General features: G+C 50.2%; 7 protein-coding genes across 15 annotated transcripts; 4 read left to right on the top strand and 3 right to left on the bottom strand.

The window, feature by feature from the left end:
* The first annotated feature begins 5,951 nt into the window (after window positions 1-5,951).
* Window positions 5,952-17,162, top strand: LOC122394053. Its single transcript, XM_043390611.1, has 3 exons — window positions 5,952-6,830; window positions 13,777-16,800; window positions 17,139-17,162. Exons 1-3 carry the CDS (start codon window positions 5,952-5,954, stop codon window positions 17,160-17,162), a joined length of 3,927 nt encoding a protein of 1,308 aa, XP_043246546.1.
* Window positions 17,163-30,525: 13,363 nt separating this feature from the next.
* LOC122394046 lies at window positions 30,526-46,173 on the top strand. Its single transcript, XM_043390607.1, has 2 exons — window positions 30,526-31,269; window positions 44,215-46,173. Exons 1-2 carry the CDS (start codon window positions 30,586-30,588, stop codon window positions 44,935-44,937), a joined length of 1,407 nt encoding a protein of 468 aa, XP_043246542.1. The 5' UTR covers window positions 30,526-30,585; the 3' UTR covers window positions 44,938-46,173.
* Window positions 46,174-55,916: 9,743 nt separating this feature from the next.
* Window positions 55,917-62,990, bottom strand: LOC122394045 (ubiquitin-like domain-containing CTD phosphatase 1). 6 transcript variants are annotated; one of them, XM_043390599.1, is made up of 3 exons: window positions 62,942-62,990; window positions 57,005-58,129; window positions 55,917-56,672 (listed from the first exon to the last, which is right to left on the bottom strand). In XM_043390599.1, exon 2 carries the CDS (start codon window positions 58,035-58,037, stop codon window positions 57,024-57,026), a length of 1,014 nt encoding a protein of 337 aa, XP_043246534.1. In that variant the 5' UTR covers window positions 58,038-58,129; window positions 62,942-62,990; the 3' UTR covers window positions 55,917-56,672; window positions 57,005-57,023. The 6 variants fall into 6 exon arrangements, with proteins under 6 accessions (XP_043246534.1, XP_043246538.1, XP_043246536.1 ...); XM_043390603.1 differs by having other exon boundaries at window positions 62,933-62,952; XM_043390601.1 differs by having other exon boundaries at window positions 62,929-62,949.
* Window positions 62,991-63,260: 270 nt separating this feature from the next.
* On the top strand, window positions 63,261-66,430 carry LOC122394044 (proteasome subunit alpha type-6-like). Of its 4 annotated transcripts, none has more exons than XM_043390595.1 (8): window positions 63,261-63,359; window positions 63,854-63,948; window positions 64,122-64,216; window positions 64,564-64,662; window positions 64,989-65,127; window positions 65,393-65,571; window positions 65,815-65,909; window positions 66,271-66,430. In XM_043390595.1, the coding sequence occupies exons 2-8, from the start codon at window positions 63,873-63,875 to the stop codon at window positions 66,326-66,328; spliced, it is 741 nt and encodes a 246-aa protein (XP_043246530.1). In that variant the 5' UTR covers window positions 63,261-63,359; window positions 63,854-63,872; the 3' UTR covers window positions 66,329-66,430. The 4 variants fall into 4 exon arrangements, with proteins under 4 accessions (XP_043246530.1, XP_043246532.1, XP_043246533.1 ...); XM_043390597.1 differs by having other exon boundaries at window positions 63,347-63,399; XM_043390598.1 differs by lacking the exon at window positions 63,261-63,359 and adding an exon at window positions 63,361-63,393.
* A 600-nt stretch (window positions 66,431-67,030) lies between these two features.
* Window positions 67,031-72,220, bottom strand: LOC122394043 (probable small nuclear ribonucleoprotein Sm D2). The gene is made up of 3 exons (XM_043390593.1): window positions 71,836-72,220; window positions 67,740-67,989; window positions 67,031-67,237 (listed from the first exon to the last, which is right to left on the bottom strand). Exons 1-3 carry the CDS (start codon window positions 71,838-71,840, stop codon window positions 67,133-67,135), a joined length of 360 nt encoding a protein of 119 aa, XP_043246528.1. The 5' UTR covers window positions 71,841-72,220; the 3' UTR covers window positions 67,031-67,132.
* Window positions 72,221-79,427: 7,207 nt separating this feature from the next.
* Window positions 79,428-84,972, top strand: LOC122394057 (two pore potassium channel protein sup-9-like). Its single transcript, XM_043390614.1, has 9 exons — window positions 79,428-79,696; window positions 80,226-80,383; window positions 80,920-81,075; window positions 81,280-81,455; window positions 81,723-81,890; window positions 82,271-82,389; window positions 82,861-82,949; window positions 83,349-83,463; window positions 84,097-84,972. Exons 2-9 carry the CDS (start codon window positions 80,254-80,256, stop codon window positions 84,254-84,256), a joined length of 1,113 nt encoding a protein of 370 aa, XP_043246549.1. The 5' UTR covers window positions 79,428-79,696; window positions 80,226-80,253; the 3' UTR covers window positions 84,257-84,972.
* Window positions 84,973-85,257: 285 nt separating this feature from the next.
* LOC122394058 (homeobox protein SIX6-like) lies at window positions 85,258-105,322 on the bottom strand. Its single transcript, XM_043390616.1, has 6 exons — window positions 105,007-105,322; window positions 95,786-95,993; window positions 94,532-94,802; window positions 94,135-94,256; window positions 93,747-93,898; window positions 85,258-86,635 (listed from the first exon to the last, which is right to left on the bottom strand). The coding sequence occupies exons 1-6, from the start codon at window positions 105,060-105,062 to the stop codon at window positions 86,422-86,424; spliced, it is 1,023 nt and encodes a 340-aa protein (XP_043246551.1). The 5' UTR covers window positions 105,063-105,322; the 3' UTR covers window positions 85,258-86,421.
* Between the last annotated feature and the right edge of the window lie 13,994 nt (window positions 105,323-119,316).

Genomic DNA, 119,316 nt, shown 5'->3' with positions numbered 1-119,316 from the left:
CAGGATCACCATTCCCTCCCAACCCCTGGTGATCACTGAACAGTCACCATCAGGGACTTTCATTTATGAGCCAGTCGCTATTGCATCTAATAACTCTCAACGCCGTTTATTGAAGAAAAATATAAAAAAAATCTCGCAGCGCCGGATGTCCACCGCTGGCGAGCTCTTCCACTTTCCGATTTAACTAGCTAAAGTTTATTTCAGAAAGAGAGGAGCGTTTTGCAATTATAATGGTTGATTTCTTTAGAAGCCAGTTGACGTTAGGCTCACTCAAACCAAGCATGCCATGACCATTGACCAGCATCAATTAACATTGCTGACAATGAATCATGCTCATGGAAAACAATGACCAAGGAAAGCGATTTACAAGACGATTTCCAGGCAAACAAGCAATGGCTGTGTTGAGTCGAAAGGCAGCGTCTCCAGTTGTGATGTATTAGGTCGGGTATCACAACGGCAGCAGCAGCAGCAGCACGCGTGGCGAGCCCCAGGTCCAGAATGACCGCCGCCCCCGGCTGCGGCCGTGACCCCGCGCCGCCGGTGGCAGCGGCGCGCCCAGCGGGAGGCGGTCCGCAGTGGCGCGCCCAGCAGTGCGCCGAGAGGTGGCACCGGGCACACAGTGCACTAACACATCCTAACACACCTCCCCCCTAAATAAAATGTCTCTTTTTCTCTGCACTATGAAACAACGCGACGAAACTGCTACTTCGGCCGCGATTGGCCGCGATCAGCTGCAGCAGTGGCATCAGCTGCTCGGTCTGCGCCCTGCGGCGCTGCAGTCGGTGACGTCCGCTCCGGTGACGTCCGCCTGGTGACGGCTGCGCTGGCGACATCTGGCGCTGCTGACGTCTGCGCTGGTGATGGCGTCGAAAATCGAGCGCCGCACCAGCGTCTCAGCGGTGGGACGCCACCTCGCGCTTCACCCCCTCGAGGTTCAGGCCTGCCGATGACACATTGGCTCAGGACATGTCGCACACTTCGGTAACACACAATCGAACAAGTCTGACGTGTGTATGCTTATAAAAAGTAGGTACCATGCCGGAGCACACAGGGATGCAGAGAGTTTGACAACGGTTTTTAATGCAGTCGTTTCAACAAGCGTACCTATTTACAGGTCGGGGTATCTTACCGGAGGCCGGGATACTCTCCCGTATCGTGTGACGTATGTGCTCATCGGTCGTGGTGTTTGTCCCACAGCCGTGTCACTGGGCACCTGCAAAAAGTGTATGAATGGGCTACTCTTCGTAATGATGTTAGAGTCCTGAGATACGGGCTCGTCGGTCCCTTGTTTGTGTTCGTCAGGCGTAGTCTCGTCAGTGGTTCCGATACGGGCTCGTCGGTCCCTTGTTTGTGTTCGTCAGGCGTAGTCTCGTCAGTGGTCCGCTGTCCGTGTTGCTCGGGTGCAGCTGGCCGTTCGGCTGGATCGTCTTTCCTCCGAAGTTTCATAGGTTTCAGATGATTGTGATGAACGTTGGTCTCCTTACCACCGGGCATGCTGACCTTGTAGGTGACTCCGTCTCCTTCCGGACCGTGCCTTCTTAAAATGGTCGCAGGGCCTTTGTAATGAAGGGCCAGCTTACGTTTACCTCCGACGTGAGCCGTATGGTCCCTCACCCACACTTTTTGACCTGGCACATATTCAACCTCTCGCGCCGACTCGTTTTGTGTTTTTGTCATGTCGTTGGAGGCTTTGTTGATGTTTTCGTGAACCTTGGTGTATGCGTCTCTGAGTTGGCGCAGCCTGTTTTCGACATGCGTGTCGACCATCGACACCTCGCGCCTCTGGTTGAAAAGCTCATCGACTGGCAGGCGTGCCTCATACCCATGCACCATAAAAAATGGGGTAAATCCGGTCACCGAGTGTTTGGACGTGTTGTATGCGAAGGTGAGGAAAGCCAAATGTTCGTCCCAATCAGATCCGCAAGGTTTGATAAATTTCGAGCACATGTCCTTGAGCGTGCGGTTGAAGCGCTCCACCATGCCATCGCTCTCAGGCCGATAGGGTGATGTCCGAGTTTTTTCGATTCCTAGTCGTTTGCACAGGGACTGGAAGACCGCAGACTCAAACTGGCGACCTTGATCGCTGTGAAGGCGTTCTGGCACCCCTTGCCGCAATACCATGTCCAGAAGACAATCAGATACAGTTTCAGCTGTCTGGTTCTGCATGGGGTAGGCAAAGACGTATTTGGTAAAGTAGTCCATTGCTACTAAAGCGTACCTATTACCGCGAGCCGACATCGGCATCTCGGTGATATCGATAGCCACTCTTTCAAATGGCCTCGAATAGGCTTCGGTTCGGAGAGTTGCTTGCATCTGTGGTGCTGGGCGACTGCGTCGTTGACAGGTCTCGCAAGTTTCGCAGTAGCGGGCGATGTCCCCGCTCATCCCCAGCCAAAAAAACCTGGTTGCTGCTCTCTCGAGAGTTCTGTCGGTTCCCAGATGACCAGCAGCCTCATCGTCGTGTAGCATGTTCAGGACTGTCTCATGATAGATTTTTGGAAGGACAATGACTGAGCTGTTGCCATGTCGCCTTAGCTTCAAAATCCCGTTCTCCATCGTGAGCTGGTCGAAAAATCGAGCCATGCTACGCAGTGAGCTGTTCTTCTTCTGTAGTTCCTTTTTAGAAGGGAGCTTCTTTGCCTCCAGCCAGTTTCTGACCTCACCCAGTAAGGGGTCGAGCTCCTGCTCCAATTGTAGCTTTTCGAGGGGGATGTCTTCTCGACCGCCCTTGTGGTCGGCGGCCAGCAGCTCTTTGGTCTCCGTCTCAGCTGTGGAGTCAGTGACGTCAATGACGGGCCTCGACAGAGCGTCAGCATTACCATTGTCGCTGCCCTTGCGGTACTCAACGACAAAATCGTAAGTACTGAGCTCAATGGCCCACCGACCTCCCGACCGGTGGCATCGCCGTCGACGTTGATAGATTTTGGGACGTTTTTGAGTGGTTTGTGGTCGGTCAGGACAGTGAACTTGGTGGCCGCGAGGTATTGCCGGAAATGTCTGACAGCCCACACGATGGCCCACAGCTCTTTGTCGTATGCGGGCCACCGTCGTTCAGCTTTGCTGAGGACTTTGCTGGCGTATGCAATTACCCTCTCCTCGCCATCGAGCGTCTCTGAGAGCACCGCTCCCACCGCAGTGTTCGAGGCGTCGGTTGCAAGCCTAAACTCCCCTTTGCATGTCGGTAGAGCCAGGATCGGAGGGGATGTCAGCTTGGTCTTGACGTTTTCGAAACTTTTGATGAGCTCGTCTGTCCATTCCAGTTCTCCCTTCTTTTCTGCGGCTTCTCGGATTGGCCGAACCAGGTCGGAGTAGTTTAAAACGAACCTGGAGTAGTAGCCGGCGAGTCCCAGAAAGCTCTTCAGCTCGTCGGCTGTCCGCGGTCTTGTCCAATTACGCACTTTTTCCACGTTGGCTGGGTCGGGTTCCACGCCTCTCCTCCCCACCTTGTGTCCGAGGAACACCACTTCGTCTCGGGCCAAGCAGCACTTCTTTGGTTTCAGCTTCATTCCCGCTGTTCTGATCCTGTGAAATACTTCCTCCAGGTTTTTCAGGTGTTCTCGTTCGGACTCGCCAAACACAATTATGTCGTCGATATAGACGAGGCAGCTCTTGGAGTCCATTCCAGCCAGCACCAGCTCCATCAGCCGCTGGAATGTGGCTCCTGCGTTCTTCAGACCGAACGGCATCGCTCGGAAGTGGTGGAGACCTTTTCCTGTGCTGAAGGCAGTCTTCTCCCTGTCCTTCTCAGCGACGTCAACCTGCCAGTAACCTGACGCCATGTCGAGGGTTGAGAAAAACTTTGCTCCGGCGAGGCTGTCGAGGCTCTCGTCCACCCTCGGCAGAGGGACTGGCAAGCTTTGTGTGACAGAATTCACTGCTCGGAGATCGACGCAGAATCTGAAAGTGCCGTCTTTCTTTTTTGCAAGGACAATTGGTGAGCACCAAGGGCTGGAACTCTCCTCAATGATCCCTTCTTTCAGCATCTTTTCTTTTTGTCTTTCCACCTCGTCTCTCAGCTTTACTGGGATTCGTCGTGGCCGTTGACGTACTGGCGGTGCACCACCAGTTTCGATCTGGTGTTGAAGGAGAGTCGTTTTTTCCGATGTCTGCCTCGCCTTTGCTAAAAACATCACTGAATTCCATCACTAGCTGTCTTAATGAGGTCTTTCCCGTTTTTGAGAGGACTGCCGACTCCAGCTTGAGCTCCTTCACGAGTTCATCGATCGTCCCCTCGTCGACTGCGGCTGAAGCAGCCGATGTGTCGGGAACGTCGTACATACCTCTCCCATTCTCTTGGATTGAGTACAGAAGTCCTATCTCTGTACCTGGAGGGATCGTGACTGCCTGGCTACCGATGTTTGCGATTTGGACCGGGACCTTGGCTTCGCTCGTCACCGCAGTAACCACGCGGGGGATTCTCCATTCCTGCTCGTTCCCCACGGGCTGTGGCTCGAGCACGCCTTGCCAACTGACTTCCCTGGTGACTTTGACACCACCGTCAGGAATCTCGACGTCGACCTGAACGAGCGTCTGAGACTTTGCCGGTATTGTAACGGGCGAGCATGTTAGCACCCTGGCACGCTGGGGTCGCAGCTCAGCGTATGTTGGGAGGGGAATCTCAAGGCTGCTCACCCTGAAGACCCCTGCCTTGTCATCCAGCACTGTTTTGTGTTGGCAGCAGAAGTCTCGGCCGAGAACGACCTGGTAAATCAAGCCTGGAATGACCAACATGGGCTGGATGAACTGCAGAGTCTGTATTGAAAAGGACACTTCTGCTTGTGTGTTGACCTGTATTTTCTGTCCACCCGCTTGCGTTATTGTTCCAAAATATCCTTTGTGTGACGCTTCTTTCGGTACAGCTGCTTGAGCGAATTCTTGTCCGATCATTGACGCATCGGCTCCGGAATCTACGAGGGCCCATACAATGCGTCCTTCGACTTCGATTTTGATTACTGCTGCACGTTTTGGGCTTGCTTCTTGTTCCTCTCCGACTGGTGCTTGCCCTTCAGCACCAGTCAATGACCGTTTCCCTGCTGCATGCCCTGGTGCGGTCCGGCTGGGTACTGTGGACTCCTGCCACCGGTCTGTCTCCAACAGTCGGCCGCCCAGTGTCCTTGTCTCCCGCAATTCAAACATTTCGTGTTTTCCATGTTCTGTGGGGTGCTCGACAAACCGAGGCCACCCGCCGAAACCGGCGTCCTCCAGCATTCGGTTATCGAATGCCCGTGCCTCCCGCATCCCAGACACTGCAGGTTCTTAGCTGCGCTGCGCGCCGTCCCTGGGGTCCCGGGCGTCGCCCCTGGGGGCCTAACCTGTCCTCGCTGGCGTCTGTCCAAAAGCTGTGGACAATTGCGCTTGAAATGGTTGGTATCGCCACACTGGAAACAGCCACGCTGATTGCTGCTGATCGCGTTTGGTGTTCCGTTTGTGCCTCGTTTTATTTGAGCCCTTACCTCCTGTTCGAGAGAAAACGTACCGTGCCGCACAGCGACGGCAGCGCGCGGCGGGCACGGCCGAGCCCGCCGTCCACGTGGTCCTCTGCAGGGCCTGGGGGGTCATCTGGAGCGCATGTGTGTGCTGACCGGCCCCAACGCGCCGGGCCGGCCGCCGCCGGCCGGCTCGGCAGTTCGCGACGCGACGACGACGGCGACGCGGCTCCGCCGGCGCAACGGCGCCGGTGTCGTACGATTCGATTGACGTGCAGCGTGTGACGAGTAATCCAGAAATAGACATTCATCTAAGAACTCTTTTGGTCCTCCGGTTAATGAAACGATACGATCAGCTACGCAATTCTTAGTGAACTGGACGATTACACGAACACTTTGGTCTGCCGTGCCGGATCAGAGTAAACGACCACGAATCACACGAACATTCTGGTCCTCCGGGCCGGATATCAGTGAACTAGTGTGATGGATTTACAGTGACGACGCGGTGTTGTGAACTGTGAGACAATGTCTGACAAACGGTCACGACACGACAGTGATGCAAAATCGCAACAAGGTCACCGGAGCTCATACCACACGAGGAGTGAGGCGAGCTTCAGCACGGCGTCCTCCGGCCTCAGTGAAGCCCGCCGCCGAGCTGCGCTAAGCAAGCTCCAGGCGGATCAAACCCAGCGCGCGGCCGCGGCCAAGGCTGAGCTGGCCCGGCGTCTGGCAGAGGCGGAGGCAGCCCTGGAGGCACAGGCGGCGAAGGATGAAGCTGAGCGCTGTCAGCTGGAGCTGGAGCTGCTAGAGCAGGAGGAGCGTGGCTCGCAGCCTCGTTCGTCCGCTCCACCGTCCGTCGCTGGTCTTCCGGTGGTCGCAACAGAGCCACCGGCACGAGTGTGCGTGTCTCAACAGATGGACGAGTCAGTCACGCGCACCCGACAGTGGCTGGCTCAATCTCAGCCGCACGTGCCGCCGGCGTATACGGCTCCTGTCGGCACTCTACCTCCACCTGCGGTGCGGCTGCAGCACCCGTCCCGTGACGACAACCGAGCGGTCCCGCATCTGCCGCGCATTACGCTGGAAAAGTTCGGCGGCTCTGCCATCGAGTGGCCGCGGTGGATAGCCCTCTTCAAAGCGCTGGTGCACGACCGCGCTGATCTCACCGACGTGGAACGGCTAACCTACCTGCAGACTCACCTGACGGGGCCGGCGAAGGAGTCTGTGCGCGGCATGCTCTGCGACGCCAGCCTCTACAGCACCGCCCTGGGTGAGCTGGAACGAGAGTTTGGTGACCCGTCCCGTGTGATACACGCCACGATGAAAAGACTCCTCACAGCGCGGCCGGTGAAAGATGGCGATCTGTCAGCGCTGACAGAGCTGTCTCGTGAGCTCCACACCGCGGTGAGCGTCTTACAGTGTTTGCACTACGATCACGACCTTGCCGCCGCCACGAACGTCACCACTGTGACTGGGAAGCTACCAGCCTCCCTCGCCTGGAGGTGGGGCGAGCACATGGTGGAAAACGGCATCACTCGTCCGACGCTCGTCGATCTCGACGAATGGCTTCGCCGTCATGTGTCAGCTGGTCGGTTGGCCTTGAACGTGACCACCAAGCAGCTGCCGAAGGTCGAGGCTAATGACGCTGAGTGCCGCCCGAGACGCGTGTTTACCACCACGTCGGCACGGCCCGCGCCGGCGGCTGTAAAGCGGGGGAGGACGGCGGCCATAAAATCATCAGTGGACGGGAACAGCGCCGGCTGTGCCATGTGTCAGCAAACACACCAGCTCCAGCGCTGTGACAAATTTCTCGCGTTGACTGTGAGTGAAAGGGCAGAGTTTGTCGGCAGAAACAGACTGTGTTTCAACTGCCTGGGCCGCGATCACATCAGCGCTACGTGTCCCAGTGATGCACGATGTGACGCGGAGCACTGCAGCAGGCGTCATCACGCGCTGCTGCACAACGGCAGACGAGTGTTTCCGCGGAGTGATAACGCTGGTGGCACGCCGTCATCCACCAAACACGTCGGCACAGCGTCGGTCGAACCTCGCGGTCATATTCTGCTGCAGGTGGTACCCATCACCGTGAATGGTCCGGCAGGTAGCCGCACCACAAACGCGCTATTGGACTTAGGAAGCCAGGTCACACTGGTCACCGACGGCCTGTGTGACCGGCTCGGCATCTCGGGGCCCGCGGGCAAATTGTTGCTGAGCACTCTGAACGGGAACCAAACGATGCAGTCACGGCGCGTATCCCTTGCTGTTGAGGCTGTGGGCGGCGACGGCAAGGCGCACTGCATACAAAACGCCCAAACGACGCCGACGTTAAACGTGTCAGCCAAGGTCATGGACTGCACGGTGGCAAAGGAGGAATGGCCGCACCTGGCCGACCTGGATCTCCCCAGCGCCACCCGCGACCCGGTGGAGGTGCTCCTGGGGACGGACGCCATCGAACTAATCGTGCCACGGGAAGTGATTGAAGGGCCGCCGGGGACGCCGTGCGCAGTAAAAACCCTGCTGGGATGGTCAGTGACCGGGCGAGTGCCGGGGCGTTCCATGTATGAACAAGGTGAGCACGCTGTGCACCATGTACAGTCACCAGCACTTGCTACTAATCACCTCGTTTTTGTTCAGTAGTTTGAAGACCGATCAATTGTCAGTCGCGCAAGATACGTCAAACGATCCGTTTGGTCCTCCGATTTTCGAATATCTAGCTTGTTTTTGTATATTCGAAGCATTTTGGGATGGGGAGCCAAAAAACCTCTTTTCTGCCCTAAAGTGTGCCCCAAGATGTCGTAGAACCTAGCCCCGCCTCTGATCCACAGACCACTAGTGCCATCTCTTGTCAGCCGAACAAGCCGCAGAAGTAAATAATGTCACGTGACCTTTCCACACGCTACAATTACTACGCAGCTGTAGTGGGGGAAGCGGGGCGGAGGCGTGGAGAGGGACGCGATCGGTCGGCTGGGGTCAGGTCGCCGAGGTCAGAGGTCATCCGCCGGAGGGTGTTTGAGCGGTTGGGCCGTGTGGGCTGGGGCCTGCGGAGTGGGGAGCGCCTGGACCTGTCTGGAAACACGCCCTACAACGCTGTGACAGTCGATAATATTGTGAGGAAAGAGAGAGAGAGAGAGAGAGAGAGAGAGGGAGATGGAGAGGAAGAGAGAGAGGGAGAGAGAGAGGAAAGAGAGAAAGAGAGAGAGAGAGGGAGAGAGAAAGAGAGAGGGAGAGAGAGAGAGAAAGAGAGGAAGAGAGAGAGAGAGAAAGAGAGGAAGAGAGAGAGAGAGAGAAATAGAGAGAGAGAGAGAGAGAGAGAGAGAGAGAGAGAGAGAGGGAGATAAGGAGAGCGAGAGATGGAGAGCGAAGAGAGAGAGAGAGAGAGAGAGAGAGAGTCAGAGCGAGAGAGAGCGAGAGAGAGAAAGAGAGAGAGCGAGAAAGCGAGAGAGAGCGAGAGCGAGAGAGAGAGAGAGAGAGAGAGAGAGAGAGAGAGAGAGAGAGAGAGAGAGAGAGAGAGAGAGAGAGAGAGAGATAGAGAGAGAGAAAAAAAACTGAAAAGGAAAACCAGAGAGGGTAAAATGAGAAAGAGGGCAATGGGTAAATCAGTGAGAGGGAGCGAGAGAGGAAATATTTAGTTGTGTCAGCTTGTTTCACATGTAAAATGCAAATTGGCTTTCCATCATTACAGCTTCGGATTGGAAATTAAATCTTAGCATCCTTGTGATAAACCCACGTTGACGGGATGCAGTAGCGGCGGAACACCTTCAATTAAGTGGGGGGGGGGGGGGGCACTGCCGACTTTCGGTCCTATTATTTCCATGCAACGCTCATAGGGCTAATGTTGAAATGCCAAAATCAAACGGGGGCACGGTGCCTCGTGCCCCGGTGCTCTCCCCGTTCCGCCGCCTATTACGGGATGGGGACGCTTTTATGGTCGTCGTTGGAAGCTCGGCACTAATGGGATCTGGGGATGATGTTGAAGGTTTCGCAAATGTGTCATAAAAGATGCTATTTTTTTGCACATCCCATTAAACATTTTTTACGTTTGCTATGAAAATGTTAGGCCCAGTTCCTTCAAGATCAGGTCCACGACTCCACAGCTTACAACAGGAGCTAGCTAACATAACAATTAACCCGCGCCGTGTTGGTGGCATGAACTTTCCATCGAGTGCTGGGGGGGGGGGGCGTTTTACGCCCCTCCGTCTTCCATCGAGTGCTGGGGGGGGGGCTCCGTCTAACTCGGTTCCTGGGCCACGTAGCGACACACGGTAAGCGACAATCGAAAGAGCGTCAAAAATAAGGAGGAAAACACTCGGTCATTTTAAGGTCAGGGCAAAGGTCAGGTCACCAGGGTTCATCAAAGGTTAAATTTTGTTGATTTCAACGATTTCGAACACCCGACGGCTAACTCGGGAACCAATAGAGCTACAGCGCCGCGGAAAAGCGCATTCGATAGCTCTTTTAACGCTTTTTCGCCAACATGTCCTCAAATTTGACCTCAGATCAACGGTTTAGCCCCCAGAGGGCACCGCTCTGATTGACCTCAAATTTGACCTCAGATCAACGGTGTTTTCACCGCTCTAGCACGTCTCTGTCAAAAGTCAAAAAACTGCTGAAGACCTTTTATGTCCTAAAATGACCTCAGGGGCACACACAGGGGTCACAGGTGCAATTTTCCGATTCAGTGTGTCATGCTTACCTATGGACCGATGTTTGAGAGGGTGTAGAACGAAATTCGTCCAAAAGAGGCCCATTTCAATTTTCTCCCATTGACTTATACCTAATGGAGCAGTCGCAAAACTGACCTGACCTTAGGTCACAGACATAAAAAATCCAAGGTATCCATTTTATACATACTGTTACCCTAAGCAATTACTGAAAGTTTTAAAGTGATCATTCAGTCGGTGTAGCTACAACGAGCTTTCGAATTTTTTCTGAGGTAAGGTCACTTGACGTTACCTGGTGACCTGACCTTGAATGAGGCTACGCGTCGCGTCGCCGTTTTTGAGATATTCGCGAAAAACCTGAGGGGGAAGGGCGTAACCCCCCCCCCCCTCAGCAAGGCGCGGGTGGTCGACTCGGACTGAACAAATGCCTTTAAAGGGACCCTCCCGCCTTCAAAAAAGTTTATGAATTGGCATGAAAGTGATGTCGCTCGGTTCAGAAAGAGCGAAAACGAGTATCTACCAAATTTCACCGAAAAATATTCACCGGTTTTCAAGATATTAGACTTTTACTTTTGTTTACTTTTTTGGGATCTCCGCTGTTTCTAGCGACTTTATTTTAGAAGTGCGGCGTTTGCGGCAGATGTTGCGCGCAAATAGCATATACCACCGCGTGCTACAAAACGTTTTAGTCAAACATTTAAAAATCGTTAGATATTTGCGCTGACGTCACACATTCAGAGGGGTATTCCTAAGCATTAGCCCCTCTGAATCAAAATGCTGCAATTTTGAAATTCAATATTTCCGATTTAAGGCATTTCTCGATGTTGCGAGTGCCGAAACCGGTAATTGTGAGCCAGGGACCCCATTTTGGCTATCTCAACTCAAATCTAATGTTAAGGTGGGAGGGTCCCTTTAACGTTTAACGGTTGAATAAAGTGAGAGGATTGAGGTAGGCTTGTATCGGATTTTCTTCTGCTTGTCGGTAGTTTAGGTTGAAGTTAATTTCGCGAGCTGTCCATAATCATTCAAGAGGGAAAATTCAGCTGCACATCGTTCGGGTCAAAGTAATACCAAACATTCTCAAATTTTGTAGTAAAGAGCCAGTAGTCTACGAATATATTAAAAAAAAAACAATTAGAAAAAGAATAAGCGGACCGGTTTCGTCTATCAAAGACTTCTTCAGCGCTTTTTTCAAAAACGTATAAGAAGAAAACTAGCACAGTGACAATCGTTTGAAATAAAATTGGATTCAGTAAGAACTAAGAACTTCATTGTCCGAAAACCGCTGACAGTTGATAGCTCAATGACACTTAGAGCCGTGCATAAGGATGCGTGAAAACACTCCTCATCTCGTTCTATTACGAGAGGACCATGTCATGGCGTGAGAAAGGTGTTCTCAAAATAAATGACACTGTATGAGTGAATAAATATTCCGCGCCCCCTTGGGCTATTGGCGGACCCTACCACCTGATCGGGTGGTGCAGCCGTTTCGCCCTCCACCTGAGATCTCGGAAAGTTACCGACCGATTTTAAACATTCAAAATGGGTTCGATAGCCCCACCAGGGAACTACCTTGTTACCAGGTTTCGTTGACCTAGGTGCAACCCATGACGTCACAAAGCAGGTCAAAGGTCGCATTTTTTCACCGATTTAGTCTAAGGAATGCGTTACAGTCAGTTAACACATCAAATAAAAGGCATGTTATCGAAAAACATCGATGGAGCGTTGGTTGTCTAATACATATGTTGCCTAAAGAGGTCATTGATGCCAGGTCAGTTCACAGAGGTCAGGTCACTAAGGCTCACAATATGAACCCAACTATGCTAGGGTCGTGTGATGCATGTTTTATGGCCAATTTTACATTTAAAATTCAATGGTGTGAGCTAGACGGCCATTGGGGCCAGGTAAGATTACATTCTGGTGGAGGTCAGGTCAAGGTCAGGTCAAAGTAGGTCAAATTTCAAAGTTAATATTTTGCATAAAAGGGGTATCTATTCGATGCAGCTCGTCACAGGAAATCCAATGGTGGCCTTTGGCTTGCTTTGTGTGTTCTGTGACGGCTAAAAATTGAATTTGAAAATTTTACGTAATCAATTTGAGTAATTTTTTTTTTGCCATAACTTTGCTAAAAATAGAGCTATCGAGTTTAAGTTTGGCATATCTAGAGCAGATAGTTCTATAACATATATTTCAGTTTTAATTTTGAATGTTGTTGGTATTTTCGGGGTGTTATACTTCTAATCTATAGTTTTGATGGTCAAAATCAATTTTTGTTTGGAAATAAGAGTTAGCAGTTTGGTAACGCTGTTTATTTTACATCTTTTTGATCTTGAATGTTTTTCGTTATCTTCAAAACTGTAAGCGTGACAGCTCTTCCCGCTAAACCTTTTATTGGGTTGAAAATGACAACATGGCATCCCTCTGACGTCATTTGTGACTAATCTTTCATAAGAGCTCTAGAAAATTTTGGTCACAAGGTGTAAAAATGATGCCCGGATGGGTCTTGAAAGTTTGGTGGCGACATTTGCTATACTTAAGGAGATATCGACTGAAAAGGAGAGAGGGGGCCGTTTCGCGCCGCCCTCTCCCTCAACTGGGCTTTCAGTTGCTGCTCTCACAGAACTCTTGGTTATATTACAACGTAGTGGAATTGCAAGTGGCAATATAAGCTTCCTGCCAGCGCCGGACCAGAGTTTTAACATGCAGGCTGAATTTTAATTAACTTTTGAATTTTTAAACCGTTGAGCTTTTAAGAAGTTGTATGAACTGTTCAGCTCCTTTTTGGTCCATCACAGCGGGCCTGTATGGCATTTGTCAACCAAAATCGAATTAAAAACTTTTTATTTGGTCTGGCTACCTCGCCAACTTCTTAACTGGATCGTTTAGTAGCTTTTGATTGGGCACTGCCCACGTTGTCTGTCTAGCTTTTCGTGTCATAGACATTCTCTATGACACGAGAAGAGGCTGCTGACATCGTTTGTCGCGGTTGGATAATACCAATCCACGTCCCAGTGGCTGCTCGATCGCACTTTTCCTGGCCCACCTCTCCCACCAGGCGAGACTTTGCCCGGCACAGCCGTCGCCTCAGTGCCTCGGGCGGTGACCCGTTCAAAGGGGCTCACAATTCGTATGGTGCCGTGGCTCTCAAACCAATACAGAACAGTGAAACGCAAAGGCTCACTTTCCATATAAGGCGAACGGCTGATTCTGGCGCCGAGGCTTCATTCATGCCAAGGCGCCCAATCACAGCGCCGCATTTCAGTTAGCGTCGGGCGCAAAAGCTACTATGCTCCGCCCCTCCGTCACGTGACCCTGCCCTCACGTGGCCTCAGTCACGTGGTGTTTCCACTTCTTGGCGCATGGCGGCGCTAGTCTCGCAGGGGCGGTGGTAGCTTGCTCCCCCGCCGTCCGGGGGTGATGGGTAGCAACTGCTGGTGACTGTACGTGTCAGTGACGAGAGGAGTGCGCTCATCGAACTTCAGAATCAAGTAAAGCTGTTCTGGACGACCGAGGCTTTCGGTACAAAGTACGAGAGTGCACAACTGCACTCGAAAGCAGATCAGAGAGCCATGTCCATTCTGGAGAGCGTCACGAGACAGACCGGTGACCGATACGAGACCGGTCTCCTGTGGCGTGATGACGAGGTGCAACTCCCAGACAACCGTCAGACTGCTCTTACGCGTCTGAAGGCGGTGGAGAGACGCCTGGACCGAGACCCTGACCTCTGTCGGTCGTATCGAGACACGATGAACGACTATATCACCCAAGGTCACGCCAGCAAGGTCAGCGGAGAGCAGCGCACGCACGGGCGGACGTGGTATCTGCCCCACCACGCCGTTCAAAACCCAAACAAGCCAGGGAAGGTGCGCGTCGTGTTCGACGCGGCGGCGAGGTGTGGTGGCACGTCACTGAACGACAATCTCATCACTGGACCCAACAATCTGAACTCACTCGCCGGCGTGCTCATGAGGTTCCGACAGGGCCGCGTGCCGATCGCGTCTGATGTGAAACAGATGTTTCACCAGATAACCATCCGTGCTGATGACCGACACGCACAACAGTTCCTCTGGCGAGACATGGACACAACAAAGGAACCAGAAACGTATCAAATGAACGTGGTCATATTCGGTGCTAAGTCATCACCAAGCACGGCCACCTACGTGCTACGACGGTGCGCAGAAGACGGCAGAGACAAACACGCTCGGGCGGCCGACAAGGTCATCAGCCGCTTCTACATGGACGACTACCTGGACTCCGTCGACACCGAGAGCGAGGGACGGGAGTTGGTCAACTCGCTCAACTCTCTGCTGAGCGCCGGCGGCTTCCACCTGACAAAATGGACGAGCACGTCAGACGTGGTGCTGAAGGACGTGCCGCCTGAGGACAAGTGTGAGGAGTCGCGCGACCTTGACCTGACCGGTGAGAACAAATGGATGAAGACGCTGGGTGTTCACTGGTGCGCTCAGGATGACCAATTCAGGTTCAAGGTCAAGAAGGTCGACAGTGGGAACACCAAGCGTTCCATCTTGAGCATCACGTCAGCAGTGTTCGACCCGCTGGGCATGTTGGCTCCGTTCATTGTCCGCGCCAAATGTCTTATTCAAAAGATCTGGCTCGGCGGATGGGACTGGGACGAGGCCATCAGCGACAGTGAGCTCCTCGCTCAGTGGCACAGCTGGCAGCGGGAGCTGAACGACACAGACTGCGTGCGAGTGGGCCGCTGTTATCGCCCTGACGACAGAGCGATCGTAAACTGTCAGCTGCACGTGTTCGGTGACGCCTCTGAGCTTGCGTTCGGTGTGGTGGCGTATCTGCGGTTCGAGCTCGAGGATGGCACCGGCTACTGCAGCTTCGTGATGTCCAAGGTGCGGGTCGCACCCATCAAACAGCTCAGCATACCTCGACTGGAGCTACAGGCCGCTGTCATGGCCGTCCGTGTGGCTGACACCATCAAGGCAGAGCATGATATGGCCATCAACGAGACCGTCTTCTGGAGCGACTCGTCCACCGTGCTCCAGTGGATCAACAGCGAGAGCAGGCGGTTTAACACCTTCGTCGCAAACCGCATCGCCGAGATCCAGGATGCGTCAGACGTGACTCAATGGCGACACGTGCCAGGGCCACTGAACCCAGCGGACATATGCAGCCGAGGCTGCTCGGTGACGGAGCTGGCGCCCGGCGGCGTGTGGGTTCAAGGTCCGGCCTTCCTGCGGCGCCGTCACCAGGACTGGCCCGCCGCGCCGCCCCGCACGACGGAGCGCCCGAGAGACGAGGAAACGGCCGAAATGAGGGTAATAGCCTGCGCCACTGGGGGAGCTGAGCCGGCCATAAACCCCAGCCGGTTCTCATCATGGCTCAGGCTGCTGCGTGTGACAGCGTGGGTGTGCAGGTTCGCTCACAACAGCCGCAGCCGAGCAGCTGCTGATCGGCGGACAGGACCGCTGACTGCTGAAGAGCTGAGAGAGGCTGAGCGTGTCTGGCTGCTCAGCACACAGGCCGAACAGTTCGGCGATGAAGTTGCAGCTCTCCAGCACGGAAGGCGGCTCCCATCGAACAGCCGACTGCATCAGCTGACACCCTTCCTGGACTCGACCGGCCTACTGAGAGTCGGGGGCCGGCTGCGCCACGCCCAGATGGACTTCGAGGTCAAGCACCAGGTGATACTACCTGCGCGCGGAGACATCACTCGGCTGATTGTCACCGACCGACACAAGAAGCTCGCCCATTCCGGCGCTGAACACGTGCTGACTCACCTGCGGCAGCAGTTCTGGGTCATCTGTGGCAGAGCCGCAGTGAAGCGGTACACACGTGCCTGCATGCTGTGCCGGAAACGCTCAGCCCGGCCAGCACCGCCGCTGATGGGTGACCTACCAGCCTTCCGAGTGGGCGAGCCGGCCCCGGTCTTCGCTCGTGTAGGAGTGGACTTCTTCGGCCCCCTGACGGTGAAGAAACATCGCAAACGAGAAAAGAGATATGGCTGCCTGTTCACCTGCCTGTCTACCCGAGCAGTCCATATCGAACTGGCTCACTCACTGGACACCGACTCGTTCATCATGGCCATGCGACGAATGATGGCGAGACGGGGCAACGTCAGCCTCGTGTGCTCGGACAATGGCACAAACTTCCGTGCTGGTGAGCGGGAAATGCGGCAGGCACTGCAACAGTGGAACCAGACAAAGATAGCAGACACGCTGTCCCAAGAAGGAGTTGAGTGGAGGTTCAACCCACCAGGAGCACCGCACTTCGGTGGCGTGTTTGAGCGACTGGTCCGGTCAGCCAAACGCGCACTGACGACTGTGCTGGGAGACCGAGCCGTGGACGATGAGACGCTTCGAACGGTCGTCACCGAGGTGGAAGGGCTCCTGAACGGCCGTCCGCTGACCTACATCAGCACCGACCCCGACGACTACCAGCCGCTCACCCCCAATCACTTCCTGATCGGTCGCGCGTCTCCCCAGCTGCCGCCCGGCGTGTTCGTCGACGGTGACCTGTGCGGCCGACGGCGCTGGAAACACACCCAGGTGTTAATCGACCACATCTGGCGGCGCTGGCGCCGGGAATACCTCCCGACACTCACCACGCGGGTGAAATGGCGCGCAGACACGGCTGACGTGCAGCTCGGGGAGCTAGTGCTGGTGACAGACGACAATCTGCCCCGCGGACACTGGCCTGTGGGGCGAGTGGTGAACGTGTTCCCTGGCGCCGACGGCCGAGTGCGGGTGGTTGAAGTGGCCACTGCCACTGGACGCTATAGGCGGCCGGTCTCTCGTCTCTGCCGTCTCGAAGGCGATGGTGACGGACAGTAAATGGACTCAGAGGGATAATGTGTGCGCGAGTGGGGCAACTAGTGAGTCTTTTACGACCACTGTGTGCCGCTGCCGAGCAGCGTCGGAGTCCGGACATGTGTGAGTGTTAACTGCGTCCGTCATTCGTGTTAGGTTGACGTGTGCGTGTGTGAGAATGAGCCGCTCATTCTGTGCGCTGTCGCTTGTGTCAATTGTCATTTGTTTGGTGATTAGCCATTAGCTAACGGCTGTGAGCCGTTCGACAGTGCTACGCGTTCACACTGTCATAGTGCCCCTCCCGGGTCATTCGGCCGGTCGGTCTGTGCGATTAGCAGTTTAGGGCCTTAGAGTGTAGCAGCCTTAGATTGGGACCGACGCGCGGCGCAACCGATGTAGTTTACAGCCTTAGCTTTAGCGTTCGTTTATTGCTGTACGATACGGACGGAGACGCTGCCTGCGAGCAGCTGTTTGCTGTTTCGTTAATGTTTTCTCTCTTACGTTTAGAATTTCCGCGAGCGACGCGAAAATTCGGGCCGGCCATGTTCGAGAGAAAACGTACCGTGCCGCACAGCGACGGCAGCGCGCGGCGGGCACGGCCGAGCCCGCCGTCCACGTGGTCCTCTGCAGGGCCTGGGGGGTCATCTGGAGCGCATGTGTGTGCTGACCGGCCCCAACGCGCCGGGCCGGCCGCCGCCGGCCGGCTCGGCAGTTCGCGACGCGACGACGACGGCGACGCGGCTCCGCCGGCGCAACGGCGCCGGTGTCGTACGATTCGATTGACGTGCAGCGTGTGACGAGTAATCCAGAAATAGACATTCATCTAAGAACTCTTTTGGTCCTCCGGTTAATGAAACGATACGATCAGCTACGCAATTCTTAGTGAACTGGACGATTACACGAACACTTTGGTCTGCCGTGCCGGATCAGAGTAAACGACCACGAATCACACGAACACCTCCCTTAATTCGTCTTTTAACTCACCAATCATCGCCAGAACCTCTGTTGTGTCTGTGCGGTCGCCTCCTGTGTTCCGTGGGCTTCCGCTGGCTGTAGCGTGGCTGGAGGGCATGACCGTCTGCGTGTCCTGACCACCTAACGTGCGCATAACAGACAAGGTGGTTTCTTTTTCTTGGACTTTTTGGGCTACACGAATGGCTTGCTGTAGAGACAGCACAGCGTCATCGTTGTGCAGCTTTTCTTGCAGTTTCAGGTCACTGAGGCCGCACAAGAAATGTTCTAAGGCTGTTTGGTCAAGTTGAGTACTGGACAACCCCGGGTTTGCTATATTTGTGAGCTTTCGAACGCGATCTGCAAAAGCCTCCGTGCTTTCTCCAGGTTGTTGACGTACCTGACGGAGCTCTGCATTCGCTCGTCGGGAATCGACGTTGGCTCCAAATTTCTTTTGCAACGCGCCTTTGAGGTTTTTGTAACTTTTCCTCTCATCCCTTCCCAATTTTCCGCAAACGTCGAGGGCAGTGCCGTCTAATATATGGCCGGCGGTGCCCTGTTCCGGTATTCATTGTCAAAGGTCAGTGACCTTCCGGCTCTGAGTTCACCCAGTTTTGGAAGCGAAGAAACTGAGCCTAAGGCGCGTGCCGTCTGCTCGGCGCCGGCCGCGGCCCAAAATCCCGCAAAGATGCGCCCGCCACGTGCAAACCGCCGAGCGCACCCCCACCAAAATTTAATACAACAAACAGATGCACGCGTCCGACTTACGTTCAAAATTTCACCCCCGTAGCCCGCACCGTTCCGGAGCAATAGCCCGCCAAGCGTGACTGACGCGTTACATACATACATACATACGTACAGACATTTTGATTTTTATAATACACTAGGTGCCGAGCATTACGCGCAGCGTAATAAATCAAGTTTCATCAAAATCGGCCCAGTAGCGGCCGAGTTATGGCCAGAATAAATTTGGCGTCTCCTCCTGGCCGGCGGTGCTCTGTTCCGGTATTCATTGCCAAAGGTCAGTGACCTGCCGGCTCTGATTTCCCTCAGTTTTGCAGCGAAGAAACTGAGCCTAAGGCGCGTGCTCTCTGCTCGGCGCCGGCCGCGGCCCAAAATCCCGCAAAGATGCGCCCGCCACGTGCAAACCACCGAACCCACCCCCACCAAAATTTAATACGACAAACAGATGCACGCGTCCGACTTATGTCCAAAATTCCACCCCCATAGCCCGCACCGTTCCGGAGTAATAGCCCGCCAAGCGTGACTGACGCGTTACATACATACATACATACATACGGACATTTTGATTTTTATATATGTAACTAGAGGGACAGCATTACGCGCAGCGTAAAGAGGGACAGCATTACGCGCAGCGTAATAAACCAAGTTTCATTAAAATCGACCCGGTAGCGGCCGAGTTATGGCCAGAATAAATTTGGCGTCTCCTCCTGGCCGGCGGTGCTCTGTTCCGGTATTCATTGCCAAAGGTCAACGACCTCCGACTCTGTTTTCCCTCATTTTCGCAGCGAACAATCTGAGCCTAAGGCGCGTGCCGTCTGCTCGGCGCCGGCCGCGGCCCAAAATTCCGCAAAGATGCGCCCGCCACGTGCAAACCGGCGAGCGCACCTCTTCCAAAATTTAATACGACAAACAGATGCACGCGTCCGACTTGCGCCCAAAATTTCACCTCCGTAGCCCGCACCGTTCCGGAGCAATAGCCCGCCAAGCGTGACTGACGCGTTACATACATACATACATACATACATACATACGTACAGACGTTTTGATTTTTATATAAGTGACTAGAGGGACAGCATTACGCGCAGCGTAAAGAGGGACAGCATTAAGCGCAGCGTAATAAACCAAGTTTCATTGCAATCGGCCCAGTAGCGGCCGAGTTATGGCCAGAATAAATTTGGCGTCTCCTCCTGGCCGGCGGTGCCCTGTTCCGGTATTCATTGCCAAAGGTCAGTGACCTTCCGGCTCTGATTTCACCCAGTTTTGGAAGCGAAGAAACTGAGGATAATGCGCGTGCTCTCTGATCGGCGCCGGCCGCGGCCCAAAATCCCGCAAAGATGCGCCCGCCACGTGCAAGCCACCGAACCCACCCCCACCAAAATTTAATACAACAAACAGATGCACGCGTCCGACTTACGTCGAAAATTTCACCCCCGTAGCCCGCACCGTTCCAGAGCAATAGCCCGCCAAGCGTGACTGACGCGTCACATACATACGTACATACATACATACATACATACGGACGTTTTGATTTTTATATATGGGATCGAGCAGCACAGTGGCTAAGTTTGCCTCGTCTAGCTCACTAAAGCGAGTTTCGAAACGAAAGATCCATGTCTCCCAACTTTCATCTTTCAGGCCGCTAAATTTTCGAGTGTTGTGAATTTTCATATACAGCTCGCTAGTCATCTTAGCCGCTAACCCACGGCTAGCGTTTAGATAGAATCGATTAAATTCACAGTGTGGTGTCGCAGAACGATCACCTTACGGTTATTTACAATACCAACAAGTACGTACGGGGAAAAACCAGCCGGGTTCAAGGTGTACCTATTATGAATATAATGATCGACCTGATATTTATAAAAAGTATATCGCAAACGACTACACCCCGATAAATATCAGGTCGGTATCACCAGTAAGTAATATCGGCAATCGATATGAGTAACGATTGTGTCGTCTAAACGATCACATTTAACAGTACAAACTTGAACAAGGAGCGTAAAAGGCTTACCTCGACCGCGCCAATGTTGAGTCGAAAGGCAGCGTCTCCAGTTGTGATGTATTAGGTCGGGTATCACAACGGCAGCAGCAGCAGCAGCACGCGTGGCGAGCCCCAGGTCCAGAATGACCGCCGCCCCCGGCTGCGGCCGTGACCCCGCGCCGCCGGTGGCAGCGGCGCGCCCAGCGGGAGGCGGTCCGCAGTGGCGCGCCCAGCAGCGCGCCGAGAGGTGGCACCGGGCACACAGTGCACTAACACATCCTAACAGCTGTATGGAATTTCCAGTTAGAGCAACGTTGAATAATACGTTACTAACCTTTGTTGATATATGTATAGTACCTACCTACCTACCTAAACAGAATAAAGATGTTGTTGAGCAAAGAATAATGTAAATGTTGGTGATATTCTATGTATCTTTTTATTGTTATTTTTAGTTATAATTATTTATAATTTCTGATTAATGATGCATTTGTCATTCAAAATATTTTCTATTTCGCAATAATTTTCCCAATCGCTGCTCATTGGATGTATTAGACCATTCACCCTACCATTTCATAGCGCACAGTGCGTCACTGTTGAAACACATCAAATCCGACCGTCATGGAGCTGTTCAAAACACGGTGTTTCGTACAGTTTATTGGAGTAGAAACTTTATTGCGTGAATTTCCTTGATCAAAAGGCTCTCTTAAGAGCTGAGAGCAGTAAACCGCCATTGTTTGCGAAGTGCGAACTTATGCTGCCGACGACTTTGTGGATCTTCGTTGAAACGGAATATGGCCGCCGTTCTATAGGTTAATGCTCCTGCCGGCTTTCAAATAGCAAAGAAAAAGTTTGGTAAGGGCAAACCGCACAGCAGTTGCCGTCACACAGATAATAATCTTCCTTAGTCACGTGGCCTCACACCGCCCCGGGCGTGCGCAGCTCGGCGTACTTGCCGCCGGCGGGGGCCGCGCGCAGCCGCTCCTGTTTGGTGGCCCGCTCCTGGACCAGCTCCAGCTCGGCGCGCTCCTGCAGCAGCTCCTGCTCGGCCTTCTGACGCAGACCCTGCAGGCCGGCCTCCAGCTTCCGGAGTCGCTGCTGCGCCTGGTCGGCCTGCCGCTTCAGCAGCTCGATCTCGGCCTGGAACGAGCCCTCCAGCTCGGCGCGCAGGGCGGCCACGTGGCGCGCGTGCTGCTGGCGCAGCTGGAGCGTCACCACGCGCACGTCCGAGTCGGGCAGGCAGGAGAGGTGGCTGAGCGACCACAGGCCGTCGGTGCACACCGACTCGGTACGCTGCTCCACCGGGAACAGCGTGAAGCCGGCGGCGCACCCGTACTCAGCCACCGACGACCAGCCGGTGCCGTTCTGAGAGACGATGGTGGTGTGGGGCAGCGCCGGTGGTGACCAACAGGTCAGCGGCAGGCAGACGGCGCTCGAGCGGCCCACAGAGATGTCGGCGCACCGCATCGGCTGCGAGCAGGACGGCCGGAAGCCGGGCTCGCAGGAGAGCCGGACCGAGTCGTTGCCGGAGAGTGCGAAACTGCCGTGGGCCGGCTGATCGAGCATGGCGCAGTTGACGGGCTCGTCGGGTCGCAGGTCGGCCAGCGCCGCCAGCTCGGCCACCGCCAGGCCCATGAAGGCGGACGGCTCGCTGCTGATGACCACGTCCGTCGGGCCCGGCTGCACGGGACACGTGCACACCGCCTCGCCTGAGAGCTTGGGGAAGGCGTTCGGCGCGTGGTTGGGTCCGCACGTGCAGCGCACCGGCGGCCCGGTGCCGTTGTTGTGCACGCGCAGCGAGAGGTGGTACTGGGCGCTGGGCGAGCGGACCAGCACGCGCACCACGCCGCCCGGCGTCGTCACCGACAGCGACTGCGGCTGCGAACTGGGCACGAAGATGCTCCACGTGTCGACCTCTCCGTCCACGGCGGCCTGCGAGCTGCGGGCGGACATCACCGGCCCCTCCTCGACCACCGTCTGGTTGAAGGCCACGTTCTGGCGGCAGGTGGGCGCGACGCCCGTCCAGCGGCCCCTCCAGCAGGTGCGGTTCAGGCCGCTGAGCGTCTCGCTGAAGCTGAAGCCGCTCTGGCAGTGGTAGGTGACGTTGGCGCGGCTGGGGTAGGTCCGCTGCGCCGGCTCCTGCAGGTAGCTGTGCTCGCCCAGCGCCGGCGCGCCGCACGGCAGGTCGCAGCCGCGCTCGTCCTCCCCATCCCGGCAGTTGTCGATGCCGTCGCAGATGTGCATGCCGGAGACGGTGACGCCGGTGCGCGAGCACAGGTGCGTCTTCTGGCGCGCCGACTGGATGTCGCTGAAGGTGGCGTAGCTGGGCATGGAGGTGAAGACGCGCAGGAAGGGGTTCCAGAGGTCGTGGCCGCGCGTGGCCCGTCCGGCGATGATGACGGAGGTGTCGTCGGGCCGGCGCAGCTGCAGGGAGGCCACCGTCTCGTCGTCCTGCCGGCAGTGGAGCAGTCCGACGGCGGCGGTCCGCAGCACGCAATCGCCGCCCAGCTCGGTGCCACCGCTGAACCAGCGACACCCGCCGGGCCGGGAGGGGCGGCAGTGCACCTCCACCTCCTCGCCGGGCCAGACGAACGCCACTGGCGTCACACCGCTGGTGGCCAGGAACCGGCGCGTCTCGAAACACGTGCCTGACACCAACACGCCTGAAACGGCAGCGATACGACTGGTCAGAACACAGGGCATCGGTCACAAAGGGACGTGGGATGTGCATCCCTCTGAGTTTCGTGCTAAACTTGCATCTCCATGAGAGTGAAATGATCCGAAAGAACATCCTAACGGAGTAAATGGATCGGCGGACATTCAGCCGCGCCGCGCGGTGGGAGGGCCGGCTGCTATTCCCGGTGCGACCCACGCTGCAGTCGTGCCCCAATTGCACCATTCAGTGGCGCAGATGAGATGACGTCATGACCCACAGTCAGGAATGCCAGACCCCACTCTCGCCTTCCGTCACGTCCCTCAAAGGTCGACCCATCACGCCTTCTTCTCCACATAAAATTAAAGCCCGTGGGAATCGAAAATAAATTGTCAAGTAGGTAAGTACCTATAGCATCAAATGAAATGGCAAATAGTTATTAGCCGTTTTCACGACATGGGATATCTGTCGAATGCACCAAACTTGGCCAAATCTGCATTTTGTCTCTTTTAATGCAAGTATATTCATGTCATGAATTTACATGAATTTACTTCCGTGCTTTAATCGAAAATAATGTATAAGTAATATAATGAAAAATCAGGTATGTAAGCAGCGTGCAACCCTACCTGATAACTAACTAAGAAAAACATGAATCTAATTTGACCAAATCTGCACTAAATCTGCACAAAATATGTGCCAACTGTGTAACAGATGGCCGTCGTTACCACGGCTATTATTGCTTATGATGACATTCTATTGTAGATTCTCTATTGTAGGGTGCCGAGGCTTGCAAATGAATTTCTGCGTGAAAACAACCAGCTAGACCTGTTTACGGACTCCTTAGCCACAGTGAGGAAAACAGCTAAGTCTTACGCTGCTCAGCTATCCTCCCGCGCCTTTCCCACAGACCAATGATGTTGCCGTGTGTCGCAAGATTGCGGTCTGTTTTGTATCATTTACTGTATACCTTTATTACGTGTTTGTATGATCAGTGTGCCTATGCCTATGTGACTTTACCCGTAAATGGGCTTTTCCCGTGGGTGATACTGTGAATAGATGAATGAAATGAAATGAATGAATGGATTCCTCACAGTTATGATCAGTATGAAACAAACTCCATTTACCCAGTACCTATATTGCATCAAAAGGCGAGCATGGGCTGAGCGCTCATACATAACTGAATAGATTCAACGTATTCCGTGTACGTACATACAGAGTCAACGTATACGTCGCCAACACGACATGTGCCACGTGCCAAGTCAGGGGTGCCCAAATGGTTCCGCTTACAATAACCCCGCACTGACTGGGCAACTTCCGCTGGTATTTGGCCAATCGGTGAACATCGACCGGATGATGCGCTTCTACATACGACGGTTGGGGTGTTACTGCACTGAGTGCACGTGTGCACGTGTACGGGTCGCTCTCACATCTCGAGGACGGCTGGGCTGGTTGAGCTCAAGCTGGGCACACCGTCAGGGACCGGTTAGTAGCCAGTAGGGTGCCCTGCAAGTCAGTTGAGGTATCACTTTGCAAGTGCGTTCGTGCAGAGTGCCGCTTCTACATCTCAAGAACGTCTGTGCCAGTTGCGCTCAAAGCTGGTAAATCGATTATGGATCGGTTAAAAGGGCGGTCTGCACAAGTCAGTTGGAGGTCTCGCATCGCACCCTCGCACGTGCAGGGCTCGCTCGTCATCGCACTTGTTCGGTTGTCGCCTCAAAAGGCGTCCAACTATTATATGCGGCCCTGGTGGCGCAGTTGGTAAAGCGTCAGCCCGCGGTGCGGGAGGTTCCGGGTTCGATTCCCGGTGCCGCCCGTTCCGCGGGCGTCGTCCCCAGCTGTGTCACCAGGAGTGGGGTGGGCCCCCACATTAGCCGTGGCCCAGGGGGGAGGGATATGTAGGTTGGAGGAGCAGGAGCTTTACTGTAAATGGACATATCGGCCCGTTGGAAGGATGACGAAAAAAATCACGCTAAAATGGATATGGACCCAGCAAAAGCGAGTTTGACCGATGTCCATCTTCGAATGGGTGCATGTGTGTCGCCGCGGCGCCTGTCAAACGGTGACATTCGGTGCGATCCCCATTGTCAGATTCTGGCGAAGGCGTCAATGGCTCCATTTTTGGTATACGCAGGAAAACAGGACAGGTATGACCTCTGACGGTAACGTTTTATATCAGACTGGGCATTGTTTCTGCGACTATGGTAGGAAATCAAACCGCATGGGCCGTCGTGGCAATGCTGTTGCACCCCAGTTAGTGATATTTCCAAAATATATTTTTCATAGAGGTGTCTGTACCCGGTCCTCGTTCCTTGCTTTCCAAAACGACCTGATGTATTTGTTATGCATCAAACAGTGTGAAGTGAACACCTAATTAGCATCGATCTTAACGTGGTTTATCAGGCCAGTATAATGAACCAATGAACGGTTTAATTTCGAGTAGGAGTCGACAGGAGTAGGACTAAGTAGGACTGTAGGAGGATTGAGTAGGAGTAGGAGTCTCAGTGCATAACAACGCAATTGTATGGATTCAGATCTTCCTAGCTCTCTAGTTGAGGTTTATTTGCCATTGGGTCTACAGTGCAGGGATATTTCTATCTCGCACTTCTGAGATGCAAAGATATAGAGGATTCTTCATGGCTCCAAGTGGAAGATAAGGATATCTTTTCCAAACGGGTTACTGAACCAGTAAAACGCCTTTTGGGCGAAGAACGAGCCAGCGAGATAGTGAGCCCTGCACGTGCAGAAGGGCGAGAGGGTACTTCCAACGGGCTTGTGCAAAGCACCCTTCTAACCGTTCGCTAGCGGTGTACCAAATTTGAACGCAATCGGCCCAGCCGTTCCTGAGATCTGGAAGCGGCATTCTGCACGTGCGCACGTGCAAACGGGGTCCAAAATGACTTTTGCACGGCACCCTACTAACCGGTCCCCAACCGTGTACCAAATTTGAGCGCAATCGGCCCAGCCGTTCTCGAGATCTGGAAACGCCCCCTGCACGTGCGCACGTGCAGTAGCACCCTAACCGAAACACATGGGAATGCATTGCCTGGTGGGTGCCTACCTGTATGCCAAGTTTCAGCGAAATCGCCCCAGTAGTTACCGAGTTACTGAAATGGGAACAAATTTGGCACCTCTTATTGTTGTATTTTGCACGTGCAGTGGGGGTCACTCACATAGATGAAGAGTATCCGACCTTTGGTAGAAGGGATGCAGCTACCCTATAAAAATGACCGCAAGACAATCGCTCAATCCGCTGCTGAGATATGGGCCTCTCAAAATCATTACTTTTGCAAAACTACTTGAACACCCTTGACTTTTCACGTGGCACGTGCCACGGCGGTCACTGATATGTATCAAAAGTAGTCAATTACGGGGTAGAAGGGATGGGGCTACCCAGCAAAAAAGACCGCAGGCCATTCGGTCCAGCGGTTGCTGAGATATACAGGGTGTAACGAAATTATCCGGACATCTATTTTTTCGCCATATCTGCTCGCACAGTTTCTCTTTTGATGTCAGAAGCTGGAAAATTGGATGAATGCATACCTCTGGTATCTGCTCTCAACTCAGCAGTGACCTGACTTTGCGAAATGACTCTTGCTCTGAGTCAGAGTCGAGTCGCCGACGGGTTCATTTGATAGTTTTTGTTTAAGGCAGTGGAGAGAAAGGAGTACAGTCTCTCGTTTTGTAGTAAGGCTACGTGTTGGTGGCATGGTGGCATGAGCCAGAAGCTGGTCTGTCAGCAGCTGGACATCAGCAGCAGCCAGTAGCACATCTGCCTGAGGCGTAATAAGCTGGGACTTGGTGGCAGACTCAGCCTGGCCTCGATCGCAAAAGGCGCCCTTTGCCAAGTGGTGAGGAGAGTTGTCAAGATAGCGACAAGGAAACGGCACCAATTAATCCGCATACTGACTCGAATTCTTACCAAGGCAGATAATAAGAGGTCCCACATCATGACTCACCGTTACCCGCCCTTTAGCTTGGTTTTACTGCCCTTCAAACTGGAGAAGACAATGAAATTGACGGAAAAACAACCAGTACTCCACCTTTGGCTTCAGGCCAGGGCGTGTCCACTGGTCGAAGGAAGACACGAATGAGGTGACCTGGTCGGATGGGAAGCTGTTCGAGCTGCGATACCCGTTGAACCGTCAAATCGGCCATGTGTGGGCTGCCAGCAGCTCGAATGTGCCGGCCGTCGCCGGCGTCAAACATCCGGCCAAAATCCAGACCTGGAGCATGTTCAGCTGCTGTGTAATATTCAAGCTGTTCATGACGACACAGAAAACCACTATCAGTGACGAGTATTACCGGCGCAACATCCTGGCTAGCGATTGGTTGGAGCCACTCAACCAGACGGTACAGGATGGCTCGGTTTCTGAACGTGTACCGATGCCTGATTCAAGCCGCGCAGTCTTCATACGGGGCGGCGCACCACCTTCAAGTCCCTAGCAGAATGAGAAGTGATGCCGAGAGGACCTTTTTGTTCTTCTGGGCTAAAGGGCTATGGCTTGGAAATAGTTCCCATGCAATTCCATCGATATATTATGGACTATTGTCCATCAGGAGATGAATGAGGGGACACCCGCCACCAGCGCCGCCCAACTGCGGGCACAGGTTAGTAAGGCGCTAATCTATATGAAACCCACTGTGCTGGAAAATCCAGTGGCTGGAATGCTCCAAAAATGTGTACCTGCGCTCTTATGAAAGGTGGCTATATAATAATTCAAAAGGGAAAATATCTGAATGTCTTGCTTCTTAATTACAGCGCGAAGAAAGATGTCCGGATAATTTCGTTACACCCTGTAAGCCTCTCAAAAGCGTTACAGGCCGGGCCGGGCCGGGCCGGGCCGGGCCGCTCATACTGAGATTTTTCCGTTATATTGAAAAGACTTCGCTTCGCTCGCTGCGCTCGCTCGCTCGTAAAAACCGAGCGACGAAGGAGCGAGGTTTTTCTGTAACACGCGAGGAAAATATATCCGATCTTCCACGAGTGAGCCATGAAGATTCCTATATCTTTCCATGTTGAGGTTTATTCTTAATTAATTAGATATTATATTTAAATGTATTCATCTATGTAAAAATAGATCAAAATTATTTTGTTTTTATTTCATAGGTTTCATACACAAACAATCATTAAAAATGGTTCAGTTAATGACCCATCATCACTTGAACTCTTGATTTTTGGCTATGAACCCTCGAGACCTTATCTTTGCATCTCAGAGAAGTGCGAGATAGAAATATCCTTGCACTGTAGTCCCAATGGCAAATAAACCTCAACTAGAAAGATAAGGTCTCGAGGGTTCATACTGTAGCGGCGGAACACCTTCAATTAAGGAGGGGCACTGCCGACTTTTGGTCCCATTCTTTCCATGCAACGCCCATAGGGCTAATGTTAAATTGCCAAAATCAAAGGAGGGCACGGTGCCCCGGTGCCCTCCCCGTTCCGCCGTATATGGTTCATAGCCAAAAATCAAGAGTTCAAGTGATGATGGGCCAATTACTGAACCATTTTTAATGATTGTTTGTGCATGAAACTTAGGAAATAAAAACAAGCTAATTTTAATCTATTTTAACATAGATGAATACATTTGAATATACCATTTAATTAAGAATAAACCTCAACATAGAAAGATATAGGATTCTTCATTGCTCACTCGTGGAATATCGGATATCTTTTCCTCGTGTGTTACAGAAAAACCTCGCTCCTTCGTCGCTCGGTTTTTTAGTAACCCGCTTGGAAAAGATAGCCTTATCTTCCACTCGGAGCCATGAAGAATCCTCTATGTCTACGTATGTTGGTGCACAGACTTCTCTATACATGGACTGTGCACTGATCTGGCCGAAGTAGCATAAGGGGCCCAAAAGTGAACCTAGTTTTAACTTATTAAGAACCCTGCAAACCTGGCAAAATTTAACATGGATATTGTTTGAAGTTTTATCTGTCTAGTAAGTAAAAAAAAAATGTTTTGATTTTGATATAAACAAAAAAAATCGTTAAAAACAATAACAGTTTTCATGAAAATAGTAGTGGTAAATGATATCTGAGAATATCGGAGGTATCTCCCGCAAATAAGCACCAATGAGTTGCACGCAAATTCTTTATTTTCTGGAAATCCTGCCACAATCAAGCCAAGGCCCTAAAATTAAGCAAGGCTTCGCCACATTTAGGATATTTAGCCTATGATTTTAGTTGTCTATTTTCCATCTTTTCTATTTTCCTTTGAAAGGGTTTTTGATGACACGGAAGTGTACGGTACGTAATTGTTATTCTGGATATAGAATCACACGGCATCGGAGACGAAGTGACAAGAGAAAGGGAAAGGTATCGGTATTTAGCTTTCCACGCGAATGTGCATTGCGAAAGAAGTGGCTGGAAGCAATCAGACGAGGTGTAAAAGAATCATACCCTAAAAGTGGTGGGGTTTGTGAGCTCCACTTTTCCAGTGATGACTTTTGTGTCACTGCCACGACAAGAAGAACCGACCGTCAGCGACGGCGCCTCAAGCCAACCGCAGTTCCAACCGTGCTCCCACCCCGGGACAAGTAAGTTGATATGTTTATACCTCATCAAAGCAATATGGGCATTAGTAACGTATTAAGGACATCTTAGGTGTTGAGGATGGTCTTTACATTTTGACACCTGTGAAAATTTCGGAACTCTACCTCAAATGACCTTTGATCTGTTACGTCATTAATGTGATCATGTCAGACGTTAACCCGCGCCGGGACGGTGCCCCATCAGCGGGCCGGGGGGGGGGGGGGGGCGTCGTAGAGACAAGCGGTAGGCGGCGTTCGAAAGAACGGTAAAAAAAAAACAGTAAGAAAGTACTTCGGTCATTTTTCGGTCAGGTCAAAAACTGGGTCACCAACCAGAGGTAACCGAAGAAAAATGTTCGTTTTTACTTCTGATGGTTTTCTTGAATAACTTTTGATCCAGACAACTTGAACTCTGACGGCCCGGAGTTGGAGTCGGTTTCAGCACATTTTAATCTTTTCCTTTTCTGACCCGACCCGACCTTACAAGCTGACCTTACATGACCTCCGTAGGCCGAACTGTTAACCTGCATGCATACATAGCGGTTAAAAAGGGTCGCACATGCTGCTGAATTGTTCTTTTTGTGTATATAACTGTATATAACTTCTTTTTGTGTACCTATATAAGTTCCGAGCTACATTTATCAATTTATAGCATTTATCCGGCAATGTCCAAATTACCCATGTATGCTAATTTGTTTCCCATATATTTGGCAACCGTTGCTAAATGCAGTTGTTAAGTGAAATATTTCTCACCTTTTGCAGGAATGAGAGCGGACAGGAGACTCAACGACCCACTATACGCGCGACTCCAACAGCACGAAGGCTGCTGCAAAGAGAACTGTGGGAGGAACAAGCCGCATCCATGTTTCGTTCCGAGAACGTGGCATCTCTTACCGACATGGTGAGAAAGCTCTCTACGGTGGACCTGCCGACTGGGTACCGGCTCGTACAGATGCATGTTCCTGAACTTCAGGAGGACATTGTGACGATCAGAATGGAGGCATTTGACACAGATCAAGGTATTCCAGTCATCGTACGAAACCTGACGATCTACAGTGATCTTCGTTTCCGTTTGTACGCAGCCGGGAGCGAGTTGCCTACTCTCAGGGCAGCTGATCTGACAAGCGTTCCCGGGAGCTTCGAAACGACGACTGAGGTCCTGAACGTGCTGGCGTTCCTCAAGGCACAGTCTTTGAAAGATGGCAACGTGATGACTGCACTGCATTTTCTGCAGAAAATCAGCACGGACGATGCAGCTGGATCATGCGGTACTTTTGGGGAGTTCGCCGCTGAACAGCTGCAACTCCGACTCAGTCCAGCAAAAAGGAGGAGGTACAGCACGACACTCATGTCCACTGCAGTGGTGTGGAGCCGAACGAGTCCCCGACTGTATGAAGACATGCGCAGCTCGGGTCTTCTGGTCCTGCCACACAGAGTCACTCTCCGGAGACTTACGTCAGCACTAAGCGTGCAAGAGGGACTGGAGATCGGGACCATCAAGTATTTGGAGATGCGGGTCGCCAAGTTGTCTCCAAGAGAACGGCTGGTAAATCTGGCCATGGACGAGGTTTACTGTGCCACAGCACTCGATCTGGCGGGAGGAAGACTGCATGGGGAGAGCAGCGGAGAAGCAACAGCTGTCGCCAGTACCTTGTTCTGCACCCACATTTCGTCGGTTGCCGGGAACTACGAGGACTTGGTAACCATGTCGCCAGTCACCCACGTCACAACCCAAGAAATGAAGAGAATCTTCTTCCAAGTCCTGCGATGTCTCACCCATCTTGGGTACCGTGTAGTGTCCGTTACAACTGACGGACACAGAACAAACCAAGCCTTCTATCGAGCGCTTGGAGAAGATGGGAGGCATCAGGAGTATATCCTGAATCCCTGGAGTCCACACAGTGATGACAGTGATGACGTCAACGTGAAGTCCCCTGGAAAGCATGTTCGTCGCAACGACTCGACTCTGCAGCCTATTTCCACTGGAGATGAAGAAGGGCTGGCATACATCGAGAAGTTCGGAAAGATGATGCTGCGCTGGGAAGCCCAGGGAAACAAGAAGACGCAAATGTCGCTCGACACGATACGTGGAGTGGCAGCAACCTGTCGAGGGCTGGTCGGGCTGGCCAAGTATCTGCTCAGACAGTGTGATCTCGAGTATGTCCTGCTTGGCAAGATTCAATCCGACCGGCTAGAAGGTCACTTCGGCCATCTCCGGAAACTGGCCGGAGGCAACTTCTGGGCGAGCTCTCGTCAATTTTTTTTTTTAAGGAGAGGCTATCGTCCGCGTAAAAAGCCTAATTTGGCTCTCAGGCTATGGTCTGAGCATAGTGACGGCTGGCATGCACCCTGTCTCTCAGCAGCGCCTGGAAAACGACCAGCGAGCCGTCACTGAGATCACCGAGTATGCCGCTGCTGCCTCTTCTGATGACCCAGCCCAAGACGTCCCAGAAGGGACACAGCAGGCTCTGCACCACATAGCAGGCTATTTAGCCCACTCAGTCAAGAAGATTCACAGATGTGATGAGTGTCGCGCGCTACTCTCTGACGGGCTAAGGGCGCAACTGGTAACCGTGGTGGCAGAGAATGCTGAAGAAAAGCTGGTGGCTGCTAGCTTCACCGACCTCCTCAACCGTGGAAAGCTCCTGCAACCGAGTGAACTGTGCCTGCGAGTCGTCATGGAGGTCTGCCAGCTCTACAGACTTCTGGTGAATTCACAGTCAGAGACTCACACCATCCTCTTTGGCAGTTCAAGTCCCAAGAATGTGTTCAGATCTGTGGTTCAGAACATGCTCGGCGATGACGAAGAACTGAAGGAAGTGGCTTGTGGAAGGGGGCACAAGTTTACCAGCAATATCCTCGCCACCATGGCCGGAGCGCTGTTTAACGTGTTCGTGTCTAACCACGTGAAGGATGTGAACAGCCAAGTGCATAGCAAGAAACGAAAGGGGCCGCCGACGCGCACCAGTGGGCGCGGTGTGGACTCGGACAAGATCCGCAAACTAACGGGCGCGAGCTGAGTTCATGCCTGTTCAAGAACATGTAGCATGCACCCTGTCTCTCATCAACGCCTGGAAAACGACCAGCGAGCCGTCACAGAGATCACAGAGCATGCTGTTGCTGCCTCTTCTGACGAGCCGGCCCAAGACGTCCCAGGAGAATCGGCCCAAGGGCTGGGATAGTGGACCAAATCGGTGTTTGTGCCCATGCTGGCCGTTGGGAATCGTTACGAATACATACGTGTGGGAACCAAAACTGTCTTTGTTGAACCTGATCGATGGTGAAAAGTAGTCCACTTGTAGCTGGGAGTAGGTATAACTTTCTGTTTTATGACAGTACCTACCATTGAACACACAACTCAAAATGCATAGAAACACTTGCATGCCTCTGATCTTCGCTTGATATTTAAGTCCACAGCCTGGAATTTTGACTCAAGATTGGCAATTCTGGCGGGAAAACATAGCGGAAAATGTTTTGTTTTCCATTTAAGCGAAGGTTCCAGAACGTTAAAATGAATAATTCAAAGAAAAATGGCCATGCTCCCTGGCAAATGCTTCAAACGTATTGCCACAATTTTGGGCCCCTTATGCTACTTCGGCCAGATCAGTGCACAGTCCATGTATAGAGAAGTCTGTGGTTGGTGGTTTTCGCCAACTGGGGGCCAAACCGTTAACCCGCGCCCTGGTGGGGGGGGGGGGGTATTTTTTGCCCCTCTCCAGACTTTTAGATATATCTCCAAAACCACTGCGCCGATCGTCACCAAACTTTCAGTACTCTCCTGAACATCACATTGTGACAAAACTTTTTACCAAAGGCTATGATAGGTTGGCCGGAAATGACGTCAGAGTGACGTCATGTTCTGCCGTTTTCGACCCAAAAAAGGTTTCGCGGGAAGAGCTGTCAGGCCTATAGCTTTGAGAAAAAAAAGCAGAAAAATGATAAAACATAAAAGCTGTAGAATTGACAGGGCTACAAAATTTCTGAAATTTGACCCCCAAAATAAAAAAATTAATCTTTTGGATATATAAGCCAAAAAATCCAAAAAGTTTTTCGAATTTCGGAAAAACCGGAAAATATGTGATAGTATTTACCGTGTTCTATCTACACACCAAATTTCAGATCGAAATCTCTTTTTTGGCCAAGTCAGAGCAAAAAAAAAACTGTTCAAAAATGGTGACGTCAAATTTTCAAATTTTCAAAAATCTAATTTTAAAACTCAATTTTTGGCAATTTTAGACCAAGAAGCGCCAAACAAAGACCACCATTAGACTTGCCGTGACGAGCTGCGTCGAATCGATACGCATTTTATGCAAAAATATCAACTTTGAAATTTGACCTTTTTTGACCTGACATTGACCTGACTCGACCAGTTTGAAATTTGACCTTTTTTGACCTGACTCCACCAGGAAGTGACCTAAACCGTTCCTGATGGACATATAACCAGCACCATTTAGTTGGAAATGAAAAATTGGCCATAAAACATGCATCGCACAGCCCTGGTAAAATTGGGTTCATGTGCTGACCCTTGGTGACCTGAACTGTGACCTGACCTGGTATTATCAGTGACCTCTAATAGCAGTATATGTACTGGGCAACTGACGCCCTATCGCTGATTTTCGATAAAATGTGTTTTAGGTACTCGATGATATAGCGCATTCCCTACACACAGAAAAATATTAACACCGTTAGCGGTGTAATTGCACAGTACATATCTGAGCACTTGAGGAAAGTTAATTTAGTCCCTTCCCCGCTTAAATTACTCGCGCTTCTAAATGAACACCAGGAAGAAGGTAATAGAGCACTGTTAGGAGGGTTGGGTGTTTTGCTACATGTAGTAAAACACCCAACCCTCCTAACAGTGTTCTATTACCTTCTTCCTGGTGTTCATTTAGAAGCGCGAGTAACACAGTGTTCTATTACCTTCTTCCTGGTGTTCATTTAGAAGCGCGAGTAATTTAAGCGGGGAAGGGACTAAATTAACTTTCCTCAAGTGCTCAGATATGTACTGTGCAATTACACCGCTAACGGTGTTAATATTTTTCTGTGTGTAGCATACCCGTGAACGGCAAAACATTTTATCTTTGACCTGACCTGTGACGTCATCGGTGACCCCGAGGTCAATGAAATTCAATTTCTTTTGACAAATTTGACGGGCCTTTCGAACGCCGTTTGAATTTTGCGGATCCGTTCAGTAGTTTCGGAGATATGAGGGGGGGCACAAAAAGCCCCCCCCCCCACCCACCAGGTCGCGTTATAAACAGACCCCACCAGGGTGCGGGTTAAACCTCAACATCCTCGCCTCGTGACGTAGCATAACATCAATAATATGGGCTTTTGTAGCATATTACAGTCACGGCAACGTCAACAACCGAGAGAAATATGCTACTGGTATTCCGGGAATGGACAGCTGCGTATCTGGCTGCCCCAGACACCAACTCTTGTTAGCTCACCCAGCGTGGCAACGGTGGCGGCGGCGCGGAGGAGCGCCATCTTGCACGGACGGAGGAGGGTGGCGACGCCCGACTGTGGTGCCGCTGCTCGCCGAACCACCACTGGAGCCCCGGCCGGTGCCGACACCCGCTCTTCCTCCTTCCCGCCGCCTGTCCTCGTCCACCGGCGCGTCGCGTGTCGTCGCGGCCGGCGGAGCGGCGGCCGGAGGGCCCTCGGTGTCAGCCCGACACACGGTGTCCTAGCGCGAGCGGCCCGGTCCCCTCTGCAGGCTCGGGTAGGGGGATCGGTGGCTTTCAACAGGTGCAGAGGGTGGGCTATGACCGCTGAGTGACCCTCAGCCAGGAGGTATAACAGACACAGTCATTGCAGGCAGATTTTGAGCTGGAAATGCCGCGAAAAATATCGGGCTGGCGACAGCGGCGCAACTTTCCGTATACTCACTGCTCAGCCATTGTCGGTTACTGGAATCTGGCGCAGACTTGCAATGAGCGACACGACTGTTGATGTTGGTTTTTATTTGTCGCTCCTCGAAGTTCTTCCCATTCGGCGCCTTTCCTGAGGCACTTACCTTACCTGAGTTTGCTTTGAAACTTTCGGCAATTGATAGGAGTATAAGTAGGTATGTATCAAATGCATGCCTCGCAATTTTTATATCGGTGACCTACGGTCAGGACCATTTGGCCGTTTTCACGACGGAATAGTGGGTACCTATTAGATGCCTGTTTGGCCCATTGATTCCTCAGGGATTTTAGTAGTTTTGTATGATAGGTTTTTCGTCTTTCGAATGAATGGTGCGTTAGTTTGCTGCTTTCCTATTAACCCTCGCCCTGGCAGGGCATTTTTCATAACACGGCCTGGCAGGGGGGGGGGTCGATGCGACCCCCCCCTCGCGATTGGCTCCTATGGCACCTAGAAACACCAAATTTGGTAGGTAGGTGGGCCCCCTGGAGTTCTCGCTCCTGTGCAAATTTGGTTGCTCTAGGTCAATATTTAGGGGGGGTTTTGGGGGGTATAAATGTAAAAATTTCGCTAAAAACAGGTCAAAAGTTTTTCGCCTATAACTTTTGATCTAATTAAGATAGAGCAAAAAGAAAAGCACCAGTGAACTCAGCACGTCAAGGCGCGTCGAATGGTATACTTTTTAGCTTGCTTAAGTGTACTTAAAGTTTTTCTTAAATTTTAAGTAAACTTAAATTAATAAATTAAGTTCAAGTTAACCAAATTGCGTCATATCGCATATCATTCGATTCGGCTGATCACTAGGAACACAATGATACCATTTTTTAAGCTCTAGCGTCATTATGTGCCAAGTTATTGGCAAAAACGTCATTTGACCTCAGTTTTTTTTTTTTTTTTTTAATAAATTTAGTCCGAACTTTTTGATGGGAAGGATTCACAAGGACAGAGCCACCGCTAAGCGAAGCTTGTTGCGATGACCCTGCCCTCTACCCTCCGATCGCGCAATTCCGATTCTATGGCAGAATTTAGAGTCCAAAGTTTAACGTGCGCACAAAGCCGCGCACGGCCGGTCCCCTCGCTGACTTCACCTGGCTACGGCCTGCCACCAACCGCAACCATACCTGTCAGGAGGCCCATAAATATCGAGCGCCCGTCGCGCTTCGAACCCGGACTGTCATAACCGGGAACGCGCGCTCTCACCACGCGGAGTCCAACGCTCTAACCAACTGAGCTACGGGCAGTTGACCTCATTTGACCTGACCCATGGATAAGTACACCAAACAAAGAAGCACCAAGTGACCTGCTGTTAAGTACTGTGGTTTCAAAGCACAAAAGTGATAGAACGAAGCGGATATCTCCAGTATTTTCCGAATTTAGTATTTTCCCATAGGCTTAACATTACGACGTAATGACCTCTAACTGACCTCAGGTCAGTGACCTCAAAAAACCCGAACTATATGTTATACAACTCGGTGAACTTAGCACATCCTGAAAGTTTGAAGGAAATCAGTCAAAAACTGTGAGTTGGACAGGTGCAAAAAGAAAATTGAAATTTGACCATGACCTTGTACCGGTTTTTCTGACCTGGTGACCTGACCCAAGGTCACCCGGACCTGAAATTTTCAGGACATATTTAAAAAGGTTGCCCCATAGGCTGTGCCAAATTTGGCGGCGCTGCGCGCCGCCGTTTTTACGCTATCTTTGAAAAACCTTAGGGGGGGTCGCATCGACCCCCCCCTGCCAGGGCGAGGGTTAAATATCACACTGATTAGCCTTTAACGGCTAACCAGAGTTACAGCGGTAGCAGCGGGCAGTACATACATCAGCGCGATGCGCTTTAGAGATGTGTATTTTGTTCCGCGTCTTTGCCGGCATTACCTTTTCCCCATGTATGCGTGACTTAAAATTAAGCAAAAAACAATAGTCTTGTTGACACGACCCTGCGATGGTCGCTAGCGTGTCGCGTTGGACAGCGAGAGTCGCGGTTGCGCGCTTGTCTGGATCCGTATCGCTGTTTTGAAAACCTGTAGGATTTCACCTTTTTATACCTGTTTTAAGTGTTTAGTCTCGTATGCTTGTGGTGTTATATAAAAGCTTTGATTACTAATAATAAAAGTATAACACTGATTTACTGTATCGAAGGATTTATCACTAATGTAATTGTTACAACATAAAGCGTAAGCACATTTATAAAACTATAAAAATAATTAATGCTGTACAATAGTTAAAGAAGATACTAAGCTGCCAGGCTACAAATAACATATTCATTTATGGCGCGCGACCGGCCGGCGTCGGAGTCGGAGTTGGAGTTCGAGTCGGAGTCGATTTTTGAAGCCGGAGTCGTAGTCGGAGTCACCCTCAAATCCATCGAATTTGCAGGGCCCTAGTGAAATATATCCATTGCGACCTTCCTAAAATATCCAATACAACCCTAACATTTCCATTGTTACTTTCCCATTGTTAGTCAACAAGGTGAAATTGAGTTGCGCTCCTTTTGGAAAAAAAAAATCATGGCAAACACTTTCAAACATCATCATATGTAGGTAAACACGACACAATGAATCGAAAAAAACACCCGTGCCCCTCTTTATATACTCCTGAGTTCACCTCAAGTCATATAAGGTCTCCAGCACTTCTTGACAATACCTATAACTTTTGATAGAGACATGCTGGATCGATGAAAAAAAAACATTGACGTATTTGGCTGAACGATACGATCGACTTGTAGGCAACATGACCGTTTTTGTCTTCTGGGAGCTAAACCGTTTACCTACCGTGTGTCGGTAAAATATGACTAATCAGAATTAACGCTAAAATAGCTATCAGATGCGCTTTTCCGAGGTGATGTAACTCTGTCCGGTCTCGAGTTAGGTATGCGCCACTTGCTGAAAAGTGTCGAAATCGGCGTAATTTTATCGTCCTCTGGTGGCCTGACCTTTGACCTAACCTAAAAAATGACGAGCGTACTTTCGTCATGATTTTTCACGGTCTCTCGAGCGCCCCCTACAGCGTGTCGCTACGCGGCCCAGGGGCTGAGTTAGAAGGATTTTGTTCAAACACCCCATGCAGGGCGTGGAAATCATTGTTCCCCAGCGGGGCACGGGTTAAAACTTTCCAGCGAAAGGACGCTTGCTTACTCGGTATTCCGCACACCGAAGGGACTGACTGATAAAAAGAGCTGTCCAATCGAATTATATGTTGAGTTGTAATGTGACGATTATTTCATAAATATGCAAGATATTACAACAAAAATTACCCGACGTTTCGTTTATCGTCGAAACGTCGAGGGTTATCGATCTCTACCCTTGAAAAAGTTATAATAAACGAAACGTCGGGTAATTTTTGTTGTAATATCTTGCATATTTAAGAATTATATGTTGTATGACCTGCATCGCTCTTCTAAGTGACCTGTGTGACTATCCTAACCTTGACCTGACCTGTCAACACTCTAAGTTAAACTTCTTTAGAGAACAAGTGAACCGTTCAACCTGAGCGTATCGAGAACGATAGTGTCAAAATCGCAACTCTACGATCTTTTTGGCCACGTTATTTACCACAAACCAAAATCCTACCATGATTGTTGAGATATTTGACCTGAACGCAGACGTCACAAGCTAACATAAATCCTTAAAATATGGTACCTGCCAGTCACAGCGGCCCGTATCAGAGCTTTGTGAAGATCAAGCAAGTGCGGGGCGGAACGGCGAGATGGGTGGAACTCGTCCTCCCCGTTCGCACCGACAGATGTTATAAACCGATGTTTCGGGTAAGAATTCAAGAGCTTTAGAATATTCACCAGTATAACGCCTTTTGGGGGAACTAACGGAGCGAGCGAGAGGGTGATCCTTGCACGTGCGAAATTGCGAGGGGGTACCTCCAGCTGAGTTGTACACCTTAGAGACCCTACTAACCGGTCTCTAGCGATGTCGGCCAAATTGAGTACAATCGGCCCAGCCGTTCTCGAGATCTGGAAGCGGCACCCTGCACGTGCGCACGTGTAAAATGGGTCCCAACTGACTTGAGCACGGCACCCTACTAACTGGTCCCTAACCGTGTACCAAATTTGAGCGCCATCGGTCCAGCCGTTCTCGAGAACTGGAAACGATCCCTGCACGTGCGCACGTGCAGCAGCACCCCAACTCTGGCACATGGATATGCATTGCCTAGTGGGTGTCTACCTACATGCCAACTTTCAGCGCAATCGGCCAAGTAGTCACCGAGATATTGCAACTATTACCAAACTGACACCTCTTCGTTTTGCACGTAGCACGTGCATAGGGGTCACCCACATGCATCAAGAATAGTCCAATACTTGGTAGAAGGAATGAAGCTACCCTACAAAAATTACCGCATGTAAATCGGTCGAGTGGCTGCTGACTGCTGAGATATAAGCGTCGCAAAATCGTGACCACGGCCGGCCGGCCGGCCGCTCATACTCAGAAATTTCCGTTATTCTACGTAAGACTCCGCTCACTTCGCTCGCTCCGTAACGTTATCACCTATAGGAGATTTTCCAGATCATAAGTTCACAAGCTGTGAGTTAAATTAGTTCACAGACGTCAGAATCGGGAAAATTTGAATTTCGAAGTTCGAACCTTGAGTTTGAGAATGGATATAATTGTACATTGCCCAAGTCTAGACACTGAGGGGGCCTCCATCGGACGCGGGAGGACTTGTTCATTCACCAAGACCTTCGGTGACTTACAGCTTGACTTGAGCTCGATTGGCACAAAAGCTTTCTTTGAATGCGTGTCTTCAATAACCTTTAGAAGGTGTGGTGCTGACTGCTGACTCCCATATACGCTAAACGCTTACGCGTATTTAAAAGCGTCAAACTTGACGGCACTTTAGGTGTCATTGTGGTGTTGAACTTACACCTTTATAATTCCCTTAAAGATATTCTTGTACCTGTGTGACTGTGTGTGACCAAAGCTACACAAAAAATTAAGACGGTGTCGCTTTGGCGAGTGTCTAGAACATTTACTGCGGTGAGATCACTTGACGTGACCTGGTGACCTGACCTTGAAAAACATGAGTCTGAATATTTCACAACGTGTAACGCACAAATACATAAATAGGTGTGCCACAAATGGCGGCCATACTCCGCTGTTTTCAAGATTTTCGGGGAATACCGCGAGGGGATTTCAAACAAACACGCTTCCCGCCGGCAGCGGGCAGGGCGCGGGTTAAATGAATCGTTCTAACGTAGTAGCTATACGGAGAGCATTTACCGTACTACTTGCTCGGATCACTTGACGTGACCTGGGCGTGGGGGTAGTGTTGGGGGGGGGGGGGGAATCGGGTGCTCAGCAAATGCGGTGTTTCGCAAATATCTCAAAAACGGCCGCCGTTTTTGGCACACCTGTTTATGCATCTTTTCCGCACATTGTTGTAAAAATTGTGCAATGTTGTAAACCCAGGGCTTTCAAGGTCAGGTCACCAGGTCACGTCAAGTGACCTCACCTCAGAAAAAGTTTCAATTCTCGTCAGAGCTACAGCGGCTGAACGATCGCCTTGAAACTTTCAGCGATTGATAAGAGGTATGTGGTATCAGAATTTTGATATCGGTGACCTAAGGTCAAGTCAATTTTGCGACCTCTCCATTATACCTAAGTCAATGGGAGAAAATTGAAATGCTTCTCTTGTGGACGAATGGGGTTCAAAACCCTCTGAATCGGAAAAATGCACCTGTGACCCCTCTGTGTGTCCCTGAGGTCATCTCAGGTCATGAACGGTCACCAGCAGTTTTTTGGCTATAACTTTTGATAGAGACGTGCTAGAGCGATGAAAACACGTCGGATGTATTCAGCTCGACGATACGGATATGCAACATGACCCTTTCCGGTCAGGTCATGACCTTGACCTGAGGTCAAATTTTCAAAATGACCTTTCAAGGTCAGCGAATAGTTCATCCGACGCGTCTCGACGAGAGGAACACGATGCTGGCAAAAGTAATGTCGTGGCTTGCTTGAATCAAAAGTTATTACCGAAAAACTGTTTTTGGTGAAAACGTCTGTTTTTACCGTTTTTGCTCTCTGGAGACTAAACCGTTGACCTAAGGTCAAATCTGAGAGCAACACTCAGAAAGGTCTGTAAAAGGGCTATCGAATGCGCTTTTCCGCGGCGCTGTAGCTCTATATTGGTTCCCGAGTTAGCAGTCGGCAGTTTCCAAAATTGTTGAAATGGCCTACATTCGACCTTTGATGACATCTGGCGACCTGACGTTTGACCTAACCCAAAAAATGACCGAAGTGTTTCCGTCATAATTTTTGACGTTTTTTTATGCCGCTTACCGTATGTCGCTACGTGGCCCAGGAGCCGAGTTAGACGGGGGGGGGGGGTCAGACACCCCCGGCCCGGCGGAAAAGTCGCGGATCACCGGCCCGGCGCGAGTTAATGTGAAACGTCCTACAGAAAGCTCATGGTAGTAATTGAGACTCAACGTAAGAGTCCATGCCGAGCGAAGCTGGCTTCATCGAATGCGACGTGATAGCGATTTTGTCAAACTAGGGGAAGGTCCTGGTAAGCGAAGCTAAGTCTATCCATAACATCATAATAACTACACGATCTCACCAAACCACTCCCAAGCCTCGCGCGTTTTCAGACAGGAATAGCGGCCACCAATGGCCGGTATCGGGTGACTTGTTAGGCGTCCACGGCCGGCCGGAGCAGAGCTGCTCAGACTGTACTGCCAGTCGCGCCGGCTCTCCGTCTCTCTGTTCGGGGTAATTGGGAGAATGTCAGTACGGACAGAGGGTATTAGCCGGACTAACGAGCGAACGACAGGTCTCTGCCACCCACCCGCCATTCAGAGTCGCCTTTCCTTCAATTCAACATCAATACAGCTCCTTTGGCGTCAGTCTCAGTTGTGTGCAGCTGCGCGCGCTAATGATTTCCTTGCATTGTGCTCGGTTCATATGGGCAACGACCATCTTCGGCAGCTACTTTTGAAGCGAATTTTTACGTTTGTTGTTTTGCACCGCCTGGCCCTTTGCTCATCTTTTTGTTTTCAAGAAAATGGGGTCAATGGCGTAAAACCAAATGGTGTTGATAAGTGGCTCACTATCATAAAAGCTTCGAGAAACACCATCGAATAATGCATGTTCATGCAGCTATCCGGAGCTGTATACACTATACCGTTTAGCTTAGGATGACCAAATTAAATATGAAGGCCAAATGCAGCCAAATCAGTCTTGAAACAGTCAGTTTTACACGCAACACAGCTTTGAGTCAATCACAAAGCAAACGATGCCCTATTCTTGTAATATGAACTAACCGGCATTAGCTAATTATTCAGACGGTTTGAAGAGCCTCGACACCGGAGGATGAAACGGTTCACCGCATTTGCAAACTAAGCAACCAATAAGCATGCAAGTAGGTAACAACCAACCGAACAATTTTAACAACCAGAACACACGATACTGTAAAAATCCCCGATCAGAAACCGTGCGATCGGGGCAAGTGTCTGTCAAGACAAATTCTGTCGTCCCAGCTGCGATTTCTCTATCACCATAACCATCATCTGTCAACGAAGCGGCGACTATGAGAAGCTCTAGTGTCGATCGTTCCCGCTACGGCGGTGGCGGCAGCACCAGTATCGCCGGAACCTCTATTTCTAAGCCGGAACCTCTCTTACGGCGCCCAGATATGTTCATCGGACCAGCTGCATGTCAACCCACCTATTAATGAGCCAGCAGACATTTTCACACTGTATTACGGCCAACTGATAAAATGTGAGGGACGCGCATCCTGCGTTTGACGCAAGCTGAATTACGAGATACTGATAAACATCAATATACAACCTGTGGAATAGTCAAAAACATCCAGCAACGATGACAATTCTTGGATGAAAATGTCAAATGACAGTACATTATGTGCGACAACATCCGACGTAGCCCACAACCAGGTTTTACAGCATCACGGATCAAGACATTTACAACAGCGTACACTTGTATAACGACACAGTAGCGCTGCGGCGGCCCGCGCCGCGGAGTGGCGCCGCCGACCGGCAGAGTTCGGTACGGCAGAGTCGTACCGTCCAGTCGTGGTCTATCGCCACTCGGCCGGCGTGGGTGCAGCGGCCGCCCTCAGCTCTGTCACCTCTGTCAGCGAGCACTTTGTCACGTCTGTCAGCGAGCACTCTGTCCCGGTAAACTCATGGACGGATGCCACCGTGCACCGATCTACCGTCTCCGTCTACCACCGGTCCCGGTCCAACAGAGTCTCGCCCTCTGCACAATAGTTATCACCCTCGGCACTGTCCCCTACGTCGGTCACATCTCACCACAGCCACAGATAGGGGAGGGGCGCCCCCGGCGATCAGTAGAGCCGGCGGCAGCCGACCCCAGGCAGAGGTCGGCTCGGTAAGTGATATGGTGAACTGGTGGGCTGGGCTGAGAATCCACGAACACTGGAAATGCGGCATCGCCGCCGTGCACCGTCGCCACCCCGCCTGAAACAAAACAGATGAGTGTTAGCAGGTGATAATTGAGCATCTCGAAAGTCACGTGAACGTGATAGTTGCCAATGCCACCCAATGTTTGTGTTTTTCGAAGCCGAATGAGAGCCAAGAGAACGGCTGGTAAATCTGGCCATGGACGAGGTTTACTGTGCCACAGCACTCGATCTGGCGGGAGGAAGACTGCATGGGGAGAGCAGCGGAGAAGCAACAGCTGTCGCCAGTACCTTGTTCTGCACCCACATTTCGTCGGTTGCCGGGAACTACGAGGACTTGGTAACCATGTCGCCAGTCACCCACGTCACAACCCAAGAAATGAAGAGAATCTTCTTCCAAGTCCTGCGATGTCTCACCCATCTTGGGTACCGTGTAGTGTCCGTTACAACTGACGGACACAGAACAAACCAAGCCTTCTATCGAGCGCTTGGAGAAGATGGGAGGCATCAGGAGTATATCCTGAATCCCTGGAGTCCACACAGTGATGACAGTGATGACGTCAACGTGAAGTCCCCTGGAAAGCATGTTCGTCGCAACGACTCGACTCTGCAGCCTATTTCCACTGGAGATGAAGAAGGGCTGGCATACATCGAGAAGTTCGGAAAGATGATGCTGCGCTGGGAAGCCCAGGGAAACAAGAAGACGCAAATGTCGCTCGACACGATACGTGGAGTGGCAGCAACCTGTCGAGGGCTGGTCGGGCTGGCCAAGTATCTGCTCAGACAGTGTGATCTCGAGTATGTCCTGCTTGGCAAGATTCAATCCGACCGGCTAGAAGGTCACTTCGGCCATCTCCGGAAACTGGCCGGAGGCAACTTCTGGGCGAGCTCTCGTCAATTTTTTTTTTAAGGAGAGGCTATCGTCCGCGTAAAAAGCCTAATTTGGCTCTCAGGCTATGGTCTGAGCATAGTGACGGCTGGCATGCACCCTGTCTCTCAGCAGCGCCTGGAAAACGACCAGCGAGCCGTCACTGAGATCACCGAGTATGCCCCTGCTGCCTCTTCTGATGACCCAGCCCAAGACGTCCCAGAAGGGACACAGCAGGCTCTGCACCACATAGCAGGCTATTTAGCCCACTCAGTCAAGAAGATTCACAGATGTGATGAGTGTCGCGCGCTACTCTCTGACGGGCTAAGGGCGCAACTGGTAACCGTGGTGGCAGAGAATGCTGAAGAAAAGCTGGTGGCTGCTAGCTTCACCGACCTCCTCAACCGTGGAAAGCTCCTGCAACCGAGTGAACTGTGCCTGCGAGTCGTCATGGAGGTCTGCCAGCTCTACAGACTTCTGGTGAATTCACAGTCAGAGACTCACACCATCCTCTTTGGCAGTTCAAGTCCCAAGAATGTGTTCAGATCTGTGGTTCAGAACATGCTCGGCGATGACGAAGAACTGAAGGAAGTGGCTTGTGGAAGGGGGCACAAGTTTACCAGCAATATCCTCGCCACCATGGCCGGAGCGCTGTTTAACGTGTTCGTGTCTAACCACGTGAAGGATGTGAACAGCCAAGTGCATAGCAAGAAACGAAAGGGGCCGCCGACGCGCACCAGTGGGCGCGGTGTGGACTCGGACAAGATCCGCAAACTAACGGGCGCGAGCTGAGTTCATGCCTGTTCAAGAACATGTAGCATGCACCCTGTCTCTCATCAACGCCTGGAAAACGACCAGCGAGCCGTCACAGAGATCACAGAGCATGCTGTTGCTGCCTCTTCTGACGAGCCGGCCCAAGACGTCCCAGGAGAATCGGCCCAAGGGCTGGGATAGTGGACCAAATCGGTGTTTGTGCCCATGCTGGCCGTTGGGAATCGTTACGAATACATACGTGTGGGAACCAAAACTGTCTTTGTTGAACCTGATCGATGGTGAAAAGTAGTCCACTTGTAGCTGGGAGTAGGTATAACTTTCTGTTTTATGACAGTACCTACCATTGAACACACAACTCAAAATGCACAGAAACACTTGCATGCCTCTGATCTTCGCTTGATATTTAAGTCCACAGCCTGGAATTTTGACTCAAGATTGGCAATTCTGGCGGGAAAACATAGCGGAAAATGTTTTGTTTTCCATTTAAGCGAAGGTTCCAGAACGTTAAAATGAATAATTCAAAGAAAAATGGCCATGCTCCCTGGCAAATGCTTCAAACGTATTGCCACAATTTTGGGCCCCTTATGCTACTTCGGCCAGATCAGTGCACAGTCCATGTATAGAGAAGTCTGTGGTTGGTGGTTTTCGCCAACTGGGGGCCAAACCGTTAACCCGCGCCCTGGTGGGGGGGGGGGGTATTTTTTGCCCCTCTCCAGACTTTTAGATATATCTCCAAAACCACTGCGCCGATCGTCACCAAACTTTCAGTACTCTCCTGAACATCACATTGTGACAAAACTTTTTACCAAAGGCTATGATAGGTTGGCCGGAAATGACGTCAGAGTGACGTCATGTTCTGCCGTTTTCGACCCAAAAAAGGTTTCGCGGGAAGAGCTGTCAGGCCTATAGCTTTGAGAAAAAAAAAGCAGAAAAATGATAAAACATAAAAGCTGTAGAATTGACAGGGCTACAAAATTTCTGAAATTTGACCCCCAAAATAAAAAAATTAATCTTTTGGATATATAAGCCAAAAAATCCAAAAAGTTTTTCGAATTTCGGAAAAACCGGAAAATATGTGATAGTATTTACCGTGTTCTATCTACACACCAAATTTCAGATCGAAATCTCTTTTTTGGCCAAGTCAGAGCAAAAAAAAAACTGTTCAAAAATGGTGACGTCAAATTTTCAAATTTTCAAAAATCTAATTTTAAAACTCAATTTTTGGCAATTTTAGACCAAGAAGCGCCAAACAAAGACCACCATTAGACTTGCCGTGACGAGCTGCGTCGAATCGATACGCATTTTATGCAAAAATATCAACTTTGAAATTTGACCTTTTTTGACCTGACATTGACCTGACTCGACCAGTTTGAAATTTGACCTTTTTTGACCTGACTCCACCAGGAAGTGACCTAAACCGTTCCTGATGGACATATAACCAGCACCATTTAGTTGGAAATGAAAAATTGGCCATAAAACATGCATCGCACAGCCCTGGTAAAATTGGGTTCATGTGCTGACCCTTGGTGACCTGAACTGTGACCTGACCTGGTATTATCAGTGACCTCTAATAGCAGTATATGTACTGGGCAACTGACGCCCTATCGCTGATTTTCGATAAAATGTGTTTTAGGTACTCGATGATATAGCGCATTCCCTACACACAGAAAAATATTAACACCGTTAGCGGTGTAATTGCACAGTACATATCTGAGCACTTGAGGAAAGTTAATTTAGTCCCTTCCCCGCTTAAATTACTCGCGCTTCTAAATGAACACCAGGAAGAAGGTAATAGAGCACTATTAGGAGGGTTGGGTGTTTTGCTACATGTAGTAAAACACCCAACCCTCCTAACAGTGTTCTATTACCTTCTTCCTGGTGTTCATTTAGAAGCGCGAGTAACACAGTGTTCTATTACCTTCTTCCTGGTGTTCATTTAGAAGCGCGAGTAATTTAAGCGGGGAAGGGACTAAATTAACTTTCCTCAAGTGCTCAGATATGTACTGTGCAATTACACCGCTAACGGTGTTAATATTTTTCTGTGTGTAGCATACCCGTGAACGGCAAAACATTTTATCTTTGACCTGACCTGTGACGTCATCGGTGACCCCGAGGTCAATGAAATTCAATTTCTTTTGACAAATTTGACGGGCCTTTCGAACGCCGTTTGAATTTTGCGGATCCGTTCAGTAGTTTCGGAGATATGAGGGGGGGCACAAAAAGCCCCCCCCCACCCACCAGGTCGCGTTATAAACAGACCCCACCAGGGTGCGGGTTAAACCTCAACATCCTCGCCTCGTGACGTAGCATAACATCAATAATATGGGCTTTTGTAGCATATTACAGTCACGGCAACGTCAACAACCGAGAGAAATATGCTACTGGTATTCCGGGAATGGACAGCTGCGTATCTGGCTGCCCCAGACACCAACTCTTGTTAGCTCACCCAGCGTGGCCACGGTCGCGGCGGCGCGGAGGAGCGCCATCCTGTACACGGACGGAGGAGGGTGGCGGCGCCCGACTGTGGTGCCGCCGCTCGCCGAACCACCACTGGAGTCCCAGCCGGTGCCGACACCCGCTCTTCCTCCTTCCCGCCGCCTGTCCTCGTCCACCGGCGCGTCGCGTGTCGTCGCGGCCGGCGGAGCGGCGGCCGGAGGGCCCTCGGTGTCAGCCCGACACACGGTGTCCTAGCGCGAGCGGCCCGGTCCCCTCTGCAGGCTCGGGTAGGGGGATCGGTGGCTTTCAACAGGTGCAGAGGGTGGGCTATGACCGCTGAGTGACCCTCAGCCAGGAGGTATAACAGACACAGTCATTGCAGGCAGATTTTGAGCTGGAAATGCCGCGAAAAATATCGGGCTGGCGACAGCGGCGCAACTTTCCGTATACTCACTGCTCAGCCATTGTCGGTTACTGGAATCTGGCGCAGACTTGCAATGAGCGACACGACTGTTGATGTTGGTTTTTATTTGTCGCTCCTCGAAGTTCTTCCCATTCGGCGCCTTTCCTGAGGCACTTACCTTACCTGAGTTTGCTTTGAAACTTTCGGCAATTGATAGGAGTATAAGTAGGTATGTATCAAATGCATGCCTCGCAATTTTTATATCGGTGACCTACGGTCAGGACCATTTGGCCGTTTTCACGACGGAATAGTGGGTACCTATTAGATGCCTGTTTGGCCCATTGATTCCTCAGGGATTTTAGTAGTTTTGTATGATAGGTTTTTCGTCTTTCGAATGAATGGTGCGTTAGTTTGCTGCTTTCCTATTAACCCTCGCCCTGGCAGGGCATTTTTCATAACACGGCCTGGCAGGGGGGGGGGTCGATGCGACCCCCCCCTCGCGATTGGCTCCTATGGCACCTAGAAACACCAAATTTGGTAGGTAGGTGGGCCCCCTGGAGTTCTCGCTCCTGTGCAAATTTGGTTGCTCTAGGTCAATATTTAGGGGGGGTTTTGGGGGGTATAAATGTAAAAATTTCGCTAAAAACAGGTCAAAAGTTTTTCGCCTATAACTTTTGATCTAATTAAGATAGAGCAAAAAGAAAAGCACCAGTGAACTCAGCACGTCAAGGCGCGTCGAATGGTATACTTTTTAGCTTGCTTAAGTGTACTTAAAGTTTTTCTTAAATTTTAAGTAAACTTAAATTAATAAATTAAGTTCAAGTTAACCAAATTGCGTCATATCGCATATCATTCGATTCGGCTGATCACTAGGAACACAATGATACCATTTTTTAAGCTCTAGCGTCATTATGTGCCAAGTTATTGGCAAAAACGTCATTTGACCTCAGTTGACCTCATTTGACCTGACCCATGGATAAGTACACCAAACAAAGAAGCACCAAGTGACCTGCTGTTAAGTACTGTGGTTTCAAAGCACAAAAGTGATAGAACGAAGCGGATATCTCCAGTATTTTCCGAATTTAGTATTTTCCCATAGGCTTAACATTACGACGTAATGACCTCTAACTGACCTCAGGTCAGTGACCTCAAAAAACCCGAACTATATGTTATACAACTCGGTGAACTTAGCACATCCTGAAAGTTTGAAGGAAATCAGTCAAAAACTGTGAGTTGGACAGGTGCAAAAAGAAAATTGAAATTTGACCATGACCTTGTACCGGTTTTTCTGACCTGGTGACCTGACCCAAGGTCACCCGGACCTGAAATTTTCAGGACATATTTAAAAAGGTTGCCCCATAGGCTGTGCCAAATTTGGCGGCGCTGCGCGCCGCCGTTTTTACGCTATCTTCGAAAAACCTTAGGGGGGGGTCGCATCGACCCCCCCCTGCCAGGGCGAGGGTTAAATATCACACTGATTAGCCTTTAACGGCTAACCAGAGTTACAGCGGTAGCAGCGGGCAGTACATACATCAGCGCGATGCGCTTTAGAGATGTGTATTTTGTTCCGCGTCTTTGCCGGCATTACCTTTTCCCCATGTATGCGTGACTTAAAATTAAGCAAAAAACAATAGTCTTGTTGACACGACCCTGCGATGGTCGCTAGCGTGTCGCGTTGGACAGCGAGAGTCGCGGTTGCGCGCTTGTCTGGATCCGTATCGCTGTTTTGAAAACCTGTAGGATTTCACCTTTTTATACCTGTTTTAAGTGTTTAGTCTCGTATGCTTGTGGTGTTATATAAAAGCTTTGATTACTAATAATAAAAGTATAACACTGATTTACTGTATCGAAGGATTTATCACTAATGTAATTGTTACAACATAAAGCGTAAGCACATTTATAAAACTATAAAAATAATTAATGCTGTACAATAGTTAAAGAAGATACTAAGCTGCCAGGCTACAAATAACATATTCATTTATGGCGCGCGACCGGCCGGCGTCGGAGTCGGAGTTGGAGTTCGAGTCGGAGTCGATTTTTGAAGCCGGAGTCGTAGTCGGAGTCACCCTCAAATCCATCGAATTTGCAGGGCCCTAGTGAAATATATCCATTGCGACCTTCCTAAAATATCCAATACAACCCTAACATTTCCATTGTTACTTTCCCATTGTTAGTCAACAAGGTGAAATTGAGTTGCGCTCCTTTTGGAAAAAAAAATCATGGCAAACACTTTCAAACATCATCATATGTAGGTAAACACGACACAATGAATCGAAAAAAACACCCGTGCCCCTCTTTATATACTCCTGAGTTCACCTCAAGTCATATAAGGTCTCCAGCACTTCTTGACAATACCTATAACTTTTGATAGAGACATGCTGGATCGATGAAAAAAAAAACATTGACGTATTTGGCTGAACGATACGATCGACTTGTAGGCAACATGACCGTTTTTGTCTTCTGGGAGCTAAACCGTTTACCTACCGTGTGTCGGTAAAATATGACTAATCAGAATTAACGCTAAAATAGCTATCAGATGCGCTTTTCCGAGGTGATGTAACTCTGTCCGGTCTCGAGTTAGGTATGCGCCACTTGCTGAAAAGTGTCGAAATCGGCGTAATTTTATCGTCCTCTGGTGGCCTGACCTTTGACCTAACCTAAAAAATGACGAGCGTACTTTCGTCATGATTTTTCACGGTCTCTCGAGCGCCCCCTACAGCGTGTCGCTACGCGGCCCAGGGGCTGAGTTAGAAGGATTTTGTTCAAACACCCCATGCAGGGCGTGGAAATCATTGTTCCCCAGCGGGGCACGGGTTAAAACTTTCCAGCGAAAGGACGCTTGCTTACTCGGTATTCCGCACACCGAAGGGACTGACTGATAAAAAGAGCTGTCCAATCGAATTATATGTTGAGTTGTAATGTGACGATTATTTCATAAATATGCAAGATATTACAACAAAAATTACCCGACGTTTCGTTTATCGTCGAAACGTCGAGGGTTATCGATCTCTACCCTTGAAAAAGTTATAATAAACGAAACGTCGGGTAATTTTTGTTGTAATATCTTGCATATTTAAGAATTATATGTTGTATGACCTGCATCGCTCTTCTAAGTGACCTGTGTGACTATCCTAACCTTGACCTGACCTGTCAACACTCTAAGTTAAACTTCTTTAGAGAACAAGTGAACCGTTCAACCTGAGCGTATCGAGAACGATAGTGTCAAAATCGCAACTCTACGATCTTTTTGGCCACGTTATTTACCACAAACCAAAATCCTACCATGATTGTTGAGATATTTGACCTGAACGCAGACGTCACAAGCTAACATAAATCCTTAAAATATGGTACCTGCCAGTCACAGCGGCCCGTATCAGAGCTTTGTGAAGATCAAGCAAGTGCGGGGCGGAACGGCGAGATGGGTGGAACTCGTCCTCCCCGTTCGCACCGACAGATGTTATAAACCGATGTTTCGGGTAAGAATTCAAGAGCTTTAGAATATTCACCAGTATAACGCCTTTTGGGGGAACTAACGGAGCGAGCGAGAGGGTGATCCTTGCACGTGCGAAATTGCGAGGGGGTACCTCCAGCTGAGTTGTACACCTTAGAGACCCTACTAACCGGTCTCTAGCGATGTCGGCCAAATTGAGTACAATCGGCCCAGCCGTTCTCGAGATCTGGAAGCGGCACCCTGCACGTGCGCACGTGTAAAATGGGTCCCAACTGACTTGAGCACGGCACCCTACTAACTGGTCCCTAACCGTGTACCAAATTTGAGCGCCATCGGTCCAGCCGTTCTCGAGAACTGGAAACGATCCCTGCACGTGCGCACGTGCAGCAGCACCCCAACTCTGGCACATGGATATGCATTGCCTAGTGGGTGTCTACCTACATGCCAACTTTCAGCGCAATCGGCCAAGTAGTCACCGAGATATTGCAACTATTACCAAACTGACACCTCTTCGTTTTGCACGTAGCACGTGCATAGGGGTCACCCACATGCATCAAGAATAGTCCAATACTTGGTAGAAGGAATGAAGCTACCCTACAAAAATTACCGCATGTAAATCGGTCGAGTGGCTGCTGACTGCTGAGATATAAGCGTCGCAAAATCGTGACCACGGCCGGCCGGCCGGCCGCTCATACTCAGAAATTTCCGTTATTCTACGTAAGACTCCGCTCACTTCGCTCGCTCCGTAACGTTATCACCTATAGGAGATTTTCCAGATCATAAGTTCACAAGCTGTGAGTTAAATTAGTTCACAGACGTCAGAATCGGGAAAATTTGAATTTCGAAGTTCGAACCTTGAGTTTGAGAATGGATATAATTGTACATTGCCCAAGTCTAGACACTGAGGGGGCCTCCATCGGACGCGGGAGGACTTGTTCATTCACCAAGACCTTCGGTGACTTACAGCTTGACTTGAGCTCGATTGGCACAAAAGCTTTCTTTGAATGCGTGTCTTCAATAACCTTTAGAAGGTGTGGTGCTGACTGCTGACTCCCATATACGCTAAACGCTTACGCGTATTTAAAAGCGTCAAACTTGACGGCACTTTAGGTGTCATTGTGGTGTTGAACTTACACCTTTATAATTCCCTTAAAGATATTCTTGTACCTGTGTGACTGTGTGTGACCAAAGCTACACAAAAAATTAAGACGGTGTCGCTTTGGCGAGTGTCTAGAACATTTACTGCGGTGAGATCACTTGACGTGACCTGGTGACCTGACCTTGAAAAACATGAGTCTGAATATTTCACAACGTGTAACGCACAAATACATAAATAGGTGTGCCACAAATGGCGGCCATACTCCGCTGTTTTCAAGATTTTCGGGGAATACCGCGAGGGGATTTCAAACAAACACGCTTCCCGCCGGCAGCGGGCAGGGCGCGGGTTAAATGAATCGTTCTAACGTAGTAGCTATACGGAGAGCATTTACCGTACTACTTGCTCGGATCACTTGACGTGACCTGGGCGTGGGGGTAGTGTTGGGGGGGGGGGGGGAATCGGGTGCTCAGCAAATGCGGTGTTTCGCAAATATCTCAAAAACGGCCGCCGTTTTTGGCACACCTGTTTATGCATCTTTTCCGCACATTGTTGTAAAAATTGTGCAATGTTGTAAACCCAGGGCTTTCAAGGTCAGGTCACCAGGTCACGTCAAGTGACCTCACCTCAGAAAAAGTTTCAATTCTCGTCAGAGCTACAGCGGCTGAACGATCGCCTTGAAACTTTCAGCGATTGATAAGAGGTATGTGGTATCAGAATTTTGATATCGGTGACCTAAGGTCAAGTCAATTTTGCGACCTCTCCATTATACCTAAGTCAATGGGAGAAAATTGAAATGCTTCTCTTGTGGACGAATGGGGTTCAAAACCCTCTGAATCGGAAAAATGCACCTGTGACCCCTCTGTGTGTCCCTGAGGTCATCTCAGGTCATGAACGGTCACCAGCAGTTTTTTGGCTATAACTTTTGATAGAGACGTGCTAGAGCGATGAAAACACGTCGGATGTATTCAGCTCGACGATACGGATATGCAACATGACCCTTTCCGGTCAGGTCATGACCTTGACCTGAGGTCAAATTTTCAAAATGACCTTTCAAGGTCAGCGAATAGTTCATCCGACGCGTCTCGACGAGAGGAACACGATGCTGGCAAAAGTAATGTCGTGGCTTGCTTGAATCAAAAGTTATTACCGAAAAACTGTTTTTGGTGAAAACGTCTGTTTTTACCGTTTTTGCTCTCTGGAGACTAAACCGTTGACCTAAGGTCAAATCTGAGAGCAACACTCAGAAAGGTCTGTAAAAGGGCTATCGAATGCGCTTTTCCGCGGCGCTGTAGCTCTATATTGGTTCCCGAGTTAGCAGTCGGCAGTTTCCAAAATTGTTGAAATGGCCTACATTCGACCTTTGATGACATCTGGCGACCTGACGTTTGACCTAACCCAAAAAATGACCGAAGTGTTTCCGTCATAATTTTTGACGTTTTTTTATGCCGCTTACCGTATGTCGCTACGTGGCCCAGGAGCCGAGTTAGACGGGGGGGGGGGGGGTCAGACACCCCCGGCCCGGCGGAAAAGTCGCGGATCACCGGCCCGGCGCGAGTTAATGTGAAACGTCCTACAGAAAGCTCATGGTAGTAATTGAGACTCAACGTAAGAGTCCATGCCGAGCGAAGCTGGCTTCATCGAATGCGACGTGATAGCGATTTTGTCAAACTAGGGGAAGGTCCTGGTAAGCGAAGCTAAGTCTATCCATAACATCATAATAACTACACGATCTCACCAAACCACTCCCAAGCCTCGCGCGTTTTCAGACAGGAATAGCGGCCACCAATGGCCGGTATCGGGTGACTTGTTAGGCGTCCACGGCCGGCCGGAGCAGAGCTGCTCAGACTGTACTGCCAGTCGCGCCGGCTCTCCGTCTCTCTGTTCGGGGTAATTGGGAGAATGTCAGTACGGACAGAGGGTATTAGCCGGACTAACGAGCGAACGACAGGTCTCTGCCACCCACCCGCCATTCAGAGTCGCCTTTCCTTCAATTCAACATCAATACAGCTCCTTTGGCGTCAGTCTCAGTTGTGTGCAGCTGCGCGCGCTAATGATTTCCTTGCATTGTGCTCGGTTCATATGGGCAACGACCATCTTCGGCAGCTACTTTTGAAGCGAATTTTTACGTTTGTTGTTTTGCACCGCCTGGCCCTTTGCTCATCTTTTTGTTTTCAAGAAAATGGGGTCAATGGCGTAAAACCAAATGGTGTTGATAAGTGGCTCACTATCATAAAAGCTTCGAGAAACACCATCGAATAATGCATGTTCATGCAGCTATCCGGAGCTGTATACACTATACCGTTTAGCTTAGGATGACCAAATTAAATATGAAGGCCAAATGCAGCCAAATCAGTCTTGAAACAGTCAGTTTTACACGCAACACAGCTTTGAGTCAATCACAAAGCAAACGATGCCCTATTCTTGTAATATGAACTAACCGGCATTAGCTAATTATTCAGACGGTTTGAAGAGCCTCGACACCGGAGGATGAAACGGTTCACCGCATTTGCAAACTAAGCAACCAATAAGCATGCAAGTAGGTAACAACCAACCGAACAATTTTAACAACCAGAACACACGATACTGTAAAAATCCCCGATCAGAAACCGTGCGATCGGGGCAAGTGTCTGTCAAGACAAATTCTGTCGTCCCAGCTGCGATTTCTCTATCACCATAACCATCATCTGTCAACGAAGCGGCGACTATGAGAAGCTCTAGTGTCGATCGTTCCCGCTACGGCGGTGGCGGCAGCACCAGTATCGCCGGAACCTCTATTTCTAAGCCGGAACCTCTCTTACGGCGCCCAGATATGTTCATCGGACCAGCTGCATGTCAACCCACCTATTAATGAGCCAGCAGACATTTTCACACTGTATTACGGCCAACTGATAAAATGTGAGGGACGCGCATCCTGCGTTTGACGCAAGCTGAATTACGAGATACTGATAAACATCAATATACAACCTGTGGAATAGTCAAAAACATCCAGCAACGATGACAATTCTTGGATGAAAATGTCAAATGACAGTACATTATGTGCGACAACATCCGACGTAGCCCACAACCAGGTTTTACAGCATCACGGATCAAGACATTTACAACAGCGTACACTTGTATAACGACACAGTAGCGCTGCGGCGGCCCGCGCCGCGGAGTGGCGCCGCCGACCGGCAGAGTTCGGTACGGCAGAGTCGTACCGTCCAGTCGTGGTCTATCGCCACTCGGCCGGCGTGGGTGCAGCGGCCGCCCTCAGCTCTGTCACCTCTGTCAGCGAGCACTTTGTCACGTCTGTCAGCGAGCACTCTGTCCCGGTAAACTCATGGACGGATGCCACCGTGCACCGATCTACCGTCTCCGTCTACCACCGGTCCCGGTCCAACAGAGTCTCGCCCTCTGCACAATAGTTATCACCCTCGGCACTGTCCCCTACGTCGGTCACATCTCACCACAGCCACAGATAGGGGAGGGGCGCCCCCGGCGATCAGTAGAGCCGGCGGCAGCCGACCCCAGGCAGAGGTCGGCTCGGTAAGTGATATGGTGAACTGGTGGGCTGGGCTGAGAATCCACGAACACTGGAAATGCGGCATCGCCGCCGTGCACCGTCGCCACCCCGCCTGAAACAAAACAGATGAGTGTTAGCAGGTGATAATTGAGCATCTCGAAAGTCACGTGAACGTGATAGTTGCCAATGCCACCCAATGTTTGTGTTTTTCGAAGCCGAATGATTACAGTGAAATGGAAACATTGCCCAGTGCCCACACTTGCTCCTTGTTCTATGAAAAAAAGCAAATCCAATATGAATGCTTCAGTTATTTGTTACAGAACTGCAAAGCTATTTGCAACTGTAATCACGTAGTATGCTCGTTAGACCAATAAGTGGAGTCACAAAATAGGTGATGAAAATCCTAGATGCCCTCAGTTACCATGAAGCCCACAGCACACGCACCTGGCCTACTAGCGCCGTCTCAGGGGTCCGGGGGCGGGTGTTTCTCCAGGTAGCGCTCCCAGTCCCGGTGGCGCAGCGTGCTGAAGTCGTCCAGCTGCGCGATGGAGCGCAGGTAGCGCGCCAGCAGCAGTAGCTCCACATCCTTGTCGCGGTTCTGGTGCGCCTGCCGGAACGCCTTGATGCGCAGCCCGCTCTGCCGGTTCATCAGGAAGTTGTGGCGCACGTCGTCGAACATGATGGTGTTGCGCGGCGACGTGTCGGGGAACTTGCCCCAGATGACACCCAGCGGCTTGCACTCGGTGACGCCGTAGTGCTCCGTGTGCACCGTGATCATGGCCAGGTTGTCCAGGTGGAAGGCGATCTTGTAGTCGGGGTGCTTGCTGACGCCCAGCAGCTTCATCTTCTCGTCGATCCAGCGCATCGAGGTGGCCGACCAGATGACGATGTCGTAGTCGCGGTAGGCGGACGTCAGGAACTCGTGCAGGTAGGGCCGCATCAGCTGCGCGCCGCAGTCGGCCACGCTGCGGTGGTCGAACAGCGTGTAGTCGATGTCCAGCACCAGCAGACGCTTGCCCTCACGCAGCGGGTTCTTTATCTCCACCTTGTAGTCGCGCACGCGGCGCTCCACCTTGGCGATGTACTCGGGCCGCAGGTGGACCGGCACCTCGCCCTCCTCGTCGAAAAAGTCGTCCATGACGGCGCCGGCGCCCTCGGGCACCTCGTTGGCGGCCGCGATCGCCTCCTCCGGGCTGCCCATCATCATGATCTTGGCGCCGGGCTTGAGGGCGAGCGCGCCGAGCTCGGCCGAGTCGGGCGCCGGCCGGCCGCCCACCTTCAGGTTCAGCAGCTTCTGGCGGGCGGGCAGCACGCGCGTCTGCAGACACAGCGCGTCACGCAGGTCGGCCACCGTGTCGGTGGCCAGCAGGCGCACCGGCAGCTCCTGGCCGCTCCATTTGACCGTCAGCTGCACGGTGCCCTCGTCGGCTCCCTCGCCCGCGCCCGAGCCGCCGGCCGGGGCAGCATCGGCCGACATGGCAGTCACGGACAGCGCCGCTCACTGATCGCAGCAGAGTGGCTTCCCCTTGTGAACAGCTGTTGTAGCTCAGCAATAGGTAATGCTATGTCCTGTGGAGTAAAAAGGCAATCAACTATGAGAAAATATGAAAATATGCAAGTGTATTAACCCGCGCCGGGCCGGGGGGGTGTTTGAACACCCCCCCTTGCGGTTTTTCGCAGATATCTCAAAAACGGCGGCGCGGAGCGCCGCCGTTTTTGGCACACCTGTTTGTGCATCTTTTCCGCACATGTTGTGAAAATTTCAGACCCAGGTCACCTTAGGTCAGGTCACCAGGTCACGCCAAGTGACCTCACCTCAGAAAAAATTAGAATGCTCGTCATAGCTACACCGACTGAACGATTGCCTTGAAACTTTCAGCGATTGATAAGAGCAACACTATCTATAAAATGTATATCTCGGAATTTTGATATCGGTGACCTAAGGTCAGGTCAATTTTGCGGCCTCTCCATTACAAGTCAATGGGAGAAAATTGAAAAGCGCCTGTTTTGCACGAACGCTATTCTAGACACTCAGTGGCGTATCCAGGGGGGAGGCCAAGAGGCCATGGCCTCCCCCTTTGGCATCAAACATGCAACTGGGCCCTTTGGGTCACTTGAGTGCAGTGACGTACCCAAGGGGGCCATGTTACCATGTTGGGGGCCTGGTTACCTGAGGGGCCCCTGGTTACCTAAGTGGTCCCTGGTTATCTGAGGGGTCCATGGTTATCTGAGGGGCCCCTGGTTATCTGAGGGGCCCATGGTTATCTGAGGGGCCCTGGTTACCTGATTGGTCCCTGGTTATCTGAAGGACTCCTGGTTACCTGAGGGGCCCCTGGCTACGGGGGCCCTGGTTACCTGAGGGGCCCTGGCTATCTGAGGGGCCCATGGTTACCTGAGGGTCCCCTGGTTTCCTGGGGGGCCGCTGCTTGCCTTAGGGGCCCCTGATTACCTAAGGGACCCGTGATTGCCTGAGAGCCCCTGATTATCTGAGAGGCCCCTGGTTACCAGTGGGGCCTCTTGGTATAAGAGGGGCCCCTGGTTATCTGAGGGGCCCCTGGTTACCTGAGGGGCACCTAGTTATCTAAGGGGCTCCTGATCCCCTGGGTGACCCCTGGCCAGTGATCTGAAGAAATCCTGGTCACCTGAAGGCGCATGTTTACCCGGGGAGTACCTGGTAATATGAAGGGCCCCTGCAGTCACATAAAGGCCCTTAGTTACCCATGGAGCCCCTGGTATAACCGTCCTCTGGTTATCAGAGGGTCCCCCAAGTCACCTGGTGGGCCCCTGGTCAACTGAAAGACCCCTGGTCAATTGAAAGGCCCTGGTCACCTGAGAGGCCCCTGATTACCTGAACGGCCCGTGATCACTCGGATTCAATGGTATGGCCAGGGGCGAGGGGGCACGTGTCCGTTATAGGGTTTAGGGTCCCCTCGAGCTCGAGAGGCCCTGCGGTGCCAATTGGCGGCAGAGGGCCAGCGCTGGCAACGCTTTAACTGGAAAGGAGACCACAGGGCTTGTGAGAACACCCAATGGGCTCTTGTGTAGCCACACTTATCTCCAGAAGGGCCTTACGCCAGTTTCTGAGGGACCTTGCCGGCCCTGAGGGCTCTTGCCGGCCAATAAGGGATCAGCTGTAAGGGCCCCATACCCGTTTGCTATGGCCCCACGGCCCACACCGGTGTTTCTGAGGGCCCTCACAACGGCGCCTGCGAGGGCCTCCACTGCCACCTCTAAGGGCCCCACACCAGTGCCTCTTAAGGGCCTACTTCGGCGGCTCTGAGAGCCCCCACACCGGCGCCTCCGAGGTTGACAGCGGCATCCGGGTGATCCGTGGGCCCCTTTGAGAGCAGGTGGCCCCCTCCTGGGCGAAATCCTGGGTACGTGCCTGCTTGAGTGTCCCGAGAAACGACCTTCAGGGCCTCATCTAAAGTACTGGCCCAAGCATAAATAAAGTCGGACTCAAGCGTGGGATCCTTTGACGCTGGTGTAGAGCCCTAAGGAGCCAGCGCTCAGCCCTCCAAGGCCAGTGTGGGGCCCTCTAAGGCCATTGTGGGGTCTTTTAAGGCCAGTGTGGGGCCTTGTAAGGCCAGTGTGGGGCCTTGTAAGGCCAGTGTGGGGCCTTGTAAGGCCAGTGTGGGACCCTATATGTCCAGCATGGGGCCGTCTATGCCCAGCATGGGGCCGTCTATGTCCAGCGTGGGGTCTTTTAACCCCAGCGACATGGGCCTTCTTAGGTCAGACTGAGGCCCATTGGCCACCGATACTAGCTTGGGGCCCTCTGAAGACAATGTGGAGCCCTTTTAGACCCGTGTGGGGCACTCTGTGATCAGCGTGAACCCTCTGAGGCCAGTGTGGGACCATCTGTCATCTGACTTCAGACTTCAGAGGCTGGTGCTGGGCCCTCAGAAGCCAGCGCGGGCCCTCATAGGCTGGCGTCGGGCCATTAGAGGCCACCTCGAGGGCCTCGGCGGCCACTTTTCAGGACTTATGCATGTTTGGGCCCCCTGAGGTAGGAGTGGCCCTTAAAGGCCGGCGTGGGACCCTCGGACATCATGGGCTTCTAAAGACCGGCGTGGGTTCGAGAGCGGCATAAGGTCGTCAGACTGACTCAAAGACTCTAAAGAGCCAGCGGGGGCCCTATGAGGTCAGCCATAGCATGGGTCTCCTGAGGCCATTATGGGGCCCGGAGGCCAGCGAGGTTCACTCTGTTGCCGGTGTGGGGCTTTCAGAGGCCAGAATGAGCCTTCAGAGGTGTGAGTGAGGCCAATGTGGGCAACATAGGGCCATCAGAGTCTAGATCAGAGCTCAACCCGAGTCGGGCCCTTCTAAAGTTAAGGGTATCAGCCCTCAACCAGCGCAAGACACTAAGAGATTGACATCTGCCCTTTGAAAAATGTTACAATCGTAAAAAATGACAAAACATTCTGCTTTTGATAATCTTTAGTGGCCCCGGCGACGACCAAAGCAAAAAAAAAAACTGTAAGCCTACTTCTGAAATAAATCGTAGGTACACTACATAAGTACATAGGTACAGAGCTATCGATATCAATGGCTTTTTCGTTTTTCTTTTCTTTTTTAGATTGCCGAGTGCGCCTAAAAGGGCTCCCTCACATGGGTGAAAGTGGCAAAGAACCGCACCTGGGCGTGGGTTAAGTACGCCACTACTGGGGCCCGTGAGGTAAGGGTGGGGCCCCTTGAGCAGGCTTGGCCTCCCCCTTTTCAAGATCCTGGATACGCCACTGTAGACACTCTCAAACATCGAGATGTAGGTAAAATAGACACACTGAACCAGAAAATGGCAACTGTGACCCCTCGTTATGTCCCCGAGGTCATCTCAGGTCACGAACAGAATCTAACAGTTTTTCGATGATAACATCTGATAGAGGCGTGCTAGAGCGCTGAAAACGCCTTAGATGTGTTTGGCTCGACGTTGCGGATCGACTGATATGCAACATGACCTTTTCCGGTCAGGTCATGACCTTGACCTGAGGTCAAATTTTCAAGTTGACCTTTCAAGGTCAAATTATAGTTCATTCGACGCGTCTCGACGAGAGAAACACGATGCTGGCAAAAGTAATGTGATAGCTTTTTTGAGTCAAAAGTTATTGCCGAAAAAACGTTTTTCGTAAAAACGGCTATTTTTGGAGTTTTCGACCTCTGGAGGCTAAACCGTTGACCTGAGGTCAAATCTGAGAACATTACTCAGAAAGGTCTGTAAAAGGGCTATCGAATGCGCTTTTTTGAGGCGCTGTAGCTCTATCGGTTCCCGAGATAGCCGTTGGCAGTTTCCAAAATGTTGAAATAGTCAACATTTTACCTTTGGTGACCTCTGGTGACCTGACCTTTGACCTGACCCAAAAAATGACTGAAGTGTTTTCGTCCTTATTTTTGACGTTCTTTCGATTCCCGCTTACCGCGTGTCGCTACGTGGCCCAGGAGCCGAGTTAGAAGGGGGGGGGTGTTCAAACACCCCCCCGCGGCCCGGCGCGGAATTTCAGAGCACCGGCCCGGCGCGGGTTAAAGCTCATAAAAGGATTATCTTTCATAACCCATAACATATCAAAATTGTAATTGAAAAAGCCACTGATCCTGTAGTGGGTTCTACTCCACTTCCGAACCAAACTCGAATGCAGAGAGACTGAGAAAAAGCATCAGTGATCGGTCAAGGTCAGGAACTGGGTCCAGCATCAGGAAGGTGAATGCGTATTGGTATTGCATGACCATGGATGAGTTAGTGCTACCAAATATATGGCACAATTAGTAAGGCCATTGGACAGCAGGGACATCATTACCGTGGCAGGAGAGACCGGTATGTTTCCCTATGATGATAGGGAAACAGACATATTTCAGGAGGAGCAACAGGAAAAGATCTGCTTCAAAACTCTATTCAATGAGCATAATCATTAAAATAGCATTGTGTTTTATGGACTGTGCTGCACTATGCATTGTATATTCAAAGGCAATGTCCTGGAACTGTATGCAGCACTCTTTGCAAAGCAGTTGACAGTTGTACAGCGTAACATGGAAGGCGACAACAATGTTTTTCATCCCACAGCCAGACCCCCAGATGAATTGTATTTCGATGGAACAACTGTTCATCACAAGCGTAAAACAAACATTGCCTTTCAATTATATGTGTCTATCATCCATAAAAATTTAAGCTTGATACACGGGAAGGTAGGTTGCGTTTACTGAGAACGACGCCCTTTTCAACCCTTGCCAAGTTTCCACCATTGAATCATGAAGCGTTGAATATAAATAAAAGGCACCTTGAGTGGATTGATTGTAAATATAGTGTGAAATTAAGAAAATGCATATCAGCGGCTGTAAAACCCTTAATTTTAATCAAAACCTCATATCCGACCAACCAACCCAACCAACCTATAGTAAACTCTCCGCGTCGGCATACATTGCGCAGCCATTTGTCTTTGATCAGCCACTTACACAACCTCCAATTTGCTACCATATTTGAAGTATTTCTTGTAAGGCAGCATATCGAGTCTTTCCGGAGTTTCGTCTTCAACTCGTCAATTCAAATGTTGCCATGACCTGGCAATGCAGAAACAATAAGAAAAATCAACAATTCTGATCAATATCATGCTCTAGTCTTAAATTAAGAATTTCATTTTGAAAAGTTTTAGAAAACTTTCATCAGAAATGCGGTATGGAGAGGAATATTTTTCAAATTTGGTAGCAACAAACAATGAGATTTGCTCTGTCATTGTGGCGCTTTTGACCGAAATCCGAAATATATCAGCGCCGGTGGCATTTTTGTTTTTGAGCGCCGTTGGGAACATTGGTGAGTTTATTTTGAATTTTGCACCGTCCTATCTGTTAAAGTATCCGTGGTTATGACAGGACAAACAATTGAGGGAATAATAACGGTGTTTTGTGAAATTAAGAATCCAAATGTGAACCAAGGACAGACGCTGTAGGCTGTAGCCTTTAGGCAAGGGTTTGTAGGTTTGTAGGTTTTAGGTTTGTAGGTTGTAGGTTAGGTTAGGTTTGTTTAGGTTTTCCTAGAAAGAAGCCTGAAGCACCACCGGGTATGGCGCTTCTCCTTGGTTGGAAAACCATCGTGTGACGTCTGCTCTACTAATGCCGTAGGTTGTAGGCGTTGTAGGTTAGGTCAGGCTCGGTTAGGTTTTTGTTTGGTTTCAGTTTGATAAGGAAGCATCTCTGGGCATAGCACCTTTCCTTGGTTGCAAAAAACAAGTGTGATACCTGATTTATGACTACCCAGTTTCATTGCTTGTTGTTGCTTTACTTTATATTTCAATTTCATATTTTCAGGTTCCCAATATTTTGAAGAATGTCACGCGGAAGTAGTGCTGGTTTCGACCGTCACATTACTATCTTCTCACCAGAGGGAAGGCTCTACCAAGTAGGTGAGTATGATGAAAACATGACTTTTTCTGCATAAATCCTTTTGGTCACACACAGAATGATTGCAATATCTATTACTATTTCCAGGTTTCTGGGAGGACATTGGTTAATCTCTGTGAGGTAACACTGTCTGAATAGGTATGAATGAATGATAAGGCATGTCATTTTATTGCAGAGTATGCCTTCAAAGCTGTCAACCAAGGAGGCCTCACATCAATTGCACTGAAGGGAAAGGATACAGCAGTGGCAGTGACACAGAAGAAAGTGCCTGTAAGTGAAACAATAGAATGACATGGGGTTTAAGAGCCCTGGCATCAAATTAGCTGCATCTCTTGGTATGCATGAAGATGAAGTCTGAGTGGTATGTAGGTAGTAGGTTGTAGGTATGTAGGTTGGTTGGTTGAAGGTTAGTAGGTTAGTAGGTAAGGTTAATAATGTTTTAACTACTTGGACTTCATCTTCAAAGTGGCCTGGTCGTTTGGCATCCTAGACAAAAAAAAACATTTTCCCGGCTGGCTCAACTGTCATGTCGCAAATACACGTATGATGCCATGCTGCACCGTCCAATGTCTTGGTACGTGCCATCTTGAAGTTCTGACCGAGCTCCCGCGCTGCAGGACAAGCTGTTCGATGCCTCCACCATCACGCACATGTTCAAGATCACGAAGCACATCGGCTGCGTGATGACTGGCATGACGGCGGACTCCAGAGCCATGGTACGTGCCGCCGCGGCACCTACGGCGGTGCGCGCGCGGGGTAAAGCGGGCATCATCCGAACCCGGTCAGTCACGCGACTTGGGCCTGCGACGGGTCATAAATCTTTTGTTGGTGAAAACTCGAGTTATAACAATTTAAAACAGTTTGATCAAGTCAAGTTTTTTTTTTTAATGGTGTTTTGCGCAATGTCAGCAGCCATCAGAAAATGGAACGCTTGTTAATTGAGGTTGAATTCTCGGAGAAGCGATGTAGTGACGCGTCTGTCTATTCTGCAAACGTCCGTCATTATTGTGGTTGTCCCTGACCCTCCCCGCTCTCTGTACAGGTGCAGCGGGCGCGGATCGAGGCTGCCAACTGGCGCTACAAGTACGGCCACGACATCCCCGTCGACATGCTCTGCAAACGGATGGCAGACATCTCGCAGGTGTACACACAGAACGCCGAGCTGCGGCCGCTCGGATGCTGTGAGTGACGCCGGCGCCACCGACTGACGGGGGACGTACCATGAGTTATCGAGGGGCACGAGCAACAAAGTCACAAATAAACCTTTAGGGTATGACGAAATGGGATAATAATTTGAAAACTTTGATAAGGGATAATAATTTATTCATTCCCTTTTGATTATCATTGGCAGGCCAGACCACCCTCATCAGTGAGCCCCTACATATTGTACCGTGATTTTCCGATGCACATGTCGTCCACTAACGCTGCCTGTCGCCGCGCGCACAGGTATGACGCTGATCGCCTATGACGACGAGCTGGGGGCGTGCGTGTACAAGGCCGACCCGGCCGGCTACTACTGCGGCTTCCGCGCCTGCAGCGTCGGCGTCAAGCAGACCGAGGCCAACGCCTTCCTCGAGAAGAAGCTCAAGAAGAAGACCGACTTCGAGCACACTGAGGCGATCCACGTGAGTCTTATACACATGTTAAGTCTACGGACCCGTACTGGTTGGCTGGAGAGGTACATACGTGGGATGTTTGAGGATAAGTGTTCTTCCTGCGGATAACTGCCGTTATAGGTGGCCCATTCATGAGTGCACACAGGGCGATACGTGGTTTTCTTCGACGCCCGTCAAAGGCCCAGTTTGCACGTTTCGCAGTAACTGGTTTGTGCAGATTATTGAGCCATGTGTTTGTTTTTTCTCCTTCAGCTGGCGATTACGGCCCTGTCGTCTGTGCTGTCGGCCGACTTCAAACCGACCGAGATCGAGGTGGCCGTGGTCTCCAAGGACAACCCTGAATTTAGGTGAGAATGAGATACCTTTCATTACCCAGCCTGGGTTTATGATCTTTAACATTGTGATCATTCGGCCAAATGCAAACATATGCAAACACTTTCCCCATCACCGTATTTCGCCGGTAGTAGGTTCTTCATTATGTGTCTTAAACCCGTGACCGTATCGGTATCTTTCTGTAAACCTGCATCCGTTTCGGTACATGTCTGTAAACCTGTGTAATATCAGTGCGCGTTCACTAGCTCGATTCACTTCGTGTCATATCTGCTAGCCATTTTGCAGCACTTACCAGAACGTGCATGTCGACTGTCGAGTGTCAGCCTGTCAATGTCTCAGCTCGTGACAGTTTCTAACCAACACCGCTCTTCGCAGGACGCTGACAGAGGCGGAGATTGACGCGCATTTGACGGCGATCGCCCAGAACGACTGAGGTGGGGATGGAGAGCCGGCCCGCCGGCCCGCGATTCTGTTTCGCTCGAGGTGCCGCTCCCGGCGGGCGCCCGTTGTCCAATACACGATTTTTTGTCCTGTGTTCGCAATTACTGATCTGTCGGAGCGAGATGTGCGCTTTGGGAGCGCGCGCCGACAGTTGAATATACCGATTCGAACAACGGAATGAATACTGGGACCGTGCATCGGCCGTATAGTGGTATCACAAACTATCTGGGGCTATACATGACTGCCGTGCATTAACAGCTATACGATGAGACAACCTACTTGTGGTTACAGTTCACTTTAGTGAATTGCGTAGCTACTGACCGACGCTTTGACGTCACACTGACCAGCAGCTGATACCTGCTTCTACGTCAACTGGAGAGATCGTTTCCGGACTTTGCAAGAAACTGAAATCACCCTTTATCTAGTATGCGAACGACCTACTTTATGAATTAGACGACGCATTTAAATTAGCATTTCCATAAGTGAGCGATCACTAGCAAATCCAAGTAACTACGCACAAACAGTATTCGCATCATTATCATGTGATTTTGCGAGCGGCAGTTCCGAATAAGTATCATAGTTGTGAACTGTCAAGGACTACATATGAATGTGTCAAAGACTCGTGTCTGCTACCCATCGATGTAAAAACTAGTTCACTCCCGAGTTCACCTCGCTCGTGACGTCATACACCCACACTGTTTGGACATGTATTGTTACAAATAGCACGATGTACAGTGAGATGATGCGCGCGCGCTGAGCGTGAGTGACGGGAGGGACAGAGCCGGCCGACCCGTCCCTACTTGCCCTGGGCCGTGGCCAGCGGGTTACGAAGCACCAGGATCACCGAGTCGCCCCGCAGGAACATCTTGGAAATGTAGCGGTCCTTGTTGACCGGCTTTGCCTGAAACATGGGTTGCGATTATCAGATCGAATAAGGTTGCAGCATAATTGGGTATTTGGGAGTTGTACATGCTGCGATTATATGAAATTTGGTCAGTAGTTACTACACTCAGCATACGGAACAACAGGCCAGTGTCATTTGCCAGCGTTTTCGCCGAGCCTGTGCCGAGATCTAAATGGATTCCTTCTGCATCGGCCCGCACCGATAGTGACAACCGTGATGGCCGATGGGGAGAGTTCAGTTCCAGTCGCACAAGCCCCGCTATTCTCTACCAATTGGAACGATCTGCGGTCAGTGTTCAGTGGTTACAGGTCATGTCAGCCGAGGTCTACGAGCGGGGCGAACCGCCTCTTGCTGTGATGGACACAGCTGTGGTGACCGGAGCTATTCGGGCCGACACTGACTGTAATTATCGGGTCTAACACAAACTCTGCTGAAGAGACGTATCGTACACAAAAGAATATGATCAAAATTGACCACTATCACACCTAATCATACCCACCTTCTTCTTTCCCTTGCCGGTTTTGGGGAGCTCTGTCCACATCTCTTTGACGTTCTCCAGCACCATGTTGCAGTGGCGGTCGAAGGCCTTGACTCGCGCCAGCAGCTTCTTATTGTTGCGACAGTTGATGAGCACCTGTGTGTTGTTTTTCACCGACTGGGTGAGCACGGAGAGCGGTCCCGTGTTGAACTCCTCCTCCTCCATCTTGGCCAGCTCCTCGGGGTTCATCTCGGAGCGCGGCTTCGGCGCGCTGCGCAGGGCGAGACAAGCGGTTAACACGTGACGAGGCACGATTAAGAGGGTCTTTTGATCTTTGTACTTTGTAAGCTCTTAAGACCTGATTGATGGCAAGTACGAACATGCCAAGTCAGACCGCAAATTATGGCAGGAGAGTCAACAAGCTGTATCGGCATAAAATATGGAAATGCACAGTACAATAACATTAATATTGCCAGAAAGCGACCAGAGTCCACTTGCCGTCCCCATGAGTCTCAGACGCCTAATTTTCTCCGGCGTTAGCCAGTACCGCCGACCGCGTCAGCCCAGTAGGCCGTAGATCAGCACGTCTCTCTACGGTTGGGTCACATCACTGTGCTAAATCTGCATCAACTACATACAAAATGGGAATTATTCTCGTCTGTGCATGTCCCAAACAATATCCTGAATCGATTTTAGTCAAACTGATTATCAATGAAAAATTGTTTAAGGTGTAAACAGTAAAACACATGACTGCGATTGTGAGACGTATGGGGCTTGTTTTCTGCATAGTAGGTATTTTCTAAGAACAAAATTGAGCATAGTTCAAAGACTGTTATCATTCAGTTGGAAATCACAACACCAAGATGTGTGAGACTTCACACCTTAGAATGGGCCAGCTTATCATTTCATACTTTTCTGATCCAGTTTGGCAGTGCCAGCCACCAGCAATGCAAAAAAAGGTTTAGGTGCTCCGTGCTATAACGCCTATAACCACCCCAACAACCCTGCATAAATTTGAGAAATATATAATGAAAGAACACACTCCATTTTAGTTGGTGAAGCATGCAAAACCATCATTACCTCCTTATCCTATTCTTAAAAAATATTAGGTACAGCCCACAGCTAAAGTAATTTGAGCTTCCACCAATCTAAACAGATGGCTTTGCTTGATGATTTTGAAGGAAATAGTTCACTTTTAAAGTGGGGTTTTGAACTGGAATAGCAGTTCCCTAGCTTGAGCTGAGACAAGCACAAATCAGGAGCTTTTACGTCCCAATTGAACACCCTAGGCAAAGATATTCCATTTCTGATCCCGAAAAAGGTGCCTGGCTGAGGAATGTGTGCCTTGCAAGTTGCAGGAACCATTTCCCTCTTTTAAAACTGCGTTCTTCCTATATTAATAAAGAATTTTTTATAAAAAGGTTTTATTTTCTTTGCTGATTATTTTGAGCATAAAAAATTATAAATCCATTGTAAAAAAAACTAATTTTGTGAAAGTGAACTATTCTCTTTAAAGGAAATAGTTCACTTTTAACATGGGGGTTGGAACTGGAATAGCAGTTTAGTTGCTTGCGCTGAGACTAGCACAAATCAGAAGCTTTTACGGCCCAACGATCACCCTAGACGAAGATATTCCATTTTTCGTTCCGAAAAGAGTGCCTTGCAGAGGAATGCGTGCCTTGCTGAGGAATGCAGTCACGTCATCGTCAGCCAATCAGAATGCTGCTTACAGCCGATGGGTTTGTCCTACGCAATATGATTGGTCAACGCGTAATAAGCTTCCGCGTCAAACATTATTTTATATAGAATATAGTTCTTCTTATACTAAAATATAGAAAATAATCATTTTTACAGAAACGTTTTGTTTTATTTTCTGATCATTTTGAGCATAAAAAAAAACATAAATCCATAGCAAAATACTAATTTCAGGAAAGTGAACTATTTCCTTTAACCTTCGCCCCAGTGGGGGGGGGCATATGTTACCACCCTGTCGCGTTTTTTGCGTGTGAATAAAAAACCGCGGCGCGTAGCGCCGCGCCGCTTGGGGTAGCTTTTGGTACATTAATTTTGGACAATGTGTGAAATTTTTTATCCCAGGTCATGTCAGGTCAGGTCACCAGGTCAAGTTAACTGACCAAGCCTAAAAAAGTTTGCAATCATGCCCAGCCTGCAGTGTTTGTCAGAAAGGTTTTAAACTTGGTGGATTGCATGCTGTTATGGGCGCCTACAATTTGTATATCTCGGATTTTTTTATATCCGTGACCTAAGGTCAGGTCAGTGGCGTGACCTTTCCATTACAAGTCAATGGAGAAAAATGAAAATGCCTCTAGATCCGTGTGTACGCATCAGAACAGTTCAACTGTTTCAGAATCACAATGATTTAGTCCACTCGTGATGACCAAGGTGTCATTTTTGCTGATAGCCTCTAGAAAGGTCATCCGAGGTCATTTGAGGCTACAAACAGTTTTTTGCCAATAACTCGCGATTGGAAAGAGATAGAACGCTGGGGATGGTCTCATTGTGTTTGTCTTGTTGAGACGCATCGACTGGTATGCAACACGACCTTTTCCGGTCAGGTCATGACCTTGACCTGAGGTCAAATTTTCAAGTTGACCTTTCAAGGTCAAATTATAGTTCATTCGACGCGTCTCGGCGAGGGGAACACGATTCTGGCAATAGAAATGTCGTGGCTTTTTGTAGTTGAAAGGTATTGTCAAAAAACACTTTTCATAAAAACTGCTATTTTTGGAGTTTTTGCCCTCTGGAGGCTAAACTGTTGACCTGAGGTTAATATTGATAATGACCTTTTCAAAAGAAGAGTTCAAAAGCTATCGATTGCTCTTCCATGCGTTTTTCTAGCTACCATAATTCCTGAGATAGCCGCATGTTTTCTGAAAAATATAATGACAATTGGCAAATTTTGACCTTTGATGACCTCTGGTGACCCCAAAATTGCTCTAAGGTGAAAAATGACCGAAATACTTTCAAACGTACGCATTGAGAGCTATCGACTGCTTTTTACCGCGTCTTTCCAGCCCTCTTAGTTTTTGAGTTAGAGGTGGGTGGTAACATATGCCCCCCCCCCCCACTAGGGCGAAGTTGGCCGAGACCGCCACTGGGGCGCGGGTTAAATATGGGGTGATCCAGAGGAAGACAGCAAAAGATAAACTTGTAACAGCAAGGATGATGGTACATGTAAGCTATATTCCAAGTTTCAGGGTGTCTGACAAATAGTTCTTAAGATAAGGATGTAAAGTTGAACCACTACTGGCACCTCAAATTACTTTTTATAAATTTAGTCCGAACCTTTTGATGGGAAGGATTCACAAGGACAGAGCCACCGCTAAGCAAAGCTTGTTGCGATGACCCTGCCCTCTACCCTCCGATCGCGCAATTCCGATACTATGGCAGAATTTAGAGACCAAAGTTTAACGTGCGCACAAAGCCGCGCACGGCCGGTCCCGGGTCCCCTCACTGACTTCGCCTGGCTACGGCCTGCCACCAACCGCAACCATACCTGTCAGGAGGCCCATAAATGTCGTGCGCCCGTCGCGCTTCGAACCCGGACTGTCATAACCGGGAACGCGTGCTCTCACCACACGGAGTCCAACGCTCTAACCAACTGAGCTACGGGACCAGCTATACTTCAGCAGTGTACCTACATTTCAAGCTCTACCACAGACACCCCACTTTCTCTCAAGTTCTTAACGCATTCATGGCTTCAGCTTTAAATAATAAGGCAACTACTGCCAAGGTGTATAGCTGATCTGTGTGATGACATCACTCATTTCTGTAACAGCTCGTTAGCTCATTTTGGTTGTTTAACTCGCCATTAGGTTAGCTAAGGTCAGGTAAGTTTTTGGTTTGATTCATGAAAAACTTGTAAGGTATGACAAAGTTTATTCAAGCCATTGATATCACCTCTATCACAGCATAATGTAATAATGTTCATGATCATTTTGTTTCAATACAGTTGTGATGCAGTGGTCCAAGAAGAAAGGCTCCCACTGAGCGAGGGTGAAAACACTAATGTGCCTTGAAATTTAATACTTTTCTTGCCTCTGGGTTTATCCTCCTATTGTTAAGTTCACTATTGTTAAGTTTAAGTTTAACTTACGCCATAGTTTTCGCAGTTGTGAGTTGAGCAGGAAACAATAAAAAACTAAATCTGTTTTCTTTCACCCCCGAAAGAAACTGTAGCGAGGAATGTAATATCCGAACGTCTTCTTTATATCAAAATAACTCTCTTCGAAAATTCTTGACTTCAAAGAACGAAGGGGTTCAGTTTGAAACGTTTAAAACTTGATAGTCCACGAACACGCGCCGAACGTTGTCGGACACCGGTTCAGGTTCCGGATTTTTCAACAAGTCCACAAGTTTCCAGTGTTGGCCGTAGAGTGCGCTAGTGTTGACTGGTTATCGCTATGCAGCATCTCCGTGCACTAGCGACATCTATAATAGAATGTAGCAACTTTTCTTCTGTATTAGGTGGTATTGAGTATCCATGACAGATTGGATAATGATGTAAATAATAAACCAATTAATACAAATAATAATAAAATAATAATATTAATAATAATAAAATTAATAAGTAATATTAATAAAATTAATACAAATCAAATATATAATTTTTGAATATATTTGATTTGTATTAATTGGTTTATTATTTACATCATTATCCATTAGGTGGTATACAATTTTCGACAAATGTGGTTCGCTACCTCACCAAATAAGTCTACAAACAAGATTTGGTAGCGGAAGAAGTCACAACTACCATATCGAGGGAATCCTCTCATAACCTTCGCCCCAGTGGGGGGGGGGGCATATGTTACCACCCTGTCACGTTTTTTGCGTGTGAATAAAAAACCGCGGCGCGTAGCGCCGCGCCGCTTGGAGTAGCTTTTGGTACATCAATTTTGGACAATGTGTGAAATTTTTGACCCCAGGTCATGTCAGGTCAGGTCACCAGGTCAAGTTAACTGACCAAGCCTTAAAAAAAGTTTGCAATCATGTCCAGCCTGCAGTGTTTGTCAGAAAGGTTTGAAACTTAGTGGATCGCATGCTGTTATGGGTGCCTACAATTTGCATATCTCGGATTTTTTATATCCGTGACCTAAGGTCAGGTCAGTGGCATGACCTTTCCATTACAAGTCAATGGAGAAAAATGAAAATGCCTCTAGATCCGTGTGTACGCATAGGAACAGTCCAAATATTTCAGAATCACAATGATTTAGTCCACTCGTGATGACCAAGGTGTCATTTTTGCTGATAGCCTCTAGAAAGGTCATCCGAGGTCATTTGAGGCTACAAACAGTTTTTTGCCAATAACTCGCGATTGGAAAGAGATAGAGCGCTGGGGATGGTCTCATTGTGTTTGTCTTGTTGAGACGCATCGACTGATATGCAACATGACCTTTTCCGGTCAGGTCATGACCTTGACCTGAGGTCAAATTTTCAAGTTGACCTTTCAAGGTCAAATTATAGTTCATTCGACGCGTCTCGGTGAGGAGAACACGATTCTGGCATTAGAAATGTCGTGGCTTTTTGTAGTCGAAAGTTATTGGCGAAAAACACTTTTCGTAAAAACAGCTATTTTTGGAGTTTTTGCCCTCTGGACGCTAAACCGTTGACCTGAAGTCAATATTGATAATGACCTTTTCAAAAGAAGAGTTCAAAAGCTATCGATTGTTCTATCATGCGTTTTTCTAGCTACCATAGTTCCTGAGATAGCGGCATGTTTTCTGAAAAATATAATGACAATTGGCAAATTTTGACCTTTGATGACCTCTGGTGACCCTAATATTGCTCTAAGGTGAAAAATGACCGAAATACTTTCAAACGTACGCATTAAGAGCTATCGACTGCTTTTTACCGCGTCTTTCTAGCCCTCTTAGTTTTTGAGTTAGAGGTGGGTGGTAACATATGCCCCCCCTCACTAGGGCGAAGTTGGCCGAGACCGCCACTGGGGCGCAGGTTAAAGTGTTCCTTGCTAGTGTAAATTATGGGCGATACATCCAGGTGTTAGCACTTAGCAGTGGCGGATCCAGGGGAGGGCAAAATGGGCATTTGCCCTCCCCAAAGCCAAATCGTGTGGGCAAGACTATCTTTTTGCCCCTCCCAAAGCATGTAGCGATGAGAAAATCGAATACGGCGTCGATGCCGATATGGACGAAAACCAGGGCTTCTTTCCTTGACGGCCATTCCGAAGGAAGGAGCTGACCACTGGCTGCTGATATTTTGGGTCGGTATGCTGATAATACATAGATGGAACTCCCTGAACTGAATGAATGCATATGCATTATGCATTATGCAGTGTGGCCACGGTGTGGGGTAACACAGGGAAAGATGCCCAGTCGGGTAAGACGCCCACCACCCTTTTCGAAACTACCTATGCAATCCACAGTTTTGTCGTTTGTTGGGAGCCTCAGCGCTGTGGAGCGTTCCGCGTAAAAAAAAAAAACGGCGGCGCTCCGAGCCGCCGTTTTCTACATTTTTTTTCTTCATGTATTCTGAAAATTTCAGACCAAGGTCTCTCAAGGTCACGAAGTCACTAAGTCACGTCAAGTGACATAACCTAAAAACAGTTCCAATGCTTGCCATAGCTAAACCGAGTGACGGATTGCTTTGAAACTTTCAGCAGTTTATAAGGGCAACAGTACCTACCTATGTATAAAATGTTAATCACATGATTTTTTTTATATTGATGACCTAAGGCTAGGTCAATTTTGCGACCTCTCCACTAAAAGTCAAGATAAAATTGAAAGGCGCCTGTTTTGGGCAAACCTGTCCGTTAGCTCAGTTGGTCAAGCAGCAATGGAGTCCCGGTAGTGAGAGCCCGGGCTCGAGTCGCTCCGGCGCTCGACATTTGAGACTCCTGACGGGGATGGTTTGCGGTTGGTGGGAGCAGCCGCAGCCAGTTGAAGTTAGGAATGGGACAGGCCGTGTCCGACTTTGAAGGGCACGTTAACTTTGGCATCTAAATTCTCCCGTCACCCGGAATTACGTTCGTGCTAAATTTATAACAAACGTCATTCTTAACAATACCGAGTTACAACCTAAACAGGACACAGTGAACCTGAAAATGGCACCCGTGACCCCTTCTTATGTCCCTGAGGTCATCTCAGGTCACGAAAGATGTGCAACAGTTTGCAACAGTTCGCTAATAACTTTTGATAGAGGCAATCTAGAGCAATAGAAACACCTTAGATGTGTTCAGCTTGACAATACGGATCGACTGATATGCAACACGACCTTTTCCGGTCAGGTCATGACCTTGACCAATTGTCAAAGTTTTAAGTTCACTCTTTAAGATCAAATTATAACTCATTCGACGCGTCTTGACGAGAGGAGCACGATGTCGGTAAAAGTAAAATCTTACAAGGTTTGAGTCAAAAGTTATCGCAGAAAATCCGTTCCCGTAAAAATCGTCTATTTTGGCAGTTCCCCCTAGAGGCTAAGCCATTCATCTGAGATCCAATCTGAGGGAATTGTCCAGAAAGAGCAATAACAGGCCTCAAATCAGTTTTTCTGGTGTGCTCTAGCTCTATTCGTTTCCGAGTCATGCGCCGGTTTTTTTCAAAAGTTGTCGAAACTGGACCTAGATATTGTCGAATTTGACCTTTGATGGCCTCTGGTGACCTGACCTCTGACTTGACCTTAAAAGTGACTGGGGTTATTTGGTCATTATGTTTGACGATCTTTCAAACGCCGCCTACCGCGTTTTGCTACGTGGCCCAGGAGCCGAGTTAGAAGGTAGATGGGTGTTCATTTGTTCAAACATCCCCCAGGGTCGTGAAAATCCAGGAGCCCCAGCGCGGCTGCGCACGGGTTAACATAGGACATTTTACACCATCTTACCTCGTATATGGGTAACATGACCTTTTGTAGTAAATCGCAAAAATGAACAACTTCTCTTCATCAGGAACACTGAGCTCTTGCATACATTCAAGATAAATAACCAATTGATAAAATAGCATCACAAACTCGTTTGTAATAAGGAAAACGTATGAGATATATGCATTTTCTATTGAGGTGGGCGACTTGCCCCGGGCTACCCTACTGGCGTTGTAGTCACTTGGTCACTGGCGCGGTGGTGGGTCGGGGTCTACGATGGTCGGCTAAACTTTTGCCCTCCCCAAACGGATCGGCTGGATCCGCCCCTGGGTGTTAGTTTGAAATAATGCATTCGATTCGCGGAATCAATGTATTCACAAGGAGCTCGAAAAATCATTTGGTTGCTGGTTAGTGGTTACATATTTTTGTTCGATGTCCATTGCGAAATATACCCATCAGTATAGGCACATAGTTCAATCAGAATATGTGCAGATAAGATATTGACATTGCAGGTGTACCGGCCGGAATCGGGGCCGGAGCCCCGAGCCCCGACCAGGATCGCTTCATCGCTTCAGGCACCTGGGGACGAGTCAGCTGCGGGGCCGCCGGCGCGCCGCTGGACTCAGTGGCTGACCCGCCGGGCCATCTACCTACTACCACTGACCGCTGCGGGCGGCAGCCGTGAGAAGCAGCGCTGGACACAGTCTCAGTATCGGCCCTCCTCCCTGCGCCGTCCTGGAGCATAAGCGTGTCCCACTATCACTAGTGGCTCCTGGGTTTAACCCTCGCCGGACCTATTGGTTTTCTACATACGCGCCGACCGAGGGAGGGGGCGGGTACGACCCCCCCCCCCCCGTCGCCGTTTCGCCCCTGGTGGAGCTAGCGCGTCGCAGAAAAAAACGAGCGTGTGCGCCGTTACGAGACGCAGAGATTGGTACCCGATTTTAAGGTCCTAGGTCAACCGGTGACCTCTGAGGTCAGGTCAAGTGCCACAAGGTACGGTTCAGTTTTTGGTGAATAACTTCGCAAAAACGGCCACAGAGCGCCGATTTTGGCAGCATCGTGTTCGCCTCGCTCAGGCGCGTCGAATGATATACTTTTTGTTTGGGTCAGGTCAACTTAGGGTGTTGACCTCAGGTCAAGGTCAGGTCAGCGCCCCCAGGTCACGAAGTTGGTCGAAAGAGGTCACATGTCGCATATCATTCGATTTGGCAGGTCTTCCTGAGTCCATTGGTGGCTTTCTCGACTCGCTAGCTCAATTTGATCGGGAGTTAGGGGAAGTTGGGGCAATGCCGGAGTTGGGGCAAAGCCGAAATTCGAGATATTTCGAAAACCGTAAGACATGGATGCCACCTGTCAGTGATGCTCTGAAGCTTAAGTGACTACAATTATCGCATGTTTGTTACGAGTCGTCATTCGGAATACTTCGACTGTGAGGGCGCCAAGAGCGTTTTCAAGGTACGTTTCCCTAGTGTACTACATGCGCCTTTGAAGCTGCATTTCTTACTCATTATGCTACCGTTTGTCTGGCCAATTCGGTCAAGTAATCTTTAGCATGTCTTTGCATAAGTGTGCTGCCTATTTGAAATTTATACAGCACGTTGAAAAGTTATGGGCCTGCAAATGAAAGTATGGCAGGCTGGGGTAATGCCGAAAACGTGCGATTACGCACGTGTTAAAAGCACGCTACGTGGACTTTACTGCTGTAGAATAGCAACGCGTATTTTAAGTCACACAAATTACACTTTCAACCGACACAACGGCCTGTTACCTATAAGGAATGATTTACCTGGCATGTTCTTATTATATCACACAATTATAACTTCCAGTGTGCACCGCGTCCTCAAGCTCTTAAAACGCGTGTCAGCTTTGATCAATTCTGGATAAAGTTTGAGATAAAATGGCAAAACATCAATGTCGGCATTCCCCGTAGATCATTTCTCCCATTTTCGGCTTTCCCCGCAGTCCGGGGCAACGCCGAAAAAGTCACTTCTTTGATATTTTTAGTTTGTGCGCTTAACGGTATGCGAATTCATCAAATGCGCCTGGTATGTTTGAAAGGCAAAAGACTGGCCTCTCGAATGACGCCAACAAGAATAGCTTATGTTGTCTACCTTGCGTGCTACGGGCGTCAGAAAAAAAGTCTTCGGCGTTCCCCCAACTTCCCCTATTGACGAAAACTAATATGACCTTGACGACGTCATAAATGACGTCACGCAAGGTCAACATTGCAAAAGTGACGCATCTAACCTTGCAAGGACTGGATGAAATCACGATTCTGTGTGCTTGAGATAGTTGGAGATCGTTCCCGGAGCCAGAATAGCAGCAGTTTTCATTTTCCCCATTGACTTATAATGGTGAAGTCACGAAGATGACCTGACCTCATATGACCTTTAGGAAAAATCCGAGATTCACAAGTTGTGAGACTCGTAATGGATACTACATCCTGCAAATTTTATTTCCCTGTGAAACCTCCTCTGGCAGTGAGGGCGTTGCGAAGTTGCGACATCTGAAGACCGTGCAGAGGTTCACTTATGACGTCATAGGTCAGTGACCTGACCTGACCCGAAAATGCGGTTAGTGTCAAAAGATCCGGCTTGAATCAAAGGTCAGGTATGCCAAGTTTCAGCTCTCTATCGACAGCGTGTTTGGAGCTATCGCGAAAAAAAAAAACTATGGGGGGCGGCACTCCCCCCCCCCCCCTCGGCCGGCGAGGGTTAAGCGTACCAAGGCACGTCGAGTATAGTATATGTACTGAATCGATTTTTGCATGCAGTCTGTTTAGACCTTGTATGTGTTTAGAATATCGTTTTATATGCAATGATCTACAGCAGCCCATTATTCTAAGACGTTGTTGGCTCAGACACCTCGTCTCTCGTCCCTCGCCTCGCCATCTCGCCGGGGTGCAATATTGCACCTTGCCCAATTGTCTTTCAGCAAGGACTATATCGGCCCTGGCCATGGAACATCTAAATGCCCATCGCTGACAAATTAACTTGGATCGTTTAGCGTTAGGTTTAATGCTACTTGAAAAATAGCAGCTTAAAGAAGCTAAGGATTTTTCACGACGAAATTCAGGAAAGTGATTAACAGACATGTGCATTATGCAATCGGTGCGTACCTGTTCGGCATGGCGCCAGAAAATGGCCCTATATAGGATGATCTCATCCCGCAGATATTGCAGATCATGATCCGATGGGGACATAGGGGTCTGCGCTGCATGGCTCAAAGTCGTAGGTACTCAACTCCTATTAAGAAAAAAATAGTACATCTTCGTTGCCCTATCCAATATCCGTGACAAATTTCTGAGTTTTCGAAGCAATTTCATACACCTGTTTTAGACGGTTATTTTTGGCATGACAATGGAAAAGTAGAAGAAGATGGCTGCGCTTGCGTTGCGTTGCACCAAAACCTGGCTTTAGTTGCATGTTATTTACAAAGCGCTATGTTATTGTTGTTTAACTATTATGATGGTATTACGCGACATTTGCGATGCAAGGCATCGAACATTGAAACGCTGCAACGAGATAAAAAATATCTGACATGAACATTTAACGTTATCAACCCGCAGTGGATTTCTTGAGAAATGTCCGTCGTGGGAGCTTGAGCCAGAGTAAGGACTTCCTCGAGAGTGCATCTTACCGCTATTTACCAATTGCGAGTAGGTACGAATGCTTGATTTCTCCCGTCAATTGATGATCGGTGCCGGTGTTATAATGTTCTACCACGTCGATAGGGGGCGAAGGTAAGCTTTTTCTGAAACGTGAGCCTCAACTGCTCCTACATTAGAAGGTAAACTTTTCCTGAAACGTGAGCCTCAACTGCTCCTACATAGAAGGTAAACTTTTCCTGAAATGTGAGCTTCAACTGCTCCTACATACCGCAGCGCTCAGTATGACAGAGCCACATCTCCCCAATCTATCGGCGTGCCGGCCGTGTTGCACCTCGTCCCGCTGCTCCGGTCCTCTGCCCGGCTCCCCGCGCTCTCCCCGGGCCGCAGCGTCGGCGGCGACGATCGATCGGCGCCCGACTGGGGACGCGCGTCGTCCGCGACGCAGCCCAGCTGTCGCGGACGACGGTCGGAGCCCGAGGACACGCTGAGACACAGGGTCAACAGAGGTGGTCAGATGAAACCAGCCTAGTCGGTGAGTGTCACACTGTTACAGGCTCTCAAAGCCGCGTTGAGATCGGCTATAGCGCTCCTATTTCCTGAACCTTCTCAGTCGCTTCAGCAATTTGTGGTTGGCGTCACGGAACTTCCGGCATCGGGCATGCGCTGTTGTCGGTGTTCTATTGCGACTTGTTTCGACGGGGAAGCTTGCGTCCGGGAATATAATTTGTCTCACTTTTCCTTGATACTCATCATGGCTGTGAGTTGTGATGACAGCAGGGACTATCCTGTGGTTGAACTTCCATCCTGTGTTAGACCTGCGGTCCCGTGGCTGACTTGTCGTCCCTGTGAAATTGTGTTTTAACCGTCGTTCCTTTGTTTGACATGCGGTCCTTTGACGGACCTGCCGTTCCTGTGATTGACCTGACCTACCTGTGTTTGAGTGCCGTTCCTGCATTAACCCACTGCCCAGCATTGTGACCTGCCGTTCCTGTGTTTTACCTGCCGTTCCTATGACTGACCTGCCGCTCTGTGTGTGACCTGCCGTTCTGTGACCTCCGCAGCCGCGCGGACCGCACCGCCGTCGCCGCGATGCGGAGCCACCAGAACGTGCGCACCCTGTCGCTGGTGGTGTTCACCTTCACCTTCCTGCTCATCGGCGCCGCCGTGTTCGACGCGCTGGAGTCGGAGAGGGACGAGGACAGCCAGATCATGCTGGAAGGTCGGTGGGAGGTCAACAGGGTGGAGTGGAACTCGGGAGGGCCATGTATGTATAGGGTCGGGAGGGTCATGTTGGAATGTCGGAAAGGTCTTATGGAGCCTGGAGGGTCCGAGGGTCCTTTGGACTGGTGGATGTGGACGTTGGAACAGAAGGGGGTCATGTGGAACGGGTCGGTCGGGGGTCAAATGGAAGATCTGAAGAATAATAATTTGAAGCGCCGGATCCGAGGGTCGAGAGAAGGTTGGGACTTGGGACAGTCGCATGGGACTGGTGGGGAGGGCCACCCTGGAAGATTGAAATATTGCGACTGTCGATCCGGCCCCTGATTTGTTTAGCTCGGAAACGAAAAGCGACAACGAAAACAACGTGCAGTGTGACAGAGTGCCCGTCCTTTCTTGGCTTTCTTGAAGCAGTAAGGCGGTCGGATCCGTTTTCATTCGTGCTAGTAAGTCAAGTAGCATATGTATGATTTCCTTTCTTCCGGCTAATAATGATGACTTGCTGATGTTTCGCCATGTTGTCTCGAACTCCCACAGAGATGGAGCAGGAAATGAAAAAGAAATATTCCATCACCGATGAGGATTACCGCGTTCTGGAGACCACCATCATCAAGATGGAACCGCACAAAGCAGGGCCTCAGTGGAAGTTCATCGGCGCCTTCTATTTCGCCACGGTTGTACTGGTCATGATTGGTAAGCAGCACGACTTATTTTCACAAGGCTGCGGAACGAATCGGGATGAGCGGGCTCTTGTGTGTGGCTCTTCGTATCACTGATAGCTCTTGATTTCCCTTTCCTTTCCCAATGACAGTCAGCGCGACAACCGCTTGTCGCCAATCGGCCTTCATCGGCTCTGTCTGCCCATGATCAGAGCCCACGGCACCCCGTCGTCCACAGGGTACGGCCACAGCACGCCGGCCACGGTCGGTGGCAAGGCCTTCGTCATCCTCTACGCCATCATCGGCATCCCCATGGGACTCGTCATGTTCCAGCACATCGGCGAGCGGCTCAACAAGGGCGCCTCCATCATCATCAAAAAGCTGAAGATTCTCTTCCGTCGCAAAAATCCGGAGGTGTGTACCTCCTCAATAAAAATGTCAGCATTTCATTTTCAGATGTCTTGTTAAACCAACTAGTGGTGCCATGTATGTAGGATACCTGAACGCTTTCCTTCAACCTGAACTACAATAATGCTAACGAGCTCCGAAGTGAACATTTCAGGCCAAAACTTACGCCGTTTGTAAATCTTTATTCTGTGGGTACCTACATACTCACAAACACAAATTTACCGACAAGACGTACTGACAACAGCGGTGAGCGGTGTCTACTGTCTACCTCAGATCACCGAGATAGACCTGATGGCGGCGACGTTTCTGCTGTCGACCATCATCACCACGTCCGGGGCGGCCATGTTCTCACACTACGAGCGCTGGAGCTACTTCGAGTCGTTCTACTACTGCTTCATCACGCTGACCACCATCGGCTTCGGCGACTACGTGGCCCTCCAGGTGAGCCGCCTGCACCGGCAGCTGAAGGATGACACTGCGGATCGTACATCTTCCTAATGCGCTTATCCACTTGTGAATGTCGGGACAATGAGCACGTTATCTCTTATTACTTACGGATGCTGTACTATGCCATTAGGCACAAATGACATCGTCATTGTTGCTTACTATGTATGTATACTAAGCTCAGGGTCGGAAACACAGTTTCGACGCTCAAACATAGCCATCAACTTCTCGATGATTCTTCATGTAAAAATCTCCCTAGAAGCTATAAGCACCATCATAACAATTATCAACTATGGTCGCCTCAATCTCACTTATCACATCATTGATTCGTTCTATCGGGACTGTGACGTACCCCTGGCGCCACCGATGGCCTACAGAAAGACCACGCGCTCTCGGAGAAGCCGGGCTACGTGGCGATGGCGCTCATCTTCATCCTGTTCGGGCTGGCCGTGCTGGCTGCTAGCATGAACCTGCTGGTGCTGCGGTTCATGACCATGTGAGAGCGGCTGGGGGACGGGGTAACCGTGTGGGAGCGGCTGGGGGACGGCTAACCGTGTGAGAGCGACTGGGGGGGGGGGGGGGTTACCGTGTGGGAGCGGGGTAACCGTGTGGGAGCGACTGGGGGGGGGGGGGGCGGGGTGAACGTATGAGAGCGACTGTTCAGATAAGATAAGCTGTAGCAGACCGGAGACGATCCGGCTGATACTGACGCACTAACAGAGGTAAAGAATTCTGGGATATGGTTCCCCTGAAACATTTGGAAACAAACCATGCATGCTGTTATAGGAAGATAATAGTTTGATTGGCCTTGCACAAATGCACAGAAGCGCAACAACACGCAACAGGCTGACTAGTCCCCCCCCCCCCCCCGTCACCCAGGAACACGGAGGACGTGAATCAGGTGGATAACGACATGCAGCCGGTACTGACTACTGACTAGTGCCCCCCCCCCCCCCCGATCACACAGGAACACAGAAGACGTGAACCAGGTGGATAACGACATGCAGCCGGCTTCCTCCTTCCTCTCGCTGGACGGAGAGTCGCTCATCATCAACGGTACGCTCATACGGAAATAAAGGATAGGATCACTTGGCTACGGCCATCTACAGCTAGAAAAAGCGCGCAATGTTTCAAATAATAGGTATTTGAAATGACAATGGACACACATGCGAGCGATATTTAAACGACATATCTCTGTCCTTCTCTCTCTCTCTTCCCCCCCCCCCCTCTCTCTCTCTCTCTCTCTCTCTCTCTCTCTCTCTCTCTCTCTCTCTCTCTCTCTCCCTCCCTCCCTCCCTCCCTCCCTCCCTCTCTCTCTCTCTCTCTCTCTCTCTCTCTCTCTCTCTCTCTCTCTCTCTCTCTCTCTCTCTCTCTCTCTCTCTCTCTCTATCTCTCTCTCTCTCGCCTGCCCCCCACGCTGCAGTGCTGTTATCACCCTTGCTCTCCTCGTTTCAGGAAACATGGTCACGCAGATGTCGCACCAGACTCCGGAGACGATGAGTTTTGTCTCTCACACGTCTGTGTGCTCGTGCACGTGCTACCCGAGACACTCACCCGGCGCGCGAGACAGGTGAGACAATCCTATGGTCGGAGACAAGTGGAGTGCTGGGTGAGACACTACGCTTTTGATAGGACGCAAATTACTCTATTAATTTTGTTCTATGACTTGACCATCATTACCTCAGTGAATGTGACCAGTATTTTTGTGCAGGTTACCCGTATGAGCCGAAACACAAATGATGAATTATTTACGAAGCGTAGCACCACGTTTCTTATTGAAACACTGAACGAGCTTTATCTTTTACAATGGATTGATGTGTTCGTTCGCTCAAAAACGGATTTTTATGATGACTCACAAGACACGTAGTTTCGAAGATCTGAGTACTCGTACCGTTGCGTTACTCGTGCGTTGACTGTGACACCGGTGACACCCATCCCTCTGTCTGTCTCGTGGCGGTGGCGGTCACATTAGGGATAACAGTGACAACTGTCCCTCTGACCCTTCAGGCGCGGCGGCCCGGCCCGCCGTCGCCGCCCGTCCCGTAGTGACACCTGTCCCTCCGTCTATCCCTCAGGCGCGGCGGCCCGGCCCGCCGTCCGTCCCGTGACACCCGTCCCGACTGTCCCTCAGGCGCGGCGGCCCGGCCCGCCCTCCGTCCCGCCGTCCGTCCCGTGACAGTGACCAGTCCCGTCTGTCCCGCAGGCGCGGCGGCCCGGCCCGCCGGCCGTCCCGCATCTCCCACCTGTTGGACGCCGTACCCGGGGAGCCCGCCCACGTCACCGAGACCCGAGAGGATGAGCGGTTCGACTTTGAGACGCCCGAGGACCTGTTCGGCCGCTCCCTCAAACGGGCCTCCGTGTAGCCGACGCCGCCCGATGGGCTGTTGAGGGAGGGGCGAGGTTCGTTCAGTTGCTGTGTGGAGCGCAGGGTGTGTGTGTGGGGGGGGGGGGCTTTGGGCGCTATTGATAGTCGCAATCATTCTCATGGGCTTCGCGTTTTGAAAGGATGATCAATCCGAATTGGCCGTTGGAAGTCATAGGCTGAGAGAGGTCATTTTGAATGAACTGTACTGTTGGGGTCTGTCAGACCATTCAAATGTTTTCGCACAAAACTACTATCCCTCTGGGTCTTCATGAGCTTTGCATGTATTAAGTATATCGCTGTGCTGGACTTTGGCAATGCGCGGCCCGTTTTTCGTTGCTGCTTCCCTGCAGCTACAATGTCAGCTGCCAGATGGTAGCACATCTGTGACCGTCCAGTTGTAGATGTCGCACGGCTCGGTACGGAGACTGGCGTAGGCGTCCGGTCACTGCTCTGCCGTGAGTCAGACGTCCTGGGATTTGTGCGCTATGGCTTTGCGTACAAAGCCGTCTATGCAATGTATTTCGTTGGTGAATTGTTTTTATGTTCTTAATGTCATAAAACGCTGCGTTGCACATTTGTTTCCCATGCAACGGCAGCGCGGCGCATATGGCATATGGCATATGGCTTTTCTGCTATTTGGTCAGATAATTGCACATGAGATAAAGAGAACCGAATTACTATTAATCGATGTATACAATACATAATATTCGTATATTTTACGTGAATCCTTTTTCCTAAAGACGCCACTTTACTCCTGAACCACCACGGCATTCCCGAGCACTATACTGTTATCGCCGATGGCTGTGACTGCCGACGCTTTTCATCGTTATTTCATCTGAAAGGGCAACCATCAAAAACAAAGTAATGGAGACGTCACGAAAAATCATGCAACACAGGGCCATCAATCCAGGAGCTGCACCAGTGGAGCTATTGTAAAAACATTGTTGGGTGCACCTACCACACATAAACAACCTTCTTTCGTCTGGTGAAAACACTTAGTAGGAGAAGACAGGGACATATCTGTATTGGCGCGATACAAGCTCGGGAAAGCACGGACGACCACGTTTGCACGGTTTATATCAGCGCAAGGACCTGTGCCTCTACACTGGCTCACACTGAGCGCTGGACAATGGACGGTGGACAGCCTGCATGCGGTACTTGGTTTATCGCGACCACATCACACAAACTCGAAATACTACCAGGCCACGAGCTTATGTCGTTACTGGTTGGGCAGACAGTGATGGGAATGAGTGCGACAATGGATGACAGTCGATACAAACTAGCATCACGCTGGGTTTGTTCGGATAATTCCGTTTTAAGCACTACCCTATGAACGGCAATCCAAGCCTACACACACGTCCACTCCAAACCTGTAGCTGCTGACCGTCACCGGTGAGCTTCGACCGTCGTTCAGTACGTCCGCTCCACAGCGCCATTCACAATGACACGCTGCAGAATCCTGGCTGTAATCCCTCACAGCTCTCACAGTCACTCTATCTATGGGATAGGGTCGCACCACACCCGATCACAATTGGCTCAACAACGCGCAGATACGACGGGCTTCCTTCCCTAGCCCCCCACAGAACGCCTCTGCTCTAAATCACAAAGTGGACCACCAGACTACATAGTACATATGCAGTGATGCACCCATTGATACGTCGGTGGGAAATCGGTGGGTGGCACACAAGTATACGGTATACGACGAGTTTCCAGTATCCGAGTCCCTTAGACGCTGCCGCCATTTTTTCCATTTCCTTGGGCATGAATTGGGAAGAGATTCGAAATTGCGTCCGACCAGAGAGCGAAGCCATAAGAAAAATGGACCATGTGTCTTTTCCATCACTCGCAATTACGCATGATATCAGTTACAGCGTCCTACTTTATCGATGTATGTGAAACAAAATCACGGTATTTCTAATCCTGCCAATACAAAGAATCTTCATTTTACTGGATTAATCTCGGACGCGGATGTCTCAGCGGTGTGGTCAAAAAGGATACAACGCTACTAATCACAGCGTCTACAATGGCTCACCGAGGCGCATGCATCGGGAAAAGCTGGGAGTGGGATCACTCAGCGACTGAATTCCCGGCACTCAGCGCCCCGCACTCGTGTATCCCGTGCCTCCGACAGCGCTGCAGCACTCCTCGAACCTCCCTCTCCAGCTACCCGTTCAGCAGGTTGCTAGAGATGCCTCCCGGTCGGCCCAGGGCGGCGTAGTCGAGTCCGTGGGCGGCGGCGGCAGCGGCGGCGGCGGCGGCGGCGCCCAGACTGCAGGCAGGCGGCGGGCCGGACGGCGGCGGAACGTACCCCCAGACGGGAAAATTGGCCTGTGGCTCACCGCCGGTCCTCTCGAACGGGCCGAACAGACTCGGCTCACTGCAACGACAGAGACACGGGCGGTTAGAAAAAGTTCAGATACGGCTAGCGCAACGACAGAGTTACATACTGGCGGCCAGTGACGAAAGTTCAAAGGTTTTGGGCGGCCAATGCGAAACACGGTAGCATGTTGATTGTTCGATGGTGCAGCATGTGGTAGAGATACAGTGGATAAATGGGTCAATGTGTATATTGGGGCTGTCATAAGACGTTTATTCTATTTTTACAACGGCGAGCACTGTCATTGAGCACCATATTTGAGTTGATCACTGAACGTTGATTGCGGCCGTTTGCCAATGTCACGGTTCTGTCTGCAACCAAACTCATCAAAGCTTCGGATCCACGAATCTCGTTTCATCATTTAAGCCCTTGTTACACTGCCGAATTTCGGCACACGAATGTGCACGAATATGCAAGTCATCCTATGTCGCGGACCGATTCGGGATCTTTCTTCCACGGTCTTGGCATTTCGCAGACCAGTCGTTGCCCACCGCGCGACTTTTACGGTTCGTCACGACCGCCACGAATATTTCATGAAAAATGAAAATTTCGTGGTCGTTCGCCGAACTTATAATAAACGAACATGATCGCCAAACAGTCGCCGAGTCGCCGCCGACATGTCGCTGCGTGCGCCGACTTGTTGCCAAGGTATCGCCGACTATTCGCCTCAGATTCGCCATTCATTCGCAATATTCGCCGAATCATGGATCAGCTTCGACCCGCGCACGAGTAGGGGGGCCCCCCACCCGTTTTCTTCAAATCGGGCTCTGTCGGCGAACTGTTCGCCTCTGTCGGTGAATTGTTCGCCGATTTCCTACACGACGTGGTTCGGCGACAGGGTCGTGGCCAAAATTCGGCAGTGTAAAGGCCGTGTTACACTGCCGAATTTTGGCCACGACTCTGTCGCCGAATCACGTCGTGTAGGAAATCGGCGAACAGTTCACCGACAGAGGCGACCAGTTCGCCGACAGAGCCCGATTTGCAGAAAACGGGTAGGGGCCCCCCTAATCGTGCGCGGGTCGAAGCTGATCTATGGTTCGGCGAACATCGCGAATGAATGGCGAATCTGTTACGAATAGTCGGCGATACCTTGGCAACAAGTCGGCGCACGCAGCGGCATGTCGGCGGCGACTCGGCGACTGTTTGGCGACCATGTTCGTGTATGCTAAGTTCGGCGAACGGCCACGAAATTTTCATTTTTCATGAAATATTCGTGACGGTCGTGACGAACCGTAAAAGTCGCGCGGTGGGCACCGACTGGTCTGCGAAATGCCAAGACCGTGGAAGAAAGGTCCCGAATCGATCCGCGACATAGGATGACTTGCATATTCGTGCACATTCGTGTACCGAAATTCGGCAGTGTAACAAGGGCTTAAAGCCCTTGTTACACTGCCGAATTTTGGTACACGAATGTGCACGAATATGCAAGTCATCCTATGTCGCGGACCGATTCGGGATCTTTCTTCCACGGTCTTGGCATTTCGCAGACCAGTCGTTGTCCACCGCGCGACTTTTACGGTTCGTCACGACCGCCACGAAGATTTCATGAAAAATGAAAATTTCGTGGCCGTTCGCCGAACTTATAATAAACGAACATGATCGCCAAACAGTCGCCGAGTCGCCGCCGAGATTTCGCTGCGTGCGCCGACTTGTTGCCAAGGTATCGCCGACTATTCGCAACAGATTCGCCATTCATTCGCGATGTTCGCCGAATCATGGATCAGCTTCGACCCGCGCACGATTAGGGGGGCCCCCCACCCGTTTTCTGCAAATCGGGCTCTGCCGGCGAACTGTTCGCCTCTGTCGGTGAACTGTTCGCCGATTTCCTACACGACGTGATTCGGCGACAGGATCGTGGCCAAAATTCGGCAGTGTAACACAGCCTTAAGGCCTTTATGTCCCTGACATCCCATGAAATTCAGCAATCACATGAAATGTTATTATCCTCAGATTTCTCTCTCGTTGCCGCCGTTTGAAGAAAGAATTGGTGCGTGCAGTGTCCCAGAACCTGAGAGCTGTCTGTCGTCGACAAAGCGTTGAAAGTGAGTTGCTGACATTCGGCGACCATCCTCATTATTCGAAAGAAGAATGGCTGAACTTTGGGCGGCCTATGCTCCACCCTGCTCATGAGACGACGCATCGGCGGCATTCATTGAAACCTCGACTGAAGACTGCGCTTTCATCTAACGCGTGGGGCGGCGGCGGCGGCGGTAAAGTCGGCAGCGGCAGCGGCGGCGGCGGCGGCGGCGGCGGCGGCGGTGTCGGCATCGGCGGGGCGTCAGTAGCGGGGCGGCAGGGGTCGGGCCCGCCCCTGCGCGTGTGTGGTTACCGCCCCGGCCGGCCGCCGCCCCTAACGAACCCCGCAACCATTTATCACCGGCCGGCTCGGTGGTTATCTTCCTCGTTTCTCAGGCTAACGATTCGGCGGGGCTCCGGTTTCGCTGTCTACAGATTGGCCAGACGACTGCTGACGAGGGGTCAGGAGTGGAAAGCAGGGAGGCGGGCAGGGGACACGGGGCAAGAAACCAAACTACTAAGAGCTCGGGGCACGGCACAATGCGTCAGAGGTGGGCCACGAGACAGGCAGTACCGAGCTTATACAGCAGGGGCATAGGACAGGGCACACACGGCACAGCACGGGACTGGCCTCAGGGTCGGGGCATGGACATTGGACAGGGCATGGGACACAGGGACTTGGCACCGGCCTCAGAGGGCACGGGACACAGGAACGTGACACCGGGCCCTCCGAGACGGGCATGGGCAATGGGCAATGGGCATCGCTGCACCGGACTGATAGCCGGGCCGCCCGCCGGCGCGGTGTCTCGTAAAGACACGACACCGGCACCGGAAAACAGCACCGGTGCAGGGCCGAGACCCGGGCACGAGGTATTATATCAAGTCAAAGAAGGAAACACTATGAGTTGTATCTGTTTTAGTGCTTGTTAGAGGATCATTATTAATGTAAAAATCAAGTATTTCTTTATTGTCATGACCTTTCCTCCTTTTCAAAAATATGCTGAGCCAAAATTATATTGTTTTTATATTGTTATTATATACTGTATTTTATATATTATTATATATTATATTTTATATTGTTTATATTGTTTTTTGGATATTTCACTGATGAAGGCCTGTGGCCGATATATTTGAAAACGCTAAAACAATATAATTTTGGCTGAGCATACTTTTGAAAAGGAGGAAGGGTCATGACAATAAAGAAATACTTGATTTTTACAAGGAAACACTATCTTTCATCAGTTTAGTGTGTCTGACACTAGCTCCGTATATGTACTACATCTATGTTTAGGGAAATGGCAACAACCTTTACTGGAATACACCACAATTCATTGACAGAAATTACACTGAAAACAATTTCACCCAAAACTGGCGAGTAAACCGGTGCCTCGCGGGTACCCCTATCCGCAACCATTTTTAACCACCCTCCCAGGAGTCAATTTAGGACATAACACTTTCGCAATTCACTCTGGAGAGTAGTAACCCTCCACGACTATTCGCGCACCAGTGGCTCACGACCCCTCCATCGAAAGGTATTCATCGACGCCTACCTGGCAGCAGCGCCCTACAAACCCCTAGGAGATGGGGTTACCCTCCACGCCTACCCTTCGCCGACCAAGTCACGAGGGCCAAAAAAAAAACTCCCACGCTTGACCATATTTGCGGGAAAATATCTACATTATAGAAATTTCACACCATGGGAAACATCGGTGAGAAAGTTTCACATCGGTGGGAAAAGTCAAATCGAATTCCCATAGAAATTTCGAAATGACTCACACCGGCAATCAGGCAGACCGCCCGAAATCAAGAAGATGTGTCGCCGTTGTTTTTTTGTTGTTTTGTTGGGTTAGGCCCTTTCGGTCGACAAGACCATTGCAGAGCCGGAAGGATGATAGGTTTTAGGGGGAGACATTGGTCTGAGCAGGCACCCTAGTGAGTCGCCGGGGCTGAGCCCGTCCGTAGACAGGCCACCCAGCCCCAAGGCACTCACTGCACCCGGCTACGGGGTGCGCTCCCTCGGGAGCAGCGGTGCCGCTCCAAGGGAGCAGCCCGCATGAGATAAAGTTGCCTGTCCAGCCCGGAGGGGGGTTGCGGCGTGGAGGACAAGGATTTCAGTATCCTGAGGATAGAAGCACGGAACGGTGGATGTGTCGCCGCTGCTTTCGTGACCTATATAAGGATCAAAATGGTCTCACTTGGTAGTTTCGGAAGAAAAAGCGTTGCCAATCGTCCCGTGATGAATATTGCAGAGGTTTTAAAGATGCACCCTAACAATTGTACTTCGCCCCCACTTCAAAACCGCCAAACAATGTGCCAACATATCATTGGTTAAAAAAAAAGTTAAAAAATTGTTGTAATTTAAAACTGTATGAGACAACGCCATCTAGTTGTAACAGTAGATCCAACTCCTTCAGGGCAGGTTATGTAAAGGTTCGCCATCCACGGATACGCGTTTACGATGCCTCGAGTAGGTCCAACTCTTTCAGTGAGGGCTGTGCCAATGACTCGACACCCGCGGGGACAATATCCGGTGCTGGGTAGCTACCTTACTGCAGACTGTGGGTACAGTGCATATTTACGAGTAATAAGGCAGGCAAGTCTGCTTACCCTCTAGCTAGAATCTGGACATGGCGAGTTATTACACATATACCACCCGCAGAGCAACGCTTAATTCGCCAGCTTCGGGTGAAATTGTTTTCAGTGTATACGGAATGACGAACAAAAACTGGGTCCAAATACTTGAGCTCGAATGTGACATCCTCGTTTATGATATAAGTAAAATTATGATCAATTATTAGAACAACGGGAGAAATCGCTATCAATCCTGCCCTGCATCGCAGAGAGCAAACGATGTAATTCGACACAGGTAATTTGATATAATGGCGCTGTAACGTCTAATGTAGCAGAATGAGATCGTTTATCGGATGTTTGTTGATGCTTATCTCCAATTCCATTACATATCGATCAAGCGATCTCCGTTCAGGAATCAGGATTTGGCCACGGGATATGCGGGATTTGGCCACAGAAAGGTTGTCCGTCTCTAGATCTTGGTACTTGGTAGGGCTGAATTGAGGGGCACATTAGGCTCACATACCTACAACCATACATACCTACACAATGTCACAACATAAAATCAGGAAGGACCTCGCTATCAGCCGATCAGTGGGTGATTACTAGTATTTCATCATTAAGACGGTTCGGCAGTCAATATTTAAAGACACATGCTTTACGAGAGGACAGAGAAAGTTAAGCTCTTTGTTCACTTTTTTCAATTATACTAACATGGGTACCGTGTTAATTTGTTGTTATTTTGACGGAATATTTTCTCCATCTCTTCACACAGTCAATAGTCATCCCAAAATATCCATCCCCCCCGCTCATCTCTCGCGCCCGGTCTGTCCGCGGAGGGGGGGGGGGGGGGCTGCAGTTGTGTCGGAGCGTGCCGCCTGCCGTCAATGGCCCCCAGTGTGCGCCGCGCTGACACCCCGGCAGGCCGCGGAGCCGCGCACCGGCGCCTCTGTAACCGGAGCGCGCCCGTCGGCCGGCTGACTGATGGGCCGCGATGAGCCGTGACCTGACCCGCCGCTGACCTGGCCAGGGGGACGGGGACGGGGACGGCGCGGCGGCGACTCGACACACCCGGCGGTTTATACGGGCAAACAGATCGGGTTGCAGCGCGCCAGCAGCCGCCGAGGGGCGCCGCAGCCCTCAGCCCGACCCGACTCCCGAGCAGGGGAGCAGGTGTCAACTCGGCCAGATGTCGAATTCCATCAGAGATTTATTGGAGGGGGAGCTGACAAACACTGGATTTTTTTCTCCATAACTTATTAGTTTTGGTTAAAAGACGACAAAAAAAGATGTTTCACCCAAATTAGGTTAGGCCGATGGCGATTCCTTTAGCAAGAGGTTTGAAAGCTCGCTTCGAATGTTTATATTAAATCTTATCCGATTTATACATATGAAGATAACTACGAAACGTAACCTCCTGGAACGTCAGTGACTTCTGTAACAACAAACCTGAACTCACGGCACAAATTCCTGACAAATTGCAACGATGAAGGCTGACGTTAACTGTAAAAAACAGCACTAATTTGAAAACAGCTATCACAGCTCTTCTCCTGTTTTGTATTCTCCCAATGAGGAACAGGGAGATTCCAAGACGCCACCTTGAAACGTTAACTGATCTTTAATCAATGGGAAAACACCGAACAAAAGGCTGTCTCGGCCGACAGCGTCCAGACCGACAAGAATCACGTGACCTATCGTCTCCATCTCGTGACCCCCCTGCACCGGAGCGCCCCAGTGTTCCGCGGTGTGACGGTGTCGAGTTCGAGTCCGGACAGTCACAGGAGCCGCCGCCCCCCCCCCCCCCCAGAGGGGACCGAGTCCGTCGTTCGGCCGGCCGGGGATGTTGTCCGTCGATCTCGACGGCTAATATTTCCATCGCCGTCGGCTGAGTGGGTCTGGTTCCGATGTGGTGGCCGCGGGGTCACTCGACTGGCCGCCGACCGCCGGACAGGAGGGGCCTCCCGGGCCTCCCAGCGCCACTCCCGGCCCTCCCGAGCCTCCCGGTCCTCCCGGACCGGTCTGGGCCGAACGGGAGAGCCGCCTCAGTCCGACAGAGGTGTGCCCAGTTGTACGAGTATAAGGGGATGCACGCAATTGACCAGCGTATTCTGCATGACTGCCGACTGGCACTGCGATGTGACCTTTTACCTTTGAGCTTGTTCAGGACATTACTGAAGATGAGACTGAGAAGGTGGATCCGATGTCGCTGGTATCATCGTATCGTTTGGCTGCATCCAGAACTGTCCTCAGTGCTCCCAGGAATGTGAAAGCTACTGTAGTGATTTTCGTCGGGACTTGCTCGCACCAAATCGGTTTCCTCAGCAAGTTCAATGCCATCTAGCAGTTTGGAGGGTGAATATTGAAAATATTGCGAAGCGAAACAAGTTGCGGTTGCGCCTAAGTCACCTTAGTATGAGCGAGGTGTTCGAGTAGGACACTGAACCCGAATTACAGACATCACAATCAGTCAGCGCCCTGAAAGCCAAAAAAAAACCTGAACTGGGAGCCTCCTCAGCGGAGGACCTACCTTTTGATGGGCGTGGCGCCGATGGGGTGCTCCCTGCTCTGCGTTTTGTCCCGCTGTCGCCGGTTCTTGAACCAATTGGAGACCTGGGTGGTACTCAGCTTGGTCCGCTGCGCCAGCTCGCGCTTCTCGCCCGGCGTCGGGTAGCGGTTCACCTGCGGCAGCGGCGACAGAGATTAGAGGTTAGATGACGGATGGCGTGCAGGTGGCTTAGCATTTTGATGATAGGTACTTATCAGTGAAAATGCTCAGCGAGATTCAAATGGTCGATTCAGATAAAATTTTAGGACCAGAATGGATCACAGAGATGAAGATTTTAATCATAATTCATCAAACCGATCACAGCCGACAAAAAAGCGACTGGCTCAACACGGTGGGAACAGTCGCTTACCGTGTAAAATTCCCGCAGCATCTTGCGATCCCTCTCCTTGAAGCAGTAGACGAGCTCCTCGCCGTCCCAGATGGTCCTCGGCAGAGGGAACTTCTTACGGATACGGTAATGGTCCACCGCGCCTGCATTGGAAACACGGAAATCATGGTCAGTAAAATATTGAGTTGTGAATTTACTTCACTAAAACAGGCAACGATAAAACCAATCCATAATTTTTTTTCAATATCATTTGAGATTTCAAGGCTTACAAAAATATTCTCAATCAGCCCCAAAGTGAAGAACCCAATCGTAGCATCTCCTATTCCTCTAGTTTATTGTCTCCCTGCCCTTCTCTCTACCGCTCCCCCTTCTCCACAAGACACCGGCCAGAATTTACCGCCGCGAGGCGTGAGCTCACCGAGCGGCTTGTTGCGGAGCCGACGCTGCTCGGCGTAGCGCGACTGGTACCACAGGTGCTGCAGCTCCGTGTGGTACTTGGCGTCAAACTGCTGGCTCTCCAACACCTGGTACACCTGCTTGAAGTCGCCGCGCTGGAAGGCAGCGTGCACACGGGCGCGGTGGATCGTCTGGGAGGCGGCGGCGCCCTCCTTCTGCGGCGAGTGCGCCAGGATCGCCTCCAGACGACGGAAGTCCTGCCGCTGCAGGGCCACCATCAGCAGACAGTCCACCTGTGAGGGAGAGAGAGGAAGGGGTCAGTCTTGGGGGCGATACCCTGCCGCTGGAGGGCCACCATTAGCAGACAGTCCACCTGTGGGGAGGGGGCGGTTAGCGGGGGTGCCTGTGACAAGGCCTGGGTGATAGTAAGAGGTTGTTCAGAATAAGCTCAGATTAGAAAGTCAAGTATCAGTTTTGCGATTTTTTGTGAAGTGGATAATAACGCATCTGAGAGCGAGCTTCAAAGCTTCACTCTCACATAACTCATGGGACTATTTAATTTGCTTCCTTTCAAAAGACGTGAGGACAAGATAAGGATTCGATATCGAACAGAAAAAGAAACTTCTGATGCTGATGCAGTTCTCAAAGCAAAGCTCGAAACAGACCTTCAGACTGAAAGGTCAGCATGCCAGGCACCTCTGCGATCATCACGCTTCATTATCAGACCGGAGCAGCGCCCGCTCTCGGCTCTCCCTAGCATCGGCTACAGTGACTTCACAGATACAGCTAGGGACATGGGCCACTCTCAGGGCAGACTCGCCTAGGTCATCGGCCGCTGAGCTACGCAGACCCCATAGGTCATGGGGCATTGAGCTGGTGGTAGATACGGTACCAGAACAAATGTCAGTCTGCTGCACTGTCAGCGTGACGGCCTCAGCTCGCTGACGTGAGCAGAGATCAGCAACCGCGGGCTCAACATGTGTGCTGACTGGAGTCTAGGACTGAAGGTGGTCTGTCACTGGCTAGCTTATTTTAGTCACCGCGCCGGCTAGCTCATTTTGTCACGTCACCGGCTATGAGGCTTTACGACCACACAATGACAAATGCATACAAGTATTTACCAGAACAGACCTACATTTATACGTTATGCGATGATAAAAGTGTAGCACCTCACACCGCATATCAATCTTAACCTGTCACATGACACAAATAAACGACAGACACAAATAAACACTTCGAAAATCAGAACCGCTACTCTCTGACGTCGTCGATTTACCTGTTCGCGGCAGCAGCGACTGAGGTAATGCGCCAGCAGAGTCCGGTGCTTCTCGTCGGTCTCCGTCTGATCGGGGTCGCGGGGGTCAACCAGCGGCGGCGGCTGGTGACCCTGTGACCCCAGCTGACCGGGCTGTGACCCCGGCTGGCCCCCGGCCGGGTCAGTGGTCGGCACGAACAGCCGGGCCTTCACAGCGGCGGAGTGCGCCCTGCCGGTGAGAGACGGGTGTCAGTGGGGCAGAGTGACGGAGGGTAGCGCCGAGGGACCTTCACATAACGTCCGTCCGACGACACAGAACGTTTCTGGATGCTGGTTTAATGTGATAAAATGGATATTATCAATTCGATTCAGCCATGTTGTATAATACATATTTCTCGTCCGACGCTTTATAAACGTGTATGACACAAGTTGATGCGATAATCGCATCAGCCATAAACCACTGACCAAAGCGTTACATAGGAGGCTTCGAAATAAGTAGAGCATAAAAAGTACAGGGATGTTCACGAAAAACTGACACATTTTATTTCCGAATTACGAGAAAACACTTGCCCTCAGCACGGTGATCATGCTATGTGCAAATAGAGTGGACTTCTAAGTTTTTATTGACATATTTTGGGAATATGTCATTTTCGTTTCTAAGAAGTTACAGCGTATTTTGCAGATGACGAGTTTTTGGAGCAGTGCACGACTCAGCCCGAAACAGGAAATTATCCCCCGTTTTTGGGCACGTGCCTGAAGAATTGCAACACCTCTCACTGCACTCGTCGGGAGTTTTGATGTCCTTTGGGCCGCTGCTACAGACCATGTCACTCACGTGACCCCACAGGAATAGTCCACGGTGTTGAGGTAGAGCGAAATGGCCGGCTATGGGTGAGAGGTGATGCGCGAGACAATGCCCCCTCCCCCCTGTTCTCGTGTGAGACCGATGATCGCGGTTACTGTACGTGTGGTGGCCCTGACGTGCCAGAACCACCAAATGGTGTAGACGTCGACCCATTTCCGCTACAGTAGCTAACAGAAGCCGTTAAAAGATGGCACGGTACCACTCTACAGTGACTGCCAGCATGCGGCCATGGTTTATGGCATCAGCACTTCCAAGCCTGCCAATTTTGGCATTCCTTAGGAATTTGCCCACAATATGCCAAAAGTATAAAACAAAATCCATCGAAACATTAATATGCCAAATTTTAGATGAATTCGTGGACTGGTTCAGTCGTGGTGGCAGATGGTAGCCGCGAGAGCTTCATTGCTTTTCCGCTAAGTTTTGTCGCCAAGTCAAATTTCCCCATTTTAACGCTTTCTTATTTATTTGAAAACTCGTGTGATGCTACCTAAAGGCGCTATGCACATACAAAACTTTTTTCAACAGGCTTTCGAATGGCATGCAAATCAAGTCTCCGTGAGCTCTCACATGCTCACAAAGTCGTTTTAAAATGTGTCAGTTTTTCGTGAACATCCCTGTAGCTTGAAATACCCAAAGTAATCCACTTGTGGGTAGATCAAAATCTACAGAGGACAGTGGACACAAAAATGCATGCGTGCAGCCTGCCCGCACGCCAGGCTTTGCGTGCGAGGTAGGCAGCCCGCACGGCATGGATTGCGCCTGCGAGGTAGGCAGCCCGCACGACAGACGCCTGAGAGGCAACTGCAGTACGATATACCTAGTGCGCACCAGCGACGCACGCCGAACTCTCACAGTTATAGGAACAGCGAGATGAGATTCGAAGATATAAATGCTATTTCCTTTCATATGCTGGTTTATTTTTAGGAAATAATTATCTTGTAAATTATATCGCCATATCATCAAAGTAGGATTAATGAGTAGAATAAATAAACGCCTATGAACGTCTTCATAAACACAAGAAAAATGTTCGTCCACTTCAGAGCCACAAAGGATATAAGTTTACCCCGGTACTGAATTGTGCATATTAGACTGGCCGCATGTGGGGCTGTATGCCACAGTGCATTGGCCGATGATCGGCCCGACTTCCTCGCAATAAATCAGTAGAGCAAATCAACAATTATGACAAATGTAAATCATTACCTCTCGCTCATACTCGTATGTGAAGGAAGACGAAAATATGCATAGGAAGGTATGCCTATTTTCCGTGCTGGACCTTGACTGGGTGCTGTTCTATTCCATTCCACTTAAGAACGTCCAACACGAAAACATATTTTGGATTTTTCCGCTTTCTTCAGGTAGTATGAGCAAATTCATGCAAAGCAGTTCATGCCCGTCATGAGCAGTGAGCATGTCAATGTGAAAAACGCGCTATCAAAGCGATCCATCAAAAGAGCAAATCAGCATTCTAAATTAATCCTGAAGAAATGTATCTTCTTTTAACTTTTTCAATGCAAATAAAACAGATAAAAACAGAGGTCAAAGAAAATAATGCCATCAAGCATTAACTTCAATCGCAGTAAAAAAAAAAATATTTTAATAGGTACGAAAGTCAGCTCCTCATAATGTTTCATGCATGATCATTGGGACATTGGGGCTGGGCCTTCCCAGCATCGGCTCCAACAACTGCACACATATAGCCGTGGACATGGGCCACTCTCTGGTCATTTTTACGAAATTATCTACAGTACACAGTTGTTGCGTACGTAATTGAATGTTCTACAATTAAGTGACCGTTTCGCGTCTAAGGTATATGAACTGCTTGTACCAAAACAATACATTTCATTGGTAGGACTTCGTCTCGTTGACCCTTTCAGCACGTAAAGATATACACCTATTGTTATTTCAAGTGTCATTTCAATTTATAAAAATCATACCAAATAAACATTAAATCAAGGGAGCGTTGCGCCTCTCGACAGCCTTACCAGTCCGCTTTTTTCCGAGCTCGCCGACGCTGCAGCCGTGTCGCAGCGCTCCTTACCTGTCCGGCGGGGCAGTTCCATCATCCTCGTCCTCTGATGACGACTCGTCGAGCCAGATGGTGATCACTGGGGACTGGTGTTTTACCGGCGCCGCCGGCCCGGCCTGACGCCCAGCGAACCGGTCCGTCGGCGTAACCCGCTGCCTCGACTCCGCCTGGTGGCTGCAGCTCGGCTTGTCGAGCTTCTTCTGACTGCAGCCCGGCTTTTCCAGCTCCTGCTGGTGGCTGCAGCTTGGCTTGTTGAACGTCTCTTGGCTGCAGCGCGGCTTGTCCAGTTCCCGCTGGCGGCTGCAGGCCTGCGCCTCAAAGTCCTGTCGGCTGCTGTCCGATACATCCAGATTATCCGGACTGCAGTCCGGCTCCGCTCCTGACTCTTCCTCCGCAGCCTCCTCGACGCACTCCAAGCTTCGCAGCTGCTCCTCCAGTCTCTCCAGCCTGTCCTTCGAGCCCAGCTCCTGATCCAGGTCGCCGAACTCCTGCTCCAAACTGTCCAGCTTCTCCTGCACCAGTCCCGGATCGGCCAGCCAGTCCCCGCAGTCCAGACCCAGACCGTCCCCCGCCGTCAGCACGGCCGGGGCGGGCACTACCGCCACCTCCATCATGCAGGTCACCAACCAGCACAGCAGGTCATCGGCAGGTCACCGACCGACACTGACCGACACCGCAGGTCACCGTCACCACCGCAGGTCACCGGCCGCCCCCGCAGGTCACCGGTCACCACTGATTGCCAGCACCCGACGGCCTCAGACCGATCACTGACACGTCCTCTGCACACACGCACAGCAAGACGACTGAGTCTCTGACGAATGGGCCAGATCAGGTGCCCGAGACATTTTCCCAAAACCCACACGGACTGACCTACGCGGCTTCCGGTCCCACGCTCGGTTCTTCAGGAGCGACATTAGGCCAGGTCGGAGGCAAAACCAGCATCCACCCGGGGGTCTCCAAACGAGCGTCTGGGCCGGCCGCTGTGGCCCAGAAAGGTTCCGGGGATTAACACCTTCGGGACGGAGGACCAAACCGACTTCCGGTCACATCCGGTGATTTGGCGGCGGTCAGATGCAGTTCCCTCTCGGGTCATGGAGGTCTGAGAGGACCAGAGACCGTCGGGACATGTACGGACCATCAGACCATGCATCGGTGGACCACCAGAGACCAGCGGCGGACCACCGCGCGTGGGACCGCCGGCCGGCCGCTGACCGCTCCCGACCGCCGGCGCCGCCCGGCCGGCGGGGGGTCGCCACTAATCCGCCTGATGGCTTTATTGGGGAGTATGACAGTGTGCACGTGCGCCGGGTCGGGGGAACGGGAGACGGTGGCTGTGGGAAGGGACAGGGGTCATTACCGGCTCGCTACGGTTACGGCACCGCGGGTCTGTGGGAACGTGCACGATACATCCGGGGAATAAATGGTTTGGAAGAGATTCCTACAATGGTAAGGAGAGCGGAACTATTTCTAGTTATTCACTTCTTTGTACGATTTATTGGCGATACGGTTGAGCATTACAAGTGGATTGTAATATTGCATTGTAGTAGTATTTATAACATTGAAAAGATTATTTGCTCGCGGCACCTCATCCACTCCACGCCACTGTCTCTGTCTGACACTGTCCGCCCCGGCTCACGGCTACTCTAACCTCCTCCGTCGTAATCCTCTCTCCGTCCCGGCGAGACACCGGAAATGGGAGGGTCATTAACACCTAATGGCGACGGCCAGCCGCTAATTGCCGACAAACTCACCTCGGTGCTTAAAGTACGGTGATTTGCAGTGGCCTTAAGATGTGGTGTTATATATTTTGCACTGTGTGTGCAACATCCATTGCATAGACTTTTTGTTCAATGAAACAAACCGATGGAAAACATAGCATTAGGTACAGTGTCTAACCTTCGCCCGTATAAGTATGCCAGGGGGATTGAACGGATCCCCTCGGTTTTTTCGCAAATTACTCGCGTAAAAAGCGCCGATCGTACGAAACTTTCAGTACCCTTGCGTTTGACCTGTGTCCCATTTCCCGAGACCATGTTTGGCCGGAATCGCGATTCGGAACAAGTCGGCTCGCAGTTTTTCGTGGTTTCAAGCGTTCAAACATGTGATAATGTGTTGGTCCCATGCATTAGGGTAGGTGTCAAGGTCACCTGAAGGCCAGTTCAGGTCATTGACCTTTGATGACCTGGGTTCACTTTTTCGAGTTTTACATGTTTCTGGGCTAGTTTTTTTTTTTAGCTGAATTCGAATTTGGCAGCCATTTGAACACGAAGTAGTTTGGTGCCTTCGCAACATGTTACGAAGCTGTCAAAGGCGGTTGACACCTACGAATACCCGGCAGGACCCCTACTGGTTGACCTGACCTGACCTGACCCGACATGGCCTAACTGCAGAAGGCAGCATCTGTGATCACGGATCAAAATTAACATGATATTCGTGATCGGCACCCCTAAAAAACCACAGCAGCCACAGTTTACCAGCCACCACGACGTTCTAACAGGTCCCGATTTTCCCGACTTAAGGGTCATTGACCTGACCTGAGGTCAACAGTTGACCTATGACCTTAAAACATGGTATTGTTGGCTTCGTCTCGTAACGACCTACACGATGCTTTTTTCCGCGAGGCTCCCGCTCAATTAGGGGCCAAGCGCGAGGGGGGGGGGGGTCGTACCCTTGTGCCGTCGAAGGACGCAAAATGGCCTGTGCCGGCGAGGGTTAACCCGGCGGCCGCTGGGCCTCCGCGCCACCCGCCGGCCGCTGGGGGGGGGGGGGGGGGGCATATAGTTGCCCCCCCTTTACTTCTGCGACGATATCGTCGCAACGCGAAGAGATAGAGAAGCGAAACTTTGCACACATTTTTCTGAATACCTAGCCGAGGTTGTGTCCAAATTTGGTGTCGATCCCATTTGAAGTGACGTCACAGTGACGTCATAAGTGAAATTATAGATTTGCGACTCTCATATTCCTCACGATACATCAGATATATGGGACCGAATATAAAGGGTCAATTATTGGCCAGAAACTAGATGGAAATGTAGTTAGATGTTTTAGGATGACAGCAGGTGCTGTCTAGTTCATTTACAGTTGAGTTTCATGCTCAGCGTCATCAGAAACGGTCCATATCGGAAAACGGCAAAACTTTATGACGTCACTGTGACGTCATCTTAGGTGCTACAACCACCAAACTTTCCTCAAACATTGCCTAGGTATTCGTTTGAAGCTATGCCAAGTTTCATGTTCGTAGCTCATCAGGTTTCGGAGATATTTCACAAAACGTAAAGGGGGGGGCAACTTTATGCCCCCCCCCAGCGGCTCGTGGGTTAATGAAGCAAAACATTTGGACCCAGCCCCCTTGATGACAACACGGGGCCGATTCTCCTAGACCCCTGCACGGGAAATTTCGATGTCACAGACGTGAACTTCAAACAGCTGCCAAAAAAAGGGTTTTAGAGATAAAAACGAACTTCGAGCACGGTTGTGTAGCATATAACTATAGTAAAAATACAAAAACTAATTTTGGTGACCTGAGGTCAAGTCAATGACTCTGAGCTGGGTGTTCAGTCTTTCGCAAATAACTTCAACAAAAATGATCCATCCTAGAGCATAGACAGTGGTAGTAGTACCAACGAATCCTCTTGTCAAGACGCGTCTAATGACATATATTTTGTTTAGAAAAGGTTTACTTTTATGTTGACCTCTTGTAACCTCGAATGACCTTTGGTTGACCTTGACACATGAAGGTGTTATAAGATAAATTCGTAGCCCCTGATCACGAATCTGGCATTTGTTTTGCTTTAGGCATTCGTTTAGAGCGTCAGAATAGCAAAAATCGCTGAATTGTTATGGCTCACTTGAATCAGTGAAATAGCCTCAAGCAAGGATACCCTTACCTGACCTTGACCTGGGGGCAGCCTTTTATCGTAACCTAAACCACAAATAGGTGCCTGATAACCTTCAAAGCATTTCAAAACATTTTGGAGATTAGTGAGCAAGATATACGAAGAAGTGCAAGGCATGAGGTCAATTTTGATCATGACCCTGACCTCGAAGTTTAAGCAAATCATCGGATTCCTTAGATTCTCCTCCGTCGTTTCCCACCTGTTTCAACCCATTTCATGTATCCTGTCATCCTCAGGAACACTTCGTTTGAGATCACCACACATTAGGGTGGCACTTATTCTGGGAGTAAAACAAAAAAAAAAAATAGATTTTTTGACGGGACCAGAGGTGCAAAAACCTCTTCAGCTGTCACATACTTTGCCAGTGGCACTGGCTGCCTGCAGCCAATAAGCTAACGCTCGCCACGAGCGTATAGTGGGCTATGACAAAAAATATAACATTTTTGGCCGCCACTTATGATTTTAGAGCGACCCCCAGCCATCGTTTTCAGCATCTTCGATTGCGTTTGTATCGAGTCACTGCCACAAGCCAAATTTGATGACGGCTGAAAATGTGTGGGAATTGGGTGTCGAAGAGACCCCAGCGGTTTGGTTAGTACTCGAGATAAAGGTGTTGCTGCGGAATAAAATCGTAAACTTACATCCTCGATATTAATCTCACAAAACCAAACTTAACTTGCTTTGAGGTTAAAAACGTTCACCATAAATAAATACAAAATTGCACTTTTATTACAAAAAAGAGAATAAACTACCTCGTTGAGCTACCCTAAAAATCAATATTTTTCAAAAATATTTTACACGTGACACGTCTTTATGCCTAGTGGAATAGTATGAGAGGATGTCCCGATAAAAATTCAAACTTTCGAAAATAAGTTTAACCTACTACACATACTCGTATGCTGGTTTTTGCTTTTCACCTTGACCTGATTTTGAAAAATGATCTGAGGTCAAACATTTTAGGTGCTTTAAAACGTCTCGTGGTGGCCTTTCGTTTGGCACCATTTTTCGTAGCTCCTATATTTACGGAGTTTGACAGGGTGTAAATGTTAGCCGTTTTCACGACGGTCATCTGTTACACATTTGGTGCAGATAAGTGCAGATTTGGTCAAATTAGGCTCGGTGTATCTCGTAATAGCTATCAGCTAGGGTTGCACTAATTGCTTATGCCTTATATGCCTGCTTTGTCATATTATCAGAGAGTATCATTGATTAATACACTGAAATACATTCACAAAATGAAGATACTTCATGTAAAAGAGATTAGGTACAGATTTGGTCAAATTAGGTGCATTCGCCGGATAGCCCGTCGTGAAAACGGCTATTGTCTCCCCTGGCTGCGGTGATTGCCTTATTCGCCCCCCCCCCCCCGCCAGGCCGGGTTAAGGCAAATAAGGCATTGGGTTTTTCATTTTTCCTGGGTGACTGTTGGTATGGCCCGGCGGCCTGGCCCGCCGGCCGCCGGACAATCGAAGTCCACTCTGGCGGACAAACGGCCGCAAAGGCAGGCGGAGGCCTGCCTTTTCATCTCGTGGCACTAATATGGTCCAATTATTTATAACTTATCACACCAAAATGTACTGCATAACAGAAAATAACAAGACAAACATAAACGGTGTATGTATACACCAGAGGTCAGGTCGGCCGCGTGACCACCGCATTACAACGCAATAGAGAAATACGGAAGTCGCTCATTTCACACCAGGAATTATCTAATTCAACATTGAAGACAGAACATTGGTTACACATTGCACACATATCTGATGCTTATTGTTTGCACCTTAAACGTTCCGTGACGTCATACATGTATCACCAATCGAATCATCGGTCATTGTCGGATCATATGCAAAGTGACCTCCTCAGAGACCGCTGTATTGACCTGACTAAAACCAGGTCTAAGAGCTTCATAAGCTGAGACGCCTTATGACATCCAAACCGCTCGTTTTGTTTTACTGCAAAACTCTGTTATAGAGCTTTTTGGATGAAACGGTGAGTGGATCACGTCCCCCGATCTTCATTGTCGAAACCCAAACCACGTGCTCAAAATGACCCGTTCAGAAACCAGTAAGACTTGCGAGCTTTACCTACCCCTTGATTTCAGGAGGTTACTGTAATGACAAAGTTAATTAAACTCGCGCAATGAAAGGCTTTGAGGGAGTACTCACTACTCATCTTGCAATAAGTGAAGCAGCCCGAGCTCTTATTTCATCACGGTATTTCGCTCTTTGGCTTTGGGCCTATTTGAAGGCTTGCCGCCGAAGTATCAACAATCACGTGTTCAAAGCCCTATGAAAGATAAACCAGATCAAGAGTGATCCTAAAAAATATCGCTTAAATTTTAGATCTAATCACATGCCTACTGATGGGACCGGGCTCCAATCCGACTAGCATGCGTTTCACCCCGGACCAATCAAGGTCCATCACCCCTCCCACTCCCCTCCCCCGGGGCGGCACTCACCCCATTTCGCTCCTCTCGGTGTGTGTGGTGGGCAGGATGGCCCGTCCGGTGGCCATCGCTGGCGGACCCCGACCCGGCGACAGGTCACTGTGTCAGGTCACTCTCAGGTCAGGTCACTGTCCACTGGCTCCTCCTCTACTTCACGGACATCCACTGACACCCAACTATCAGGTCAGCTCGCAGCTCCTCACCACTCAGCTAGCCCCTGTCGATTTGCGCTCAGCTAGGCCCTTGTCGGTCCCGTCCTCTCTTCCCACGCCGCCCACGCGCCGCTCTCCCCCGCGGACCGGCTCTGCCGAGACTCCCTCCTCTGTCGGCGGCGGCGGAGGCGGCGGAGGCTGCATCTCAGGTCGGCCGGCGGCTCCCATTGGTCGAGAGCGGGGCGGGGGCGGGGCCGGCGGCCGCGAGATGAGACCTCAGCGGGTGCGCGGCGGTCGCTGGTTGGGACGGGATGAACAGATTATCGCGGGATCTGACATACAGAGGTGTGATATCCCTTCTATCATCAGGAGCACTAAATGACGTGAACCTGTACACATAAATTGATAGTATAGTGTGAAATTGTGAGTTTTGGTGTTTTCAAACGTCGAGTCTACATTACTTTATGTAGACTTACACACTTACATGCTTACGTATGTAGACCAAGTCTACATTACTACATGCTTAAATTAACTACTGTGAGATTTGAAATAAAAGCGATAAAATAATTTGCTTTCAAACAATCACATTATCAGGGATCTTTATTTCCTCAGTACCATCCCCAGCCCTTCAGTGCAGTGGCCGGGCCAGGCCCCCATCGGTAATACAAGTAATCGAAAAATTGAACTATATAGATTTAATCGATCAACACTCAACAGTGTGATCGCCGATCTGCACGCAGTTCGAACTGGAGCCGTGAACTGAACTGAACCTAATGAGCCTCTAGTTAATTTGGATGCATGTCGATTGCAGATTTTATGTGTTCTAACACATACTATTTCATGCAAAAAGTTAAAATTATTGGTAGCCTATAGGCCCTACGAATAATTTCGGAATTTGGTAGCATTATCCCTACTGCGCTGCATAGCATTATCCCCGGTATCTTTTAGTTAACCACTAGCTCCCAACCAATAACTTCCTGTGACGCGCGTGAAATCTATTATAGTTCGTTTTTTTTTAAGTTCGACCCTCACTGTAAACATCTTTTTGGAAACAGCACGAGAATTGCTAACTGAATTACCGAGAAAATTAGTTAACGCACTTAACGCACTTTGAAACGCACGCGCAAGAAAATAACGCACTTTGTATTGGAGATATGAACTAATATTCTCAAAATCAGTTTCTAAGACCGATTATATACTGTTACGTTAAACGCCGTGCGATTTATTAATTAGTTCGGTTATACTTCCTGACAATTACTCGATCCTGTGGGGTTGCAAATACCGGGCTGCGAGTCTGGGAAAAAGGAGCCAGGTAGAAATAATTTTGATACAATTGATGACAATTGATCGTCTGCGAAATCACTGTGCGCCGAGTTTTCTCAGTAATTCAGCTACCAATTCTCGTGCTGTGTTCAAAGAGACGTTTACAGTGAGGGTCGAACTTAGAAAAACGAACTATACCTATTATATAACAGCCAAATACAGATTATTGCAAAGAATGTATTTTTGTGCATTTAATTCTGTGTTGGTATATTAGCAGGATGTAAAATCCTATGACGAACGGCAGCTTTGGGTTCAAAAACATGCAACATGTTTCTTTTTCGCTGAAATTGCGGCATTATAAAATATAAAGCCAAAAGTTAAAAAACATTGCATTGCATTGCACTTTTCTTGTTCATTCATTCCACGTGTCATTAGGAATCGGACAAACGATCATAGGTGATGCATGATATTATGAATTATCCCGTCGATCACATACCATAAGGGCTAAACGTAGCCCGTAGCCATGCTACACTTTTGCGTGGGAATTACCAACACACAACATTCAGTCCGTTTACAAAGTGTTATGTAGGAATGAGCTGTTCGAAATGGAGATACATTAGAAGACAGTAGCATCGAACGTCTACATAGCCCCCAATATCGAAACAATTGTTTCAAATAACAGGTAATCTTGCATCGCATAACCGAAAACCATAACTATTAGAGATGTCAATCGGATACCAACTTTTTGGTATACCGATACCAAACCGATGTCAACTTGGTAATTTGGTATTTCAAGACCAATGTTTTTGGTATTTTGTCGGTATATTGTGAATCCTCACTAATGTAAAAGAGGCTGAGAATTTCGTAAAAAGTTGGTACTTCCCTCATTTTCTGAAGTCGGTTCAGTTTTGGTATTTTCTTGTGGTTATTGTTGGTATTTGGTTTGGTATCGGTATCACAATTTTCCGTAATTGACATCACTAATAACTATACCTAGTCGTACTCGTATGTTAAAGTTTAATAGCATCATGCACTTGGCGCTTTCGCAACATTGTACTTAGTCAATTTTCAAAACCAGAACTATGTAAACAATCAAACGATCTAACAGTTGGCTGGAAATTGTCGTGCAGTGTGGCCAGAGCACCAGCCTACGAGCAGTGTTCGCCATATACCGGGTCAGTCCAATGGGCCTGGGCTGGGCTGGACTGGATTTTGCGGCCCGTGGCGAGCACAGCCACCGAGCTCACACAGCGTCCGAACATGCGGATCAGTCGGCGGCGGCGGAGGTGGCGACCGCGGCGGCGGCGGCGGCCACGGCGGGGGCGGCGGCAGCGGAGGCGGCGGCAGCGGCGGGGGCTACCACGGCGGGGCGGCGGCGGCGCCTGGCGCCGGCTGGAGCCGTAGTCCGAGACCCAGTCTTTACGACTCATTGTTTGGCCGAGACGCGCCAGCTCGGGTTTCTCCGGATCAGCGGCTGGGCCGCCGGTCACTGGGCACGCGTGCTCGTGCCATTGACACCACCACGTGCCGCGGACGTGCCGGACGGCTACCGAGGCCCGCGGTATGTCACCGACGGGATGGGATCGGTTGAGCTGGTACAGTAATCTTACACTACCAATGCTACCAGTTACCACTGAGCTGAATCTGGACTTCAATAGCCCGCTCGCAGCTGATTTGCACTGTTTCAGTTTCCTTATCTACCAGCATCGCTATTCACATCAGATACGAACTTATAGCAACCCTGCCGTGATATGGATTTGCAGACTACAGATTCGTGTGATTCGTTAATACTGTTTTTGCTTTCTTGAACAATACAAAATGAGCATTGTTCATGCATGTTTGTTGAAGATTATCGTGCCACGCCCGTCCTGTTCGGACGTTTCCCCGCCGTCAGTGCAGTGCCGAGAAGACCCTGGGACACCTGTTAACCACGTCTGGTGCCCACAATCGGTCACATCTGGACTCCAGGCAAGGCGCGGTCAGCCCTTCCGTCCCTCCTCTCCCTCTCCCTCCCCACCCCACCCCACCCCGGCCGACAACACACGCCCGGGCCGGCTACAAGTGGCGAGCGGTCGCTAATTGTCGGCCCTCCCCCGACACCCCTCCACTCCCTCCGCTGCGGTCACTACTTCAAAGGGCGCCCGCCGGTCGACCCACCAGCTGCGCGAGCCGCCCAGCAATGATCGCTGCTGAGGGGGGGGGGGGCTAACGGACCGCCGAGGGAAGAGAAACAACAGATGATCAGAACGGGCATGACGCATCCAATAATTATTAAGGTGAAGAAAAAAATCAAGAAAATTCATCTTCAAGAAATTCTGCATGCCAACATGAACAGTGAACACGCACTGTAGAGTTGTCAATCGGATACCAACTTTTTGGTATACCGATACCAAACCGATACCAACTTGGTATTTGGTATTTCAAGGCGAGTGCATTTGGTATTTTGTTGGTATTATGAATCCTCACTAATGTAAAAGAGGCTGAGAATTTGGTAAAAATTTGTATTTTCCTTATATTTCCAAGTCGGTTTGGTTTCGGTATTTTTCAATGGATATTGTTGATATTTGGTTTGGTATCGGTATCACGATTTTCCGTAATTGACATCACTAACGCACTGTCATACGCAGCTATGGAAATGTGCCATACAAACGCTGCACAAACGTTGATAAGCGTTGTTAAATCAACATAAGTTAACTATGCATTGGTTTACTCGAATGATATGAAACTAGCAGCTTTTACAAGAACATATCGGTGGATCTAGATTAGTAATACTCGATGCGTGAGACACTCCCTTAAAAAATATGACTCCGATTCACAAAAATCGGACGCGGCACGCAGCACGTGTGCTTTGTTCGCACACGAAACGAAATGGCAGGCATAAGACAAGAGTCTGATATTTTTTTGTCGTTTGTATCTCTCTGTGTGTGTACTATGTGTGTTTGGGAATGTGTGTGCATCATTATCATTGTGGCGTTTCATTCAACCATGGATATGTGCCTCATGGCATGAAATAAAATAAATGAAATAAAAATGAAAAATGTCGTAATGCTGTTCATACAAGTACTTCGCCATTTACTCGAAATAAAAATGAATTGAAATGAAACGAAATGAACAACTGATCTGAATCTGCTCCCCGTTGTTGTTATTGCCATGTTCATGTAAGTTATTTGTTTTTTTTTTATGAGTGGAAAACGGCAAGGTTCGTCGAATTCGGACGCTTCATTGGCTACATTTCCATGGCACAAGTTAAGCCGATTTTGCAAAATGGATTTGCTCCATCATAACATTTAGGCAGCATGTAAAAATGTAAATATAGGAAATGTAAAACGTAAAAAATGTAATCTAAAAATGTAAAATGTAAAAATGTAAATATTTTTTGCATAACGTGAATGGTATCCGAGAAAAACGCACGTGAAATTTCTCTAAATCGATTTAGACGTGTCATGGAACCGTAGTTATTGCCTATATGCATCGAGGCCATGCTGCAGTGGTTAATCTCAAGCGAGCAATCCGCTTCAGTGTATATCTACCCCGCAGCCAGGCAGCTATGCATCCTCCGGGGCCGTGACATTGCCGCCTGCCTCGTTTGAGCGGCAGCTCTGCATCCTCCGGGGCCGTGACATTCGTGTCCGCCCGGTCAGAGCGGCAGCCTCCCGTGACATTCGTGTCCGCCCGGTCGGAGTCCGTTGGCAATTACCGGCTTATCACCGCCACCACAGTGGCGCCGATTCACGCCCCGCGCGCCAAATTGCCGCCGCGACGCGCCGTGATTGTCACGTGCACAAAAGCGGCGCCGCGGGGCGCGCCAGTGTTTGTCCCTTTCCCAGCCGGCGGCGGCGGCGCGCTGGCGCCGGCCGCCCTGTAAGCAGATCACGCAGGAACTGAGACAACGGCGCGCCGATGGCCCCCCGTCGGCCGTCGACGCGCACTTTTTATGACACCCGACACTACTGAGCGACGCAGTCCGGTCTGCGGAGGGAGCGACGGGACGGAACGGGCGGCACGGGACGGGATGGGACGGGACGGGACGTGATGGGATGCAATGGGACGGGGTCGGATGAAAGGACGGGACGGATACGGGGCAGGGAAGGTGGAGTGGGGCGGAGGTAAAGAGGAACCGCGGAGCGGACGGCATGAGATGGGACAATAAAAACCGTGACACTGCCAAATTGACCTTTTCTTAGTAGATTGAATAACACACTTTGTATAGACATTGCACCTCACGTCAGGTCACTGGAGTTCATGGGTGGAGCTTTCACGGGGAAAGTTGATGGGGCAAAAAGTTGTCAAGCCTACAATGACGAATTGTTAAGTCAAGTGCCACAATGAATCAAATTTTTTTCATTATAGGTAAAGATAGTATTTTGCATGACACAGACCTTTCAAAGCTCTTTCATGCAAAAGACTGATTTGCAAAGTCCTACAAATCAGCCTAAGCTGTAAGGGCAAATCGCTCATTGGTGGGACCAGGGCACTAAAGGTGGGACCAAACAGTAAGTTGGCCGGGCAGCCGCCCCACCAACCGTATATATGAAGCTCCGCCCCTGCTGGGGTAGGAAAAATGATATTACTTATGTCGGTATGTATGTACCTACTACCTATTGTCCGTGTCCGTCACTGAATAACAATTCCCGCCGAATAAGAAAGTGAAGCCCCACGCTAATATCGGTATTGGATAAGTAACAGCGAGACGTATCTGAGACAAGAACCTAATCCATAAATAATCAGACATGATTGAGTTTTATTCACGATCGATGGCAACACAAGTCAAATTCCTAAAACCTGGTTTTAGGAATTTGACTTGTGTTGCCATCGATCGTGAATAAAACTCAACCTAATCCATATAATGGCACTTTGAACAAGTATTTCTGTACTGTCTCCTGGGATTTAATCGTGCGGGAAAAGTACTTGTTTGCGTGCTTGCTTATGGCTTGATGAACCCCAGGGTGCAGACGCCACCAGTACCAGCCGAGAACTGTATTCAGCGAGCGGGGCGGCGGTGGCCCGGGCGGCCACAGCCCAGACTGCATACGATACCGGCGCCGGCTCAGCGGCGGCTCCAGGCTATAGAGCGGGGTGTGACCACAGCAGCCACCACGATACATCTCCCCCTCTTACGCGTGTGCTAATAAGGTCTCATATAGAAAGCTAAGCTGTACTCCAAGCATCATATAGAAAGCTAAGCTGTACTCCAAGCACAAAGCTGGTTTTCTTAAACCCCAAAAATCCGACCGCTGCGAGTTTTACGTGGGCTAACGTGTACGGGGTCGTCAGCGGGCTGCACTGATGGTGGAACGGGTGCCAGCGGAGACGTCGCCGGCTCAGGCGACAGCGCAGCTGGCGGAAGCTGCTGTGGTGGTGGTGGCGGCACCACCGGGCGTGGTGCTGCCACGGATGTCGGCGGCACCACCGGAGGTGACACTGGTGCTGCCCGTTGCCCGGTTCCGTGCTGTGCCGGGACCTGTAACGGAACAGGAGGGATCAGCAGCAGGTGCCGTCGGTTGCGGCGATACTGGCAGCCGCCCAGCTCCACCAGATAGCTGCGTCTGGAGAGCCTTTGCGTGACGATGGCGGGCTCCGACCAGCTGCCCTTTTCTGTCTTGATCCGGACTCTGGCGCCGGGCTGCAGCGGAGGCAGGTTGCGGGCGCCTCGCCTCTGATTGGCGGTTGACTCCTGTTTCTTCTTTCTCCGCCCATCGCGAAGTTTGGCGTGCCGCCATGCCTTCTTGGCGGGCTGCTGAGCGACGGGGAGACGGGACTGAAGCTCACGTCCCATCAGAAGCCGGGCTGGGGAGTATCCAGTGGCTTCCACAGCCGTTGTTCGGTAGTTTAGGAGAGCGAGGTGAGGATCTTTTTGGCGAAGTATCCACTTTGCGGTCCTCACGGCCCGTTCAGCTGCTCCGTTGGATGATGGCGTGTGCGGGTCGGTGACGCGATGTGTGAAGCCGTACGACGCTGCGAAGTCGGCGAATGAGCTGGAAGTGAACTGCGTTCCTCCGTCTGTTGTCATCAGATCCGGTATCCCCAGTCTGGAGAACAGGCGCTTCAGCCGCTCGATGACTGCGGTGCTTGTGAGGTTGGGCAAGCGTTGAATTTCTAGATACCTGCTGAAGAGGTCCACAGTCACGAGCCAGTTGCTGTTGTTGAAGTGGAAAATATCTGCTGCGATGTGAGTCCACGGTCTTGACGGCGTTGGAGTCGTTACCAGTGGCTCAGCGTGCTGGGAGGGCGCGTGCACTTGGCAGAACGCGCAGTGCTCGATGTGGCGCTTCAAGTCGATGCTTATCTTGGGCCACCAGACGGATTCTGCTGCTCGCTGGCGGCACTTGTTGAGCCCGAAGTGACCGTCGTCGTGTAGACGGTTGAGCATCTCTTCACGCAGACTAGGCGGTATGATGATGCGGCGGCCGTACATCAGCAGTGTGCCGCTTGTCAGGTAGAGAACGCTGATTTCTCCACGCGCGGCGAAGTAGTCCAGCATGTCGGGGTGCTTTGCTCCCTCCTTCCAGCCAGAGAGAGTCTGCTGAACCACGCGCTGGAGGAGTTCATCTGCCTGTTGAGCCCTGCTGATCTCCACCAGACGCTGCGGTGTGGCGGACAGGTCATCGAAGACCCTCTTGCAGAAGTTGTGGACGTCTTCCTGTAGCACAGCGCCGATCGCATCGTGCTTCTGGAGTGGGTGACGCGAGAGGAAGTCAGGTACCAGGTGCTGCTTCCCTGGAATGAACACCGCTGTTGCGTTGTAACGCATTAGTCGCATGAGCATGCGCTGACACCTGATTGGCGCATCTACGAGATTTTTCGTGTTGATGAGCGGGATCAGTGGCTTGTGATCCAGTTGTAGGTCGAACGACGGCAGTCCAGACAGGAACATGTGCATTTTCTCGCATGTCCAAGTTGCAGCGAGTAGTTCCTTTTCAATCTGGGCCCACCTCGTCTCTGTGTCCGTCAGACTTCTGCTGCAGAATGCGACGGGCTTGAAGCTGGAACCATGCTTCTGAAGGATGCATCCTCCGATTCCGTAGCTGCTTGCGTCTGCGCTGACCACTGTCTCACGCGCTGGGTCGTAGAATGCCAGGACTGGAGCGGACGTGACGGCTGCTTTCACATCATCCAGTGCTTGCTGCTGCTGAGGCGTCCAGTTCCACGCAGCGTTCTTTTTCAGCAGATCGTTGAGGGGCTTTAGGCGCTCCTGGATGTGCGGGACGAACCTGCAGAGGTAGTTGACCACCTCTAGCAGAGACCGGAGCTCTGTGACGTTCTTTGGCTGCTGGAGCTGCTGTATCGCTTCGAGCTTCTCGTCGTCCACGCCGATGCCATTCTTGCTTATCTTCATGCCAAGAAACTTGACCTCGTCCCTTCGGAACTCACATTTCGTCTTGTTCAGCTTGAGGCCAGATTCGTGGATTCTTCTGATGACGGCTTCGAGACGTGCGTCATGGTTGCTTGCATCTCCGAAAACCAGCGTGTCGTCCATGTAGACGATGACTCCAGGCAGTCCATCCAGCATCTCTTGCATCTTTCGCTGGAAGCACTCCGGAGCCAGTGAGATTCCCATCGGCAGGCGCAGGAACCTCTTCCTGCCGAACGGTGTGATGAACGTAGTCATTTTGGAGCTTGCCTCGTCCAACGGGATCTGGTAGAAGCCAGAAGAAGCGTCCAGCTTGGAGAACAGTGTCGCACCGCCCAGCTTGGACGTCAGGTGCTCCAGGGTCGGGATCGGGAAGATCGCACGCTTTACGGCTTGGTTCAGCTTTTTGTAGTCAACTGTGATCCGGACACCACTGTTCTTCGGGACGGGGACGAGCGCAGATACCCAGTCTGTGGGCTCAGTCTCTGGTACGATGATGCCCTGCTCTTCCATTCTCTTCAGCTCTTCCTCCACTGGCTTCATCAGCGGCAGGGGGACGTGTCTTGCTGTGGAGAGGGCGACCGGGACGGCATCCTCGCGTAGCCGGATGCTGATTGGTGCCGTCTTCATGAGACCTGCTTCTCCGAAGACATCTTCATGCACCTCTCCTGTGAACTGGAGAACACCCAGACGCAAGCACGCCGACCGGGAGAGGAGGTTATCTGCTGAGTCCACTACATAGAACACCTCCGACTCCGCTTTGCTTTTGAACATGATTGTCCCATGCAGCTTCCCTTTTACGGTTAGCACGCCACCGACGCTAGTGAGCGTGCTTGAGGCATGCTCAAGGGAGGGCAGGTTCAGTCGCTGGTAGGTTTTCAAAGACAGAATGCTAACGTCGGCACCAGAATCAACTTTGAACGTGACCTCCTGACCGCAGAGACTGACTATGATTCTCCACGGCGCGCACGCTTTGTCGATTTCACCAACGAAAGCATTATGTGGCGCTAACGGCTCGCTTGATTCTGTACGCTCTATCTGCCTGACGCTAGGTGATCGGCAGACGGCTGCGAAGTGATCCATTTTCTGACAGTTGGAACAAACTTTTCCCTTAGCGGGACAGTCCCTCGGTGAAGCATGCCGCTCTCTCCCGCAATACCTGCATGTTGTTGCAGAGTCGATGTGACGCGCTTGCTGTCTTGGCTGCGTGACAGGTGACTGCTGCTGTCGCCCGTGCTGCTGGCGCCGTTGGTGCTGCTGCTGATGGCCACGCTGGCGCTGACGGGCATGCTGCGGCTGCTGGCGCGGCTGTCCGTACTGCGTCGGTGCTTGAACCCTGTTGACATCAAATGGACCGGAGCTGTCACGGCTGCTTACGATTTCGACGTTACGCATCATAGTAATGACCGTATTCATCGACACCTCTTCCTCGAGCGATTTGAGCTGGATCTTGCGGGACAGCTCCCTGTCGGACATCCCTGATATGAGACGATCCCGGATCCGCTCGTCAGCGTCTGCAAAGCCACAATGCTCGGCGAGAGAGAACAATGCCCTGATATACGACTCGTTGGTCTCGTGTGACCCTTGGCAGCGGAGCTCGAAGTTGTGACGTTCTGCAACGAAGTTCCGTCTCGGAATGAAATACTCGTCTAGCTTGCTCTGCACAAAATCAAAATCTTTGCTTTGCTCAGCAGTTAGCTTAAAAGTTGACACGATATGCTCGGCCTGCGGGCCCATGCTATAGATCAACGCAGCTACTTGTACATCACCGTCCTCCTTGTGAAGTCCCGATGCCAGTCGGTAGCGGATGAAGCGATCACGCCACGCCGGCCACTTTTCAGGAGAGGTGAAGTCAAAGTCTTCTGGTGGATGGAAACCAGGCATCTTGAGTGACGATGCAGCACAGCAGCTACACGAAAATCTTCAATAACGGCTGATAAAAATCACAATAATTAGATGCACGCTTCACAAAAAAGTCACTAACGCTTGCTCATGCTTGCTTGATGAGTGGCATGGCAAGTTCAGAAGGCAGGCTGCGCCATGTTTGCGTGCTTGCTTATGGCTTGATGAACCCCAGGGTGCAGACGCCACCAGTACCAGCCGAGAACTGTATTCAGCGAGCGGGGCGGCGGTGGCCCGGGCGGCCACAGCCCAGACTGCATACGATACCGGCGCCGGCTCAGCGGCGGCTCCAGGCTATAGAGCGGGGTGTGACCACAGCAGCCACCACGATACAGTACTCAAAATGATTAGATTAATTATTCCATAGGGCTTTCCTTGGCTCTGTTGCAGGGCCGTTTGTGGCCGTCAGAATCAACAATGTCTTCTTGCTGCAGCATGCATTGCTAATTTGAAATAACTAAGGCACTGTGGCAGGTTCAGAAGCTATGCTCGCGAACGTGCATTATGGTAATATATGCATTCACATTACATGTTGTTTTCAATGGGATGCTTGCATAACTGAGACCATGGGCTTACTATTCGCATGCATCTAATGCTGACCCAGATTCTTAAGACCGAGTCCGAGTACCCCACTGGCGATAGGGGCAGAGCCTCTGCCTTTCCCGTATCTACCACTGTTCTCTACAACACAACATATATGTTTTTTTTTAAGGTAGTGTGCCACCTTTGAAAGATTTCCCATTTTATTTTTCCTAGGATAAGAAGCTTCTGTTTTTACCTAATATCGCAAAAAAATCAAAAATGGGCCTGGAATAGTGCCTTTTTCGCCTAAAAGTTTATCGGTTTTTCGATATGTATAACAACTGTAGTGGGCTGACCTGCAAACAGGCGTCGGCAACAATCGCGAATGCGGCGCACATGTGACAATAAGCAAAGGTCATTTTAGAGTTACGACGTACGGGAATGAGTTATCAGCTGTCTAATCGTAGACAACACAATGTCGAGCCTTAAACTGTAAGCCTGTATTGGTATTGTTTCTTTTATTTGGCTGTCGAACATTATTTATGGTTTGAAATATGATTTTATGTAAAATAATTGATATGAAAAAGCCGTCTCTTAAGTTATGACCCCATTTCACCACACGCAAGTGGCAGAAATGACAATGATCAGCTGACACATTTTTCTTGGCCGAAGTCAGAGCGCGCGGCCCGACGCACCACCACCGCACCACAAAGTATGAGCAGAAGCCGCGCCCAAAGCCAGGGCCCCGGTAACGTGAGGTAGCCGAGTCGGGGCAGCGTGCGCTGACCCAAGCCGGGGCCGCAGCTTTGGGCGCGGTCTACCGCATCCCCGCGGGCAGCCCCGGGCTATCACATGACACCGGGAGGACGCGCGGCCCCGGCTTGGGTCAGCGCACGCTGCCCCGACTCGGCTACCTCACGTTACCGGGGCCCTGGCTTTGGGCGCGGTCTACCGCACCACCTAACAGGCGTGTTCGAAACCGCAGGAGATGATGATGAACGGGTTTATCGAAACTTGATTGGATGAGCCTATCGGTAATAGCGATTTCAGTGTGTGCATTTATTGTTCATAGTGGTGTGAAATGTGGTTGGGGTACGACCGACAACCCGTCGGGGCGAATTTCGCACTTGGGTACTCAAAATTTGAAGAATTTAAGACGTTTCCATGAGTTTTGAAGGTATGGATAAGTTCTAAAAATTCGGTTCTCCTTATCTGGGCCATTAACTCCATACGGTCCAGGAAAGCTGGCACACTACCTTTAAGCTAGCAGCACACATGCCTTATAATCGCCTTCATCATCATCCATCACCTTAACGCGTTTCCTGAAAATCTGGACGAAATGTGTTCGTTATTGATTGAGATAACGCTTTATGTCACGCCATTTTCGGCTTGAAAAAGTCGCAGCTTCTACACCTAACATTTATTGCAAATTTTATTCTTAAACAAGACTCGATGGCACCGTGCAGCGTTGCTTTCTCCACTTGTCGAAGAGCGATCTATCAACAAATGCATCTGTGACGTGGGCCGTGGCTCCATCATCGCCCGTTGTGGTTATTCTTTCAAATTTGCGATCACTGTACGTGTATAATGCATCAGGCTAGTTTCAGCTTTTCAGGAAACTTTCAGGAGACAGAGGACGGGTATTGTCAAGGCACCTTAGCTTATCCTTCTTCTACCCTTTCACTTCAGAGACATTATTTACCCTCGCCCGGCGAGCGCAGCGCCGCCAAATTTGGTATACCCTCTGGGGCAGCCTTTTGACACCTTCGCTAAAAGTTTCAGGTCTCAGTCACTTCAGGTCAGGTCACCAGGGCCCGTTTTCATAAAGCGAGTCCGTAACTTACGCCGGTTTTTGGTCTTGTATTGCAAGTGCATGTAAACTCATGAAGCGATGAATTTATTTCCCCTTCTCCCTTCTGTTCTTGCTTGCAAGATAAATAAATTCAACGATTCAAACTACCGTCATCGCTTCAGATGCACTTGTAATACAAGACCAAAAACCGCCGTAAGTTACGGACTCGCTTTATGAAACGAGGCCCAGGTCACGACAACCGGTACAAGGTCAGGGTAAAATTGACGTATAGTTTAGCGGAACGGAACGACAGAATTTTTCGCTAATAGCGTGAGTGCCAAGGCATGTAGCGCCACCAAAGTTCAGACACAACTGTGGGCATTTAAATTTGACACGTTTCCTGGGAGTTTCAAGTTCCAGTGACCTCAGGGTAGGTCACAAGGTCACAAAAACCGGTACATGGTCAAAATGGGACTAAAATAACCTATCTTCAATGAAACATAGAGTTGGTAATCGATTTGATTCAAACTTGCAGAATATACTAAGGTCACCGAGTACTATCACACGCATTCCAGTTTTTTTTTCGAATTCTGGTGAACTGAGGTTTTCTAGAGATCATGACAAAGTCAAAGGAAATTTGCCCGGATGGTTCCAATTGTAAAAATTTGAGGGGTGTATGCTCCATTTATACGTTTTTGTGTTACACTAACTTAGCTTACATCTACATAATTGGTGTTTGCATGCTGCAAAAACGCTTTAGGGTCGGGTCAACTGAGGTCAAAATACGTTTTGCCGAACAATGAGGCTAGCGCTTCAAAAATGGTGTCATTGTGTTCCTTGCGAGCAGCCGAGTCGAATGATATGCGATACGTTGCATGTCGATTAAGTTGAACAATATACTTATGAACTTAGTTAATTAATTAAAGTTCACTCAATTTCTAGTAAATTTTAAGTTCACTTAAACTGGAAAGAAGGCACACTATGCGATTCGTACGAACATGCTGAGTTCACTGGTGCTTTTATGTTTGCTCTATTCTTAATAGATCAAAAGTTATAAGCAAAAAACTTTTGACGTGTCTCAGCGACATTTTACACTTATAACCCCCTAACCTCCCTAAATATTGACCTCGAAATACCAACTCTGCACAGAAGCGATATTTCCTATGGGTCCAACTACCCTGTAAATTTAGTGTTTCTAAGTGACATAGGTGCCAATCGCCAGTATAGGGGAGTTTAAATCCAACTCCCCTCGCCGTCCGTGTTGTGAATGGTGAGGGTTAAGCTACATTACTTTTCATTGCTACCCAATATTCAAATGGCACCAGAATTCATTATTCACA

Source organism: Amphibalanus amphitrite, unplaced genomic scaffold (assembly GCF_019059575.1).
Source record: "Amphibalanus amphitrite isolate SeventyFive unplaced genomic scaffold, NRLGWU_Aamphi_draft 000570F_arrow, whole genome shotgun sequence".
Classification (NCBI taxonomy): domain Eukaryota; kingdom Metazoa; phylum Arthropoda; class Thecostraca; order Balanomorpha; family Balanidae; genus Amphibalanus; species Amphibalanus amphitrite.
The sequence above is the reverse complement of the archived record's forward strand: the minus strand, read 5'-3'. Positions and strand labels throughout refer to the sequence as shown.

Coding starts and splice junctions, on each gene's coding strand:
- LOC122394053 (XM_043390611.1), top strand. CDS start 5,952: ATGTCTGACAAACGGTCACGACACGACAGTGATGCAAAATCGCAACAA. Junction 6,831..13,776: donor CTCGTGAGCTCCACACCGCG/GTGAGCGTCTTA, acceptor ACGCGTCTGAAG/GCGGTGGAGAGACGCCTGGA. Junction 16,801..17,138: donor TCCCTGGCGCCGACGGCCGA/GTGCGGGTGGTT, acceptor GCCGTTCGACAG/TGCTACGCGTTCACACTGTC.
- LOC122394046 (XM_043390607.1), top strand. CDS start 30,586: ATGTTTCGTTCCGAGAACGTGGCATCTCTTACCGACATGGTGAGAAAG. Junction 31,270..44,214: donor TGTCTCCAAGAGAACGGCTG/GTAAATCTGGCC, acceptor AGAGAACGGCTG/GTAAATCTGGCCATGGACGA.
- LOC122394045 (XM_043390599.1), bottom strand. CDS start 58,037: ATGTCGGCCGATGCTGCCCCGGCCGGCGGCTCGGGCGCGGGCGAGGGA.
- LOC122394044 (XM_043390595.1), top strand. CDS start 63,873: ATGTCACGCGGAAGTAGTGCTGGTTTCGACCGTCACATTACTATCTTC. Junction 65,128..65,392: donor GCTGCGGCCGCTCGGATGCT/GTGAGTGACGCC, acceptor CCGCGCGCACAG/GTATGACGCTGATCGCCTAT. Junction 65,572..65,814: donor AGCACACTGAGGCGATCCAC/GTGAGTCTTATA, acceptor TTTCTCCTTCAG/CTGGCGATTACGGCCCTGTC.
- LOC122394043 (XM_043390593.1), bottom strand. Junction 67,238..67,739: donor CCGGCAAGGGAAAGAAGAAG/GTGGGTATGATT, acceptor CCCATGTTTCAG/GCAAAGCCGGTCAACAAGGA.
- LOC122394057 (XM_043390614.1), top strand. CDS start 80,254: ATGCGGAGCCACCAGAACGTGCGCACCCTGTCGCTGGTGGTGTTCACC. Junction 81,076..81,279: donor GGTTGTACTGGTCATGATTG/GTAAGCAGCACG, acceptor CGTCGTCCACAG/GGTACGGCCACAGCACGCCG. Junction 82,950..83,348: donor AGAGTCGCTCATCATCAACG/GTACGCTCATAC, acceptor TCCTCGTTTCAG/GAAACATGGTCACGCAGATG.
- LOC122394058 (XM_043390616.1), bottom strand. CDS start 105,062: ATGGCCACCGGACGGGCCATCCTGCCCACCACACACACCGAGAGGAGC. Junction 94,257..94,531: donor GCTCCGCAACAAGCCGCTCG/GTGAGCTCACGC, acceptor TTTCCAATGCAG/GCGCGGTGGACCATTACCGT. Junction 86,636..93,746: donor GGCGCCACGCCCATCAAAAG/GTAGGTCCTCCG, acceptor CTGTCGTTGCAG/TGAGCCGAGTCTGTTCGGCC.